At 37.3% G+C, this 144,179-nt stretch overlaps 1 protein-coding gene across 1 annotated transcript; it reads left to right on the forward strand.

Annotated features, from left to right (window-relative positions):
• Positions 1-54,504: 54,504 nt before the first annotated feature.
• Positions 54,505-100,739, forward strand: TES (testin LIM domain protein). Its single transcript, XM_047095662.1, has 7 exons — positions 54,505-54,705; positions 79,279-79,364; positions 90,460-90,712; positions 91,599-91,934; positions 93,196-93,411; positions 93,813-93,971; positions 99,449-100,739. The coding sequence occupies exons 1-7, from the start codon at positions 54,679-54,681 to the stop codon at positions 99,635-99,637; spliced, it is 1,266 nt and encodes a 421-aa protein (XP_046951618.1). The 5' UTR covers positions 54,505-54,678; the 3' UTR covers positions 99,638-100,739.
• Positions 100,740-144,179: the final 43,440 nt, after the last annotated feature.

Consider the following 144,179-nt stretch of genomic DNA (forward strand, 5'->3'; position numbering starts at 1 on the left):
AACCAGTCCTAAATCTCTTCTCCCTTTGCTCTTGACCTTCCAAAGTGACATTCACCTTATCTTATAATCAAATCCATACTAAAGAGAAAGCAGACTGATATCTATAAATCCCACCCTTCCCCTGAGCTATCTGAAGACAGTGACTCCTGTTTTTGCTGTCTGATATGAAATGGCTAAAACAGTCATCTCTGAGCCACAGCTAAAGAGAGGAGGAAATCATTTAGTCAAAATGGGCCTAGCAGCACCCATCATATCACACCACAGAGGCCACTTCCTTTTCTGTGCACATGTAGAGAATCATAATTGCTAGACTCACATCCAGCAAATGCTCTGAGCTCAGTGAATTACAGGCAATTCTTAGAAACCAAAGTATTTCCAATAAGAAACACCAAGACTCAGAAGCCAAAAATCAAGTTTTGATGTGTTAAAGGACCCAAACATTCAAATTAGGTATCAAATAGTTTCAGGAATACTCTCAGGAAATAAAGCTACTTTGGATTAATTTAGATCCAGATGATAGGTTGAATTCATACCCAAACAGACGTGAATTCCTTATCCACATTGTCTCAGAAATACCCATGACAACTTATTAAAAAAGATAATACTAGAACAGGCAAAACTGTTCAGGCTGCTTAAAGTTAACATGTAGATTAAGGAGATCCAAGGCCAGTAGTAAGCATAAGTTTCTGACAAAAGTGAAAGAAACTCAATTTAACACATTCCTCAAAAAGTTCTCAGTTAATGCTTCAAAACTGGCTCACATTGAAAAGTCACCAAACACTGAAGGATTAAATAACTAGAAGTGAGATTCAAGATATAAATCAAGAAACTACCAAGTAACACTTTCAGATGGTTGCCCTTGTAATAATCGTAAAAAGCCTGCAAAATGAATTTACTTGACAGACTGGAATAACTGAAAGATACTCTTGTGAAGTACAATGGCAGAAGAAGAGATTATGGAAAATGACCAGAAGGATGTAAAAAGGAAAAATCACACTTTAAAAAATGAAGGAATATAATCGTTAGAATTAAGGACTCAAAGTTTATATTATACAACAGATTAGACAAAAGTGAAGAAAATTTGTGAATCCTGAGACCTATATGGGTAAATTACTCAAAATGGAGTTCAGAGAATAGAGTGGAAATCAATGAAGTTGAGAGACATGAAAACAGAGAGTCTAACATATGCCAACTATCACTGAGTTCCAGCAATGAATGTGAGAAAGGACATACAGGAAATACTTGATATGACAATGGCTGAGATCTTTTCTGGTGTGATGAGAGACAGAGCTTCAAATTGAGCAAGCTCAGTAAGTCCCAATCAGAATTAATATTAAAAAAATCATACTCAGGCATCATAATGAAACTGAAAAATATCAAAGACAAAAAACAAGTTCTTAAAATATCCAAAAGTAAAGATAGATTTGTTAAAACGAACAATTTAACTGGTGGCTGATTTCTTAATGATAATAATAGAAGCCAAAAGATTGGTAAATGGTAACTTCAAAGTGCTGAGAAAAAACAGCTGTCAATCTAGAATCCTATAGCCCTTGAAATTATGCCCCTTTCCATCATTCATTCTATTCAATAAAAAGGTATTGTGCATTTACTATGTGTTAAACAGTGATTAGAATCCATCAGTGAATAAAACGGACAAAGAAAATTCACACTTTCCTGGAATTTATATTCCAATGGAGAGAAAGAGTCAATAAATAATAATCATAATAAATAAGAAAAGTGTGCTGTGGAAACAATGGGCCAGGGTAAGGTGATTGGGATTAAAAAGGCAGAGGTTTATAAATGTAAATGGGCTGTCAGAACAGAATTCATTAAAAAGGTGAGGTTTGGGGCACCTGGATGGCTCAGTCGGTTAAGCATATGACTCTTTGATTTCAGGTCATGATCTCACTCACAGTTTCTGAGTTTGAGCCCCCACATTGGGCTCTGCACTGACAGTGAAGAGCTTGCTTGAGATTCTCTCTTTTTTCTCTGCCCCTTCCCCTTTCTTTCTCTCACTCTCTCTCAAATATAAACATTAAATAGTAAACATTATTAAATTAAACATTAAATAAATGCTAATGTTTAAATTAAATTTTATTATAAATAAAATAAAATAATGTTTAATGTATATTAAACATTAAATAAATAAACATTTTTTTAAAAGGTGAGGTTTAAGCAGACTTGAAGGAGATAAGGAATCTCTGGCAGGGAAGTTTCAAAGAAAGAGAACAGACTGTACAAAACCCAATGGTAGGAGAACTCCAGAAATAGGAGACCAATGTGACTGGAACCCAGTGAATGAGGGACATTTTAAGAACTTTGATTTTTACTTAGTGAAATGGAGAATGGAGGGCAAGGAGTGTGTGAAGAGTGGCATGATGGATTTTAACAGAATCACACTGACCACTGTGTGAAAATATACTGTGGGGGGTGGGGGGGTAGAGATGGAGAAGGGGGCAGTGGCAAGTAACAAAATCAGTTAGGAGACTTTGAAGTAATCCAGGCTCAAGATAAGGATGATTCAGACCTGAGTGAGAGCAGGGGAGTAGCAAGAAGTGGCTAGACTCTGGATTTATTGTTAAGATAGAATCAACCAAATTTCCTGATAGATGGGGCAAGAAAGGAATCAGGATGACTAAAACATTCTATCTGCGCTACTAAAAACAAGAAGGCGTCATTAATCTGCACTGGGGCTACAGTTGAGGTAGCTTTGATACAAAGAGGGAGGAGGTCAAAAATTAGGTTTGGACAATGAGTTTAAAACCTCTATTAGATATCAATGTGGAACTGTTGAACAGGAAGTTAGATAAGTTAGTCTGGAGTTCAGGAGAAAGGTCTTCACTAGAGATGTAAATTTGGGAGTCATTGGCACATGAATGGTAATTAAAGGCAAAACACTGGACAAGACCAAGAGATGAAGTGCAAATATAACAAGGAAATGGACCAAGGACTGACCAGCGAAACTTCAACTGGTTAGGGAAATGAGGGAAAATGGGCACAAAATACTGAGAAAGAGTAATCTGATCCACGTGACAAGGAAAACTAGAAGAGGTATTGTGGACCCATGTAAAGAAAATATATTGAAGGAGTCATTGTGTCAAATGCTGCTGATAGTGGATTATGATGGACACTGTGAATTTAGCATTGAATTTAGTCATGTAACCTTGAAAACAATGATTGGGTGATTGGTGGTGCACAAATCTGATTGGATAGTTGAATAAGATAACTGAGAGAAATGGAAACGGGCTTTGAACGGTAATTATTTCAAGGAGCTTTAGTGCAAAGGGAAGCAGAGAAATATTGTGGTAGTTGGCCATGCAAATAAGGGCAAAAAACTTTTTAGAAATGTATGGGAGAAATAAGATGCTGTATGCTGATGACAATTTCCACTGGAAAAGAAACAGCAATTGTGCAGAAGAGAGAGGAGAGAATTGCTGGAGGAGTTGGCAAAAGAATATGGGGTCCAGCCCACAGTGGAAAACTTGACTTTAGGTGTCATATGGCGAGGTCATCTCAAGTTTCAGCCAGGACAGCAGAGTGTAGATGCAGGTGATGCTGGGAGGTAGGGTGGTGCTTGGAGTCTATGCATGTTCTCTTCTAAATTTTTTTAAATGTTTTTATTTCTTTTTGACAGAGAGAGAGAGAGAGACAGAGCATGCGCGGGGGAGGGGCAGAGAGAGAGGGAGACACAGAGTCCGAAGCAAGTTCCAGGCTCTGAGCTGTCAGCACAGAGCCCAACGCAGGGCTCGAACTCACAGACCACGAGATCATGACCTGAGCCAAAGTCAGACACTCAACTGACTGAGCTACCCAGGCGTCCCAAGCATGTTCTCTTCTAATGACTTCAAATTTTTCATTGAAAGAGAAAGCAAGGTCATCAGCTGAAAGTTAAATTGGAAGAGAGAGTGTAAGAGGTTTGAAAAGAGAAGCCCCCCTGCCAAAAAAAAAAAAAAAAAAAAAGACCTTTCAAGAATTTTTCCAGAATGAGGGTGAAATTAAACACATTTTTCAGATAAACAAAGAAAAATTGAAAGTTCACTTGCAACAAACTGTCGCTAAAGGGATTAAGAAGAAAATGATCTGAGAAGAAAGGTCTGAAGGGCTAAAACTAAATGGTGAGCACAGAAGTAGTTAACAAGCAGTTAAATCTAAACAAGCATTGAAATAAATCAAAAACAATAATATCTAATTTGGAGGACTACCAATAATGCTTAATTGTAATATTGTGCAAGAATAGTACACAAGGAAGGAGTGGGTATGATTAGTAAATGTGTGTGTGTTTGAGCACCATTTCTCAAGTTGCAGTGGTCAACAGAGACATTTAGAATTATCTCTTTTTTCTTTTTAAGTTTATTTATTTTTGAGAGAGAAAGAGAGAGAGAGAGCAGGGGGAGGGCAAAGAGAGGGGGATAAAAGATACGAAGCAGGCTCTCTGTTCACAGCAGAGAGCCCAATGCAGGGCTCAAATTCATGGACTGTGAGATCATGACCTGAGCTGAAGTCAGATGCTTAATGGATTGAGCCACCAGGTGCCCAGAATTATTTCTAAATAAAAGTTCATTTGATGTAATATTTAGTGATACCTCCAAATTTCAGCAGAAAAAAATGCACTCTTTTCTCTGATGATACCAATCCTTGCATTCTACATCCAGCTAAATGAAACAAAAATTCAGACAACTTTTCAGCTTGTAGACAATAGAGAAGAACTCAAGAAACACTACTGGGATTCATCATTACCTCCTCAAGCATTTTGCCTTGCCTCTAGGTAATGGGCATCCGTACTGTAATCTCCTTTACAACAGCCAAGTTACAACCTGACAGAAATCAGACCAAACCAAAAACTTCCTCCTTTCTATTTTGATTCCCCACCAAGTAAATTAATTTTGGAATGTAGAAGTTTGTTTCTGCTGGCTTTTAAAATTGACATTATTATCGATTTCAATAGACCAAAACATTTTTCACACTTAACCTATAATTTCTTTTTTGTTATACTTTGTTTATTTTTATAGTTTTACTACTAGTCTTTGGTCTCTTACTTCAAATTGCTTTATGTTAATTAGAAAAACGTGCTTCTGGGGTGCCTGGGCGGCTCAGTTGGTTAAGTGTCCCACTTTGGCTCGGGTCATGATCTTGCCGATCCTGAGTTCGAGCTCCGTGTCAGGCTCTGTCCTGACAGCTCAGAGCCTGGAGCCTGTTTCAGATTCTGTCTTTCTCTCTCTCTCTCTCTCTCTGCCACTCCCCTGCTTGTGCTCTGTCTCTCTCAAAAATAAATAAACATTAAAAGAAATTTTAAAAAGTAAAAAAAAAAGAAAAACTTTCTTCTGTTAAGGCACCTCCTCCTTGGGCAGTGAAACTATGGCTCACCATTCTTAACTTTGCTCTGTTTTCAAGATTTCCAATAATATGCATGAATTATTTTTATAATAAAAAGAATTAAATCTGTTATAAATTAAAAGTGAGGAAATAAATTGTATTATACCTTCTGGGTTCTCTGAAATAATATTGAATACAAGCAATGATTCTGGGCCTCATTGTCTTTCAACTTTATTTTGGAGTCACTAGAACTGTGATTCAATGGCTTTAAAAAAAAAAAATCCATAGCTCAACATCAAAACCACCACAGTCACATGGTAATTTATGACATGGTCAAGGATATTAAATAAAACAACAACAGCAACCACCACCACCACCACAACAACTCTGGCATCTACGTGTTCATAGAGTATGTTTGCATTTTTATTGTTGTAATTGTACTTTCTTGCAGACTGTATAGTTAGGGGAATACTATTTTAACACTGTGTTAAGTGGAAGTGAAACTAACATTTAAAAATTCATGAGAAATTTTTTGTGTTCTTATATTAGCCTTCAGAGGTAAGTAAGAGTGATTGGAAGGCATGTGAGAGTGACTCAAACTCAAATTATATTTGTTCATACAGAAATAAAGCCCTTGTGATATATGGCTTTGTTTTGACTCAAAACTTAATTTGCTAAACATTCATTTTAGTAAGCATCACTTTTAGATGAGTATAATAAATAGTATAAAATCAAGATATGAAGTTTAAAAACTATAAATTCTAAGTATAATTCTATTCAAACCATAATATTTTCCTTGATCTCCTTCGAAAATAATGCAGTGGACTGTTAGCAAGTTGTATGCAGCATTGCATATGCACCATCAGTAATCTTTGAAAATGAATAAATGTTTGAGAAAGTCTGAATTTCTTTTGAGAGGTTGATTGATCAATCTTAGTTAAATGCAAAATGGATTTCTTCTACCACTAATCTGAACAGAGAATATTTTCCTTCAATATTAGGTTTTGAAATTTTTGCTCTCCAATTAAATTTTTCTTCTTATCCTAATAGTATTTTTTTTTCCAAGAATGAAAACTTATTACAATGGAATTTTCTTTCATTCAGCAGGGTAAATACATCATTAGACAACTTTTCACAATTGAAAGATTTACACTTTTAATGGATGAAATAGTAAATGAACACCTCTAGTGTGAGATAATATGAAATGGCCAATTTAATTGGCTCATAAGATAATAACAAAAACTGAATTGATTTGTTTCACTGGATTTTAAAATTTGTGTTCACTGAGACAGCCATGCTAATCCATGCTAATCTTGTTTGACTTCAACAAAGATTAAATTCCTGAAACTTTTTTCACTCAATGTAGGAAGTAGAATAATTCAAACATAAATGTAGATCTAGGATCATTTTCTCAAAAATATGTATTAAAACCTTTCTAAATGATAGTGCAGAGTAATATTCAGATCTCCAAGTTCACCTAGATTAAACTTTGAACTTAAAAAATGGCATTTAGGGGGTGCCTGGGTGGTTCAGTCAGTTAAGCATCTCTTAATACCAGCTCAGGTCACAACCTCATGGTTTGTGGGACTGAGCCGAGTTGGGCTCTGCACTGACAGTGTAGAGCCTGCTTGGAATTCTTTCTCTCCCCCTCGCTCGGCCCCTCCCCTGCTTACTCTCTCTCAGAATAAATAAACATTTTTAAAAATGGCATTTAGGAGCATTGTGTGTAAGAGCTTTAGTTCAGTAAAAATGTCAAGGAGTTCCATCACCAGCCAAGATAGAGGACCAAGGACCAGATTTACACTCATACCTTAAACAACTAAAAAGTGAAACTACGTACAATAAAACCTTAGATTGCGAGTAACTTTTTCTGCAAGTGTTCCGCAAGATGAGCAAAAATTTCTGATAAATTTTAACCTGATAAAGGAGCGATGTCTTGCAATAGGAGTAAATTCTTCATGCCAAATGTCACATGATCACAACTGAGCCATTGTGATCATCAATTCGCTTTGATATATGAGTGCTCTGGATTACAAACCTGTTTCCAGAATGAATTATGCTTGCAAACCAAGGTTTCACTGTATTTTCAAACATTGAACAACAGGCAGCAGAGAGCAATGTTCCCTGAGAGAAGGGAAATAAATTAGGTAAACTCCATGATTGCTTCAGTTTACCAAGAATTTCCAAACTGTGGCACAGAGAGAGGGAATCCAGAGCCCAGAGTTCTCTCTGAATTGAGGAGACATAGATGAGGATTTGGAGAGGCAAAGGCAGTTAGAATTTGCAGGACAGAGTATCAGAGCAGAGAGAGCTAGAAAGAGAGGGAGCTCCTAAAATCTGCAGAGGGTTCCCCCTGAGTCCTCAACAGAATACTGATCAGAGCGTGTGTGTAAACAAACCACTTTTTGGCTGGGCAATGAACTGCTGTAAAGGAGTAGGAGGAACGATGTGCAGCAATCACGCAAAGCTGGGAATGGTTCACATGTCCAAGAGCCAGGGGTGAGAAACATCATAGTACATGCATCAAGAAGAGTACTCAGAGGGTATTGCCTGACTAAAAGGGACAAATTACCCTTATCCCCTAGACTACTCTAATTCCATCTGGCAAAGATTAAAGCTAGTTGTGAAAGGATCAAACTGTTTCCAAGCAACTTACCCGTATCTCAAAGCAAAGCTCAAAAATGTTCTAAAAATTCCTTAAAGTGCCAACAGTCAAAAATCACTAGGCATACAAAGCAGTATGAAAATATGATCAATAATGTGGAAAAAAATCATTCATTAAAAACTGACCAACAAATGACACAGATGACAGCAACAGGAAAAAGCACATTAAAGCAGCTGCTATAACCATATGCCGCATGTTCAAGAAGGTAGAGGAAAGCATAAACCTGTTGAGAGATATGAAAGATATTTTAAAAGACCTAAATCTAAATTCTAGAGAAGGAAAATATGTTTAAAATTAAAGTTACACCGGATAATACAAATCCTAGCCTGGGAACTGCAGAAGCTTTGACCCAGTAGACACCAACCAACAAGCTGAATAAATAGCCCAGATATTCTTTATCTTTCAAGTAAATGGCAATGATGATGATCTGGTTGCTTTCTATTTCTTTGAGGACACAGTTGTGGTTACTTGTTTTGTGTTTTTCATTCTTACTCTGATCATTTGCTTTGTCAGTAGTGATTAGCAATATTCGGGCAAGCCCTCTGTTTCTTCACTGTTTCAGCAAACCAAACAAAATTTATAATGAAGTAAAATTTTTGAAAATTCACTTGGGTATCAAGGTGGATCAGTGAACCACTCTTAATTTCAACTCGGGTCATGATCTCAGGGTCATGAGATTGAACCCCACATAGGGCTCCATGCTGGAGGTAGAACCTGCTTGAGATTTTCTCCCTCCCTCTCTCTGCACACCACCCCTTCCCAAAATAAAAATGCACTAGATGGGATTAACAGCATACTCAATACTACCTAAGAAAAGATTTGTGAATTTAAAGACACAACAGTAGGAAAGATTCAAATTAATGGCAAAAGTATGAAAAAATTAAGAGAACATCAGTGAGCTGTGAGATAAGGAGAGAATGTCCTGCCCTAACAAAATGGTAAAGAACACAGTGCCCACTAAACCTTGCCTTAAAATAAACATTAGAAATATCGACCTTTTTTTATTATTAAAATTTTTTTAATGTTTATTTTTGAGAGAGAGGGACAGACAGACTGTGAGCAGGGGAGGGGCAGAGAGAGGGGGAGACACATAACTCGAAGCAGGCTCCAGGCTCCACACTGTCAGCACAGAGCCCTATGCGGGGCTCGAACTCACAAACTGAGATCATGACCTGAGCCAAAGTTGGACACCCAACCAATTGAGCCACCCAGGCGCTCCAGAAATATTGACCTTTAATCTTAGTTATGAGTATTGAGCTACAGTAACCGTTTTTCACATAATGCCTGTATTCTTCTAAAAAAAAATCTTCCCAAGTTAATATATGTACTGGAGTGTCCTATGAGGTATGAGGGCAAGAGAGATAATGCAGTTAAGACTCAGGCAGAAAGAAGATTTGTAAGCTTTGAAACCATCACTAATACACTTCCTTTCCTTCCTCTCCCTTATCTCCATCCCCCACTTTCTTTAGATAGAGGGTTTATTTCTGTTGGTAAATCATGGAGTTCCTACTCACACTGGTATTGGAAGGAACACATAACTAACTTTTGGTAGAAATCATGACTCTTGAAGGTACAGTGGAAATGACAATATTGATTCATATATTTTTTCATTCATTCAAAATCTTCAATGGGCCAGGCACTATGAAATATACTGGTAATATATTAGTTAATAAGGCCACTACAACCCTGACCCATAGAAAATATAGACTGCCTAGGAAGACTAGCATTACCCTGATAACAGCATTACTTAATATATAATTATTTAGTATACGAACACTGATTGCCTGAGTTCCATCCCTTTCTTCCATATTCTGCACTATATCATAGGGGTCCAGAGACGCCTAAAAACTGTATTACCCAGAATCCCTTGCCAACTGACCTCCAGTTAGGTTTGGCCAATGAGAGGCATTGATTCAATATCGAAAGGTGATAAGAGAGAAGTCATGGGTCTTCCTCTCTCTCTTGGATATTTATTCCTCTCTCTTTGCCTTGTGGTGGTGTCTCTGAAAGTGGCTGTGACCCTTCAGAGGTCCCATCCTTGTCCCTGATTGCCCCACTTCAGCTGTACTAGCCCATGCCAAATTGTCCTTTTTGTCAGTTCTAGCACCTTGCTAGGCACTGTAAGGAGGCACAAACACACCCCCGGTCTGGGTTACCTCACCTTGCTTGCTTGTTTTTACATTTCCTAAGTGTAGCCTACAAATATGACATCTCCAATATCAATGTTAATAGGCCCCAGTTCAAATAAAAAAGACCCCAGGGTGTGGAATCAACCTTTCATCATTTGTATAACTAGTTCCTTCTATTTTTTTCAATCTTTATTTATTTTTGAAGGAGAGAGAGACAGAGAATGAGTGGGGGAAGAGCAGAGAGAAGGGAGACACAGAATCCGAAGCAAGTTCCAGGCTCTGAGCTGTCAGCACAGAGCCGTACGTGGGGCTAGAACTCACCAACTGCGAGATCATGACCTGAGCCAAAGTCTGATGCTTAATCGACTGAGCCACCCAGGTGCCCCTAACTAGTTCCTTCTATTGAATTCACTCTATTTGAAAGACCTAGTATGATTTCTCTTTCTTTGACTGTTATGCTTATCATTTTGATTAATGCTAAATATGTGGCTGAAGGAACATATATAATTGGAGATCTAATCTATACTGGGGAATCGGTTTCCTTGAGGAATTAACATTTAAATTAAGAACTGGAATATGAATAAAAGTTAACCAGGTGAAGGGAAGCAACCACAGCCATATGGTCAAACATAACATTATTTAAGATACCAGAGAAGGACTATATTCTACAAAATGCAATTCCGTGCTATATAGTTGACGCATTTCCATGTGGCATTTCTTACTCTGCCATTGAACCTACAGCAAGCCTGCCAGGGTCTACCTCACAGGGCTAGCTCAAAGATTTGCTTTACTTTGTTCTTTATTGTGATTCTATTAAAGCCAGTGATATTTTGCCTTTTACCAACTCTAATGTCTTCACGGGATTAGAAAAACATTTCCGATGAGAAATGTCCAGCTTTTGAAAACTTATCATTTGCATCTCCCAAGCAAGTTCCCCACCTTGCCACCCTCAGGCCACACATTTAGTCAGGAGTCTTAAAATGTCAAAAAGATTTGGTTGGCTGGCTGAATAAATGTTTCTATCTTTCTATCTTTTTCTTTCTCTTATCTACATTCCTTGTGACGTGGCTGCCTAATTAAAATGTAGCTAACTAGTAAAATAAAACTCCCTGTTATTCCCAACTCTTAGATCAGTATTATTGATTTATTTTTTTCTTTTGCTTCAGGCTCTGATATGGCCTGGCACCATGCTGTTACTAATTCTGTCATACTTTGTTCATTATGTTGTTTTTTGTGTTAAAGGATCTGTTTTTTAAAAAGGTTGAATTAAATTATTATTTGTCTTGATTTCTGATGTTTTTGGTGCCCCCTTAAATTTTGCACCTGATGCAAGTGCCTCCCTCTCCTCACCTAGTCCAGAGCCTGTAGCTCTTGTTACTCCCTGAAGGACTATTAGCCTGTGCTGGAAGCAGAGTGGGACATCTCTGGTCTACACTACCACAGAGGGTCCCCTTCGGTGGGATGACAAGAACTGCCGAGAGGGAGAGAGAGAATTTAAGAATTAATTCTCTTAAAGAACAAAGACAGGTCATTGCCCACATTTGCATTAAAAAATTTGAATATTAGATACTATCATTTCTGAAACTCATTATTTATTTATAAAAAATGCCATGGATATCTGATACATTTTAGGAAGAAGAATCTATTTTTAAAATTACTTAAACTTTTTGTCAATCCTAAGATTATAATCCTAAAATTACAAGCAACCCACAATTAGCAAAGGACATTTAAAACATAGAAAGTGAAATATTACAAGCCAGGGAAAGATCTAATTTCATGTGTGCTTCCCCATAACTGCACTCATCCTCAGCCTTGAATCTTTGAAACCATTTGGCCACATAGAAATGGGTCACATGAATTTATCGCTCTCTCTTTATTGTGATTCTCTAGAATTCTGCTTGATTTCTCAAGTGTTTACTTTTACGTCTCCTGAGTATAGCCCACAAATCTGATATCTTCCACATCCATGTTAAGAGGCTTCAGGTTAATAGGAAAAGAATCCAGGATGTGGAATCTAGGCGGGTTTCTAGTGGCTCCTTGTTTGTGCTTAGAAAAGGCATTTAGGTCTCCATCTCCTCATGTCCAAAATGAAGGTTTTGGACTAAAAGGTCATTCACACATCTTGCTATTTTCACATCCTATGATCAAATAATTCTCCACATATACATGTTAGACGATATGGAAGACTTGGCTTAAATTGGCCTTAGTGGCACCCTCTTTTCCTCTCCACTTTTGTGTATAATACCAAACTGTATTTTGAAATATCTTGAACTAACACTAGTCACTTAGAAAATGACTTATTTTCGGGGGTCTTCCAATCAAAGCAAGAGTTTTGACTTCATCTATTATGCCTCCACCATGCCTCAGATGATTTTTCCAATGCTTTCTTATGTCCTATTTTTAAATTGTATTCTTTTGCCATATTCCCTAAAATTTCCCATCTCAGAATGGTTTCCTTTCACGCACACAAGATTCTGCAGCAGGTGAAAGGAGTTAGCATAGTGGCGTCCACATTTGTTAACAAACATTTCTTTCTCTCTCTATTTTTTTCTCTCCATTCTCTTCTTTTCTCTTCCTTGGCTCCCTTTCCCCATTTTCTCTTCTTTTTTTCTCTCATTAATTTCCCTTATGACAGTTGAGAAGATCCTAGATGTTCAGGAGAAACAAGCAAGTACAAGTAACATTCCACATTGAATTTCTTCAATAGTATACATAAATACCTGCTATCTTCAGTGCATGTGGAATAGCACACTAAGGAAAACCTGTTCCATAACTCAAATGGATTAGTGTCCATACACAATATGTGGTGACAAAATACATTTAATAGGGATTGGCCAGGTTCTGGGGGTGGGGGAAGAAATCAGGACACAGAGAGAAAACAAGAAAGGAGGCAGTAATTGTGGGGCTGGCAGTGGCCAGGAGATGACAGATGCAATGATATTCAAAATACCCTCCCATCTTTTTGAAAGTTTGGCTCCTCCCAATTCTCAAGACTGTTGCTTCCTTTTAGAAACCTTATCTGAGCACCCCGTATTGAATTGTCCATTCACTCCTGTTGTCTCATTTGTATCTAATATAATTACACACTAATTTCTATCACACTGAAAGCCATTAATTCATTTGCATATCTGTTGTCCCACTTCACACAAATACAGGACTCCTTGAGGACTTGTCTGTATCATCAAACTTTGAATTCTTCGTCTGGCACATATCAGGTACCTAGTTTCAAATTCTAACTCCCCTGCTTACTATTCACATAAACACACACAAGATTTTAATTTTTTTTTTTTCCTGAGCCACAACCTCCTCATTTGTAAAGTAAGGAAAATAGTAACTCAGGATTAAAATGAAATAGCTAAGGTTGAACTTTCCTTAAGCACTGAGAAATTAACCAGACTTTTGTTTTTAAAAGCCTCAAATTTTAAAATATACTAAACTGGATTCTGTGAGAAGGAAAAAGCCTCTGAAGGTTGATGAAGAAACAACTTGCCTGATCCCTGGCAGCTGGATTCTTGAGGTTTGGTGGGACAAGAGGGCAGTAAGTTGTACAGTGTCAGAGATTGAATCTCAGAGGCAACAGGCCTCCCACAGGGACCGGAAACAGCTGAGCACTGAGAGCAACTTCCTACAAATGGACCATTGCAGACTAACAAAGTCTCTGCAATGTTGTCCCTGCACTGTGCAAATCCTAGCAACCAAACACAGCCAAAAGAACGATGAAGGAACCACAAAGGATGATAGATTTCATGAGTGGGGATATAAATTTAACTTTATTTTCCCCTACAGAGAAATATGACAGCTCTTGTCTTTCCATCATTTTCAAGCAATTTATATGCTTGATCTCATGATCTGAGGTTTCTCATCAGTGTGAGCTTGCGCACTACAGTACAGAGGGCCACTGGCTGTTTGGGGGAAGCCGCACAGGAGGCGCTTTTTCAGAAGAGCAGCCCTTTCTAACTAGAAAAATAGCTCTGTGCTTTCTGTTCAGAGCTGGGGAAGAATACACTAATGTCACCAGAAGACAGTTTGGGTTGGATTTAATCAACAGCTAACATTTTGGAAATTACTTCCAAAGCTTTTTAAAACATACTCTCTAGAAGTAGCCGTGCCTTGGGTAAGCTACCCATGGCAGATCTCAGACAGTCTTCATTATTCAGATACTTCAATGGTTTCAGTATTCCCTTTTCCTATGCTTTTCCACACACATTTAAAATTCTTTTCCGTTTTCCACATTCATATTTGTCTTCCCAATAATGAGTGTGGCTAATACTCATTACCATTCCCCACCCCCCATGTGTGTTATGACATTCTTCTAAGGAATAACAACAGTGCCATTTGAATGTCACATGTTTGACTAGAAATACAAAAAAGAAAATTATATGAAGTCTATGAATGAGTAAAGGTAATACACAAATCAACAGAGAAGTATTTCTAAAATGCAATGCTACATCTGTCACCTGATCGTCTCCAATATAATGCTACGAAAAGATCTTTCTGACCCATTTCACAGCCTATATTTTTTAAATGATTATTTCTTTACTTTCTTATGTATTTTCAACAAGAAATGTAAGCTAAAACTCTGTAGCTTTGAATGAGCATTATGGACAAGAAAAGAAATATCTAAAGTAAGAAAGTCAAATTATTTAGTTTATGAAAAATTATGCAAACCTCTGAAATATGTGTTCCCTCTTCTTCTTGACTTCATGCAATTTAAGTAACTAAATATATCTCTAGCCGAGTTTAACAAATTCACATCCAAATAACACTCTCTAAGCAATTTATTTTCTATTTTTTAAAAGTTCTGAAATAATTCTCCCCAAAAGTAAAAGTTATGCTAAAGGAAATTTTAATAACATTCAAAGGGAAAAAATTAAGTTGTCAGCTATAAAAATATTTTGTGAAGTTCTGTGCTTTGTTTAAAATAGGCAATAATCATAAGCATTTACATTTTTCCTTTCTTTTGTGATAGCATACACCTATAAAACTAATGTCATACTATAACAACATTAATTCTATTTTATAGTGTTTCACAAATCCCCATTCATATTATGTGAGTTGAAGAAGGTCTGTGCTTAATCGTACTTGCTTTTATTTTTGATATTTGCTCATATTAAAAATATCAAGTAGCAAAGGGTAATAATCAAATATTCTTTCAATTTTTGTCCTTAAAATAGAATAAAATGTTGTACTAACTTATTTATCTTATTATTTACCATATTTTAACAATATTGAAAGTCAACCTTACAAGTATGAATTTGAATAATTTATATTCAATATCATTCATATCTAATTCAAGTGATTTATTTCCTTTAATAGTTTTCATTTTTAAATACCTCTTTTCTCTCCATGCAAGGGCTATCTGAATTGTTTTCAGTGTGATAAATGAAATGGACACTAAGTTGCAAGTATATCAACTGCAGTGGATAATGAGAAAGACATAAATGGCTCACATTAGATTATAAAAGTCAAATATATTTATGCCTCACTTTAAGGAAATATAATTTTCAAAATTTCACATTTACAATGCATACATTTTTGTCAAAAATATATCAGTAAAATAACTTTCTTGTCTGTGCTTTTTTGAAAAATTAGATGATTGACAAATGATAGATATATAAATAGGTTCTATTTCTTATATGTTTAATAATTATTTCTTCAACCAATTCTTTGTAACACACATATTTCATAAAATGAGAAATCATAGTCTCTCCAATTCTGTATGAATTTTAGCAAAATTTGAAACCATTTCGGGATGGTCAAAAAAGAATAATGTTTAGAAGTCTCACGTACCAAATCTTCAATTCCCCATTTCTTTTTTTCTTCTATCAAATTCATACTGAAGATTATAATAAAATGTTACTAATAATTTTAAAAATAGCATTAAAAATTTTATCTATTTCTACCTTATACAATAAAATGTAAGTTGATGTTTAAATGTTTATAATACTTGAGCATTTAAAATTAAGTTGAAATTTATAGTATGGGCTCTTGAGCCCTGGATATAAGTAATTTTATCTTTTATTGTTCTAATTAAATAATGTAGAGAAAAAAATTACCTTTGGTAATGGCTCGGGAACATGATCTGTAGGAGTCAATCTCTCCATTAGCTTTTCCTGTACCATAAGCATTACCATTCTGTGTACTCCTACTTCTCTACATTTTCTATTTCTAAGTGAGGCCAAGCTACATAAACCATGATTTGGTTCCTCTTTTTGTCATTACATTCATTTCTCATATCCCTGACTATAATGCTAAAGAGAATGAGTAATATTTAACAGATCATGACTTGAACAATTTTCATTAAAAATAAAACAGCCCAATTCTTTTCTTTTTTCCCTATATCAAATATTTTATTATTTTATCAGCAACTGTGTGTATAGAAATAAAAGTTAGAAGTGATCAATTTAAAAACTGTGAAGCGAACACAAATTGCAATGTGTCATAAGAAGACAAAATTGCTGCTGATAGGTAAAGTCTCCCAGAAGAAGATAAATGGTTTCTCTGTCATCATCATCTGCATTCAGTTTCCCTGGATTTTACAAACCCCTTCCAGAGAAGTCAACAAGTAAACATGAGCAGGAAACACTAGGCTTGCCACAAAGATTTGGGAGGACAAATGAGTTATTTTCCCAGAAAAAAAAGCAACACAATAGGCATCTGTGTGTCTGTGTCTGTGTGTGTATTTGTATTTGTCAGTGGGTGGGCATGATAATCATTACCAATGTTCACCATTTTCATGCATATTCCATTCTCATCAGAATTTGGAGTGACCTGGGACTACTTCTGGTCAGCAAAATGGGAGGCTTTGAAACATCCACTTGCTGGTACCTGGCTCTATAGCCCTCCTTTCTGGCTGCCTCTGTGATCATGCAGGTGTCTAAACAGAGCTTCCATCAACCCAGGTTGCAAGTAATTCGAATGGACAAAGCTCTCCTACAACCTATGTCGAGTTTATAACATAGAAGAAAATAAACAATTTTATTAACTACTGAGATCTGGAGGTTATGTGTTTAACCTAGCCAATTCTGACTGAATTAGGGGATGAAATTATACTTACTCTATTTTCAGAAGTGTACCATTAACTACTCATATCTATAATAAAACTTTCCTCACTCCTGTGAGCTATCATGCCTCTCTAGTGAATGTTCAGAATCACAGTGCGGTGGGGTGGAAAGACAAGTCTTGGAGCTCCGAAGAGTTGCTCAAGTAATGCAAACTGGTTATAGAAGCAAAGCTTGGACCTCTCACTAACTTGTATTACTTCAGATGAGTCACTTAAGCAATCTAAATTTAAGTTTCCTATTTGTAAAATGGGGACAATGATAGCTTATCTGTCCATATAACAATGTTGAGTATCAAATAAAATAATATACAAGTTTTATGCGTTGCCCTTACTAGAGGATAGAAATATATTCTATTCTTGTTAAAATCCCCAATCACTTAGTAAAGTATCTTATGTCATGGTGGGTACCAGATAAATGTTTAATAATTGAAGGCAAATTCTTTTCCAACAAGTCTTTAAGCCTTTAATTAATGTCTATCTCTTTGTAGACTAAGTACATGTCTTTCAGGAAATACTTTGCTAGTCTTCAATTATTTTTAATTATTTAAAAATAGTTTAATTATTTTTAATGTGTTAAGTATGTATTAATCATTAACCACATGTCAGGTACCATTCTAGACATTGGAAGAGTGAATAACTGAGAAAATTAGACAAATTTGCTGCTGTGATGGAGAGAAACAGACACTGACAAGCAAAGGCTGTGTGTGAGAGGAGAAGGAGGAAAGGGGGACTTGATAAGTGGTCAGAAAGGCCTCTTTGTGTAGGCTTCCTTGGTAAGACATTTAAGCAGGAATTCAATGGAGGAATATAAACTATGTAGATACTTGAAGGACTAGAATTCCAGGCAGTAAGCACAGCATGTACAAGCACCCTGAAGCAGGGGTGTTCTTATGTGTTTGAAGAATAGCAGGAAAGCCATTTAGAATGAAGCAACATGAGCAAGAAAATGAATGTAGGGATGAGGCAAAGAAAGTAGAGGAGGAAGCAAAGTCCCTTATAGGCTATGAGGAGGGCGATGAATTTTATTCTTAATGAGAAATAAAGCATTAGAAGATTTTGAGCAGAGGAGAAACATGATTTGACTTACATTTCCAAAGGATTACCCAAGCTGCTTGGTGGAGAACAGATTGTAGGAGAGCGAATTATGGAAGCAGGAAGATACGTTGGAAGGTTATTGAAATAGTCCACGTGAGACAATTGGTTCCAAGTAGTTTGAAATATATCTATACTATATTTATATTTACATTTACATAACTTTATATTCTGCTATATTTATCTCATTTGCATATACTTTTATCAGAGTTTCTTTTCTGTATCCATTCTCAGAGCTATGATACCATGACAAGAGTCAAACTGGAGAGCCAAGGAATTTTTTTCTTAATTCCAGTATAGTGAACATACAGCATTGTATTAGTTTCAGTGTATAATATGTGATTCATTAATTCTATATATCACCCAAAGCTCATCACATCAAGTGGAGAGCCAGGGAATTGTTGCATATGCAGGGTGTATATATATATATATATATATATATATATATATATATATATATCAGGACCAAAGCTTCCTGTTATAAGGAGGGAGGAAAGGAGGGCTCTGCCTTAAGAGATACACTAGATGCACAAGTTTTCTTCTTTTTCTACAGACTCCATGTCTGTAGAAAAATAACAAGACAAATAAGGTAAAGCAGGAGGAGAGATTTTACTTGCTAAAGGTTGGTAATTTTCAAAAAGTTATCTTTGATGAGAAGTTAGGGAATTAAGACAATATAGATAAAGAGAAAACCATGGGCCATGGAGGCAACACATAGAAAGAAAGAAAGAAAGAAAGAAAGAAAGAAAGAAAGAAAGAAAGAAGGGAAAGGAGGGAGGAAGACCCATAAACCTATTTCTGGAGATACCAGAGATCGGAAGAGCTATTTGGAAAGCACAGCCAGGAAGAACATTTGAAGTACAACAGGCACATCAGCCTAGAAATCTAAGATGAGCCTCTGAACCAATCAAATCCTCTGTAAGACTTATAATTAATGGAAAACATTACTCAAAACATGGAAAACAAACTGAAACATATGGCACTACTGTGACATATTATTTTGCAAAATACCCAATAGTTGCTGGTTTCTATTGTTGCAAGAAAATTTCCCTTTGTTGCACATGATCAACAAGACTATTACCAGTGTCCAGGCTTAGAAATCTCAAACTCTCTACAGAAGACATTTTTCTACATTTCAATGAAATTTGAGCCAATCAAAAAGTGACCCCTATAATATAGCCTAATATTTAATACCAGAGAAAACAGACAAGGACCTACACTCCCAGTCAGTTCCAAAAGACAATTACAAAGTCAGCAATTCAAGTTGTTTGGGAGATCATGCACCAGGCAAACAGGAAGAGGGCAGAGAGGCATAATTCTGGGCAGCCCATGCCACAGAAGCCACAGGGCAAAGTCCAGGACTAAAGAAGAAATGTTAATACTGCTGTCAGTCTACATCTTGAAGTCAAGGCAACAGGAGGCAGCTGTTGCTCCGATAGCTGCTGACAATTGAGATGGTTAATGTTGGCACAGATCAGAACTGGAAACTGCTGCTCAATACAAATCTCTGGAAAGTTTAGAGATCTCTGACCTTTCTGACTGCCACCACTGGCTGTCAGTAGTGTATACTCAAGGTAGTAAAGACCCCACAACAATGTTTATGTAGAACCTGCCTAATTTTTCTCTAGGTTAGCACTGTGTTCCTCTGATGGGTTGAATGAATAGGGTATAGATGACGCTTCCATAATAGAGACCTAAAATACAGTGGCTGAAACAAAGGTGTTTATCTTTATTTCCATATCTATATAACTATATCTATAATTATACAGAGAAAAGAGGCCTAAGAACTGGTGTGAACCATATCTGCCACTTTCAACAGAGGACTTCCTCTCTTGGCCAATGTGCCTGTCCCTGTCCCAATTCAGTCAGATTCTACTGACCTAACATTACTTTTTCTTCCATCCTTTTGGTCCAAATTAAGTCTGTAAAGGAACCTGGGAAACATAATGGCTAGCCAGGGAGCTATGCACCCTGCTGAAACTCAGGATTACTTTTAATAAAGAAGGAAAGAATTGATCTTGGTGACATCTAGGAGACTCTGTCACAGGAAACTTGACAAAGTACTATAAATGTGAAACCTGAAAGGAAGAGATTTACACCCCCTCCTTTTTTATAGCTGAAGATACTAAAACACAGTTTTATGATATCTTCTAACTTATTTAGAAAACTCTGGAAAGTCAATGAGTGACATTCCTTGCTATTATCATTCGCTATAAAGATTCCATGTTCATATACTTATTTCCCTTAAGTATTTATACCCTTTGTATTTATACAAAATATTGCTAGAAATAGTTTTTTTCTTCCACACAATACTCTAAAAATTATCAGTGGTCCAGGAATTTGAAGACTAAGAATTATAGAACATGCCATGTAAAACACAGCTATAATGTAGCCCTCTATTTCTTCTACTAATGAAGAGACATTTTAATAACCATCTTCAGACCATATCCTCAAAGGAAAACCCCTTTGACTGAGAAAGATTGAAAAAGATGTATGTTGTCTATTTCACCCAAAATTATCACTTTCATTAAGAAGCAAATGCATATAATTCCCCAGCTAGAGATTATTTTTAAATTTTCATTCTTACTTAAAAGTAAATAAAAGAAAGAGTTTCATTCTTATTTAAAAGTAAATAAAAGAAAGATTTTTACTTTTATTTAAAAGTAAATAAAAGAGTTACACAAGATAATTATGAATTTCTATGCAATGTGTAATATTTTAATACTGTACCATAACTGCCTGTGCTAGTGATAGACATTTTACACACATTACCTCTAATTCTTACAGCACTTTCAAGAAGATAATATGATCTCCATTTTAAATCTTAGAAAATACAAGCTTAAAGAATTTAAGTATCTTACCCAAGATTGTACAGCTAGTAAGTGACAGAGTCCAAAGGCCAATAAAGGTCTTTCAGTATTTAAGATTTGCATAGGACATATTAAGGTAGCATTTTATGTTGATGCCGCTGGTGAATCAAAGATTAAGTTGTGTTTCATAGACAAGATCAAGTCAGGCAATGAACTTCTGGAAGGTTCCAACACTTCAAATAAACCTCATTATCATTTTAAGTCCCTGTCCTTGAGTTTCCTTTGATTTTTACTCCATTGCCACCCATTTATGTTCATATTTGTTTAGATGTCTGGAGAAAAAGATCTAAGAAATGTTTGCTACAAAATTAGAAATTTCTCTTTTTTAAGATATTAATATCAAGTGAAGCTATTGGCTGATAGATTAAAAGAAACAGAAGTCATACTGTGAATTCAGAAATGACCCATACCTGGGGCACCTGGGTGGCTCAGTTGGTTAAGCATTTGACTTCGGATCAGGTCATGATCTCGTGGTCCATGAGTTCAAGCCCCACGTCGAGCTCTCTGCTGACAGCTCAGAGCTTGGAGCCTGCTTAGGATTCTGTGTCTCCCTCTCTCTCTGCCCCTCCCCCACTCATGCTCTGTCTCTCAAAAATAAATAAACGTTAACAAAATTTTTTAAATGACCCATACCTAACTTTGTTATCATTATTTGTGACTTGCTCATTTGATGGACCTAAACTGGGAAAGAACATTAGCCAGAATGCCCATCATTGGATTGCACATGCTAACCTCTTCAATCTATCGGTATGATTAATTCCCTTACTTTTTCTGTTTTCAATGCAACTCCTATATGGAACACTGGTACAATTCTGCTAATTAGGGAGTTCATCTAAACTTACAGAGATAAAACAAATAAAGCAAGAAAATACCCTGAAAACAAAACTTTCTTCAGGAAGTAGTTCTATTTTTCATAAAGTAAACTCTACAGTGGAGTTTACTACCCCCCTCCTTTTTTAAACTACCAAGACATGGGCAATTGGTATTCTTCACTTCTCTATTCTTATTAATGTAGTTCCTCTTTATTCTACTTGGGTAATAATACAACTAATAACAGTCTTAGTTCTTGTTAGAAAGTCCCTGGTTAGTGTTGGGGCAGATATTGGAATTAAACTGCTGACTCGCTGTCATATGACTACATTGTAAAGTCCTAGAACTGAGGGGGTCTAGAAGGAAAATTCGGTATCAAATTCATTACATAGTTACAAGAAAAAATAAAAGCAAATTTAGAATTGAATAGACCATGGCTAGATGGGATTTCCACTGGCAACACAGTAAGCCTGAACTTCTGATTATAAGTCAAAGGTTCAGGGGTATCTTCTCTGGGTTAATGAGTGAACAACCTATTAGAGGTCATCTGAGGGGAAGACTGGAGGGAAATGTGTCAGTAAAATCAACACTGCCTTCGAAGGCTAAAGAACAGTGTTGAGTGGGAATGCATCAAACCCAATAGCATTACCACACATTTGCCTAAATGCAAGAACAGGAAAAAATGGGTGAAGCCCAAGTTCTATGAAGGCATGGTAAAAATCAATTTCACAGAGCTGTTGGCCCTCTCTCATGCTATCCCCCTGAACAAAATGATCAAACATCAGCTGATTTATGACTGGTTGAAGAAGATTAATACCACCCTGAAGTACAAGCACTGGTGGTGAAATGTCCACAGATTCCAAACAAGTCAAACTTTTAACCAGTTATTTGGAGGAACTTACAAGGCATGCTGTTCTTATTCTTGCCCATTTGCCCCATCCTCACCACAGGTCTTTCTCTGCCCTGCTTTGCCCTGCTCTGTTCCCAGAACTAGAGGCTGATTTACTTGGGAGCTAATGAAGTTTCAGCTTCAGGGATCCTCAGCTGTTGCCCTTTCCAATCCTTGGGCCTAAGTTAATTTTGAGTTATTTTTCTTGTAGATGGCCTCCTAACTGTATAAGCTTCATCTCCCCATAATCTGGATCCAACCTTACCCGGGAAGTTCAATCCTACTGACTATCAACTGATATGATAGGCAAAAGAATGGCTCCTCCTAGTCATGTCCACATCCTAAGCCCTGGACTGAGTGAATATATTACTTTACATAGCAAAAGAGGTCAGAGTGATATTATGTGAGTACCATTGCAGGCTTGAAGATGGAGGAAGGGGCTATGGACAAGGGAATATAAATGGTATCTAGAAGCTAGAAAAAGCAAGGAAATGGATTCTCTCCTAGAGCCTCCAGAAAGAAACAATCCCTGCTGACACCTCAATTTCAAACCAGTGAGACCTCTGTAGAACTTCCAACCTATAAAACTGTAAGATAATAAATTTGCTTTGTTTTAAGCCACCAAGTTTGTGTGACTTTTACAGCAATGACAGGAAACTAATATACTTGTCTTCTAGTTGGATGTGGCTAAATGGAATAATCTGAAGGAGATTGGAGACTGAAAGAAGTAAGTGGTTAGAGTGTTTCCTTACTGTTCTCTACCTGTTCAGAGCCCTAAGTCCTGGCAGGACTTAGGTTCAAAAATTCAGTTGCCATCTTTAGAGAAGTGTCTATTCATGTTTTCAGAGTGGCCAAAATGAACAAATCAGGAGACTATAGATGCTGGAGAGGATGTGGAGAATCAGGAACCCTCTTGCACTGTTGGTGGGAATGCAAACTGGTGCAGCCACTCTGGAAAACAGTGTGGAGGTTCCTCAAAAAATTAAAAATAGACCTACCCTATGACCCAGCAGTAGCACTGCTAGGAATTTACCCAAGGGATACAGGAGTACTGATGCATAGGGGCACTTGTACTCCAATGTTTATAGCAGCACTCTCAACAATAGCCAAATTATGGAAAGAGCCTAAATGTCCATCCACTGATGAATGGATAAAGAAATTGTGGTTTATATACACAATTGAGTACTATGTGGCAATGAGAAAGAATGAAATATGGCCCTTTGTAGCAAGGTGGATGGAACTGGAGAGTGTGATGCTAAGTGAAATAAGCCATACAGAGAAAGACAGATACCATATGTGTTCACTCTATGTGGATCTTGAGAAACTTAACAGGAACCCATGGGGGAGGGGAAGGAAGAAAAAAAGAGGTTAGAGTGGAAGAGAGCCAAAGCATAAGAGACTCTTAAAAACTGAGAACAAACTGGGGCGCCTGGGTGGCGCAGTCGGTTGAGCGTCCGACTTCAGCCAGGTCACGATCTCGCGGTCCGTGAGTTCGAGCCCCGCGTCAGGCTCTGGGCTGAGGGCTCAGAGCCTGGAGCCTGTTTCCGATTCTGTGTCTCCCTCTCTCTCTGCCCCTCCCCCGTTCATGCTCTGTCTCTCTCTGTCCCAAAAAAAAATAAAAAATAAACGTTGAAAAAAAAAATTAAAAAAAAAAAAAACTGAGAACAAACTGAGGGTTGATGGGGGGTGGGAGGGAGGGAAGGTTGGGTGATGGGTATTGAGGAGGGCACCTTTTGGGATGAGCACTGGGTGTTGTATGGAAACCAATTTGACAATAAATTTCATATATTAAAAAAAAAATCAGTTGCCATAATTCCCATGTAATCCTAGAGAAATCACTTGGTATTCCTGTCTCCAAGTTTCATCATGTGTCAAATAGAATTAATAGACCTTTCTCTTCCTATCTCACAGTATTCTAAGAGTAAGAGGAAATAATAGAGTACAAGAAAATGAGTATAGATTTAGGAACCATAAGATCTTGGTCTAGACCTGACTTTGTCACCAAAAAGCTGTGCGGTCTTATTTAAATAAATTAACCTCAGTGATCCTTAAAATGAGGAGCTTCGGCTAGAAAACCTACAAGCTAACTTTCCATAATTTGCTTGATTAGGACAGAGAAGATGTGTAAAAACAGCCATCCTCATGAAAAAGACCAAGGGGATTTTTGACAGTTGATCACAAGAGCAAAAGTAAAACCAAATTATGTTATGTGACTGCTAAAAAGTATTTATTTATTTATTTATTTATTTATTTATTTATTTATTTATTTATTTAAAAATAAAGAAAAAAACAATATAAGTTTGTTCTATATTATAAATATATATTTAAAGAGAGATAAGAGTTCTGCTGAGCTTGTCATATGGTCATTTATAAATATTAAATTCATGAAGGAACAGTAACAATGAAGAATATTGTCAAACTGGTTGTCAGGGTGGTTTGAAATCTGGAAAATGTCATAATATGTATTGACTTACTGAGCACAGAACACATATCCTGAAGAAGAAAAGATTTAAGATGATATCAAGCAAAGAGAACTAGGCCAGTGAGTTAAAGTGGATCAAAGGTGCTTTTAGAAGCAAGATCAGGAAAAGAAATATAATAATTAGAACTATCACATAGTGGAATGGTAATGTTGGACATTAAAAATATTCAAAGCTAAAGCTAGCATTTTAGAGTTGTGATCAATCTACCAATGGTTTGTTAAACTGGCTTGCACCAGCTCACAAGACACAACTGTTAGCATCTCTTACAAAATCCATGTTCACTAACATCATTTCAGTAGATCGAAACTGGCCAATATGGGAGTATTTACACCACCAAAATCAGGAAACACTAAATTCAAGGGCCTTTATTGTCCACTGAGACCTGGTGGTTAAATATTACCATCATGCCAAATGGATGTTATAGAATTTCAGCACTGAATAGTTCTACCTTTGCCATATTACTTCCAATTCTATGAGTCGAAGATTCTATCTGACTTGGTCTGGTGGAGGTAAAAATAAAGATAAGTAACTCTAAATGCAGTTAAAATATATTCCAAGTGGAACTTTTGGACTCAGCTTCCTGGTTTTGCACACTCCAATATTCTTCTTCCTTTGATGATTATTCTTTAACCCATATTGGATATCCCCTCCCTACCAGATTTTTTAATCTACTTTCTTTCTTATCAAAACTAAGATAGATAAAACAACCAGAGAAGATGGAGATACGTAATAAGAACCTTCAAATAGGTAAAGGGTTGTCATTATAGAAAAGAGATAAGGCTATTATTATGATTATTAACTATATCATTTATTAGTATGGGATTATTTAAACAACAATAATTATATATTATATATATAATATAATAATAAATAATGTTACTAGCTGACATTGATTAGTTACACATGTGAGAAAGGCACTTAATCCCCCTGGATTCTCTTTCTCGTCTGTGAAATAGGACTTATAACTCCTAACTGAAAAGGTTTTGAAGCTTTTCTATGACATAATGAAATGAAAATATTTTGTCAACTACTATACAAATAAAAATTGCTATTATTAATATATTATCACTAAATTTATTTACATTTCAATTCAAAATTGTGTTTATGTTATATGGTAACAGAAGCACGAATAATTAGATGCACATTCATACTCTTTTATCCCCCATCCATATCTTCTATCTAAATGTGATTCAGAAGCAAAACAATGTAATCCAGGCCTTGCCATTCCCCATGTAGCAGCAGTGGCGACCACTGCAAACAGATCTTTTTCTGTGATTTTGCCCATCTCTTCTTCATATCACCTATTATATCAGGGACCTATTATATCAAAGGCACCCCAAAACCTTGGTAATGTGGAACATATCCTTCCCCGATATGGTTTCTTCTGTGGTCTAAGAAATAAATAAATAAAAGTTTGAAAATGAAAGCATTTTGAAATATCTCACATCATATTTTTCCCTTGTATTAATCAATTTTTCTCCTTTCTTTAAAGACCATTTCTTCCCCAACTAAGGCTAAGGCATAAGGTTCAATGTCCTAGAAAAAAAGAGAATGGTAAGAGCCCAGAAGAAAGAGATCATTGTTTCTTGCTAAAGCTCAAAGTTTAAACTTTTGAGTCCACAGCAAGAGAATACTCCTGAAAGTCAGATTTTATTGCAAGAGAAAAAAATATTCTAAAATCTAAAGTCTGCCTATGCATATCAAGCTCGGAGGTCTGAATGTAACATTTCCTATAGATATTGGCAGAGGGACACCTAGGTGGCTCAGTGGGTTAAGTATCTGACTCTTAATTTTGGCTTAGGTCACCATCCCAGGGGCATGGGGTCAAGCCCCTCAGCGTGGAGCCTGCTTGGGATTCTCTCTCTCCCTCTGCCCCTCTCCCCCACCTTGTGCTCGCTCTCTCTCTCTCTCTAAAATAAAGTGGGGGCGCCTGGGTGGCGCAGTCGGTTAAGCGTCCGACTTCAGCCAGGTCACGATCTCACGGTCTGTGAGTTCGAGCCCCGCGTCAGGCTCTGGGCTGATGGCTCAGAGCCTGGAGCCTGTTTCCGATTCTGTGTCTCCCTCTCTCTCTGCCCCTCCCTCGTTCATGCTCTGTCTCTCTCTGTTCCAAAAATAAATAAACGTTGAAAAAAAATTAAAAAAAAAATAAATAAAATAAAGTGAAAAATTTTTTTAAAAGATATAGGCAGAAATTTAGATTATCACATAATCCTGAAGTTCATATGAACCTATTGGTTTTGAATAGATGACTGGGAAGGAGAGTGTTGTGGATAAGGGTGGGAAGGTGGGATGGAAGGTGGAGGGAAGAAGAAGAAAAAATTAGATAAGACAACTCCAAGAAAAGAAAATTCCAAGTACCTAAAAAGCCCTCAATCCAGTGTTTAACAGGAATTTTGAAACTCCAAATAAGCTGAGAACAACTTAGCTAGTACTCTACTCACACCTCAGGGAACAGTAGAGCAGCAAAGGCAGAGAAAGTGGTCTACATGCACGGGGGCAGGATGTTCCCACTCTCACCTTTGCTTTAGGTTCCTTAACATTGGGGATTCAAGAGAAGCACCAAGCTAACTGGAACCTAACTTTGTTCCTTTCAACCTTGCAATTCCTTTGTAAAATTGCCCTCAAACTAAAGTAATGGAGTCAAATACCTGAGATTAATACAATGTTATGTGTCAATTACATCTCAATTAAAAAAAGAAAGAAAGGGGCGCCTGGGTGGCGCAGTCGGTTAAGCGTCCGACTTCAGCCAGGTCACGATCTCGCGGTCCGTGAGTTCGAGCCCCGCGTCAGGCTCTGGGCTGATGGCTCAGAGCCTGGAGCCTGTTTCCGATTCTGTGTCTCCCTCTCTCTCTGCCCCTCCCCCGTTCATGCTCTGTCTCTCTCTGTCCCAAAAATAAATAAAAAACGTTGAAAAAAAAAATTTAAAAAAAGAAAGAAAGAAAGAAAGGTCTTACTTATTCTATGGAAATCAGAATTTTCAAGATAGGCAATTATCATACATATTTATGACATTTTTAGTTTTTCAACAACGTCTAAAACTACTGTATTTTTGACATAAAAATATAAGTCTTGAGACATGCCCCATGCTTTCCTCCTTTTAGTCTAATTAGAACAAATAAAGAAAAGACTGCATTAAAAAAAAAAAGTGTGAAGAATTATCAGGGAAAGTGGTAGACTAAAAACTAAAAACTAAGGTAAACTTCCTAATCAATGTCTTTCAGGAATCATACAACCTCAACATCTGTCTCTTCAAAATGAGAAGGAAAGGTATTTTGTTCCAAATCACATATTCTTAGAAAATTTGGTGTTATGATTTTGTGGAAGATAAAAGAATAGGGTGGCCAGAAATTTCTATGGATCCATTGGGAAAAGGCTGTTTATGTATCAGGCACGTATACCTCAGAATCCCAGAGGATGAACAGAAATACTAGAGCCCAAAGGGAAACTGGCAATGGGAGAAGACCCTTAGAATTTGAAGAATATTCCAGAATAATACGTAGATGAGATATTTTGCAACCAAACTTTTGCAACCCTAGTACGTTAGGGTTATGGTGACTTTTTCTTTCCTCTATTTTCCATAATTTATGTAATCACATAAATACTATTTATCCAACAAATATTTATTAACACTTACAATGCACCTGAAATTCACCATCAGTGAGAAAAAGAGGCAAAAAGCAATTTCTGCCTGTATTTTAAATAAGTACCATGTAAAAGTAGATTATAAGAAGAGAAGTACAACTTTGAATATTTTTAGCTTACTAGGTAAATTTGTCTATCTATCTATCTATCAACGTACATATACATATATAAGTTTTACCTGTTTATTTCCCTAACATCCTTTCATACTATGGATAAATCTTTATTTCACTCATAGGATTACTCTAATTGCCTAAAGTTTATTGAACAGAAAAGCTCAATATTCAGAACCCACATATTATATACTTAAAGTTTTAGCAAATGTCACTTAAACAAAATTATAAAAAAATGAATTATGATGCTTATATTAAATCCTAGTTAAACTAATTTTACATTCTATCGTACCCCCTGTGTTACCACCACGACAGCACACATACACAGCACACACCCCCCAATAATGTTAAACTGAATAGAAAAGAAAAAAATCATTTCCAACTCAAGTATATTTGTTAAAATAATGACTACAATTTAACATGAATATTCAATGAGGTAAAAAAAAAAAACCTATCGCAATAATGAAAAATATGATACCTTTCCATTAGGTGGCAGCAAAACTCTTTCATACTGTTAAAGTTACAGTCTGTCTTCAGTGCCTTCATACCAGGTTTCACATGTTAAACTACACAGAGAAAGAAAACTTCAGTTGTTACCTCTTAGAGAAAGGGGCTTCATAGACATCAAGATACATAGTATATCAAATTTAAAGGCTTAGTGGTTATAGTAGATTGTCTTTGAATTTTAAAACGAAGCAAACATTTTTATTTATTTATTTATTTATTTATTTATTTAATTTGACTTAGTGTCAAATATACGTACCAATAGTATTCTAGGAGTGTCTTTTTTTTTTTAATTTCTGTGAAGTTGGTTCCCATGAATAGCGCTCGACAATCAATAAACACCAGCAACATCAAAAACATCAGGTTGTAACCTTCACCTCCTCCCTGACCGGTCTCCTGCCATCTAGGTTAAAGCTCCACCATTCTAAAAAGTTACCTCTTGACTAGAAATTCAACTTTGAAAAATCATAATTCCACACACCATCAAAATTACCCTGTGTCTAAAATTTCCTATATAAAACAAGAATATCCTTCCTTAACCACCAAATTTGGGTGTTCTAGAGGTCCTACTCCTATCCCCGAAGTTCATCTTGCCCCTATCTTCATCAATATCCTGGAGTGTAGCGGAAAAGGGTCCAAACAAGGACAGAATGATACCAAGTACAAGGATTTGAAGTACCTACTGAGTGATTGTTCCTGTGTGGTGGGAGAGATTCTCAAACACAGACAATGTGATGGTCTCCCTCCCACAGTGGCTGGACTCAGTATATAAAACAGAGGAGGACTGTTGATCAGAGGAGCAGGCTGCCCCATTCGGACAAAGAGAGTTCCTAGGCTTTTAAATGGTGTCCTTCCCAAATGCTCTTTCAGTTCAACAGCAAGAGCCAAGGATGATACTCCGACAACTAAATTTTGTATCTGAGCCCTTCCTCCTCACCACCCACTCCCACCGTGAGTCCCTCCCTTGGCTTTAAGATACCAAAACAAACAAAAACCAACCCTGATATGTGCACACAGTAAACAGAATGACTAATATATAAAGTAAAACTCCCACCCAGCACTGCTTCCCAAATCCCCCTTGTCAGAGATAGACCATTTTAGTATCTCTGAGGTTTTTTGTTTTTTTTTTTTGATTTTTTGTTCAACGTTTTATTTATTTTTGGGACAGAGAGAGACAGAGCATGAACGGGGGAGGGGCAGAGAGAGAGGGAGACACAGAATCGGAAACAGGCTCCAGGCTCCGAGCCATCAGCCCAGAGCCCGACGCGGGGCTCGAACCCACGGACCGCGAGATCGTGACCTGGCTGAAGTCGGACGCGCAACCGACTGCGCCACCCAGGCGCCTCTGAGGTTTGTTTTTTTTTTAAAAAGTGTTTACTTGTTTTTGAGAGAGAGAGACAGAGTGTGAGCAGGGGAGGGGCAGAGGGATAGAGAGAGGCACAGAATCTGAAGCAGGCTCTAGCCTCCGAGCTGTCAGCACAGAGCCTAATGCGGGTCTCGAAACCACGAACCGTGAGATCATGACCTGAGCCAAAGTCAGACGCTCAACTGACTGAGCCACCTAGGCACCCCAGTATCTCTGAGTTTTATTTTTCTTGATAACTATCACTGATAATAATGTATTGCATGCTTATTTTATTTCCTTTTTATTTTTTTATTTCATCAGTGTTATTGAAATATAATTTTCATCTAATGAAAATTACATTAATTTTGAGAGTATGCTTTGATGGATTTTTGACAAATGTGTACATCTATGTATTCACTATTGTAGCCAAGATATAGAACATTCCATCTCCTGAAAAGTTTTCTAATGCCATATCCAATCAAACCTCTGCCTCCCAGCCAACCACTGATAGGATTTCTACTACCACAGAGACCATGTTTAATGCAAAGTGATTAGAACAGGTAATACATCTGTCCTTGGAAAGAGAAGTTTTGTCATCATAATCAGGCAAAATGGATTAAATGTTCCTGTGGAATCTTCTGATGAAATACAGCTTCCCAAGAGTAGAGAAAAAAATGCCTAAAGCCTGTCTCAAGTGTGTTCTTGATTCATTCATTCATTTTCTTAATAATTTATTGAAGTGAAATTCACATAACGTAAGATTAACTCTTTGAAGTGACAACTTGGTGACATTTAGTACCTTCATATTGTCATGCAACTATCACTTCGATCTAGTTCCAAACACTTCCATCACTTCAAAGTAAAACCCCATACCCATGAAGCAATTTCTCCCTGTTCTCCTCTCTCACCAGGCCGTGGAAATTTGCATCCTGTCTCTATAGATTTATCCATTCTGGATATTTGTATAAGTAGAATACAATATGTGACTTTGGTCACTGACCTCTTTCACTTAGCATAATGTTTTCAAGTTTCATACACTCTGCAGCATGTATCAGTGCTTTATTCCTTTCTAAGGCTGATTGATATTCCAGTGTGTGTGTATAATTTGTTCTTCCATTTATTTGCTGACGGACACTTGTACTCTTTCCACCTTTTGGCTGTTTACAACCGAAACTGCAGTGAACATGTATGTGTGTGCAACTACTTATGTGAGCACCTGTATTCCATTTTGAGGGCTTCTTCTTGGGCTTTTAGTTAATTAGTTCTTTTTGCAGGACAGTGTGTAGAATGTTCTGCAACTCTAAGAAAGAAATGTTAGTCAAAAGGTTTGTTTGGATTTTGTTCAATAAAGTCCCATTTATTTTCTGCTTTGATGGTGAGGTTCTTTTTATTTAGTTTTGAAAAATGAAAAGCACCCCGCCTCCCACATCCCTACCTGCCACATCCCTTACCACTGGCCTTAGGAGCAGCAGACAAAGAGACAGAGGTTCATCCTCTGTATCATAGAGAAGCAAGCATAAATAATTTGTACCACATAGAACATATTTCCAAGATCTGATAAAACATCCCTCAATTTTTTCCATCTATTATTGGAGCTTAGATAAGTTATTCTGGCAACTTGAATTGCCCAGATGATATAGATCCATATTTTAAGAAAATTATTGATATTGGAATTTTCTTTTCTTTATGGGAGTAACTGAATCCCCTGGAAGGTGTGTAGGTATTCGTCATTTTTTTCTTGTATCCTCTTTTGAACTCTTTGTATTCTTTCTACCTTCATACTTGTGTCTCTTCTAATTTGAGATGCTTTCTTCTATTATGTCTGATAATTTTCATCCTGACATATCTTTTGGTGTTTGTTTGTTTGTTTGTTTGTTTGTTTCAGAACTTCTATCATCTACTGGGTCTGTTGGATTTAACCTTTATATCTCAGGGTTTTTTTCTCTGATTTTTTACATAAATATCGAAAAGAATTCACCCTATGTCTCTTCAATAGTTGGTGGCACTGTTTCCCGTGAGGATTTCTCTAAGGCCCTGGGAAATTTCATTGCCAGCCATCCCATGGACACTCTCTGGCACTACCTAGTGCCATCTGGGACCCTGGAGTACTTGCCACCGTAGGCTGACACTTTTTCTGCATTGGATCCTAAGAGACCATTTTTCATCCTCCATAAGAATTCAGACCACACCAGCCAAACACCAATGCCTTTCTTCATTGATAGATCAGAGCAGTCTCAGAAACAAATCAGGTTTAAATTCTAGCAGCTTCCCTAGAAGGAATGCCACAAAGGAAGGGATGCCACAAAGGAAGGAATTCAAAGATGCAGGCCTTCATAAGGAAGGAATTCCTGTGGGTATCCAAACTCCAACCCCTAACCAAGGTTACCTACCCTCATGTTTATATCTTTGGGGTAGGGGGTAGGAAATTTCTTATGTAGGAAATGCATAAGAAAACATGTTCCAAAAGACAGGCTATTTTGTGTTATGATGATAGAAATATGGGAGATTTTATTTACTTTTTCTTATTTTCTAATATTTAAGTAATATATTCATTAATTTTAAAATAAAAACTTCACAGTAAATTGTAAAATAAAATTTTAAAGAATAGTAATGCCCATGGCTTGACAGCCAAATATTCAAAACTTTATATGTTCTTTTTGGTTTTTATGGATCAACTTCTCTGTCTTTCTGTCTCATATTCCCTATTTTTTTTTTAATTTTTTTTTTCAACGTTTATTTATTTTTGGGACAGAGAGAGACAGAGCATGAACGGGGGAGGGGCAGAGAGAGAGGGAGACACAGAATCGGAAACAGGCTCCAGGCTCTGAGCCATCAGCCCAGAGCCCGACGCGGGGCTCGAACTCCCGGACCGCGAGATCGTGACCTGGCTGAAGTCGGACGCTTAACCGACTGCGCCACCCAGGCGCCCCTCATGTTCCCTATTTTAAACGGGAGTCATCATTACAAAGCACCCCAAACATGTAGGATATTGGTGTTTTATGGCATTCCTCAGCTCCTGCAGCTTTCCAGCTCGTGATCCAGGACCCTTAAGAGGCCCAACAGCACCTTTTTTCCTTGGGCCCTGTGATATTCCCAACAAATCCTATCGTTTTCTCATATTGAGAGCAAACTAGCTTAAGTGGTTTCATTATTTGAAACAAAAAAGCTCCCTCAGAAAGACACAGAAAAAAATCTCTAGTGGTTAAAAACTACAAAATTGCTAATATGAAGGCTTTAAAAGACATGGCAGACATTTGCCATGTCCTAAAGGGGCCATAAAGGGGCAGTTCACTATTGCCTAAAGCCATTGCAGCTGTCCTTGATTTGAGTTATAGGAAGAGAAATCAATTTGCAGTAATTTTAGTTATGAGGACGGGTTTTATTTTTTAGTTATGACTCTGCAAGTCTCTTACTAAGAACTTCACACCTCTTTTCCCCATAAATAGTACTTGGTTTATTCCTTTAAAGGAAAACACATGCCTTCAAGATCAGAGTGGTAAGTGGTACTCTTCAAGTGCAACAGTTAGTCAAAACAGTTCATGCCTCAAATGCTTGTATTTTTCAAATAGACATTATTACTCTTATTTTACAGGTGAGAAAACTCAAGCCCAGAGAGCTATCTATTTTGCTTGAGATCTCAAACCTAATAAGCTATTAATAAAACCCTAATAAACTAGCAATAAGACCCGTGTTTTTTTATTCAAGTCTAGTGGTTTTCCCATCCTTACAGAGCTCCCATTTTTAAGATACAACTACACAGTGCATTTTCAGTGGAGACCAGCCTTATGAATACAACCAGCTAAAGAATGTGTTGAAAAGCTCTAGTCAAAATCCTCTTCTCCAAAATATTTCTCCCACTACCTAATGTGTTTCCTCATCCTTGTACTCAGGTCAGAGGAATTTAACTGAGATGAAAGGAATAACAACTTCTGCCCTCATCAGTTAGCAGTGGATATCAAAGTAATATTGGAAGCTTTTTCACTATACTTATGACTAGATCACTCCATCCTCCTTCTCACAAATTGAGATTTGGTATAGGAAGGAACTAGCATACATAAATGTATATTTTAAAAGTTCCCCAGGGGATTCTGAAGTATGGCTCTAATTCAAGAACTATCTCATAAAGATTTGTTTATAGATGGCTGAGGGCAAATTGCATTTTTCCCTCAAAATACATTTTTTATCAATTATATGTAATTGATGATATATCACTATATCAGACACTGGTAACATATTGATGAAAAAGTGTGTCATGGCCATTGCTTCCATGGAGCTTACACCTTATTTTACAATAGCATAACAATTCTGTTCTATCCATGGGAAAGTAAAAACTTAGAAGGTAATAGGGAGATTGGAGATAGGATAACAAATATAAATTACCATCCATGCCTTAGATATTAGGAAAATTAATCTTAATTAAAAAGAAGCAAAATAGGGGCGCCTGGGTGGCTCAGTCGGTTGAGCGTCCGACTTCAGCTCAGGTCACGATCTCATGGTTCGTGAGTTCGAGCCCTGCGTCAGGCTCTGGGCTGATGGCTCAGAGCCTGGAGCCTGCTTCCGATTCTGTGTCTCCCTCTCTCTCTGCCCCTCCCCCATTCATGCTCTGTCTCTCTCTGTCTCAAAAATAAATGAACATTAAAAAAAATTTTTTTTAAAAAGAAGCAAAATAAATACTAAGACTTGAGAAATAGAGATACTAACTTTAAAAAGTAATAATATTCTAGCTAAATCGAATTTATATAAGCACCAACCCAACAGACTCGCTATAACAAATTCCAGATATTGTTAAAACGTAAACACTGGAGAGAATAAATCACTGAATCTTGGAATAAAGGAGTGAGGAAAGAATATTGACATAAAATTCAGTAAAGAAATATTTAGATTGCTCTGGGAGGGATAAACATCTTGTGAGTGAAAAGGATTAATGTAGCTCTTAAAAATGTTTCTCTATTGGGGCACCTGGGTGGCTCAGTCAGTTAAGCATCTGACTCTTGATTTCTTCTCAGGTCATGATCCCATAGTTCGTGGGTTCAAGCCTCACATCCAGCTCTGTGCTGACAGCGTGGCACCTGCTTGGGATTCTCTCTCTCTCTCTCTCTCTCTCTCTCTCTCACTCGCTCTCTCTCCTCTCTCTCCCTGCCCCTCCCTTGCTCTCTCTCTCAAATAAATAAACATTTTAAGAAAATGCTTATCTAGTGGACAACTGGTAATTGTCATCATGAAATAATGGTAATTAACATGGAAAGCAGGATTAAATGAAGCCCTAAGAGTTGTACACCAATGATTAACTTTGATTTGTGGGAGCTAACTACAAAATGAGATCTCATTTAATGCTACTTCCTTTAATTCCATAATATCTTCACCCCAATTTCCACTATGCAATTTGACACAAAAGTTCTTCTCATAAACTGGCCTCTTCCTGTCTCTCTAGCCTCATTCCTCAAAATTCCCCATGTCTCTTCTCCACTGAATTCCCAGTAATCTGGTCATACTGAACTACTTACAGTTTCCCAAATAAGTTGTGATCTTTCATCGTTAGTTGTTTTACATATTCTCTTGTCTCTACTTAGAAAGATCTGAGCTTTATCCTGAAAAAGAAATCAGAATATATGTTTGCAAGGACTGCCATAACAAAGTACTACAGATTGGGTAGATTAAATAAACAACACCAGTCTATGGCTTCACTGTTCTAGAGGCTAGAAATCCAAGATCAAGGTATTGACAGGGTTGATGGATTGTAGAGGGCTGTCTTCTCCCTGTATCTTCACATCATCTTCCCTGTGTATCCTTTGGTGTCCAAATTCCCAAAAGATCTCTACAATACGGTCACATTCTGAAGAACTGGTAGGACTTCAACTTTTGAGTGTTAGTGGGGACACAATTCAGCTCATAACACAGACAAATTCTTAGTGTGTATAATACCTAGCTAGATAGTAATTTCTTCTATAAATCCTTCATCTTGAATCTTTCCTGCTTAGGCTGGGTTAAGTCTCCCTGCTCAAAATTCCCAAAGCAGAATATACATTCCTCTGTCACAATAAAGGGTCTGTTTTCCTCCCTCTACTTACTCTAAGATGTGTCTATTTTCCTTATCCCAGCACCTATCCCTGTTCTTGGTACATGCTAAGTGTGCAAGACTCTTTGTACCTCTATGCTTTATTGAAATATAAGTCCTCTGGCTTGGCTGTATTGTGACACCAATTACTAACATAAGAAATATAGGATTAGCAAATTTTGGCAATAACTCTTTTTGCATGTTGAGTTTAAGTGCAATCTAAATGGAAATATCTAGTAGGGAATTGGAAATACGAGCATAGGATCAACAGGGAACACCATGCTAAAGGTATGATTTGGTGAATGGATGTGGTCATTTAGGGAGAACATGTAAATGAAAATGTAGCATGGAAAAACCTATAAGGAATGACAGAGTTATTAAAGACCAGGAGAAAGAAAAATTAAATGAAAATGTCAGAGAAGTAAAGGAGTCTCAGAGATGATAGCTTTAGTTTCTTTTATGTTTTTGTTAAATTTTTATTTTAATTTCTGTTAGTTAACATACAATGTTATATTAGTTTCAGGTATACAATATAATGATTCACCACTTCATTACATCACCCTGTACTCATCACGACAAGTGCACTCCTTAACCCCATCACTCATTTTACCCATTTCCCCCCAAATCACCAGTTTGTTCTCTATAGTTAAGAGTCTGTTTCTTAGTCTCTCTTTTTCCCTTTGCTTGTTTTTTTTTTTTAATTCTACATATGAGTGAAATCATACGGTAGTTGTCTTTCTCTGATTGACTTATTTCACTTAGCATTATACTCTCTAGCTCCATCCATGTGATTGCAAATGGCAAGATTTCATTCTTTTTTATGGCTGTTTCCTTTAAACTCTGTTTTACATACTAGAAAGACTGGAATTTTGTGGTGAGCTGCTTTTCCTTTATGTCACCACCAGGGGTCTCCCATAACTTCTGCAATGTCTGTCGGTAGTGCCCTCAACAAGTTCTTTTTTTTTTTTTTTAATGTTTATTTCTTTATTTTGAAAGAAAGAGAGAGGTTATGTGAGGGGGAGAGGGGCACAGAGAGAGGGAGGGAGAGAATTCCAAGCAGGCTCCACATTGTCAGTGCAGAGTCCGACATGGGGCGCGATCTCAGGACCTGTGAGATCCTGACCTGAGCCGAAATCAAGAGTTGGACATCTAACTGACTGGGCCACCCAGGCGCCCCAACAAATGTAGTTGAGCTGCCATTTCAAGAGTTCTTGTAGCAGTGACATCCCTTGAGCCAAAAGACCAGGTGCCTCATGACAGCAGAGGTTTGTTGGATGCCTGACACTCTTGATTGACCTGAAGTTCAGACCAGTCCTTCAAGTAACTCATGGTCTGTGGTTTACTGACCTCCATGTAGTCTCTTGTATTGGCAACATTGTCCCATGATACATAAATGACACATATTCCCTTTTTCAAGAATTGGGACTGGGTATCTGCCTAGGACACTAGAGCCCAATATATAGATTGTATAAGGTTTAGTAAGCCCCTCCAGAAGACTGAAAAGAACTGAATATTCTTTTTAAACATTCCATCATGTTAGTGACTCTAAAAATGATCTTTCTTCTAAAAAAAGATGAAAAGAAAAATAAGTCTGTCTCCTAAAATGAGAAAAGATAAAACTAAATGAAGCTGAAAAAAAAATGTTTATTTCTTAAACTTTTGCCTTTTTCTAATTATTTCTGCAGACATGCCTTCTGTAATGACTTCATTATCTCCAATAGGCTACACTGCAATTAAGTTAAGCATATATATAATTTTATATTGGATTTAAAATTTTTAATAACATTATTGAAAATGTTCAATAATATAGAAAAGTAGAGATAGCACAATATCACCCAGAGACCCCCCTACATAATTAATATTTCGCCATATTTGTTTCTTTAATGTATGTTTTTCCTGAGCCACTATAAAATAAAAAATAAACATTATTTGCTTCAACCCACCTACTTTAGCTTGCATTTCCAGAAAATAAGAGCATTTCCCACCTGTTGACAGCTTGTCAACACATCCAACAAAGTTAGAAAACTTCCTAATGCCATCTGTTTCCCAGAGATCTAAGCAATGAGCATGTGTTGTTCTTGGTTGTCATGTCTCCCTGAATCCGAAACAATTCCCACTCCCTCTTCCTTTTTCCTCTATGATGTAATGTTGTCAAAGAGACGACTTCAATGGAATGAAATTACAAAATGATAAGAGAAGGAAATTTGGGAAATTCATAAATATGTAGAAATTAAACAACACCCTCCTAAGTAATCAACGAATATACCTAGCTGGGCAGCTGGAATGTGCAGTGTTCATGCTGTAGATGATATTTAGTGATGAGCCTCAAGACTAGAGCAGATGTCAGACAGGGCCTACAAAAGTGTTGCTGTGTTCAACTCTCAAATATCTTGGATCTCCTTTATAAACAAACAGACACACATTTGATGGCTTCTCGGATAAGCTCCCAATCCCACTACAATCAAACTTTACTAATCTATTAGTCTATTACTCATTATAGCCCAATCCAACTGCCCAGCCAGGTTGATGCCTCAAAGCCTTGTAACACAAAATGTGCCTTCTCACTCTCTATGCCTTGGCTATGGTATTTTCCTCATTTTGAATGCCTGCTCTCATCTCTCCCTGCCTAGCCAGACTCAATATCACATCACGTAGACCCCACATTCTGTAAGCTATAAAACAATACATAAATGTGAACTGCATTTACTGGAATTCACACCCTTCAAGAATCACTTTAAGTCCCTCTCCTTCCAGGAAGGCTTGCTGAATTCCCATAGCCTTCACTGATATCTTTTTTCTTTTTCTTTTCTGTATTTCTGCCTACCTGCCTCCATCCCTCCCTCCCTTCCTTCTAAAGTTGTGTCTTCCTTGCTCTATACCTCCATTCCCCACTCCCAATACCTGGTAATCACTGGTCTGAATTTTGTATTATTCATTTCCTACTTTATTTCACAGTATTTACCGTCCATGTATATAACCTAAAATAATAAACTATTATATTTTGTCTTTTTCTAAACCTCACATAAAAGCAACCACACTGTATTTATTCTTCTGTACCTTGTTCCTTCTATTATCATGGGTCTGTTAGTTGATGTGAGTAAGTATTATGTACATGGTTCCAAAATCAAAACAATACAATGATATGATACAACATACTGAAAAGTCTCACTTCTTGCCCTGTTGTAACCACCCTATGTCCCCCTCTACTTTTCCCCCATGGGTAATCATTCATTAGTTTCTTTTGTATCTTTCCAATATAAGCAAACACAACTATATTATGTATTCTTATTCTCTCCCCCATTTTTCATTAAAAAAAAAAACCTAACATCACATATTGATCTTTCCATGTCTATACACACAAAGTACCTTCTCATTCTTTTTGAAAATTGCATAACATTCCAAGGTGTGCATCTACCATAGTTTCTACAACCAGTCCTCTATTAGTGGACAATTGGCTTTATCTCATCTTTTATTAATATAATGTTGCAGAAAATAGCATATGTCATTTTTCTGTGTGCATGTGTTTCTGCAGGATAAATTCTTATCAGTGGGACTTCTGGGGAAGTCCCCTTCTGGGGACTAAAGGGGAAATATGACTGTAATTTTGATGGTGTTACCAAATTGCCTTCAGAAAGGATACACTATTTGATATTCATGATGATATAAGTACCTGTTTCCCCCTGCCTCACTAAACTTAGATTTTTGCTAATCTAATAGATGGAAAATGCATCTCGTTGTACTATCATTATAAGTGAGGTTGTGTATGTTTTTGTGTTTAAGGTCATTTGCCTTTTTTGTGAGCTAGTTTTTCATGTCCTTTGAATGTTTCCACTCAGATTATTGATATTAAAAAAACAATTCCTAGCATATTAATTATTCTAATTATATGAGTAGGAATTTTTCTCTATTTGTAATTTGTCTTTTGACTTTGAGTCTGGTAATTTGGCCACAAAGAAGTTTTTCTTTTCAATATGATTAGTTTTATATGTTTTAAAATCACTCTGGATTTTCAAAATTAGAAAGTACTTTCCTAATCTAATTTTATAAAGAAATTTTTCTAAGTTTTCTTCCAGTACCTAAATGATTTCATTTAAATCTTTGAGTTCATATCAGTGTATAGTATGACTGGACCTAACTTTATCTTTTTTTAAATGCAGCTACCTAATTGTTCCAACCCAACGTTATATAAAAGATCCATCAATTTTGATGCATATACCTACAGTTCATTCCTCTTAAAGGTTGCATTTTACTGAGTGAATACAAACAACTTCTTTATCTTCTCTAATGAAAATGAGCATTTTGGTTATTTCCAGTGTTTTTGCAATTATGAAGAGAGCTATTGTAAACATGTTTATACACATCTTATTTTTAAAGTCTCTAGCACTTACTGCCTATCAGTTTTAACTTGGATTACTTGAATAAATAAGTTGCTATTTAACTATTTTCCACTACTTACTCTTTTCACAGTAGGACCCGATAGAAAATAATGTTACATCTTTGGGTTATATACAATATTGAGTAGGAGGGAAATCAGCTCTTAGATGAAATAAATTGAGTTGAGCTAAATTGAATGGAGTTAGTAGTTGGCTGCCGGCAGTGAAATGTAACATGAAATAAACAGTTTATTTCCCATTACTTTACCAAATGCAGAAGCAACAGCATAAAATTAACCGTATACATATTTTGATATGTATAGGCCTTTACTTTTTAAGGTTACAGAGAAATTAAATCTTAAAAAGTGGTACAATTAATTCATTTGCCTTTGATACTCTTAGAATTTTTCATATGCATATGAATACTGATACAACTTGTGTGACCTATTGAAACAGATAAAATATGATAGAAGTTCTATTGCACAATTTACTTTTCACATATCCAAAAAGAACATGTTGGCCTTATTCGGAGTATCTCTCACATCGTTATTTTGACTAATCCATTTGTTTAAATGATAGGTGCCTGGAGTTACTACATCCTCTTATGGTAGAAGCAAGTGCCTTTCAGACAAATTCCAGACTAGGGTTTAATCCAAGGATTAAAAGGCTGTGTTTTAAGTGAACAAAATCTACATCTCTTTCAGAGTTATAATTGATTTTCCTCTTTACCCAGCTCTTATACTAAGCACTACACTAAAATAGTCACCAAAAGGCTGGTACCATCCCTTTTTAGGACTGATTCAACTTATGAAAAATAAATTAGTACCTTTTGTCCACACTGAGACTTACCAGAAACTCATATTTACATTACAGTTAAGAGGCAATCTTCAAAGTGCAACATTTCTATTAGCTGTAACATACCAAGCTCTCAGGAAATGGTATACCCAAGAAAAAGCAGTTTAAAAAATGAGATCTTGTTTAAATTTTTTAAGGTAAATTTAATTAAATGACAAGATAATGGATAGAAGAATGTTTTACTATAAAGTAAAATTACAGTTTTACTATTAAGTAGTAATTAAAGTAAGGCGTTATGTTATAATTAATGTGAAATTAAAATGTCTATGAACTTTGGGGCACCTGGGGGGTCAGTGGGTTAAGTGTCCTACTCTTGATTTCTGCTCAGGTCACGATCTCATGTCTGTGAGGTCAAGCCCCCTGTTGTACTCTGCCTTGACAGAGCAAGAACAGAGCTGCCTTGACAGAGCTCTTTCTCTGTCTTCTCTCAAAATAAATAAATAAACTTTTAAAAAATGTCTATGAATTTGGAGTCTGTAGGAACGGTACATAGCACTGTGTCTCGCATTCAAGTCAGTTTCTTTTTCTTTTTTTAAAAATGCTTATTTATCTATTTTGATAGAAAGAGTGAGCATGAATTGGGGAGGGAAAGAGAAAGAGGGAGAGAGAGAATCCCAAGCAGGCTCCATGTAGTCAGCACAGAACCCAATGTGGGGTTCGATCTCAGGAACAGCGAGATCATGACCTGAGCGGAAATTAAAAGTCAAGCACTTAACCAACTGAGCCACCCAGGTGTCCCAGTTTCTCTTTTTCTATACTACAACACTGCACCAGCTACTTACTAGAAAAAAACATTAATTACATTGTTTAGAAAACAAATTGCTACAATAGCTAAAAGAATTTAAGAGAGTGATATTTGCTTAATTTTTTCCTGGTGCTTATCTTAGTTGTTTCTGGCTGCTGTGACAAAAATACCATACACTGGGTGGCTTAAACAACAATTTATTTCTCACAGTTCTGGATACTGGGAAGCCTAAGATCAAGGCACTGGCAGATTAGGTGTCTGGTGAGAGCCTGCTTTCTGTTTCGTAGTTAATAGTTTTTCCTCTGTGTCCTCACATGGTGGAAGCAGCAAAGGAGCTCTTTGGGCTCTCTTTTTTAAGGACATTAATCCCATTCATGAGAGCTCTGCCCTCATGACCTAATCACCTCCCAAAGGCCCACCCTCTAATACCATCACACTGAGATTAGGTATCCACATATGAATTTTAGGGGGACGCAAACATTCAATCTGTGGCAGTGCTCATGATTCTTTGTCCACAGAATGTTTCTATAGCTGTTTTGATTAATGAGCAACCCCAAAAAAGTCCTAATTGCTTATTCCTAAAAGGTATCATTCTACCCAGGGAGCAGGCTGCAATGACAATCATTCCAAAAATATCACTCAGCACTCCCTGCATTTGCCCACAAGGAAATATTTGTTTTAAAAATGATGTGAAATTCTCCATCCCAAGACACACAGAGATTCCTAGCCAATTACCTCAATAAACTGCAATGCTATAAAGTCTCATACTTGTATTTTACAATGCTATTTTTTACATCACATTTTCCTTGTTTGCCTAGGAAAGTAGTTAGAGCATACTTACCATTATTGTTAACATTTCACAGTGACTTGTGGGAAAAACAGACTGTATCTTTCCTTTCTACTATTTACGTCATTTCTAAATTCATCCAGCAATTCAAAAAGGATTATTCAGTGATCTAGATTTAGGTTGAAAATAAATCTTACTATATTTCTTGCATTATTATGGAGATTTCTCAATCAAAATAACAACAAAAGTTTTGTTCCTAGACTATGAAAATGAGTGTTTTTGTGTCGGTGTTCAGTTTATATTATAAAGAACAGAAATAATGATAACTATGACTCCTCATTTTAATAAAAAGAGAAAACTCGATTGATCACAGATCACTCCAGGGTTTTCCAAACTTGAATTTGTAAAGAAGAACCTGCTTTTATTTGGTTATGAAAGATGTGACCTGGAACTGTCTGTAGCCGTGTCCTCCATGACATGGAGAAAGTGGTCCGAGAGAATGAATCTGAAGTCTTGAGAAAGAGAAAGAGAGAGAAGAGAAAGAGAGAGTGGAGAGAATGTGGAAGGGAAGAGACAGAGAGAAACAGGGAGAGAGGAGAGAGAGAGAGAGAGAGAGGAGAATTCTAATAAAGTCAATAAACCCAATTGGCTTAAACTAGTCAGATTGTGTCTCTGTCATATGCAACCAGAAAATGACAAGACACTGAGAAGCTACTATCCAAAAGTGTAGTATTGCAAAGGAAAACCTTAAAATGTGATTCTGCTGGACAAGGGATGCTATGATGAGATAGCAATCCTTTGAAAATGATATTAAGAGACTTAGTTAGGGGCGCCTGGGTGGCTCAGTCTGCTAAGCATTCAACTCTTGATTTCAGCTCATGTCATGATCCCTGACTTTGTGCTCTGCCCTGACAGTGAGGAACCTGCTTGAGATTCTCTCTCCCTCTCTCTCTGCCCTTTCCCTGCTTTCTCTCTCTCTCTCTCTCTCTCTCTCTCTCTCTCTCAAACTTTAAATAAATTTTTAAAAAAGAGAGATTTGGTTAAATTCTTCTTTCCAGTTTTCTGTTAGGACACAGGCCATGTACACCAAAGCTGTTACTTAGGAGGATTTCATAGCAAATGTCAGGGTATTGGAGGGTGTTGGTGACTTCTTACAGCCTCCAATAAGTTACAAGACAGAAACAAGCTAAGATTCAAGCTGGCTCATCTGACAGGAAAAAGGTCCACTGGGATCAAGCAACAGTTTTGTTAAGAGAAGCCCTTTCCACCAGTAGCCAGAAATCTAATGTACTAGAAGGTCAAAAAATCATGTTTTGCGGATTATGAAGACCGAACATTTTGTCTTTTACTAAATAGTTTGTTGGCTTGGAGTGGTGCTTTTAGAGGAGTCAGAGAAAAGGGGGAGGTTTAATCTCCCACGATTCACCAAATGATCTGCTGTGTACTCCCTGCCTGACTGCCTGCTCATTTCTTTTTCTTTTTTTAATGTTTTTAAGTTTATGTATTTATTTTGAGAGAGAGGGAGAGAGAGAGGGAGAAAGAGAAGGAACAAATAGGGGAGGGGCAGAGAGAAGGAGAGACAGAATCCCAACTAGGTTCCACACCATCAGCGCAGAGCCCAATGCAGGCCTCGAAGCCACAAACCGTGAGATCATGACCTGAGCCAAGATCAAGAGTTAGATGTTTAACCAACTGCGCCACCCAGGTGCCCCCAAAATGTTCATTTCAAAATACAGTAACCTGGAATCAGCCCAGCGACAGGGTGAAGGTTTTACTATCTCTGGCTATTCTAAGACAGTGGCCCAGAAAGGGCAATTAAATTGAGGATAGAGCGGGTAAAGACTCAAACTGGTTGCTAAGGATTAAAATCTGTGCCGATAGGCTAGAGATACAAAGATTTTACATGACAAATATAGCAGATTGTATTTTCCAAAGATGGCCACAAAAGTATCTTCCGTGCTACATTCTTACTATGGGATATTGGCATTCTTCCTATTGCATAGTGAGGTCTATGTCCCCTTGATCTTGAGTGGACCTTTGTGACTACCTTAACCAACAGAATTTAATCATAGTTATGCCATGAGACTTATGAGGCTAGTCCAGAAAATGCTATTCACTTCCACCCTGTTCTCATGGGATATTTATTCTTGGAACCCAGATTCCATATGTGAAGCCTTTCAAACTAACCTATGCTGAAAGAATACATGGAGAAGCCATTTGTAGATGCTCCTGCTGTTAGTCCTGGTCAATGGCCATCACCAACCAGACAGATGAAGGTAACTTCAGATGATTGTAGCTCCCAACCATTGAGTCACCCCGAGGTTTTCAGGTCTTCCAGCAGAAGCTCCACACATAATGGAACAGAAGATTTATGAAGCATAATCTTAAGATCTTTAGGGGGCCTTCTTCTGTAAAAGGTTATATATGAATCACTCTGCCAGGTCTTAACAAAGGTTCCTACACACCATTGTGGATTTGATCTTTTTTCTAGAAGTCTTCTCTTAATTCTCAATTTAAAAATCATTTGCCATATGGAAATGCTGGATACAAGAAACAGTTTTACTTTTTAACCTAGGAAGTACCAGTCCTTTTTAAAGCAACAGTGTCTCTTTAGTTCATCTCCCGTCTCATATTTTACCGTAGGCAGTAAAAAGAAGCCAGGTGGCACTTTCAGTATTCTGCAGTCACCAAGTTCTAGGTATTTTCTATTTTATGCATTACTTCAGACAACAGTTTTGGCAAACTGTCTATTACTACTTAACAATTTCTCCCTCTTCTCCAGCTTCTAGTAAGATTTGCAAACTTTTCTTTAAGCCCTTGCTGATGGCCTTCTTAAAGTCCTTTAATTTCTACTGTCTCCTAGAAGCCTATTAGATTTTTAAGTAGTATCCTCAAGTCCCTTTGAATTTCTTCTCACTTCTGCCCAAAGCCAACGCCACATAGTTTGGGTTTTTATTGTTTGTTGTTGTTATTGATTTTTTAGCAGCACCCTACTCAAAAGCAGATGTAGTATTTGTTGTTTAATAACACACCACCCCACAGCTATTGGCATAAAACTGTCATTTTAGTAGGTTTAGAAATTGTGTGGGCCAGGAATTTGGAAAGATAATAATGGGAGACTCTTGTTCCATGATACCTGGGGTTTTAGCTGGAAGCATTGAAGGTTGGGAGTTACAAAATGGCTTGGAGTCAAAACCCTCTGGAAATGCTTCAGTGTGTTTGGTTGATGATAGCTTTGAGCAGAACTATCATTAAAAATATCTATGTATGTGCTGTCCATGTGTTTTTTCTTCAGGGCCAGTTTGAACTTCCGCACAGCATGATAGCTGAATTCTAAGATGGCAAAGAACAAAGTGGAAATGCATGACATCTCTCTGAACTAGCCTTGTGCTGAGTAGAGGGATAATCCAGCAGACCTGAGTTGTTCAAACCCTGCACATTCCAAAAATAAGACTGACTCTAACTGTATGCTAGGAGAGAATCCCTAAACCCTTGGTTTCCAAGTTATAAAAGCCTGGGCTGAAAGGGACAGTGTGAGTACAAAATGCAAAGAGGGCTTTGGACTTCCAACTTTTGCATGTAGGGAGCAGGTTGTGAAAATGACACAAAAGCAAACATGAATTAGTTTTAATGGAAAAGGAAGAATGATTCAGCGAGCAGGACCAAGATCTCAGAAGTTGGAGCCAAGATCTGCGAAGAATAACAAGTAGAAATGAGTCCTAATCAAGAAAGTAACAACACATGACTAGCTGAATTTCAGAATTGCTATGGAACAGGGCCTGTTTATGTGCTTTCTGTTTTAACCATTTTTTAAACGAATTGTCTATAGCAGATATTCTAGGACTGCCCAACTATATATTGCGTACGTGTGAGAGACAGATAACTTGTTTCTTTAGTCCAGAGTCTTTCAGAACAAGAATAGTATTCAAAGAGCTATAATCATTTAACCACACCTGCAGAGCATCATCCACACCAGGACTTGGTTTAGACTAAACCAGATACTAGACTTCGAACTGAGGAGCCTTGAAGATCTTAGATGGTGAAATAATTATATTTGGCATGTGGAAGGGATGTGAATTTTTGTGACAATAGGGCAGGTGGTAGAAGATTATATTTTCCAAAGATTGCAACAAGATTTCCCATCCCACGTACTCTTCTTAAATTGTGATTTTGACACTCCTCTTATCAAGGTGGGGTCTATGTCTCCTGCCATTAAACTAAAGGCAGATCTTTGCAACTATCTCAAACAATAGAACATGATGGAAATGATACTGTATGACTTTGCAAGCCAGATCATTAAAAAGCTGTAAATTCCACTTCGCTCTCCTAGAACACTTGCTTTTGTTGTTGGTGGTGCTTTTGTTGCTGTTGATTTATTTTTAATTTTTTAATTTGAGTATGGTTGACACGTAGCATTACATTCATTTCAGATATACAACAAAGTGGTTCAACTTTTTTATATACTATGCTGTGCTAACCACAAGTGTAGGTACCATCTGTCATCATACACCACTATTGCAATAGCACTCACTACATTCCCTATGCTGTACATTTATCTCCATGACTTATTCACTCCATAACTGGAAGCCTGTATCTCCCACTCCCTTCACCCATTTTACCCACCCTCCATCCTCCTTCCCTCTGTATTTATTGTTCTGATTCTCCCTTTTGCTTCTTTATTCATTTATTTGTTTTTTAGATTCCACACATGAGTTTTTGAAACCCAGCCAATATATTGTAAAGAAATCCAAGCAGCTGAGAGAGGCCTAGGTAGAGAGGAACTGGGGCCTCCCACCAACAAATGTCTTTGAGGTCCCAGCTGACAGCCAGCACCAACACGCCAGTCGTGTGAAGCCATCTTGCAGTGCCCCATTCAGCCATCTCAGCTGACGTCATATGCAGCAGAGACAAAGGACCCTTGCCTTTCCTGCTCAAACTGTAGATTTGTAAACAAAATAAATGTTTTTTATTGTGTAAAGCCACCAAGTTTTGGGGTGGCTTGTTGTACAACAGTAAATAATAGATTTCTGGAATCACTGAAAGAAATGGTTCTCAACTGAGAATGATTTAGCTCCACATAAGACATTTGGCGATATCTGGAAACATTTTTGGTTGTCACAACTGGGGCAGGGTGGTACTAGCATCTAGTAGGTCAAGACCTGGAATAGTGTTAAACATTCTGCAATACACAGGACAGCCCCCTTCAACAAAGAATTATCTGGCCCCAAATGTCATTGGTATCATGATTGAGAAATACTGATTTAAAGTTCCCCTGAAATAAGTCTGACAAAAGGGCCCTATCACTCCTTCCCTTATGTTGTCCTAAATACTCCAATCCTCCACAAAGGTGCTCTTATGGTAGGACAGCTCTCCAGAAAGAATATCTTAAACAATGCCTTTTAAGAATTTCACCTTAGGGGACAATGGATAAGGAAGAGCCTCCCAGAAGCAATAATCGACTGTATCTAAAATGCAAGTAAACTTAAAGTTGCTAACAGTAAAATCATTGTAATCCCCCTTCTGTGGGAATAGTGTTTGCTGTGGAACAATGGCCACAGATAGGTTTTGTTTGTTTGTTTTCCAAGTAGGAGTTTTATTGTGGCCTGTTGCTTTTGTTCCCCACCTTAGTAGGTCAAATAGTGTGCCTCCAAAATTCATATCCACCTGAAACCTCAGAATGTGATCTTATTTGGAAATAAGATTTTTGCATCTGTAATTAGTCAACATGAAGTCATATTTGATCAGGGTGGGCCCTAAATCCAATGCCTTCACAAAAGAAAGAAGAGTGAGGTGCAAACACACACACACACACACACACACACGCACACACACAGAAAATAGCCATGTGAAGATTCCTCCGGAAGGGTTCATGAGAACTACATTTCCTAGGTTCTATGTTAATAAGTTTGTGACCTTTAAACTTGAAAGTCACTTCATACAAAATCCTTGGCTCACACAATCTTTCTGGGATACCTTTAATATGTTACTGTTTCTTCTGATCTAGATTTCTATAGAAGAATTCTGATGATAATATAATTTTGTTCTCCTTGTAAGTCCTGTGCTTTTTAAATCTACATATCCCAAGGAATTTTTTCTCACTATTCTTCAAAGTCTAGTAATTTTACAAAAATATATCTTAGTGTCAGTTATTTTGAGTTAATTCAGGGGTACAGTATGATCTGTCAGTATCCAGTTCCAAATATATATTTCTTAATTTAGGAAAGTTTTCTCAATTACAGTTTGTTACTGTCTCTAGAATATTTTCTCTTTTTTTCTTCATTTCCTTTTGATTTTTTAGAAATAAAAATTCTTCTTTTTTACCTGTTTTTCTTAGGTATCATCAGTTTTGCCTTTGTATTCTTTTCTGCTTAGTCTTTATGTAACATTATTTTCTTCATTTCTAACTCCTTTCTGAGTTCTAATCACCTCTCTTCTGAGTTTTTCTAATTCTCCTTTGTGTGTCTCTTTCCCGACATGTGTTAACTTTTTAATGTCTTTTAGCTTGTTTTAAAATAATAGCTTACAGTTGTGTTCTGTTTCGTGGACACATCTTTCTGATGTTCTCTCATTATTGGTAGGGAAGTTATTCTGCTTCATTTTCTCTTTTTCTTATGATAACATTGTATTGAATTCGACCTTGATAATTTACTGTTGCTCGTTTTTATGTGATATTAATTTTTCTAAACTTCTACAATGAGGCAGGGTTCAGAAAATTATGTCCCAATTCAGAAAGCTCCATCTTTCCTCATTTTTATGAAGTGTTAAAAAATACAGCAGTGCTTTTGGGATTTCTTGATTCTGTTCCCCTCTCTGGATGTTGGGCATTTAACATATAGTTAGTGTGACCAAGAAGCTGAATTTTAAATTTTAATTAATGTTAATTAAATTAATTAAACCACATGTGGTTACTGGCTACCATATTAGAGAGTGCTCCTCTAGCCTTTTACTTTCCTATATCTGTTCTGCCCTGTTCCACTCAATTTTGATTTCCCTCAATGCAGTGTCTTATCGTGAGTCTTTCTATAAGGGAGCCTTGGAGGGTCAGTTTTGAAATCTTACAAGGGTGAGACTGCATCAGCCCCTCTAATCACTCTTACTGTGTCAGTTGCTGTTTTAATAGGCCTGCCATGTTTTAAAATGAATAACTGGGGGAGAACATCTTGAATTCTTCTGTCTATAAGACACTACCCTCTTGCTTCCCTCCCTCCACCCCACAGAACTGTTTATACATACATGTCTTCTGGCTCTTGGTGGTTTGTCCTGACTGCTTTATTTTGCTGATACCTTATCACCTAGTTTTATTGTAAAGTTTGTCTGTAGGCTTTTGGTTTTGCTAACTAGTTGGGTTTTTTGTTTTGTTTTTTAATGTGGGTTTTCAGAGAGATTGAAAATTATGCTTCCACTGTTCCATCTTCCTAAAATGCTTTTAATAACGTATTTTTAAATAAAGTTTTTTCCATTAAGAAATATGTCATGCTCATCATGGAATTTTTTTTTTTTTAAGGAAGAAAGGAATCCCCATGGACTCACCAATCTAAGACAAACACTACTGACATTTTAGTGGATTTTCCTCATGTTCCTTTTCTGTTCAAGGCATTTTTGCATAGTTGTGAGTATAGTGTATATATAACCCTATTTTTTGGTTCTCATAATAATTGTTCATTATTACAAAAATTCTTAAGTATTATCATGTAGAACCTATAATAAATCTATCATATGGATCATCCATTACTAACTTAGCCAATGCCCAATGTTTGGTCAATGTAAAAAAAAATTCTACAGGGAATAGTTTGTTCTGAGAGATGTTGGTATATCCCTACAGAACAATGTGTAATCCTGTACAAGCTGCTAATGAGCAATAATAGGTATCTCAGGAGCACAGGAGTTCCTCTAACACATGTTAATAGACGATTAACATTTCTAAAGAGGACTTCTGGGACAACATTAATAAATGAGGAGATAGGTATAATCAACTGTATCTAGAAATTTTACCTCACTTATGTAGAAAACTTTCCTTTCCCTAGTGTTTCTAGAATGTTTACTGTGTGTGCTTATTTATAGGCATATATGTATATGTGTATGTGTATGTGCGTGTACCTGTGTATTTATGATCAGCCATCTGGATCTGTAGCCCACATCTTTCTTTGGACCACCAGACTCAATCCAACTGCCCTCAAAAAATCAACACATTCAAAACTAAACCCATTATCTTTCTCAATCTTCCTTCTCTTCTGTTTCTTACCTTATGGAGTGAGTTATATCTACCATACCATTCACCTAAAATACATTCCTAAGAGTCATTCTGGAATTCTTACCTTCCCTCTTTTCAAAACAATCAATTCCAATATTTTCAACCTCCTTAGTATCATTGATTATTCCTTCCAATTCTCCATAACCATTGCTACTGCCTTATTTTGGCCCTCATCCTATTTCAAGTGGGATGTAGCTAGCATTTCCCAAGTTTACCAATGATTTCCTTTTTGTTAAATCCAAAGGGGATTCAACTCTTCTCTACAATTTGACATTGTTGACTAATTCCTTCTTGAATTTCCCATCTTGGTTGCTGGAACTCTACTTGAAAATCTTTTCTTCTTACACTCTAACTGGCTCTCATCTCCTTTCTATGATTCCTTGCTCAGCTTTGCTCAATTGTATTCGTTGATACTGTCTTTTATTTTGCAATCTCCTATGCTGATCTTACTCTATCCATGGCTTTCAGATCATTTAACTGCGTAGGATGCTGAGTTCTAAATCACCATTTCAGTCCAGCTCTTATCTCCAAGATTTCTCTTTGGATACTTCACTTCAATATCCCAACCTCAAACCCAATATATTCAGAATGGAACTTAGCTCCACCATCCCCAAAGGAAAGTACAACTAAACAAAATCCTGCCCTTCATCCTATATTTTATCTTTTCCTGAAACATCTACATAGGTGATCAAACCAGAAACATGTGTGCTGTCCTCTACTCATTTCTCTGTCATCAATTATGTCTAGTAAACAGTGCCAGTTCTAACTCCTTCTCTAGCTTAACACTTGAATTGCTAAATAAGGACTCACAATATAATCCTCCTAAATTAATGCCTATCCACTTCAATTTTATCTTCTATAATATTGGCACAGTAGATTCCAGATGGAAATCAACTTCCATCCTTGCTAATAATACAAACACAAAATGACCTTGGAGGGTTGGGAAGAAAGACAGAGAGAAGGCAGAATTCGATGGTTAGGAAAAAAAAAAAAAAGTCTTCAGATCTTTCCTTAGTGTCATCTCCAAAATCTCACCAAATAGGACCCAATGGGCTTATGTCATGACATTTGTTTGATGTCTTATTTAAACTGTTTTATTGGACATTTTCCATCTGGTAAGCTCCCAGAAAGAGACCAAATTGCCTTGTCATAGCTAAGCTTCATGTTCAGGGAGCTTATATCAAGTAAACTTTGTAGAGGCCCAAATATTTTAGGATGGTTTGGGAAGCGGGATGGAAAAGTTTTACTTGACCTGAGTTAGAATGAAATATTCACAAATCATTTTGGTCATTCCATTTTAGTTTATTAATAGGGTAAGGAAAACATACACATTATACATCAATGCTCTGTTGAACAATGTTAACAAATAGCCAAGTAAGTAAAGGTTTCAGAGTGTTGGCTAAAATGAGTTTTGGGTGTTTTCCATACCAAATTTTCAGAGCAAAGGAAGAGACATGTGTACCCAGATATCTACATTTGGGGGAATTTTTTCTTTTTAAAAATAGATGCTCGATTAGGTCACCTTTTGTCTGCACATTATAATTTTTTGTCATTACCACAAACTGAAAAAGAAATGGGCTCTTGTCTTTTACTTAGCATACTGTGTTTATGCTGCCAAACATGCTGGAGGCATTGCTTAGACTCATGAGCACTAGCTCTGCCTCCAAGACACTAAGAACTTGGGCAGATCCTTACGCCTCTGTGGTCCTCAGTTCCCAGAAAAATTAGAAAGCTATACTCAGTAATCCCTAGGCTCCTTTCCAGACCCACCAATCCGATGGTATTCATTGTGATCACTCTGGCATGAGGCCAAGAAATAGCTCTGCTTCTCTAGTGCTGCTTGCTATGCCTATGAAACTTCATCAAGGCCTGAGAACATGAGCAGCCTCACACCATTTCAGGTAGCAGGGACAAAGGGCAAACCTCTACTTCCAAAGGAATGGCACAACCTGTCTCTGAAGTGATTCACATCATCCCTGTTTTTGAACAACTGAATGCTAGGAAAACATATATACAATTCTGTTTATAGATCAGGGCTGTGAGATGAAGTTCGTTGCCAGTGCTTGGGGTTATGGACAAAAGCATTTGAGACATGGTCACCTCTACAACTCAGTAGCGAAATTAGGGTGCAACGCCCATCACAGAAATCCCTAAAAGTCTCCACTATCTCTTGTCTTTCTCTTTGCTCCCAAAAATAAACCAAGAAGCTAACAGTGAGATAAGTACTCCCCAGGACACATATCTAAGGTCTCAGGCAAACACAGGTACAAGCTGCCAGAATGGAAAGGGGTCTTCCTCAACTTCAGCTAGAGGCTGGGTGGACCCCAATTCCTTTGCGAGAGAATCTGCAGAAGCTCAGTGCACCCACAGCGACCAGGTCTGAGTTTCCCGAACTCGGCCCCGCCCCTCACCTTGCCTGCGACCAGCTTGGCTGCGAAGGTGCGTGCGGCGCTCGGTGATTGGCGGCCTCCCGGCAGTGCCCGGCTGCCATTGGCTGCCTGGGCCTCTTTGTTCCCGGGTCCCGCAGCAGGAAGGCTGCGGAGGACTGGGCAGCGGAAGTTTGACGGAGCCGGTGGAGCGGCTCCGGTAACTGGAGTCCCTGCAGATCCTCCCCCAGTACCCGCAGCGGAGCCAGAGGCCAGGCGATCCTGGGAGTGAGATCCCGGACAGGAGGAGGACCTCCTTTGACACACAAACATGGATCTGGAGGCCAAAGTGAAGAAGGTAGGGGGGCGCGGACGGTGGCCAGCAGCCGCTTCACCTGCGCAGGGTGCCGCCCCCTGGCTGCGGGCAGCGGGTGGGGTGCACGGGCTGCCCGGCGCGAGCTGGCTCCGGGTCCCCTGTGCGCTGGCCCAGGTGCCGGTCTCTCCCGCAGGCAGCGGGGGTGCCTGGCAGCCCCCCTAACTCCTGAAATCCGGGAGCGACAGAGAGTCCTGCGCGAGAGCTAGACCGGGCGCGGGACATTTCTTCCAGTCTAACCAAGCCCAACGGTTGAAGGTGTTTGAAACTTTCCTTTAGTCTGTTTCAGCTGCGCCTGTGCCTACCTAAAAAAAAAAAGGATGAGGGCAGGGCAAGTTCGGGCGAGATCATGACACTTCTTCCTGTCTCAGGAAGTTCAACTTTATTAAGCCTTTGTGGTTTAGGAGCACTGATATGACTTTGACAGTTCAGACCTCCTTCCCTCCCATCTTGGCGGAGTGTGTCTCTCAAAAGTGAGTGCTGATTTCATGCATTTCCTTCCTACTCGAGGCTAGTGATAACGTGACAAGTGATTTTTTTTCTTTTTTTGTTCATTATTGACTTCTAAAGCACTGCCTCCCTCTTAGTGCTTTATCTCTCAAAGAAAATGTTCTTCCATTTTGGCAGCTAGCCCCCAAGGAGAGATTGTCACTAGTGGTTTAGCATAAGGAGAGGTTTCCGCAAGGCTGTCCACCGCGCCCCTTCTGCCGCCCCTGGGACTTCGTGATCCACAGCCCTACCTGAGCTGCTCCCTGGTATGGGAGCTTCACGTCTCCTGGGAGAAAAGGGTGGGCACCAAACTGTGACTCAGAAGGAATGCTGATGTCACATTCCAGTGTAACATTCTTTGTGAAAGGTCTGGTTCCAGAGAATTGGTCCTGTTTACTTTGCGGTAAATTTAAGCTAGCTGCCCTTTATCAAATAGGGAAGGAAGTTCTGCAGAGTGAGAGAAAGGGGGGGGGGGGAAGAACTGAATTTGCTTCTCTTGCCCACTGTGGTTGTCAATATTGCATTATTTCATCTTCTAAAAACAAAGTTCCTGACTTGAGCATTAATTCTGTTTCATTCCCAGAAATGGATTTTTGAAAATGTAGGCAAATGCAAAATATTAGGTTAGGAAGATGTTGCAAAATGAAAACTTGAAGTAGAAAAACAGTTCATCACTTAGGACTAGAACCAGCCCTCAAAAAGGAATATAAGGACAGGAAAACATAATGTGAATTATTAATGTGACTGCATTCTATTCTCTTCCTGTTTGGTGTCTTATTCTTCACTTTTAAACGACACTAATATTTTTTGTTAATCTTGCTTGCCACTAGAAAAGCATTTTGTTTGCTGCTAGTTAGCGTTCTGTTGATGAACACTGCTTATTTTTTCAAGTGGGTAAGAACTACTCACGTCTAAAATTTGAGGTGGGGTCTTGACTGTGCTTATAAACATTGATACAAAAACGACTTTTTTAAAATTCGGCATCCTTTTGGGAGGGAGGGCTGAATAGGTGAAGCACAGAGGATGCTTTTTAGGGTAATGAGACTATTCTGTACACCACCTCCATGGTTGATACATGTCATTATATATTTGTAAAAATGCATAGAATGAACAACACCAAGCGTGAACCCTAATATAAACTCTGAACTTTGGGGGATAATGATGTGTCAATGTAGGTTCGTTGGTTTGTAACAAAGGTACCACTTTGGTGTGGGATATTGGTACAGCAGGAGGATTTGGGGGGGGGTAGGTATAGGGAGGTATATGGGAACTCCATACCTTGTGCTCTGGAAAAGGATATGTACTTAAAACGGGGAGGGGGAGTCAACATTTAAAAGTGATTTTGAAATTATTTGGGACAAAGAGGACGTAATTCTGAGGGAGAAAGTCCAAAGTTAAGAATTAGTGTCCTTACAAGGAAAACATCCAGACATTATTTGGAAACAATTTCCTTAGTTTCAAAATGTGGATTATGATAAAAAATGCCCTTTGATATGCGGTGTAACCTTTTCAACCAAGAACCTTATCCTTTTCTCTAATCCTCCTCTTCTCCTTCCTCCACCCCAAAGCAAAAAAGATTCTATAAATTTAAAGCTCTTACAATGCCATGATGGTAACAAATCCTTGTTTCACTACCTTGTCATCACTGCTGATTCTCAGGGAAGAGTCCTCAACCCATAAATTGGAAACTGTTAAAAGACCCCAAAATGTCCAATTTGACCACCGGCCCTACCCTCTCTGTGCCTTTGTAGGACCCTTGACAGACTTGATATCCTGTGGATTCGACAAAAGTTTCCCAGTACAGAGTTTGGCCATCCTAGCAATACAATTCATAGCTGTAGCCATAATCTCAAAAAGAGACTTGCATTGCCTTTAGAAATTGTTCTCTAACGTTCTGGAAGGAAACATTACAAGATTATCTCTGATCTACTAGCAGAGCCTTCTCACCCTGTTTTGCCACCTAGTTTTCAAGTCTCCCTTCTTTTTGGCTTGGGTGTACAAAATAAAGTAATAGTTTGAACAGACTTTTTAAAAAGTCAGGTTGGAAGTTGAAACAAAGACACAACCACTTAAATAAAACTAAACTTGACATCTGTTTTAAGATACGTGGTATTTTTTTCTCTCTAAAACCCTTATACTGTTGATTTCATAAGGAATTTTCCCCAGGCATATGAAAAATGTTACCTTTTTTTCCCATTAACATTTTGTATAAAAAGAATTAAAAAGGGTTGTCTTGATTCCACAAAAACTTAGGCAGATGATACTATTACAGGATTCTTGGTTTATAAAAGAAGAACTTGGTGTCCACATCATTTGCCCAGATTTGGATTAATTACCAGTCCCACCATCACAAAGACAAAGGATTTTTATAATTAGATTTTGCTATATTTTGTTTTGTTTGAAGCAGGCGAGCTGTTGCTAGGATGTAGAGCTAGTTTGGTTGTACAGAGTTTTTGTTTTAATAATATTTTAGAGTAGAATTTGACTTTCTTATGTCTGTGCCCTGCTTCTAAGTTATTTGTCTAGCTAGATCTCTTCCTTATGTCTTATGTCTCTTCATTGTAATTGACTTCGTGTAAGTAGAGCCCGTGTCTGCTTGGAAAAAACAATGGCCTTTGAGAAGCAGAAACAGAGTCTGATTTTGTGGTGAATGGTAAATCATGGCCCAGAGCCAGCTGTTTTCCTCTTTCTTTGCTATGTTACTCTCCCATGAGAATCACTTTTTTCCCTTTAAAAACATACCAGAGAGAAAGAGAACTCCAATAATTTCCCTTATGCTGCCTGGAATTGCTGCAGGGCTTTTAATTTTACATCTTAGTTTTCACCTCCTTTTCTAACCTTTGTCTTTTGATCCTTCCTAACACCATACCTATTTTTCCTAGGACTCTCTTCTTTGTTTCTGTAATTTTATTTAAAAAAAAAAGATGAGATGCACTTTAACAATTACAGGTCACTAAAAATCCCCTTTCTCAGCATCCAAACTTGTTTTAAAAGCTTCTGTCATTAGCCAAAGAAAAATAGTAAAACCACGCGATGGCAGTTGGCAAGATTACTGAACCACAAAGATTATTTCCATTAGGAATTAGAATGAGACTTTTCTCATAGGTGGCCCTTGATTGAAGTAGAAAAGGTAAGTAAACGGTGACCTGGATGTTCAAATCTACAGTTGGATTCTCAGCTTGAAGCCATTCTTGCTGCGAGAATCATTGGCAAAGCTGGGGGTAATGGGAGGGCAAGGCACTGCCAGGGCTTTGCCTTAGAGGCAGTTACTCTGTCCCTCAGAACAAGTATAGAAGAAAGTGAAGTGGTCCTCAGCTGGGCTTTTATCTCTTCTAACCCATGGTGTGATTCATTACATTAATTGGATATGAAAAGTCACTTTCTCTAACTTGCCCTGAATATTGGTTTGAATAGAACTGTAGTAGGCTTTCTATTGATTTTCTTCCTTTGTGCTATCCTATGAAGTAGAATTGGGGATTTATATCTCTGCTGGCTGTTACCATGTCCCATCACCTTACTCCTTGACTTCGCTTTCTCATCTACAATACTAAATATTACTCATCCTTCAAGACACTCCCCTTCTCCCCCCACCCCACATGCTATCCTCCAGAAAATCTTTCTTCTTGTTCTGGCTAGATGCAAAATCTTTCTTCTGAATTCCCAAAGCTTGTTCTCTGTAACTCTTAGTACACTCATTCGTTTCTTCTTCTAGATTATAATTTTCTTCTTTCCTAAATTTCAAGCTTGGGCAATGAATTCTTATTCTATTTACACTTGTGTAGTTTTGTTTGTTGTTTAAAGCAATCTTATGAAGTAGACCTTAGCCTGATTTTAAGGATAAAGAAACAGGTGTGGATAGGTTCTGGCAGTTTCAGATGAACCTAAGTATGATCTTGAACTATAGTCTTCAGAACCCATGCTCCTGCATCATGCCCTCTAGCCCTTGAGTCCTCTTCTATACTTGCCTTGTTTGCTAAATATATGCTGAATGAATTACCCTTATATAAAAAGAGTAATAACCTAAAGCACATTTCAACATTTTTGTTTAAAGGAATTATTTGGAAGAAGTGGTTTCTATTCCAATAAAATTACCACCCTGCTGGTTTTCTATATTTTATTTATACTTTATCCGTGTTATATGTTTGCCCTTTCTTGTAATTTGTCATAGACCTTCTTTGGACAAAGACAAAGCCTAAATAAAGTAAAAGTATTGTAAAAAGGGACTTCTTGGAGACTTTTACAAACAAAGAAATTTTACAAGTGCCAATCATATTCTGGACTGTATCCTCTAGGATTCTTCCAACTTCTCCTAGTAGCTTAATATGGTCTTTGAACAACAGTAACCCTGCGTTTGGCTCTCTGCTTTGGGATTTCAGTGACATCTGGAACTGTATAGAAGCACTCATGGGATGGGCTGTAGAAGAGTCCGTTCTCCCTGCTGAATCCCTGAGGTGACAGAAAGCCTTACTTATAGTATGGTAGGCTAAACCTTTCTATCCCCCAGTAGCAAAGTGCTCAGAGGGCCACTGGCACAGCAGACCAGAGAGCTAAGAATGTTGTTGTTGTTGTTGTTGTTGTTGTTGTTGTTGTCATTGTTTTAAATTTCCCATTCTTGATTCAAGAAGATCTTTTAAGAAGCAATGGGAAACACCAAAATGATCAGTGATTTCATGAGGCTCTCCCTGAGCTATAGGATTGATTATACCAGCATTGTGAGCATGGCATTGACTTCATGGACCATCAGAGAACAACAAGGGTTACTGTGAGGGCCCTACTTAGTAGAAAGAGAATGATAAATTGGCAAAAGAGGACTCCTTCCTATGTTCTTTTTTTCTGAGAATTATAAGTAGGAATACAGTTTGGCCCCATGCTAATTTGAATATAAATTTTTTTCAAACCTATTACCACAGTGTATTCAGAAAATAGAAAAGGTCAGTAAGTCCCAGTAAATGTAAAGAGCTATAGGGTATAGAAAGAAATATAGTATATCAGCTTTCTCACTTCTGTTTATCAGTGTGATGTTGATAAAATCACTCTGAGCTGAGTTAGTAGATCTTGGTCCACTCTAGGTTTTGTGATGTTGGCCACTTTGGATCTCAGTTTCCATATCTATAAAAATTAATAGGGGAACTGTGATCCTTTTTAACTGTGATAAATATTAGCAGTAGCCTACCAAGTAGACAGAGTTCCATGGTGCCTAAAAATCACACAAGCCAAGAATATATAAATATGTGTGATCTTAATAAAATAGTACAGTGTATAATGTTTAGGTAGTTCTGTGAATTCCATGAGGAAACCTATACATTAAACAATTTTTTTTTAAATCTTAGCTATTTTTCAACTTGTTTTTACTTAATTTGCCTTTTTAATATTTGTGAGATATTTGAATACATTATGTTTGACTAATTTAAATGTGTAATAGGAAGCTTCAAATGCATAATAAACTGCTCCTTTACCATAGATCAAATAATTCTAGATGTGATATATCACTTTCCTTGGTATTTAATTACAGGTAAGTGAAAAATAATGGATTTTTTATTGTCTTTAAAAGTTCTCTCTCCTAAAATAAGATGATTTATTTCAAAATTATTAGTATTTTATGTGTCAAGCACTGCTCTAGACTCTGTGGGTGTAGCATGAACAGAAAAGATACAGTATCTTGTATCACAGAATTTACACTGCTAAAAGGAATTATAGAGCAAAGTAAATGACAAAATAAATGATAAAAAGCACAACTGGGATTATACCCCTTAGTGAACTCCTTACAGGTCAGCAGTACACTAGATTTCTGACATAGAGAATGTGCAGTTTTAGTGGTAATTCTTAGTATCGGTTCCTGGTCTTGTAAACTTTGTAATTAGGAATTCTTCTATATTTATCTTATTGGCAAATGGAAAATAAATGAGAAAGCAGCTCTTATGTGTTAGAATGTGAAAAAGCTCATGAATGGACAATGCTATAATTAGTTACAATTTTATGCCTATGAAGTTACACAAACTAAGTTCTTCCTGGTTACAAATGCCCTACAAGAGTCATTCCTTGGGTTCTGTTTTCTGGTTGTGTCTTTGTTTGGTAACTACTGCCATGAAACTATGATTTTTTTAAAACTCTCTCGTTAGATCATTAATATATGGTAGGAAATTATTTTGCTCTTTACAGGGTGGTGACATTCAGAGAACATTATATAAATCGTGAATTATGAAATCAACTTTTTCAAGGAGACGAAAACAGAAAAAACTAACCAATTGAAAACAGGTTTCAAAACCTCATACATTTTCAAGATTTAAAGTGAACTGATAAGTTCACCTCTGCTCTTTGAGTAAATATCATGTATTAAAATTGGCCTTGAGCATTGTTATTAGCGGATTAAATGTAAAGGTTATGCTTTTCAGTTATCCAGCTCTAGTCTTTGACTTTCCTGTAAAAGAGCTGTAGTCATATTTAGAGTTATTTCACCTGTTTTTTCTTAAGTGCCCAATCTACTCAACTTCCTACTTAAATAATAGGGAATCGGGGAGATAAGAGTATGCATCATTATAATTTTCTAATGCAAGTTCATGCTGTGACCCAAAAATGACTTAATTGCTTTTCTCTTTCTTCCTTCTCATCAACCACTATAATCACTACTCATTGCCTCTGACAAAAATATTAGGAAAGAACAAAAGGTGATTGAAAAAAGAACCACAAGAAACCCATGCAGTATATTTGAGGAACATGCTATGGAAGGTTCTTTGTTCCTATCACACTGAGTACATAGATATAAAAATTGGTTTGTTCCAGGTATTGTGACTTTCATTCTGGTCATATTTTAAAAAGGAGAAGAGCATAGTTTAAGATTTCCAATTTGTCTGGTCCTTAGGTATTCTGCAAGAATGCAGGACTGCTTGAGTTTGGGCCAGGCTTGAAGGGGGAGCTGTATGAAAAGCCAGGCAGCGAGGACCGCTGAGATCTCATCTGCCAAATGACAGCAAGACTACTGCTATACAAATATGTTAAATCTCTGAAATACTGGATCGTCCTCAGATTACAAGTGATTCAGCTGTGCTTATTATTGTGACATTCTGACCACCATGCAAAACTGTAAAAGAGGTTTCAGGTTGTCGTTTGCATAGTTTCTTATCTAAACAGTGAGCCTTGCAAAAAAAAGAGGCTGAAAGCTCAGCACATATGCCTTGGCGCTGACTCCATTAGTAAGTGTGTAGCTACAGTGAATTTGCCCTTCCCTTGACTGAAGATAAAGTGATATCATGTTTCATTGCAAAATGATCATGCATATGTTAGGTGGATTTTTGTTTCTCTGAGTGTAATATCTGAAAGTGTTGATAGAATGAGTCACAAAGTAAAGGTAAAGAATGTTTCTTCCTTCATGGGGTAGTGGCCTACAATAAAAATAATTGGGAGTTAAACAAAACAAAGTTACCCTTTGTTTTTCATAGAGAATATTAAAAGGGCAATTTAAATGTAAGATTACAAAAAGTAAATTCCATTTCTATCAATATCACCTGTTGAGTTTTATATTCCACAAAACACTGATAGCAGCTTTGGTAGATAAAACAAGGCAGGCAGGCAAACTAAACTGATATGTAAGACAGCTATGTAAGTTAACTACAACACTGGATAGAAGGAAAGAAGTGCTGTAACACAGTGTTGCTCAAAATAGCTGTCACTGTAGAATCTGTCATGGGCCAATATTATTTAAATGTTTATTTATTTTGAGAGAGAGAGAGAGAGCATGCAAGCATGAGCTAGAGAGGGGCACAGAGAGAGAGAGGGAGAGAATCCCAAGTAGGCTCTGCTGTCAGTGCTGAGCCCGACACAGGGATCCATCTCACAAACCCATGAAATCAAGAGTCGAATGCTTAACCAGCTGAGCCACCTATGCGCCCCATGGACCAATACTTTTAAGAAAACACCATAAAAATGAATTACTAAAAGAAAAAAAAGGCAAATACAAGGCCAATTAAGAAATTATTAAGGGGAGGGGCACCTGGGTGGCTCAGTTGGTTAAGCATCTGACTTTGGCTCAGGTCATGATCTCATGGTTTGTGGGTTCGAGCCTCATGTCGGGCTCTCTGCTGAAAGCTCCTAGCCTGGAGCCTACTTTGGATTCTGTGTCTCCCTCTCTTTCCACCCCTCCCCTGCTTGCACTCTTTCTCTCTCAAAAATAAATAAGCATTTAAAAAATTTTTTTACATTAGGGGCATCTGACATAAAATTTCTGTCAAATTGCTAATAATTCCTCATAGCTTACTTTCAGTTTCTTTATATGTCTCTTTACAGATTGATATCCAAGACTTTGCAGATTGCCACATTTTTGAGTAGCACTGCAATAATAGGAATACAGACGACTAGTAAGAAGTCTCAGAAGCAGAAGTAATTAACTTGAATTGAGTGGATTTGGGAGCATTTTATGGAGGAAACAACATCCAAACTAACTCCTATAGGATAAATAAGGTTCCATTAGGCAAAGAAGGCCCTGCAGGAAGAATAAATAGCATGAACCAAAGGAACACAGCTGTGAAAAGTCAGTAAGCCTTTGATAGTCATACCATTAACATTTTCAGTTTGACTCTTCTAAAATAAAGCCAAGGTATATGATCTACAGTGGTTTCTAATTCTACTAGGTTACAGGTTTGAATCGGGGAATTGTGTCACTGAGCTAGTACAGACGCCTACTGCTAAGGATCTATTTCTCTATCCTAACCCTGATTCTTATTTATTACACTATGTCATCTCTTGAAGTCCAGGAGGAAATTTCACACCGGAGTCTATTTTGTGTAGTCTGGATTTGGCTCCAAGTTGTGGGTTGGGACTACATTGACTCCACAGACCTTTCATCCTCCTTAGATCATTGAATATCTTAAGCAAAAGGCTGGAACTGTAGCGGGCATGCCCAACTGTAGGAACCCATTTTAAGCATCTGCTTGTGCCACAGGAGTCATATCTGACATCAAGGAGAGAAGTCCAGTCTACTAGTGACTATGAGGCTATGGCAGGGGTGTGAATGTTTAATACCTGGAAATGAAGAATTGGGATTATTACTTCAGTCCGCCACACATACCACAGTGGGATTGTTGAATATTGCAGGCTGAAGTATACTTTTCTGAAGATACCTCATGTATCAGCAGTCTACACGCTATCACAGACTACTGATTTTTCAGAGGCTCAGAGGCTCTTCTGAAAAATTATAAAGGAAAAGTAACCTTGCAGTATCCCTTATTTTATTTTTAGAGCATTTTTTTTAACGTTCATTTATTTTTGAGAGAGAGAGTCAGAGCGTGAGCAGAGGAGGGGCAGAGTGAGAGGGAGACACAGAACCTGAAGCAGGCTCCAGGCTCTGAGCTGTAACCACAGAGTCCGATGTGGGGCGCAAACTCACAAACTGTGAGATCATGACCTGAGCTGAAGTCAAACACTTAACCTAGTTAGTTACCCAGGCACCCTGAGCATCCTTGTTTTTATCCTCGTCATTCTTCTGTTAGCTTTTAGACTCAGAGCGCTCCAAATTCACTCCAGCTAAGTCATACAGTCTCCATGTGAAGAAATATAGAACTAATTTTTTTCTAGAAAATGGCAAGTTGCCAAAGGTTCTTAAGGAGGGGGGGGGTGGCTACAAATCCTGACCTTTTAAATACTGCGACAAATTGAAAATAGAGTTCACAAATGTTCAAATGTTGCTCTGTGTTAGACTGTGCCAGGGGTGGCAGAATAGAAAATTAACTGAAGAGAAATTGGCAGAAATTAAAGAAAAGTGAGGGAGGTAAGACAGATTTTGATAGCTTAATATCCATATTGCTTTTAAGATGTCCCAGGGAAAAACAATAGAGATGTTGTTTGTTAGTACTTTTCTCCTGGATCAAGATGAAGTCAAGGCAGAGGATGGGATCATCTTGTGGGCCACTGTTGCTCACTGCACTGAACACAGGGACTTTAGAGGGAGCAGAACAGACTTTGATGTCTCCAGACATAAGTTTGAATCCCAATTTGATAGTCCCCTAGAAATTTGGACAAGTTTCTTAGTTTTCTTGGCTTCAGGAGAGCTTATCTATAAAACATGGATATTACTTCCTTTTTGGGTTATTGTGTAACTAAATAAAGCATATCTTGTAAATACTTAGAATGGTGTTAGCAATTGCTTTATCAGTGTTAATTAAAAAAACATTTTTTTTTTAGTGTTTACTTGCTTTTGAGAGAGACAGGATGAGCGAGAGAGGGGCAGAGAGAGAGGGAGACACAGAAACCAAAGCAGGCTCCCAGCTCTGAGCTGTTAGCATAGACCTGCATGTGGGGCTCAAAATGTTAAATCATGACCTGAGCCGAAGTTGGATGCTTAACCAACTGAGCCACCCAGTGCCCCAATCAGTGTTAATTATTAATGTTGTTAATGTTCCCTGACCAGTTTTTTTTTTTGTTTGTTTGTTTGTTTTAGTTAGGTAGACTTTGGCATCAATGAGTAAATGTTGGGAGAACCGAATTGCAGTGGTTATCAGCTTTACAATCCTGGATTCAGTTCTTTGCCCTGGCACTTACAAGCTGTGTGAATTTGGCAAAGTTACTTAACATTCTAAACCTCGGGATCTTGATCGGAAAATGGGTTGCAACTATCTGTCTCACAGGGGTGTAAGGATGATTGAAATGAACATTTTAAAGCACAAAGTATGGTGCCTGAACAATAAATAGGTGTATCATGATCATTATCAATAAATACAATCTAGAAGGAAGAAAATCCTGCATAGATCTTCAAACCATTTAATAAGCACCTGAATATATCATCAAGAATTTTGTGACAGCACGCTCTCAGGATAAAATTGATACTTGGTGCTTTGTTGGACACAAAAAAATATCTAAAGTTCAACAATTGGGATGTATTATATTATTCATTTAGTTTGTTTCCTTTTTGTAATTTTTAAATTTTGATTTTAATTTTTATAATAAAAGTAAAATTTTTTTAACGTTTTATTTATTTATTTTTTTTGAGACAGAGAGAGACAGAGCATGAATGGGGGAGGGTCAGAGAGAGAGGGAGACACAGAATCCGAAACAGGCTCCAGGCTCTGAGCTGTCAGCACAGAGCCCGACGCGGGGCTCGAACCCATGGACCGTGAGATCATGACCTGAGCCGAAGTCGGACGCCTAACCAACTGAGCCACCCAGGCGCCCCTAAAAGTAAAATTTTTAAAAAAATGTATTCATGTTTATTTGTTTTTGAGAGAGAGAATGACAGAATATGAGTGGGGGAGGGGCAGAGAGGGAGATACAGAATCTGAAGCAGGCTCCAGGCTCAGAGCTGTCAGCATAGAGCCTGATACGGCTCGAACCCACAAATGGTGAGATCATGACCTGAGCTGAAGTTGGGCACTTAACTGACTGAGCCACCTAGGCACCCCAAAAGTAAAGATTTTTTAAGTCATCGTTCCTAGTACTTGTTTGAGCAGGCACCATGCGCTAGTCACTATAGGAAAGATTCAAAGCTATATCAATGAGGCTCTCAGGAGGGGGCATTTGATTTAACATGACTAGGTATGTTTTCCTAAACAGAATCTTCCTCAGAGATTTTGTGATAAATTGCAAAAATAGCCACAATATTTTGCAACACTTCCCATTAAAAAATGGAATCTATTTTCCTACCTTTGACTCTGGGCCGCCAAAAAAGTATGGTAGCAGTGATGTTGTGTGTGCTCCAAGCTTGGATGTCAACAGGCCTTGTCTCCTTCTACTTTCATGGAACCTTGCTGCTACTATGGAGCTAGCCTACCCCAGCCTGCTGGGGGATCAAAGACCACATGTAACAGATGAAATATCTCAGCTGAGGCTCCTCTAGGCCAGCTGTCCCTAGTTGACCTGAAAAGTGACGGCAGATGCGGTGAACCTAGCTGAGACTAGAAAAACCATCCAGCTAAACCCAGTCCAAAGTGCCAAACTGGAAAAGCCATGAGCAGAATATTATGATCATAAACTTCAGAACGAATGGTTATTTTAAGCCAGTATATTTAAGTACTGCTAGGCAGTCAATCATAATTTACACACCCTGTATTGTTAGAATGTAAGTCTTCTCAGCCTCCCACACTGAAAGCTACAGGAAGGGTCTTAGAAAAGGCTTTTCTCACTCTGAGTTATCTTCATAGCCCTCTGTATGTGTGGAAAAAAAAAAAAGAATCAGGACACTGTAGCTTCCCTGACATCACTGGTCACTTCAGAATAGGCTGTTTCTAATATATCAGATCTACGTTTTATTTCTTTACTAATTGTTCTGTTTATCAAGATAAAGGAAACTTAAATTCATCTGCAACTGACATTTGATCCTAATTGTAAACAGGTGGTATATGCATGTTTTGAAAGTGGTCTTTTTCCCCTGAACCCTAGACAAATTTAAAATGATGTCTGTGTACCTTTTATAGCACAGAAATCTTTGGACTGTGGTCTAACTATAAAATAAAAAGCATGTGAATCCATACCATTTCTCTAATGGATCAAACATCAAAAGCAAGTCAGAGGCACCTGGGTGGGTCAGTCAGTTAAGCAACTGATTCTTAATTTCTGCTCAGGTCATAATCTCATGGTTTGTGGGATCGAGCCCCTCTGTGCTGACAGTGAGGAGCCTGCTTGGGATTCTCTCTCCCCCTGTCTCCACTCCTCCCCTGCACGTGCTCGCTCACTCTCACTCTCTCTTTCAAAATACATAAACATTTTTTAAAAAGAAAAGAAAAAAATGGGTCAAAAATTAGTTAAGGCTCTTATGTTTACACAGAACACCACATGAACATAATTCTCTTGTTTTTCCAGAGTAAGGGATGGTGTGAAAAAACTATAGACAATAAGTAAATATGCATGCAGCATCTGGAATTAGGGTTTCCTACATCTCTCCCTGCCTTTCCCAGGTTCCGAGACCCCCAATCTGTGCTGTTAGACTTTGTTTTTGTTCTAAAGGCCCCTGACGCCAATCCTGGGCAAAAGTAGAAAATCCAAATCCTGTCATTTTGTACTTTTCATCCTCCCCCACTCCTCGTTGCCATTCCTATGCCTTCTCTCCATTGTCCTTTACTTTCTATGTTCCCTTGGATCCTCTGGCTTTCCTGGGCAGCCTCCTGGAATGGCACTCTCAGCCAGTGCCACAAGCCTCCCCTTCTCTGCTCTGTGAGGACACACCTGCACTGCTCTCTCCCTGCCTGTGCTCTGATTAGATAAGCAGCTAGTGGCAATAAATAACACAAGTGCATAGTCATCTTCCCCACGCCCTCACTCATCTGTTATAACAGGTTACTCCTAAAGAAATGATACTCTAGCCTTTAGGCCTGGCAAAAATGATGCCAATATTCAAGTTTTAGGATATACGGAGTCTTAATAAAGGCCTCTGAATATACAGCTATGTGTGGGATACACTCTTTACAGTCAGCTGTTGAGGTAGTGACACAAGACCAAATTAGGATTGTTTGTTTGATCTAAATTCTTTCAAGGGACTACTACAGACACCTTTTGGACTCAGATTTTTAAAATCCCTTTTATAGCTAATAATTGGGAAGCTTTGAGGGCTGTGTATAAAAGCACATGCCATTGCAGAGTCCTTCCAGGGAGCCGGAGCTCAGCCAATCCTATTAAAAAACTATTTCAGCCGCAATCATAACCTATTAATTATGACATTTTTATAGCCTGCATTGTCTTTCTCAAAGTAACGGATTGAGAGAAGGCCTTTTTTGAGTAGAGTCTACAAAGGAGGTATTCTATTGGTGAATATTTCAAGCAACTTCCTTTAAGCAATAGAACAGAAATAACTTGATAGTAGTCAGCTCGAAACATGTTTATAAGGAACCAGCATAAACTGAACAGACAATACATTTTTAAATCATTTGCTTACCTAAAATGAGTGTAGATTTTTTTTAAAAACCTAAATTATTTTTTCCATAGTAAAACTGTGAGGATACATTGGGTTTCAATAGGTAAGCAGTACTAGAAAAATAGTTAGGAATTGCTGACTATAAATATTACCTAATTGGAATTAAGTAATTTGCATCCTGACATCACAAAGAAGGGCTATATATTTTTTTCTTTTACTTAATTCCATCACCAGATAGATTTATGTAATAGAACAAAGTTTATATAAATCTTTTTCCATTTTTAATGTGGAGGAGGACTATGTTATAAAAATAGTGAATTTTTTGTCTTAAACATATTTTTGAAAATTTCTTGCTAATCAAACCTGATATTCTGTATTCTGTTTTATGATTGTGTTCTAAAACACAAGAAATATGTGTGTATATATGTACTACACAAGTGTGTATATGTGCTGAGATTGATGGAAAATAAGACTGAGAGACTAAAAATCATATTCTACCCTGTCTTCCGGAAGACTGTTCCCTGGGCCTGACTGAGTAAATAGCTAACAGACTGAGAGGAATAAGAATATTTATATGTAAGGAGCAAAGCTCTGTTACTATGCCCATTTGATTGAAGAGACATTTAAATATTTGAAATGGAAAAAAATAAAGACAAGAGTGGTAGATAAGCACACCCTATACCCCTTCACTTTGTAATATGTCTGTCTCATCACAGATCACTTAGTCTTTGGATTTAAAATCAAAACAGAAAAGAGGTTGTGGAAGGAAGCTTCTAAGATGGCCACCATTGATTCCCAACTCCTAGAATTCATACTTTTGTCTATTCCCCTCCCCTTGAGTGGGCCGGACCTGGTCAGTTGCTGCCAAAGAGTGTGACATGGCAGAAGTGATGGTATGTCCCTTCCGAGATTAAAGGCCACAGCTTCCATCTTGGGTGCTCTCACTCTCTCTGGGATCATTTGCCCTGGGAAAAACCAGCTGCCATGTCATGAGGCACCCCTGTGAGACAGCTTAAAAGTGTGTCTTGGCCCCAGTCAAGCTTTGTGATGCCTGCATCCCTGGCTGACCCTTGACTGCAATGTAGGAAGAGGCCCTGAGCCAGTCCACCTCATTAAGCCACTCCCAGCTGGCTGACTGTGAGATCATAAATGTTTATTTTCAGCCCCTAACTTTTGGGGGTAATTTGTAACCAATACAGAGATTTTCCATTATAAATGTAGAAATTTCGTGATTTGAAAAACATGACAAGTATTACTTCAGTTTTTGCCTCATTATATCACCCCTGGGCATTATATGGAATCTTTTATATGATGTATAAATACATAACATAGCAAATAGTTTTTAGTATTAATGATAAGTCTACATATTTTGAATAAAGATCTTTCAAGTTTGAGATTTAACTTTTTCATTTGTATTTCACTGTTTCTTTTTGTTTTTATTTTTCACTTTTATTTTTTCCAGGGGATGATATAAAAATACTTTGGATTCATTGTTTTTCTCTCTTGTTATACCATTGGAAGAATCCTATTTTGCATCAGGATCCTGGAGATTTTCCTTGACCCACACCCTATTCTTTTGAGGGTCCTCTTGCATGTGTGAATAATCACCTCAGGGCCTTTAGCGTTAGTGCAGCTGGTGTCCAGACATTCAGGTTCCTTGTCATCAGTCTCACATTTGTCTAAGAAGGAGGAGCTCCGTCTAGTGACGAATAGGCAGTCTTTGAGATCAAAACCTATTGTTCCAGAGGAGTTACAGATGAGGAATATTACTCATTTAAATTATTATTTGTCTTCAAACTCTCATTTTGGAGAAGAAAAAATGATGACTTTGTAGTTAAGAGCTCAGGATTTGGAGTTATAATTGCTAAGATTCAAATCTCACTTCTGCCACTTGCTAGCGGGGCAGTCTTAGACAAATTACTCAATCTGTCCAAGTCCCAGTTTCCTCGTGTGTGAAATTGGGAAGATTAACCTTTCCCATAGGTTGTCTTGTGAATTAAATGAAATGGTGTCTGTATTGTGCCTGGCAGTAGTAACATCTTAACAATTGGTGGTGGTGGAGGTATAAATACCACTGTCATTAAGTATAAAAAAATATATAATTAGAAATGTTTCAAGATATCATACCAGAACTAAAATTCATTATTGATTTGTAGAAGAAAGCAGCAGGATCTACTTCTGATCTTGTCAAAAATTTACCATAATTACTGAAGTTGTATAGATGTCTTAGGTAATCTGCTGCATCTCAGACTGAAAATAGACAAATTGCCTTGGTGACAGTCCCTGTGTCACTTACTTGATACTGGTACTGCCTTAAGAAATGTAGGGACAGATTGAGTGGGAGTTATCTATTTAATTTATTAAAGTTCCAGGAAGACTGACACAGTACCTCCAGAATAGAATTTATTATAAACTATTTAGGCTGAAAGATCACTTGTTTCCTTTTTTCCTAATACAATAATCTGTGTGATGGTTTACTACTGTGTGCGAACAAAAAGATGTCACTCCATTTGGCTCACAGTGGATTTTATGATATAGATTCATGTAGGGCTCTGGCTTTGAAAGTTATGGCACTGAAAAACTGAAGGAATGTGGAAATGAATTGTGGAATCTACAGTGAAGAGTTTTATTCCCATTTGTAAGTGCTATTGACAGCTGAAGACTGTTAATTGATTATTCTATTCTTGAGCTATAATCCTTGGTGTCAAGTTAAAAATTATATTGATTTCTATTTTCAAAAAACTAATTTACTCTTTATCTAATCCAAGATCTTTCCATGTTCATGACCTACATTTAGGCATTAGTGGTTACGAATGGGCCTTCTGCAATACAGCTGACCTGAGGCAGTTAACAATTCTCTGCTCCAGGTTTTCATCTGTATGAAAATGCACATAATAATTAATAGTACTTCAGACTTTCATAGGTTTGCTGTGAGGATAAAATGAGATGATCTGTGTAAAAGTCGTAGAACCATGCCTGGCAAAAACCACCCCTACCACAGCTTTCTTCTTTTTCTTCTTTTTAAAAAATTTTTTATTAGTTTAATTTTTATTTTTTTGAAAAGCAATGGGAGTTCCTGAAGTAAAAGTATCATGTTAAAAGGTCATTAGATAATTAAGACCAGTATTAAATAAATAAATAAATAAATAAATAAATAAATAAATAAAACTTGCTGGCATTTCTGTCAAGCTCAGCCTCTATGACAAGCATCAGGAGTTCAAATATGAGCAAGAAACTTGTAGTCTAATGGGGTAAACTGATGTGTAAATATCATAGTGTACTGGAAAGGGACTAAATAATAGAGTGATAGGAATTTAGAACTTGGCTGAGAATAGTCCAAGAAGGGCATCACGCAGTAACTGATGTTTGGATTAGGTCTATAGAAAGTAGGATTTTGCCAGATGGAGGGGAAAGGGAATGAGATCCAGCAAAGGGAAAAGCTTTTCTGGAAGCAGAGGTTTGCAAGGGAGGTGTGGGTTGAAAACCAACTTCTCTGCAATGCTAAGGCATGTCGAATTCATTGAACTCATTGAATTCATTGAACTCATCTAACAAGTGGAATGTGGTGATCATCTTTAGGTTTTATTAAAATAATTTTGAGAGTGGCAATAGGATGCTTTCAAATGGAGTGGTCAGCTAGGAAAGTGTGGTCCCAGGCTGACCTGATAGAAGTTTGAACATTGAGCAGTGGAGTGGAGGTGAGGAAACAAACCATGTAGTTCTTAGAGGACAGACCAGCAAGACTTGGAGCATAGTAAGCATGGCTACACAGAGATAAGGAGGACTCTGGGCCCCAGTTTGTGTGACTAGGTGAGTGGTGATGTCTCTTTCTTCATTCTTCCTCTTATATATTTCAAACTTTAGTGAGAGATGCACAGTTTTTGTTCTTATAAGCAAAGAAAAAGAGCAATTTTATTAGAAATGATTAATAGTAGTTCTTAATCATGATAAATTATCTCTTTGTATTCTCATCTAAGAAATTTGCCAAACTATAAAAGCTGAAGGATACCTCTATTTTTATATTTAAGTCTGGTTTTCTGTGTAACCTAGCCTTTTTCTGGGGGTGGAGGTGGGTATTGCCATTGTTGACAGAGCTTGGAAAGCAGCCAAAGAACAAAAAATGGAAAACATTTTAAGTTTTTGTGTCACAAATTAATCAAAATGAATTGATTCAGGTGGGGAGAACTTCACAGATCACAGATCAGTTTTCTAAAAGAGCTATGTGCTGAGAGAGATCATTTTTTGGAAATGTAGTTCCTTTGTTCAGAATATTCATTTATATAAACAAGATCTAAAATGCTCTTTAAGAATATAATATGAATATATGTATATATACATATGTGATAGGTAGGTAAATAGGCATGTACATGTACAGAGAGAGAGAATTTATGTATATTTCATATAATCTACCTTGGTCTGCTTCATTCCAAAATGATTAAAGAAGTCTTGGTAACACTTGCTTGTTTAGTAACCACATATGATTCTTTGCTCCGGAGGGAAATTTGGTTATGAAAACAGCATGAATCAGATGATCTCACCCTAAATGCTGCATAATATCTTCCAGATTCAAATTATCTCCAAATCAACTCAGACCATGTTTGAAATACCAGATGTTCCGTAACCTTCTTTCCTTTTTCTTTAAAGTATCTGACATGCAATAGCCTTTCCTGGGTCAGAAGGGTCACTTGAAAGGTTGCCAACCTATCTGGTTACCTGAAATTATGAATACAGAGAAATTGATCCCATTTCTTATCCTAGAATACTAAGCAGGGGACAAGGGTTGTTTGGAGGCACAGATCATGGTAATGTAAGTTCTGGAGCCTATAGTTAAGGACATTTTAAAAATCTTACTTGTCTAGGACTAGCATTTCAGGATAAATACTATAGTCATTTTTATTTTTTCAGTTGACTTTGATAGGTATTGCTAAAGCCTGACCATAGCTTTTCCAAATATAGTCAATCCAAAGGATCTGTTTTTTTGGACACTGAAGAAGAAAAATTAATCTGTCATATCCTTGTATTGACGCTGGCCAGAATGTGTTACTAAAATTATATGAAGTAAGTAGAGAGCTTTGGGACCTGTGTGCTTATGAAAAACATGTGTTTTTAGGCACCAAGTGTTGATTCTGCAGGGAATACCATATCACATTTGCTACTAAAATGATTACATGTAACAGAACTGTATCTCAGCTCTCAGAACTTAATTTTTTTTGTTTCCTATATAAACAACTCCTCCACACTGAATTCCAAAGGATTCTGACCAATAAGAGGCAATAATCTATTAGCTTTCTCAAATGACTACTGTCTATTTAGTGTTTAGATGTTGAGCAGATGACTATGCCGAATAACAAACTCAGGTAAAGTTAATCTGAAACATGATTTACAGTCATAATTTTAGAATTAAAAAGTTTGTTAGAGTTAATCTAACTCAATCCCTTCATTTCATTATCCACATGAGGAAATCCAGAGAAGAAAATGACTTCTGAAATCCCTAGGCCTAGCAGTAACACCTGGGGACCAGACCACAGTTTTCCAACTCCCTTGAGTGCTCTTTCTACATTTTCACAGTTCTCTGTTTAGCCAAGTCATTCTTGATCATTTCCTTAATACCTGGGATGACTAATTCTCACAACATATTACCTATGAGCACACATATCTTGGTGTTTATATTAGTCCAGGGATCTGGACTTCACTTTCTAAACAGCCAGGTTGCCAGCACTTTCTGGGCCCTCACTCCCCTGCACACACTCTGGGTGTCATCATGTAACACCTTGTCTGTTCTTACCCCTCACCAAGAATTCTCAAGCGCGGACACCTGGGCAGAGAACAACCTATAAGATCTGGATGTCTGAGAGTAACCACCAAGGCTCTTGAGGAAAGAAGGATGCTAACCAGAGGGTTCAGCCTGTGCTAAGAATAAAGGGGAGGGAAGAAGTCTAGGCAGAAGAGTCCTGGGTCCTGCACTTCAGGGAATCCTCAATACAGAAGTGAAGGAGGGAGAGAAATTGGCTGAGCCCTTAGGGTAAATAGAGTTCCATACTCTTGCACTGGAAGAGCCAGGGAATCTCAGCTTCTGTGACCTCTGACCAAAAAGGTCTGGAATAGGGGAGAAACTGCTCGAGGCAGCTCTGGCTCTGAAACTCATTTTACTATAGAGTGGAATTTGTACACTTGCCTTCACGTGATATGTTTGACTTGGGAAGGGAAGGATAGCAGATGCCTAGATGCCTAAGTTGTGGCAGAAACAGAAACAGAAGAAATTTGCCTCATACCAGTAGAAATATGTCTGCTCTGGTACAATTTTATCATATAAATTGGATTTAACAGGATTAGAGAACACATTGCATTCTAGATGTGGAACTAGGCACACACTAGAGTGTGAACCACATTTCTTTGTTATTAGTGGCACTATGCTTTTTTATCCTAACAGAGGTTTATAAAGAGGGTAAGAATATGGAAGAAGTTCTCACCCAGTAAGTGACATGGGTTAGAGATCTTCATTGCTGGGAATCAAGCAGGTTTTTTTATACCTATATATTTATAGCTATAAAAATAATTTCTTTTAGTGAAATTCCTCTAGGAAAACAAGTTCATTCCCAGTGTGAAACTTACTAATCATGATAGCTGCGAGCAATGGTTTTAAAAACTAGGTGTCTTTTTTATTGTGGGTTTATTTTTAATTAGAACTGCTTTCATTGAATTGTGGCAGGAGAGTGTATCATACTGCCATGATCTCATTCCGCTCTCCTTCATGTTCCTGTTCCCTCTCTATGATACTTTCAGAGTCCCCTCACAACTTGTGTCTGAGTATTTGGGGAAGATGAAAGTGTGTGTGTGTGGAGAGGTGGGAAGGAAACTTTCTTCAGGTGGTCATAAACCGTGGTAGGAGGAACCTGTATGGAGACTTAGCTGGCCTTCCAGGCAAGCCAGAGTGGGTGGAAGAACACGGGAGCAGTGCTTTCTGAGTTCTCCCGGCAGGCTGCAGAGCCATTTTCTCAGATTACGTCTTCTTTCAGAGTCAGGTGTTCTAATCTCCCTGAGGGGTCCCCTCTGTGGCTTGGCCAGCAGAGCTTGAGGGGTGGGTGCTCTTGCTCCCCAACCCCCCACCCAGTGCCTTTCTCTAGTGCTTCTTCCTTACCAGTCTCATCCTTGGAAGATTATTTTTTCCTTGGGAAAAGGAAAAGATAAGGTGAAAACAAAACCCCACTCTGCCTGTGGCAAGTCTGGTCCTATCACCTTTTGAGTGCTCTGAGGTGTCCCTGCTCTAACAATTCCCGCTTCTGCCACAGACCTTCGCATAACTGTCCCCTCACCTTGAATGTGCTTCCTCTCCCTCCCCCTCCCCACTGAGTTAGGAGCCGCTCATCCTTTCAGCACAGTTCAAGCAATATTTGTTCAAAACAGCCTTCCTAACCTTCCTGACAGATTCATATCTTCCCGATCTAGAGCGCTCAGGCACCTGCATTTGTAGCCCTTTCCCTTTAAACAGAGATGGGCCAGGAAATCTTTGGAAGCCGCAGGGAAGTTCCACCAAGGCACTGAGTGGAGGGCCTGCCACACACGGGGTGTGAGATCAGCGTGCTGTTGACTAGCTGCACAGCCAGGGCAGAACTGCTCTCTTGATTTTCCTTTCCCGGCCTCTTACACCAGGGGGGATGCCCAGGCCTGTCCAGCAATAAGAGCATGTGGGCCACTTTAAAAGACATGTTCATGAAACATCACCAGTTCTAATAATCCTAATAGATAAACTGATAACTATTTTAAGAGGAATAAAAAGCAGGTAGGAAGGAAACAACTTGGCCCTTTCCAATGCTGACTTTATGTTGGCAATGAACTACGCTGGGCCTTACTGTCATATCTCTGCTGACCAAGTAGGGTTCTGGTTATATTAGCTAAGCTTCCAAAATTCATTCAGAATTCGAGAACGAGATGGTATTTTTCCACTGTGCTTGCTGTATTTTATTAAGGCCAGTGTTGCTCAGACCAGGTGATTCAGATTTGAAGGCAGGTAAGAATTTGTTTATTATTAATTTAATTCCATATGTGTGTGCATATATCTGTCATGAGATAAATGTATTTCTTACTGTGAATGATGCACAGGAGAGTTTAGAAGCAGCTGATTTGAGCTAAGCTATGTGATTAAGTCTTAATAACGTCATCTTAATTTTCATGTGGGAGCAGAGTTTGGCAGGAGATGAATGGAACACCGTATGAAGGAAATCCATACACCAGGTGGATTCAGGATTCTTATTAACTCTCCTGTAATGGAAAACTTGAAAGAGCTTGAAAAAGAATACACTTTTTTTAGATTTGCTGTTCATTTTAGTCTGGATATCGTAATGGAGAAAATTCTTTAATTACATTCCTTGCAAAAGACCAGAAAATTCAAATAATCTGTTCCTCTCTCTCTTTTGCTTAACCCATTTTACTTCCGTAGTATGAGCTGTGATCACTAGCGACAAGGAAACAATTTAATTCCTTAAAATAATAATAATAATAAAGTGTCATCTAGTATTAAAGTATATAATTTCAACATCTTTTGAAAGTTGGTAATGGGGGCATGGCAAAGGTGATGAAATTTAGTTAATACTGGACAGTTTGAGATGGTCTGACTTAAAAATAATGTGGGTTCCCCTGAGCAGCTGGGTAGATCTTCGTTACGGTAAGAGGATGTGGTCATTTTCTTCAGAGAAAAAAAGGAAGGGCTTCATCTAAACTTCAGGGCATGGTCAGACTGAGCTTTCAAGGAACAAATTACAGTGTGGTTTAGATTACGTAGCAAAAACACAACTTGGCAAAGTTACAAAAGGGTGCCATGGTAGAAAATCTATTGTTTGTCCAGCTTGAACTCTTACCCCAGGCACTAGCTGCTAAGGAATTTGTCGGGAGTCACTGATGTGATATTTAAAACAGAGTAGCCTGGTCACTGGTGATTTGCTGATGGGATGATATAAAGTGGGCTGATCTTTAATATGAATAGTTGGGTAAAAGAGCTTACATTGCCTTCTTGGGTCCTTCCCTCATCTGCACTCTTTCCTCTTTTGTTTATTAAGTCATGTCTCAGTAAGTTCCCAAGGATTGTTGTTTATTGTGATTAAAAAATAGATTGTTATAATTAGGGCAGTAGTACACCCCCTCTATTCCCACCCCAGGCGTAAAAGCACAGGCTTTGGTGTCAGAAAGACCTGGACTCAGATCACTTCTCTACCATTTATTTACGTGTTGGTCTTAAGCAAGTTCTGTAACCTTCCTGAATTTCAGTTGTCATCTCTAAAATAGAGAATAATATTGCTTTTGAGATTTTATAAGGTTTTGATAAGTGCTTACCTTTATTCCTTGCATTCAACATATGTTATTGCTATTATACTTATAAATAATAACATTTTGAATATAATAAATATAGAAATAATGAACAAAATTGACCATATGTTAATAAAATAAATGAATAATAAATAATAAATGAAATAAAATTATTTGAATCATAATGCCTAAAATCTTTTTTATATTCCTTGTTTGCTAAAAAAAATATGTCATTTGGGGACAGGCTTGCTTCCCAAGCTCTGGCTCTTTAACTCCCTGTTCCTATTGTATACAGGGCATTTAGTGACCAAAGAAATAAATTCATGACTTTTTGCAACTTGCAGTATTTGTAGTCCTCTAAACAGTTGTATTCTGATGCTTTTCCTTTCATGAAAAAATCAGTAAGAATACAAGGTATGTTGAGTAGGTATTTGGAGTCCCCATATCCATACCTAAGTGTCCTCATTGACCAAACAATGTGATACTCATAAAAGATTTGTTTGCAACTTCTATCAACAGGAGTGGTCATATGTGGAATTTAAGAATCAAAACAGATAAACATAGGGGAAGAGAAGCAAAATTAAGATAAATACAGAGAGGGAGACAAACCATAAGAGACTCTTAAATGCAGAGAACAAACTGAGGGTTGCTGGAGCAGTATTGGGTGGGGGGAATGGGCTAAATGGGTAATGGGCATTAAGGAGGACACTTGTTGGGATGAGCACTGGGTGTTATATGTAAGTGATGAATCAGTAAATTCTATTCCTGAAGTCATTATTACGCTATGTGTTAGCTAACTTGGATTTAAATTTTAAGAAATCTTAAAAATTTTTAATTTAAAAAAAAACAGGAGTGGTTAGTAGAATTAGAAGGACAGTTTATTGAATTTTTTAGATTTTTAAAAAATGTTATAACACACATTGTTTTCTACTTAACAGATGGGCTTAGGTCATGAGCAAGGATTTGGAGCTCCCTGTTTAAAATGCAAAGAAAAATGTGAAGGATTCGAACTACACTTCTGGAGGTAATGTTTTGAAAATGACAGCCACATTAGTAATTTCTGCTCTTTGGCACTGCTTCCTCACACAGTGGGGATCTCTTATAAATTCTCTAGCATGGTTGTTAAGTTGTAGATCTGTCATATTCTTTTCTAAAAAATAAAGGCTAAAGCTATTCTGTTTTCCTACCATTAAGTGTGACTGAGCTAATTGGACCATCGTAACTATATTTGAAATTGTGTATTTGCTGTCCTTCAGATTTCCTATGAGTCTAGAATACTGAATTTATGTCTCTTTCCTGAGTGGCAGATAAGTTTATGGTAATCTTCTAGGACTGTTTATTAATTATAATTCTTTTCTTAAAAATTGATAACTTTGCACATTTTACCTATATATTTGCAATAAACAATAAATATGATTAAGCACTCATGTGCTGGTTGTCAGGACATAGACTGGTATCTAAGGACTCTTCGAAATTTTTAGGTTTAACACTTGAATTAAAAAAAAAATTCATTGCCATCATTGGCTTGTATCAAGTTCAAATATATGGAGGACAAATGTTGGTGGATCAAAATGTGAATTTTGTGTAGATCTTATTTACATATTTTAAAATAATAGTGTATGTTATATAAACCTAAAAATTGGTATTTTAAACCTGTTCTTATGAAGAATGTAAATTTTGTTCATTAATGGCTGTCAAGACTATAATGGTAGTTGATCTAAGTCTGTTCAAATTAGAATCAGCACATCATTGTTAGAAGAAAAATGTTAAAGTCATATTTCCATGGAAAACTCCCTAGAATAAAAAATTTCATCAGCTATTGGGATTGTGTACAATGTAAGTTATAGGAGAATATAAACAATTAAAATTTGAGATATTAGGTTCTTTTAAAAGCTAGTTTATTTAGCAAGTTTTAGGAAACAACGGCAGTTGTTTTAAATAATGAAGGTAGTGGAAACCTCAGCCCATGCAGAAATGATGGTACAGTTCTTTATTTGTAAGGAGCTAAAATTTTTCAGGGAGTTTTTTAATTACAAGACTTTCATGGATCTTCCCTGTGCCACCTTTTTAAGGGACATAGAAGTTAGGCAACATGTCTGTTGTGGTTCTGAAACATTAAGTCACTAGACACAAAATAGTTTTCATGGACTAGAATATTTCAGCTCCTGATGTGCACACCATTCAGTGGTGCTCACAGTGGGCTGTGGAGAGAGTTGCAGTGCCCTCTGCTGGGCATGGTTCTAACTGTACAATCTTTAAAAATCTTAAAAAATCTTTAAAAACCTTTTTAGTTTGACCATACAGTTGCCAAAAACTGCTAATGAGATTTTTAAAGCTCATTTCTAAGTGATAGCATCTTTTCTCTAAAGCAGAAGGTTGGTTTAGAGTAATTATTGTTTGTGCTATATTTTTTTTATTACAGATCACTATAATCTGAGATTTTCAGATTTAAAAAAATGTCAGAGAAGAGCAGATTTCTGTGGCATGAAAATCACTTTTTAATTTTAATTTTTTTCATTTACTTACCTTGATAGACTCTGAGAATCTGTTAAGAGCCATAAAAGACTATGGTTTTGCCACAGCCTCCAACCTAGCTTGAGTTTATATGCTTCATCCAGGTGGTATTACTTAGTAAATCCGTCTTCTTCCTGGCATGAATCTGGACACATCTCTCCCTCAGAATTCTTGGTAATTCTCTGAATTTTTCACCATAGCTGGAAGGCTGGAGGGCAGGTGCTTTTGACCTCCAGATAGCCATTTTCAGTACAGTCTTTGAAGTAAAAGTCCGGTTGTCTTGAGTGTAATGAAGATCCCAGGTCTGGTCCAAGGCCACAGACTGCTGTGACTGCAGTGGACATGGAGTCCCAGGATCCTGTCCACTTAGCTTCCTCCTCTATCTTCATGGTAACCCTTGACTTCCAGGACTCTAAGGGCTTCATGGGGCACATTGTGAAAATCAGAGTTAAATTATTCTCCACATTTTACCAGCCTGACTTCTATTCAGCCACAAGAATGGTCTTGAAAATGGATACTGTTGTGTACTTCCCAATAGCTTAAGAACCCTCACTGCTTTCTACTCCTGCTTGCTTGTCCAGTCTCCTCTCCCACTTCTCTTCCAAGTAGCCTCTGTTTTAACTGCTGAGATATATGCTGCTCCCTGGAACTTGTGTGTTTTTTGGTATGTTTCCTTCAGCTGGAAAAAACCTACATTTCACTATGATGAAACAAAAGTCCTTCCTATTCTTCAAGTCTCTGTCGAGCATTACCTCTGAGAACTCTTCCTTGATCCCTGTATTAGCTCAGGCTTCCATAGCAAAATACCATAGACTGGGTGGGTTAAACAACAGATATTTATTGTCTTCTAGTTCTGGAGGCCAGAAGTTCAAGAAGTTCAGTATCGGCATGGTTGGGTTCTGGTAAGAAACCTCTTCCTGGTTTGCAGATGGCCAGCTTCTCTCTGTGTCCTCACATGTCCTTTTCTCTGTGCATGCATATGGAGAGAGAAAGATATCTTCTCTCTTCTTCTTGAAGGCCACCAGTCCTATCAGATTAGGACCCTACTCTTATGACCTCATTTAACTTTATCTTCTAAAAGCTCTATCTACAAATACAGTCACATGGAGGGGACACAATTCAGTCCTTACCACCCTCTTCCTACTTCCGCATACCCCCAAGTAAAGGGTCATTTTTGGCCTTGGCAAAATTGGCAAAAAATAAAATCCTATATATTTTTAGGAGCCAGCAAATAAATAAGACCTTACTATCTTCATCATTCAGATTTCCTGTTGGCATCTTCCATTGCTGGGGACAAGGTAGCCCACTGCTGCAGTCCTTAGGGGTCAGCCTCCTATAGCATGGCCCAGGGTACCATGCAGAAGGGTGCGGAATGAATGTAGAGAGTGAATGGAAGAGATTCAGTAGGCATGACTGCCTGTCAAGGTGTGTCACAACAGTTATAAAAAACTAAAAATAAATTCTTAGACTTATGGAAGTTTAGAGTAAAACTTGGAACTTAGTTAGCCAAACCTCATTTTATAGATCAACGACCTAAAACCCAAGGAAGTTAAAATGACTTATTTGAGCCTATTAATTATTAATAAGAAATATAATTTATAAAGATTTCCTATGTGTCACATGCTAATAAGCACTTGTAATGATTTTCTATGCTGCACAACAAATTACTCCAAATTAGCAGGTTAAAACAACACCTGTTAATTGACTAAACATCCATTTATGCATTAGGTCAGAAGTCAAGGCAGGCTTAACTGGATGCTCTGCTTAGGATTTCAAAAGGCTTGAAATCAAGGTTTTGGTCAGATTGAGGTCTAATCTGGAAATTGGGAGAAGAATCTGCTTCCAGACTCATTTGTAATGTTGGTAGAATTCACTTCCTTCATTTCCTGTGGTTGCAGGCATGAGGTCCCTGTTTATTTGCTGGCTGTCAGTCAGGGGCTGTTCCCAGCTTCTAGAAGCCACTCACATTCCTTGGCACATGGCCATCTCTGTCTTCAAAGTCAATAACGTGCTTGGAATCCTTTCTGTGCCTTAAATCTCTCGGACTTCCTCTTCTGCTCCCAGCCAGAGAAAACTTATGTTTTTTAAGGGCTCATGTGATGAGATTTGGCACACCTAGATAATTTCTCTTTGCCATACCATAGTAACATAATCATGAGATTAACACCAGAGAATGCAGGTCATAGGGGCTGTCTTAAACTTCTGCTTATCATAGCACTTTACATACTTGGTTGTTACTAATCTTCATACTATCCTTTGGGATAAGTGATAGTATTCCCATTTTATATATGAGAAATCAAACACTGAGGGAAGTTAAATGACTTACCAGAGGCAAGGCTTATAGGTGGCAGAGCTAGAATTTGGACTCAAAGCTTGCCAAAACCTTCCTCCTCAACCATCTCTCTAGACAGCAGAACAGAAACTAGAACCCATGTTTACACGCTCATGACCAGTGAACTTTGGACTGCACCAGGCTCTCTTCTCTATAGTGTGGTGCTTTTGTGACATATGTCTTTTTTGGACAATGATGCTTTATCTGTGAGCACTCTCTTTCTTCACTCCATCAATAATTACAAGACTAGGAGAAAATAAAAGGTTGAGGATGCCTGATACTTACCAAATAAGAGCTATACTGTCTTCTGGACACACTGTCAAGTAAAAGTAATATTTAGAGCTAACAAATATTTATGAAATGTTAAGATGCAAACCCAAGATTTCAAGTTTATAATCAATTATTTCATATGAAAGTATAGTAATATTATTTGGAATAATAGATCATTTATTACGTAAGCAATAAAATTATTCTTTTGTCTTATCTTCCATAAATCCATCTAATAAAACAGTAGCATCTTAAAAGAAAAATGTTACTTGAATATAGCATACATCTGTTCAGAGAATTTCCGATTGGCTTAGGGCTGGCTGAAAACTAAAAATTCCACACCATAAATGGATTAATCCTTGTGTTGAATTCTGTAACAAGAGGCCCATGCTTAAGTCCATATAAGTATATCCCTCTTATAAACGGGCAGCTTCCAGCCCTTTTAAAATATGGTTTGTAGTAGTGCCATGACCATACCTTTAAATCACTGTGAGTGCTGGCAGCATGTCAGAGCACTCCAGTTGCTACTACTTGCCTTGTAAAAACAAAAATATATATATATATTTTACAAATAGTGATACAAAAATAATTTCTCTTTGGGGTTGGGGATGGAGGATAGTTTCTTGTCTGCTTTCAGCTTGAAACTGTAAATCTATGTATTTTTCTGAGGTAGTACCTTTGGTACAGTTTGGCATTCCCTCTCCTGGATTTAACTCAAGAAATCTGAAGTTGTAATGTAAAAATTTGAGTTTACAGTCCTGATTTGTCATTCATATTAACCTTTGCGTGTGTATGTGTTAACATGCTCAACTTTTTTTTTACAAAGAACTTTTTCATACAAATAATCCTCCTCCCCTTCTCACTCTCTCAGACTACATTTGCATCTTTTTAAAAAGTCATAAAAAAGATCATTTTAAATAAACTTAATTCTGAATTCGCCTCCCTTCTTTCTTCCCCCACATAACTTTTATTAACATCCTATGGAGAATTTGGGGACAAGTGCTCTAGGAGAGTTTAGAAGATTTAGAGATTTGGCAACTGTGCTAAATATGGTAACTGACTTACAACTCCCCCCAAAATTGCTATCAAATAAATGTAGTAAACAGGCTATCTGTCTGCATATATCATCAAAAATTACTGGTGGAGCATCTGAGGAAAGATACTAAACAAACCATACATGTTTGTACACACCCCAGCAACGTGAGTACTGTGCTCACCCATGCCATTGTTGTCTTGTTATAAGTTGGCATAAAACCAGTTTTTTAAAGTTCTTCATTTTCTTAAGGATGGAATCTGTGTTATTTCAGGTTGAAATTATGTGATAAATATCCTACTCATTCTTATGCTTTTTCTTAGATACCAAGAAAATCCCCCAATTCCTCAACAGAATTTTCCTCTCAATTAACTTACAGGCTGTCTTCCTAATGAGATTAAAAGTTCTTAAAAGATATTTGTAAAAATAAAGTTTTCCAATTTAAATATGGGTGATTCAAATGTAAAACACTGTAGACTAAAAACCCCCAAAATTAATTATTAAAAAAAAATTTTTAACTAGTAAATAGCATAGATTTAAGTATTAAATAGCATACGTTTGTTTCTGTAATGGATAGTTCCTGGCACCTGGCCCAGATTTTATAGGTTTCTTTCTTGAATTGTGGTTTGTGGCTATCCCTTTTTGTTGTAAAAATGGAGCTCCAGGGTAAGGGGTCTGGAAGGGTTGTGGTCACTCCAGCTGTTGTCATGATGACAACTCTAACTGAAAAACCATCCCACCCCTGCTGAGTCACATTCCTGCCAAGTGCTCTTTACCACAGACCACCATGTTGCGGCAAGGATGCAGATGGGGTTTATAATGTATTTGTGATTTTAAAAGCTATCATGAATCAATCAGGTTTTCCCCACTTTGAAAGCTGAAAACTTCCTTTTCCTGCTGCTATTGGTATATTGCTTTAACCGATTTTACTTGCTTAATAAGGTATGTTGGGTTGGTGAGGGGTGGATGGGGAAAATATATGTATTCTCAGAATGTAAATCTCCCAAAAATAGCTGATATAAGTAATAAGAAAAAGTATAGAGATGGCTTTTATATCATTGGTTAATATACCTTTTTATGTATAACATTTTCATAGTAAATATAATTTATTTACTCATGTTACAGTTTGTCATAGCTTGTGAATTGAAAACCAGAAGGCTTTTTTTTTCAGGTGCTTTTTTGTCTTTCAAATTCTAAAATCTAGTTCCCCTTATTTTCTGGTGTACATGTTGTTCTGGAATAGAACTGGAATAAACATTTCCAGAGGAAATCCATACCTTTCATCACATATCCTTGTAACATGATTACTTCCTCCTATAGTCAGTCACTTTACTAATTATTAGGATGCATGCTATAGTTCACAGCCATATAAGGATCTATTTATCTATATTAGGAACTAAATTCCCACCCTGCCATTTTCCCCTCAGTAAAGTATGATTTTAAACTTGATCCAAAAGTAATGTGATGGTTTTATAAATAATTATATCATTTTTGTTAACTGATGAACAAGAATGAAGAACATACTGTAATAGAACAATATACTCCTTTCCACTGGGTGGGAGTATGAGATAACCAGATATAAGAGTCTTTTATAGCTGAACTAGAATCTGCAGACTCTTCAGATGCTTACCAAATAAAGATTTCTGACCAATTTGTGCACAAGGAAATTAGTTTGCCCCCCTAGCCTTCATATCTCTGACTCTGTCCCTCTCTGTCTCAATCTCTTTCTGGGACTGCACATGTCAGATCTGATATTTTTGGTTTGGACACCTCACCTTAAGAAAACAGGACACAAAAATCTGTAATTATTTAATAATTTGTTATCTAGTAAAGAGATCAATCTAATAAATAATTAGTTGTTTTTCCTAGTTTTTTTGGTGTAGAGAAATCCAATTTTATTTATTTTAAATCCAGAATGCTTCTTAAACTCTTACTGATGTTAATACATTTGTATGATCAATCATTGCATCTGTGATTAACAACAGTTTAACTTTTCCTTTCTGATGAATCCTTATAACTTCTATTTCTTTGATTTTTCTTACTTCTCTGATTAGTACCCACAGGACTATGTGAATGAAGTGATGGCAAGGTTGCTTCCTCGCTTCACATCCTAAAATGAATGCACTAATAATGTGTGCTGAGTTTGAGCTTTTTTTCCAGAAACCCTTTCTAAAATCCTGTCTAGTTTCCTTCTATAGCTAAAATGAATAAACAAAATATAATCAGAAGGGATGTTGAAATGTATTGAATGTTTTTTTTTTCCTGCATCTTACAAGAAACAAACATTTGCTTTATTAGTTTCTGCTATTATCTTTATTTTCCTTCCATGTACTTCAGGCTTATTTTTTCTAATTTTTTTTAACTTCCTGAGTTAATTAATTTTATTCTCTCTTCTTTCTAACTTGAGCATGTTAGCTGTCCCTTTTCTCCTTTAGTTGTGTTCTGCATTTCAAGAAGTAATAGTTTTGTTTTCTCTTTTCTCAAAAATGCTATTTCTTTTCATTTCTATTGTGATTGTTTCAATATTAAATTTTTTAGGAGTCTTTTAAAAGTATTTTCTTTTTTTTAAGTTTATTTATTTTGAGAGAGAGACAAAAAGAGAAAGAGAGAGAGAGATCAGGGGAGGGGCAGAGAGGGAGGGAGACAGAGAATCCCAAGCAGTCCCCATGCTGTCAGCACAGAGCCTAATGTGGGGCTCAAACCCATGAGCCGTAAGATCGTGTCCTGAGCTGAAGTCGGATGCTTAACTGAGCCACCCAGGCACCCCAAAATTACTTTCTAGTTACTTTTTTGCTGTTGATGTCTAGCATAATTATATTCTGTTCAGATAATGTGGTTGATGGTGATTCCTTGGGCATTTATTTTTTTTATTTTTTCATTTTTTAAATGTGTATTTATTTTTGAGAGAGAAACAGAGCGTGAGTGGGGGAGGGGCAGAGAGAGAGGGAGACGCAGAATCCGAAGCAGGCTTCAGGCTCTGAGCTGTCAGCACAGAGTCTGATATGGGGCTTGAACTCATCAACCATGACATCATGACCTGAGCTGAAGTCAGAAACTCAACTGACTGAGCCACGCAGGCGCCCCCTCCTGGGCATTTGAGACTTTGTCTGTGGCACAGTATGTGTTCAGTTTTCTGAAGTGTTTCAAATGTTCCCCAAAAGAATGTGTTCCCCAGTCACTGGATAAGATATTTTTTATGTGTCTGCTTGATCAGGCTTATTGTGTTACTCAAATCTTTATTTCTAATTTTTTAACATTACTATAATAAGTTTGTCTATTTCTTAAAGTTTTGGTGTCTTGCTTATATAATTAGAATTTAGGTTATTAGACTATATTAATTTTAGAATCGTTACATCATAGAGGTGATTTTAAACTTCTGTCACTATGTAGTCACACTCTTTACTACAGATTAAATGAAAGCATTAAAGTCCAAAGTGCATGATTTTAATACAGATGCCTAACTTACTTTTTGTTGGTATTTGCCTGATGTATCTTTTTACGTCTTTACACTTTCATCCTTTCTGTGTCCTTAAATTTTAAGTGTTTCTTCCGAGTTGTGTATAGTTTGATTTTGTTGTATTATCCAGACTGAAATCCTTTGTCTTTTAACTGGAGAATTGAGTCTGTTTATTGTGACTTTTGGTATATTTGGATTATATCAACCATCTTAATTTGTGCTTTCTAAATGTCCTAATGTCCTAAGTTTCTTTTTTCCTCCTCTCTTACTGCCTTCTGTTTAATTAATTGAGTTTTATATTGTCATTCCATTTTCTCTATATGTTTGAAATTTTATGTAGTATTTCCTTCTTTAGTTTTCTAGATAGTTTAAAACACATGCTTTAACAACATCTAATGTTAATCTGCATCTTCAATATCTTCCTGAACAATGTAAGAATATTGGAATGGCTTTTAAAACTCTCACCTCCTCCCTCTGATTTATATATTCTTTTTGCCCTATATTTACTTCCAGCTTAGGTTTTTAACACCACAAAATCTCTCTACTTCACTGTTTTCCTCTGTCACCTTCTCCAGGTTCTGCTTCTTTGCCAGACTCCTTCCTTCCTCCAGTCCTCTACCTTTTCCCTCTCTTCTTGCCCAGGAGATGAAAGTGATCTATTCAACTTATATGCAAATGTGTCATACCCTGATTCCCAAATTTATATTTTCTACCAGGCTACAGTTTTTAACACTAGATTTCTATATCCTACAATCTACTTGATACCTTTATACTGTTTCATAGGCATTTCAAACTTTTCAGTAGTTGAATTTTGGAGGACTTTCATCAATCTTCCCCTAATACCTAAGATCTATTCTTCTTTTACATTTATTGTCTTAATAAGTTACATTTCTTCTACCAGCTTACTCATCTTGGAAACCTGGGTTCATTTTTTGACAGACTGGGCCTTCCCTTTACCATCACTACATCCAAATGAACCACAAAGTTTAGTCAGTTTTACATTCAAGGAGATCTTAAATCTGTTACTTTTTTTTTTTAATCTGCACTGTTAAATACTCTAGTCCAAGCTATAACACATCTTATGTAGACTACAACAATAACCATCCAAGATGTAAATTCCACTTGTGAAGTAGTCCCTGTTACTTAGAACCATGCCATTGCAAACCGGATGCACCACTGACATGTTAATTGGTCTCCCTACTTCCAATTATGTCTACCCCTAACCCATTTTCCATATTATAAGTATTACAGATCTAATTGTGTTATCCATTACCTAAAAGCCTTCAGTGCCTCCTGCTTATTCTTAGAGTGAAAGCCAAATTCTTTAGTGTATCCTACAAGTCCCTGCATGATCTCATGCCTGCCTACCTCTCCAACCTTGTCACTCCCCATTTATTTACCTCACTGCAATCATATCAGCCCTCTCAGACCATGGGACCTAAGGGCACAAGCTCTTTCCTAATTCAGGACCACCACAAATACTCTTTCTACTCAATATTTGGAGGCTTTTCTTCTTCTTTCTTTACCCCATCTCAAATACACACACACACACACACACACACACACACACACACACACACACACAAACATATTTCATGCTTGTTTTATACATCCTTCAGACCTCAACCTAAATATATTACTTTCTTATGGAATTTGTTTTTATGGAGTCCTTTTCTCACCAGTTCCAAGTCAAAATTATACCCTCTCAAAGTGCCTTGTACTTTTCTTTCCTATCACAAATGCAGTAATAGGGCATATCAATAAAGTACATTGTTTAGCACATGGACACTCATATATGTTGCATTAAAGAATGATTACCTGCTAGACCAGATTGGGGAAGGGGAGCGGTGTCTTTCATTTAGTGGTATCTTTCATTTCATTTCTTGAAAAGTCCAGAGACTTTCATTTATCTATTTTTTTATACATAAGAAAGCACATAGTAAGTGGTCACTGAGTGTTTGAAGAAGTAAAAGGAAAGGAAAGAAAGAGAAAGGAAAAAGGAAACAGGAAATGAAAAAGGAGAGGAAAGGAAATAGAAAGGGGACAGGAAAGGAAATGAGGAAAGCTAAAGCTAAATCTAGGATAATAGTCCTTAATCAGAGAAGTTATATCAGTCTCCCTCTCATTAAAAAAAAACAAAAAAACAAAAAACTTGGGTAATGACTATGAAATAAATGTTACCATGCAATAAAATATGAAACCTCTTTCTATGATAGTGTTTTGGTGATTTTATTTACTTATCTATTTAAGAAAATGAGGAATGTTCAGACATGCCCCCTTGAGCATACACTTAATCAAAACCTAACTTTTTAAGGTGTTATAAAGTGAAGGTACATTTTTATGTTTCCTTGCTTAAATTTATGGATAGGTACTTAGAATCCCTACCCAGTGGCTTGCCTTTCTGTACCATTATATGGAATGCATATAAAAGTATTTTATAAACTATAAATATTTGAGTATATTTACTTATTGATTAGGTATAATTAGTTATTGCTTACTTATCTCCAAACTTATAGAAAAATATGTCGTAACTGCAAGTGTGGCCAAGAAGAGCATGACGTCCTCTTGAGCAATGAAGAGGATCGAAAAGTGGGAAAACTTTTTGAAGACACCAAATATACCACCCTGATTGCCAAGCTAAAAACAGATGGAATTCCCATGTATAAACGCAATGTTATGATACTGACCAATCCAGTTGCTGCCAAGAAGAACGTCTCCATCAATACAGTTACCTACGAGTGGGCTCCTCCTGTCCAGAATCAGGCATTGGTAAATAATAAGGGGAAGGGCCATCTCTTTGTTAAAGTTCTGAGGCTACTTATTTAGGGCAGTCCTTTAGTGAGCTAATCAACCCCAAGTCCATTATTTTTCTGGGGTTCTTGTTACTTTGACTTCCAACTGCTATTGGTTTTTTAAAACTAAGATTAGATACTTCATAGAATTTCTTGACTACTTAGATATGTTAATCTTTTTGAGCGAATGGTCTGACATTCTTAATAATTAGATGAAAACAGATGTTTTGTATAAATCTAGTAACTTCTAGCTTACTCTTGAGAAGATTTCTCTTAAGATAGCGAAGAATATGTAAAGAATAGAATTTTCTGTCATTTTTTTTAGAATGAAACAATGTTAAACAGTATATTTTACTATGTAAGGCCAAAAAAGGGCAATTTTGTGTCAAACTCCCTTTACTGTTAATAACAACTAAATATGACATTTGGAAGTCTTTTAAGAAGATTAGTTAAAATCATTCAAGTGAACCTTGTGATAATATTTTTTATAATGGTGAAAACACTGTTGATCTATACAGGCCATTCTAAACATCTAAACGTGCCTTCTAAAAATTGATGTTCTCTTGCAAATATACATTTGTATATTTAGCTCAAGTAGACATTAGTAAGCAAAATCTTTTATAAGCTGAAAAAAAGCTTTCATATCATGGAGAAAAATGTGTTTATTTTTACTGAACTAAATCTATTTGCTGTACCTTTTTTGAATGTGTTTTCATCTCAACATATTTATATTACGAAGACTGTTACAAATGGATAAAATACTTTTCTTTCTTAAATAACTCGCTTCTGATGTGTATTATAAAATATTGCTTGTCTAATGGCCAGACCATCTCCCAGTTAACACTGGTCTCATTGTGGCTCAGGCCAGGCAATACATGCAGATGCTGCCGAAGGAGAAGCAGCCCGTGGCAGGCTCAGAGGGGGCACAGTACCGAAAGAAGCAGCTGGCAAAGCAGCTCCCTGCACACGATCAAGACCCTTCAAAGTGCCATGAGTTGTCTCCCAAAGAGGTGAAGGAGATGGAGCAGTTTGTGAAGAAATATAAGAGTGAGGCTCTGGGAGTAGGAGATGTCAAACTTCCCCGTGAGATGGACACGCAAGGCCCCAACAGAATGCTTCTCCCTGGAGGGGACAGAAGCACCACCGCAGCAGTGGGGGCCATGGAGGGCAAATCGGCCGAACACAAAAGAACTCAGTATGTAAGTAGAGAGGTCACACCATTGGCTCAATTGGTGTATTTACTGGTTATTTCCCTTTCTTTGAACATTTTTTTGAGGAGCCATTCCTCTGTTTTCCAAAAGGGTAGGTGAAGGAAATAAATTAAAATTCAGTTTAGGTTTATTTTAGCAAATCATCATGTTGGAAACCTCTGTCTAAAGCGAGGTTTTCTGATTATCTGTTGCCAAGGATAATTGGGAGTTGTATGTGTACATGGTAGTTAGCATTGGTGTCATGCTGGAATATGACATACTAATATAGAATCTATTTCTAAACATAATCTTGGTGTTAATTGTTTATCTCTTCCCACAAACAAGAATAATATATGCTTTGGTTAACTCAGTTTTGTTTGTGAGAACATGCCTAAAATTCAAATTTAAATTTATGTGAGTATACAGTTGACCCTGAAAAATGGGTTTGAACTGTGCATGTCCACTTATCACAGATTTTTTTAATTAATACAATATAGTACTATAAATGTATTTTCTCTTCCATAGGATTTTCTTAATAATTTCTTTTTTCTAGTTTAGTTTATTGTAACAATACATTACATAATACATATAACATACAAAATATGTGTTAATGGACCATTTATGTTATTGGTAAGGCTTCCAGTCAACAGTAGACTATTAGTAGTTAAGTTTTGAGGAAGTCAAAATTTATATGTGGAAAAGAAAGTTATTCATGGATTTTTTACTGCATTGGGGAGTCAGCACCCCTAACCCCTGTGTTGTCCAAGGGTCAACTATATAGTCAATCATATTTTTAAAAAATCTTTTAGAGAAATTGAAGTCTTTTTTTTTATGCCTTGAAAGTAGAAGAGAATTATGATACAGATGAACAAAGAGTAAGAGCCAAACTTCCTGTAATATATTTCCCATAGATCCAACCAATAAGGCTTAGCAAGAAAAGGTAATAATAAGCTCTAAGGTAATCATTTTGAGAGAACCCCTTAAAAATTGTGGTGAAAATTACTGTTAGCCCTTTTCTGTAAGTGACTTTAATTAAGGAAACAGTGCTCTGTTACCAGCAGGGCACAAAAATTAGGTTTGAAGAGACTGGAGGAAGCCAAGGGAGCCCACTTCCTGGAAGTAAGAACACCTGGTTGTCTCCATGGACAAATTACTAATGTTAGTAGAAATCATCTCTCTTGTAAATTTTTTCTCCGAATTCTTGGTAAACTGATGATGAGAAATGCCCAGGTTACGATGACCAGATTGTTTTGGATGACTTCCCTTTCAGTCCTGCTACTGCTGCAAACTGAGTATGAAGGAGGGTGACCCAGCCATCTACGCTGAAAGAGCCGGCTATGATAAACTGTGGCACCCGGCTTGTTTCGTCTGCAGTGCCTGCCAGGAACTCCTGGTCGACATGATTTATTTCTGGAAGAATGGGAAGCTATACTGTGGCAGACATTACTGTGACAGTGAGAAACCACGATGTGCTGGCTGTGATGAGGTATGTTCTCTGTGGCCACCGCAGGCAGGCTACTTCTCGTACCTCCATAGAGTCCCCTTACCATCTAACAAGGCCATCCTTAGCAGAAAGGTGACATGAATTAACCAAGCATCAGTTGCTTTATTTACATGCAGAGGAGATGAGTGGAAAAGAAAATCTTTTAACTTCAGTCATTCTGCGTGACCGTGTTAATTGTGTTGACTAATGAAAGACCGTCTAGAAACAAAAAAGATTGATTTGCGCTAAACTAAATAATAAGCCGAGTGTAAGCTTTAGGTTATTTTTAGACTTTGGGCCCAGGAAAGTAGGTTGATATTATCTGTGGATCTAAAGAATCTGGCGTTGTCGTTTGTACCAAAAAGGAAAATATATGATTCATCTTATTTTTGCCCTCTTTTCAGTTAATATTCAGCAATGAGTACACCCAGGCAGAAAACCAAAATTGGCATTTGAAACACTTCTGCTGCTTTGACTGTGACAACATCCTAGCTGGGGAAATATACGTGATGGTCAATGACAAGCCCGTGTGTAAGCCCTGCTATGTGAAGAATCATGCTGTGGTAAGGAGCATTCTAGGCATATGGTCGCCTTGACCTGCTTTAGGACTTTACATTATGCCTTTATTTGACCCTCTCACAAATGAGAAACAGACGGTAATACCCTTAAATAGGAAACATATAATCCCTACCACAGGGTGTTAAATTTCAGGTAATTCAAAAACAATACATACATTCACTGTGAGCTACCTCAAGATTTCTATCTGTACAGTATATTCTGTAGATTATAAGCACTACTTAGTAATCAAATCCCCACTAAAAAATAGTTCTTTAATGGGAATGAGATTGATTGATTCTCATCATATAGATCAGAGTCATTTACATTAATATTTTTAGGGGCTGTTCATATTCCTTAGCTGTATTTGAGTGTTTATGATTTCTGTTCATGTTCCTAAAGCCCCCCACTAAGGCTTCATTTTTTATTTTTAACCTGGAGATTGTACAATGCCTAGTTCTTAAACCCTCATTGCGAATTGATTTAGTATAACAAAATTTGACCTGTGTGTTTAGATTTATTTGCATCAGCCAAACATTCAAATATTTAATGGTAAATATACTTAAAATATAAATATATTTATAAAATATAATATAAAAATACATAAAAAATAAATATATATTTTTTTCTTAGCTCTACCCTGCTTACACAGAGCTGCTATTGCATGATGGCCAAGAGATAAGTAATTTAGATAAAGAGTATATAAAGAAAATTGACCATATATGGTAAACCCTTTAATCCAGCGGTATTAAAATGATAGACATTTACTTCTTTATAAGCAGGAAAATATGTACTAGCTAAAGACTCCCATGAGCTATCAAGTAAAGCATAAAAGAATAGAATGAAATATTTATATCATTCCAGGAGTGTGATACTACGGAAAATAAAGTAACTAGTTTTGATTCCAGTGCCAAAATTTTCAACCTTTATACATTCCCGAGTATAGTCCATCATTTTCTGTCAATTCTGCCTTATCAGTAAATCTCAGATCCTCACAGTTACAACTACTCAACATCAGACCTTTATTTTTTGTCATTCGGATTATTGTAGTGACCTCGAATTTGGTCTCCCCGCTTCCATTCTTCACCTTGTGCAAAGCCACCTTCTGTTATGATGGAAGATAATCTTTCTGAAATGCAAACGTAATCATCAAGCCTTTTCTTAACAGATCTAGCCCTTTCTTGCCTGCCCAGCCTCTTCTACTAGTTATCTAACACAAAGTTACTCATTTTCTAGTTTATACACTGTTCTTGGTCTTCTATTCACACTAATTCCTTTGTCTGATCCACCCTCCTTCCTATTCCCTATTTTACCTGACATGCTTGTATATTCCCCCAGAATTGATGTAGGCTTAACTTTTTTTAGAACACCTTTCTTGATTTTTTGCCCCAAGCTCCACCCCTTTTCTCTGGCCACAATGCCTCTCTGTGTTCCCATGAGTCACATCTGTATGTAATTAATACCACCCATCTGTCTCCTCGCCTAGACTATAAGTAGCTGGTGGATAGAGCTTGCCTGTTTATTTCCATGTCCTTAATGTCTGCCCTTAGGAAATGTTTGAGTGACTGATTTGTGTTCTAATATTTCTCATTATCTTTGGGATCAACAGGGACCCTCATTGTACTTGGGGAAAAGATAATGAATCACCATGTGGCCTGGTACATAATTTAGCTAAAAACTGCTTCTCTGAATTTTGTTCCTACAGTTTCTCTAAAGGAAAAGAAAGGGTTACCATAATATGTATTTTATTGTAGGGGTGTGTGACCTTGGTCTCAAGGACTAGGATGCAGACCCCATGGGGGCAGAAATTTTGTTTGCTTTGTTTTGTACTTCCAACACTAGAACAGCATAGTAGATACTCAATAAATATTTACTGTATAAAGCTTTAAATAGACGAAGCTGCTTTATTTAACTGTTAGAAGTTTGTCTTCATTATATTGTAACTAACCAATAGAGAGGAATAACCACAGATATTATTAAAAGAGAGAGAGTCTAAATTATTTAGCTTTACAATATGGTGTGATTTCTTTTAGAAAGTTTACTTTCTCAGTAAGATGCACTGTTGCCCTTTGTCTAAAAGTAAAATGAACATTTCTCTCCATTGCCTGAGCAAGCCAGCACATGGCAAAAAGAGCTACCCATGCCACATACTAAATGGTGTAAAATTTTGAAGATTATCTAGTTCAGAGCATCAGTCTGCTAAGATCTTTTAATCTTCAAACAAACAAATTATGTATAAACCTGAAGGCAAGAACTGAACTCAAAACAGGGCATTTCTGAGATAAAAATTAACTTGGAAAGAGGGTAATGGGAAATACACCTAGTTTGTCTCTGCATGGTCTCTGGAATTCTGGTCTCAAATGGCCACCCCCTGACTTCACATCTCTGAGATCTCACAGGAACCTCCCACCAGAGAGCTCATTACAACCAGTGTCATTAGCTTTTTCACATTGTGTATAAATAAACTAAAAGAAGTAGGAGAAATTTAAGGATATAAGAACTAATTGAAATATCAGAGGTTTAAGAGCCCAGAAAAATCAAATGCCAAGCAGAAAGTGAAAAACACATTATCCCCTGATTGTTTCCATAATCCCCAGACCCTCAATGAGGCCTAGGCAACTTTCAGATTTATGAAAAATTAGGAGCAGTAGACCTTAGCTGGGACTAAATGTCAGACTTCGGGATGAATGACAAATTATTAGCAAAACTAAATTATACGAAACCACTAATCCTAAATTCCTATACCATTCAGTGTGTTCATTAGTTCATTTTTTTTAATCTAAACAATTCCGTCAATTTTACATATAATTGAATAGTAGTTATCTCTTTTTGAAAATCACAAATGAAAGGGGCGTCTGGGTGGCTCAGTTCAGCGTCCAACTCTTGGTTTCCAACTCTGGGTTCAGCGTCCAACTCTTGGTTTCAGCTCAGGTCATGATCTCACAGTTCATGGGATCGAGCCCCGCATCAAGTTCTGCTCTGATGATGCTAAGGCTTCTTGGGATTCTCTCTCTCCCTCTCTCTCTGTCCCTTACCGACTCACGCTCTCTCTCTCTCTCTTTCAAAATAAATAAATATTAAAAAGTTCTAAAATCAACATGAGTTTTAAAAGATTATAAAAAGATCCACAAGTATTATTAGAGGAATGAAATAAAGGTATGTCTTGGTCTAAAAGCAAGGGATTAAAAAAATTGAGTGTGACATGCTTCTGTTTTATACAAGCGTGTTTAAAATATTGAAAAATTAATATGAAACATAAAAACTACATAGAACTACATTCTAAATAGAAAGCTACAAGATAGGAATATTTGCAAAAGCAACTGCTTGCCTGGTACAGCTACAAATTAAGAGTGCATTTGTAATTAAAACACTCATTTTTGTTGTATTCAGGAAGAGTGTATTGACCATGGAGAGAGAATCTCTCCCTTGCTTCTCAGGAAACACTAGGTTGACATAACCTGTGAATTAAGCAGCTATAGTCTCTGTAATTAGAAGCCGTGTAGCTCTATAAAGTATGGAAAGTATATTGCATGTTCGAAGTGGATATTTGTAACAAGGTCTCACATCATACCCTAAACCAGTTTCCCTACTGAACAGTAGCCACATTTTAAGGTCTCCTAAGTAAGGAGGGTCAGGTTAAATGACCTACCTTCAGCTCTCAGTGATTCCTGACAGACATTAAGAAACCAAAGGTGTGGAAGATTAGACATTTTTATGTAATGCAGGACAATTCGTTCCTTTCTTCACTTGTTATAAAAATACTTAAAACAAAACCTTTAGATGGTCACATTCATTCAGAACATGCATAAACAAGAAGGCCTATGGTCTGTCTAGTGTTTTGGAGGTCTTAATAGGGTAGTTTTGTTTTCTCCTATAATACTGAGGGTTGTTCATGTATTTTCTTCATATACATGCTCAGCTAAAGGAGAAAATTATGTATGTGTCTGGGTGTGAATGTGCATGTATGCCATATATTTATTTGTACATAACATACACTGAATGGTACAAAGAATGTAAGTATTAATGTTTTACAATATTAGATTATACATAAATTATGACTTAGAACAGAAACCAGTTAACTACAAGTTATATTTTTAGTGCAAACTAATTATTCTCAAACACTGTCAGTATTTTTAATTGAGTCCTTAATTACCTTGAACATGATTTTCATTTCATACTGTATAGAAATTAGTGGTGTTAATAATCTCATGTGTCAGAGGTAAAGCTAGTAAAATTACTACTTCAAAGCTTTAAAGAGTGAGGAAAAATCTTTTTTTAAGACTATTTTTTAAGAGCAGTTTTAGTTTTAAAACATAAGTGAGAGGAAGATCCAGCAACTTCCTTTGTAACCCCTGTGCTCAAACATATATAACATCAGTCATTATCAACATCACTCACCTGAATGCTACATGTTTTACCAAGGATGAATCTACATTGACATATCATAATCACCCAAAGTCCGTAGTTTACCTCAGGGTTCATTCCTGGTGTTGTATATTCTGTGGGTTTGGACAAATGTGTAGAACAGGCGAATGACACACATCCATCATTATAATATCATCGAGAATGTTTTCACTGACCTAAAAGTCCTCTGTGTTCTACCTGTTCCTTTCTCCCACCTCCCTATCCCACCCCTGGCAACCACAATCTTCTTATTTTCTCCATAGTTTTGCCTTTGCCAAATGTCATAGAGGTGGAATCATACAGTATGTTGCTTTTTTAGATTGGCTTCTTTCACTCAGCAATATGCATTTAATCCTCCATGTTTTTCATGGTTTGATACCTCATATCTTTTTAGCACCGGTTAATAGTCCATTGTCTGGATGTACCACAGTGTATTTATCCCTTCACCTACCAAAAGAAATCTTGGTTGCTTCAAATTTTGGCAATTATGAACAAAGATCCTATAAACATCCATGTGCAGGTTTTTGTGGGTCTAAGTTTTCAACTCCTTTAGGTAAATACCAAGGAGCACAATTTTAGATTTTATGATAAAAGTAGGTTTAGTTTTCTAAGAAACTGTTAAACTATCTCCCAGAGTAGCTATACATTTCGCATTCCCACCAGTAATGAATAAGAGTTCCTGTTGTTCCACATCTTCACCAGCATTTGGTATTATAGGAAAAATCGTAAGACTTTTTTTTATAATTACTAAGATGCAGTCTAGTAGAATACGCTGAAAGGAAACTGCTTTGAAACTTGCCATCGAGACTTTCTGCTTCAAACATCATGGGATATCTTACAAGCATCAAATCACCTTTTGGCCTTCACCTGTTATTCCTCACAGTGCTCTACATTTAGACCCCAATTAAGTTGGCTAAAAAGGTTAACCAGAAGGTCACTCTCAGCTGTATATTCTTGAGGTGGCCATTCTCAGTTAAATTTACCATCTGAAAGAAATGTGTTGTTTGTTCCTACATGACAATGTTACCATCACAGTTTGATCTCTCATCCTCTTCTCTTATTTGTGTAATTGACTTAACAGGTTTGTCAAGGATGCCACAATGCCATTGATCCTGAAGTGCAGCGAGTGACCTATAACAACTTCAGCTGGCATGCGTCCACAGAGTGCTTTTTGTGTTCCTGCTGCAGCAAGTGTCTCATTGGGCAGAAGTTCATGCCAGTAGAAGGGATGGTTTTCTGTTCAGTGGAGTGTAAGAAGATGATGTCTTAAGAGGAAAGCACCAAGCAATATTGAGCCATAGCTATCCTAAGTGGTCTGCATTTCTGCTGTAAAATGCAATTTGGAAAAAATAAACGGGAAAAAAAGGAACTATAAAGGAAACCAGGAGATTTTGTTCAGTATCTTTCTTTGCTGTTTTTCCTTATCATATTTTTCATCTCAATTTTTAAAACCTGCTTAAGCATTTGATTTTTAAAACAGTAAAGAACTGTTATCTTTGCTTAGCTTTCCATATGTAAAATCTTGGAGGTGGAAGCTTGAGATTTAATTAATCTTCATGTGCCTATCCCTCTTGTGCCAAACACAGTATATATGAACATTTAAAAATTAGTGTTGTTGAATGGAAAGATGTGCATTTTCTAGTTCTGTATTCTTTTCCCCCCTCCTGTGTAAAATGAAAGGAAATTAAACTTGCCCTAATGCCAAGGCTTTACATTTGTTGCCTTATCTTATTCACTGAACTTTGTAGTGATTCACAGTGAATTGTTTTGACAGAAAATAGAAATGCAGCATAGTATGGAGGCTGTTATCATTTTAATGCCTTTGCTATTTTCTAATTTAGGCAGAGGTGGTTTTATTGCATTTATTTTTCTTTTTATTTTTCTTTCTTTCTTTTCTTTTCTTTTTTTTTCTTCTTTTTTTACTTGCCCTACCTCTCAGCATTCTCTTTGTCAGCTGGTGACCTCTGTCTGTGGCCTTAAGCACATTATTGTCACATGTGACATCCACACATCTTCTATAGATGATTTTTGGCTTAGACATAAAAGCCAAGCCATTCATTTATATTATGTTTTCAATCCAAAGAACATGTATACTTTTTGTACCCAAAAAACTATAACTTGTACTGATTGCACTTGCCTACCATTGTTTGGATAGATTTTTTGCATGAACCCATTCTTTTCTAATGGATACTGTCCTACAATGCTACTAAGCCTGTTCAAGGATATGTATTGAATGTCTTCTTTGACTGTATACTTCCATGCCTAGATATTTGTTTATTTTTCCCTATATACTTCCATACAAGGCTATGCAATATAAAAATGAAACTGAATGAATGATATGTATATTCAAAATAAAGTCATTTTCACTTCAACAATTGTACCTTTAGTCTTAATAGCCTTTCTGAGAGCAAAAAAAAAAAAAAAAAAAAAAAAGGAAAATACTTTTGCAATTAAGCACTTGTCACAGCAGGGGGAGTTGTCTCCATGGATAAAACCTCATACAAAAATAAAGGCTGTTTCTGACAAGACAGAAACTAGGCTTTTCATGATGGAGAAGGGAAAGTTTTAAATAAATCAAGGCATTTAAGTTGGTTTTCTTTTTTTTTTTTTAATTTTTTTTTCAACGTTTTTTATTTATTTTTGGGACAGAGAGAGACAGAGCATGAACGGGGGAGGGGCAGAGAGAGAGGGAGACACAGAATCGGAAACAGGCTCCAGGCTCTGAGCCATCAGCCCAGAGCCTGATGCAGGGCTGGAACTCACGGACCGCGAGATCATGACCTGGCTGAAGTCGGACGCTTAACCGACTGCGCCACCCAGGCGCCCCTAAGTTGGTTTTCAATTCATGCAAGAGTTTTCTGTTTCAGAAAAGGAAAGTCATTTTCACTGAAGTTTCACTGAAGTTAAGCTATCTTCTTTGAAGATGAATCCCATAAATATTAGTCTTATACTTGAATTGGTTTTTGGTTTTCTAACAATTCTTTATGGCAACCTAATGTGAAAAAGGAAGCAAGTGTGGAATAGTGGGGGATTAATTCTTTCTGGTATTAGTGGATCATGAGATTTTTTTTTTCCAGTCTAAAGTATTTCTATCATAGTGGGAGTAGTGGTTTTCTCTGGCACATACTCAAAATAATTCGCTTTGGATTTTTTTTTTTCCCATTTCATGATTGTCTGGCTGATGGCACTTTTCTTAAATTCCATACCCCGTCCCACCACTCACACACTATCACTAACATACAGATATATACATTTATACATTATTCTGCACTATGCCTTCCCCAGTCATGAAAAAGTATCTTTTGGGGCTTGAACACATTTCACCTATCTAAAGGAGTAATCTAATCCTACGTACAATTTTAAATGGTTGTATCACAAATGTCCATCATTGTCTATAAATATCACTTTATGCTTGCTCTTTTTACCTTTATCTCAAATGAAAAAAATACATTTTCCATACCATTTTTTTTGTCACAAAGTTGAATAAGTTAACTTTCCCAGGCATGGCTATATGGGAATAAATTGAAGCAACTCCCCTGCATATTAACATGGCTACACTTTACATGTCTGCCCATAGCCTAAAAGAAATTTCCATACAAGAAATTTGACCAAATCCATCATTCACTAATCATGTATGGTTAGTGCATGTATATTAGGCATTACCTAAAAGAATAAACTACTTTACCTGAGAAATACAGAGCCACTGGTTTTTACTCTTTACCCTGACTTAATTTTTAGTTTGGTCTTGTAATACAAGAGAATGAAGTATAATGAAATGTAATACAAGAGAATGAGTGCCATTTTTAATTGTTAATCAGTTTTGGTTTTGCTTTTTTTTTTTTTTTTGGAAAAACAAAGTCTCTTCAATACTTTGTGGTATAAACACTTAACAAAAGACTAAGATTGTTACTAGATTTTCTAAGATTTATTTTTCTTCTAGTATTTCCTTTAGCATTTAAAGTGAGATCCCTCCCTCACCACCATCATTTTATATTTTGCATTTTCTTCAATTCTAAACAATGGTTTACTTGGTATAGGGACCAAAGTTAAATCCTCCCCTTGCAATAGAAAAAAGATAGGGAAGTAATAAATGTTTTTATCTGGATCCCTGCATTGTTTTTCTTAAAAAGTAGACATTGAAGAATAAGCTTTGGATCTACTAATTTCTCATGGGTCAATAAATGGAAATCTTTATCATCCAAATTCCATTTAAGTTCTAATAGAGATCTATCTTATCATTTTGTACTCAGTATAGCAGGCATTTAACAACTATGTCTACACAGCAGCAGACAGACACTCACCCTGGAAGGACTAGACTGGGAAAGAGAAGGCACCAGAATATGAACCATGATGAAGGCACCACAGAGAGTAAGAGAAATGTTTTTTTCCCATCTGCTGAAGCCACCATCTTGGACATTAAAAGGTAAAATGGTGACTTCTGATTCTCTTATTCCCTACTCAGCAGTGAGAACTTGAGAACAGAAGGGTTTCTTTCCTGACCCAGGAAGTTCAGAAGATTATGATACATCAGTTGCTGAAGAAAACTGAGGCAATACATTTATCATCCTTATTGGAAGAATATGACTCTTTAGAATGATTAATCATGAACTCATTCACAGAATCTGCACATATCCTGTTCATCTCTAAGCAGAAATGTGCTTATAACACATGGATTCAGTGATAATTTTGAGAAATCAGTGGATTTCAGTTATTTGATCCCATTAAGAAATACAAGTTGCTCAAGAGACACACTAGCCTATTTGTTGTAGAATATCTTTTTTTTTTTAATAAGGGCCTGTGAGGTTTGTCCTTTAACCAACTCTAGCTGATATTTCTGAAGTCTTCGAGCATAGATTTCCAAATCTGACTTTGAAATATTTCAGCCCAATTTTACCCGCAAGAGATTTACTATTGACTCATTCTCGAGGAATTTCCAACACACAGTATTTAAGCTCATCCAGCTTCACCATGGTTACCAAAGAGACACCATAACCCAAGATCGGTATTAAGCCTTTGTCTCAAGATGCCCTGGCATATCTGAACTTGTCTCCTGGGTATTCGCTTAATTCCTCTGAAAACATACGACTCCCTCAATGTCTCCATAAAATAGCATTTTACCACAGATTCTTACTCTGCCCTTTCCTGACCTCTCCTGATTTAAATGTTCAATGACAACTTTTTCATATATTTATCAGGATATTTAAATAGCTTTAGCTAATTACTTTGTCTTTTCATGGGGAAAAACATGACATTGTAGCTTCTATTTAATCTGATCATGTATTTTGAAACACTCAAAATAAGATATCATTAACCTTTTATACAAGTTTTGAATGGCATTTTATTCTGACATTTATGAAGGCTGCTATTGATTTTTCTTCAATGATACTTCCCCCCAGAATATCTTGACCTTCAGACAATAACAAAACAACTTGCACCCAGTTATCTTTCTTGGAGTTAGCCATTACTGAATGCAGAGATGTCAGAGTTTATGCCCCCATAAATACTGACTGACTGTGAAGGCATCATGATATAGTTCAAAGGAGGTCTGGGTTTAGGAGTCTAGAGAACTTCTGGCCAAGTCCCATTGATTGTCCCTCTCCTCCTCATAGTTATAGCTGAGTAGGATAGAGGACAAATCATTGAATTCGAGGAGTCTAGGAAATAATAAGCCCACATATATCAATATGCTGAAGTTACCAAAAATAACGATAGGGAAAATGGTTGAGAGAAGAATGAGCCAGAGGCCACAGTTATCAAAAAATATTAGAGGTATCCTGGAATTTGATAGAAGATGACAACTGAGGGTAGAAATAGGTGGTAAAGTCCAAAGCCATCTACTACATATACTTTAAAGAGCTGTGATTTTTTTTAGGAAAAAAAAAAAAGGAATTAGTGGCAATGCCAATGGAGAATGAGGAAGACATGGACACTGCAAGCACTGTGGAATGCCCATATGAGAGCAAAAATAATTGGCCTCTACTAGAGAATACTATGGAAGAAACAGAGACCTTAGGGATAATTGGCTATTTGTTGGAATAAGGAGATGAAGCAGTTGAGGGTGCAGAGAGTCTGCAGTTCACAGAAGCTGCATGCGGAGGACACAGAGGTAAAGTTAGAGAGTGTGGGAAGGGATAGGGCCAGATTAAAATTTAAAAGGCAGAATGGATATCAGATTTCCAAATGAGGCCAAAAAATCTAGATGTCTGGGGTAAACAGAGCTGAGAGGCATACCGAGGTTAGTTCCGGTAGTTTGCTAGTGAAGAATGAGTCATCAATTAGGAATGCATTTGGCTGTAAGTAACTAAAAACACAGCTAAGAGTGGCTTAAAGACAAAACATAGGCTAGTCCAAATTTGGCTCAGAACAAGCTCTCTCTAATCTCTCTGCTCTGCCATCCTGTATGTGTTGCCTTCCACTCTCGTTTGTCCTTTCATTCAAGCACCTCTCCCTCACACAACAGTACCCAAAGTACAAAGCAGAGGAGGGGCAAAAGGGTATTTTACTGTCTTAACAGGGAGTAAAGTCTTTCCCAGGAGCCCCCAGCAGACTTAGCTACCCTCCCATTTCATTGGCTAGAACAAGGTCACCTCAGAGAAAAAGGAAAGCCATCGTTATGGTTAACTTGTCAATTATAATTCATACCCTAAGGTCTGAGCATATGACCACCCAGAACAATATTAATTTGCTGATATAGGAAGAAGGGTAATGGCTATTGTGTTGGCAAGCAACTCAACATTGTGGCAAATTATTATTTAGAGTTCAGATTCTTTAGCTGTAGGGTATGGGGTTGCTGGGAAGCTGTTTAGTTCTGAGGCTTGGGGTTTCTGTTGGCTTGTGAGATGAGACAAGGGCATCATTTGGGGATATCTTTCTTAGGCAGGATGCCACTTAAATGGACAGAGGTGATGTGGAGTCACAACAAGAGACACTGTGCAGTCATTGAAGTCACTGGTTACTAGATCTTGCTTGACTTGTTCCCCTCTCCATCTCATTCTATCTTTCTGATCCATTTCAAGTCACAGGTCATTGTTACTTCCTCCATTAAAGTCTGTCTCTCAATCTATATCTTATTCCTTGATCTCCCTATAATGCTGACTTATCTGACCATCTGAAACATATGTTTGAATCTGTCTATGCCTGCCTCTCCAATACCATACCCAACACTATGGTTGATGACCTCACTGTTCCTCACCAGGGATATTCTAAGTTCCTATTAGGCCTTTCTGCCTGTAGTCTCACCCTCTCAACCTCATGCTCACTGAGTGATTCTCAAACTTTAGTATGCAGCAAAATAACCTGAAAGACTTGTTCAATACAGACTACCAGACACCACTCCCCAGAGTTTCTGATTCAGTAGGTCTTGAGTGGGGTCTGATTTCTGCATTCCTAAAAAATTCCCAAGTGATGCTGATGCTGATATCTGGGTCCACAATTTGAGAAACACTGTCCTGATCTGTTCTCTATTACTCGGCCCCAGTGCAATACAAAGATGGAATTTCTATTCTCTTACTTAAAAATCTAACAGTGATCCAGCCTCTTTTTCCAACTATTCATACATATTCATTGTTATCTAGTCATACCCAGATGCTTACAGCTTTTTGAAGTTAGCAACTTCTTTCATACATCCAAGACTGCAAAGGCAGCTACCTCTAAGAAGCTGATCCATGACACTTTCACATCCTACTAAGTTTGAGACCCGTCCCCTGCTGCCACAAAGGTTTTGATCTATACTACTAGATTACTTATATCATTGCCCTAATTGAGTGTAGGAATATATTATTTATGTTGTTTCCCTGGAACCCAATAGAACACTCAACACATGATATATGCTTCCAAAATGGTGAATAACAAAATGAATTGACATCTGAATAAGCCAGGAAAACCAGGTAAGAGTTTTACTAGTTGAGATGGAATTCATCTGATCAATTTTTTTATTTAAAAAAAAATTTTTTAAGCTTATTCATTTTGAGAGAGACTGAGAGAGTGAGTGGGGAAGGGGCAGAGAGAGGGGGAGAGAGAGAAGAGTCCCAAGGAGGTTCTGCACTGTCAGTCCAGAGCCCAATGCACAGTTTGAATTGACAAAATGCAAGATCATGATCTGAGCTGAAACCAAGAGTCAGACACTTAACTGACTGAGCTACCCAGGTGCTCCAGTCAAATTTTTGTTTTTAAATAGATCAGTAGAAGAAGTATATCTCAGTAAGTTAAAAAAATTTTTTACTTTAGTTTTCATTTATTTTTTATGTATATGCATGTCCATATGAGCTCAACTTTATTTATTTATTTTTTAAATATAATTTATTGTCAAGTTGGATAAAAAACAATGTATACATGTATACAGTGTGCTCTTGGTTTTGGGAGTCAATTCCCATGATTCATTGCTTACATACAACACTCAGTGCTCATCCCAACAAGTGCCCTCGTCAATGCCTCGTCACCCTTTTTCTCTTCCCCCTTCACCACCCCCTCAACTCTTTTGCAGCAACATGGATGGAATTGGAGTCTATTATGCTAAGTGGAATAAGATAGTCAGAGAAAGACAGATATCATATGGTTTCATATGTAGAACTTGAGAAGACCATGGGGGAAGGGAAGTGGAAAAAATAGTTACTTTAGCTTTTAAAAAATAATGATACAAAGATCAAAACACATTACCTTCAGCAATACTTATTAAAATTCCCTCTTCTCTCCAAACTGTTTCATCACACCTCTAGCTGTTCTCTTCACAAGGCCACCAAACTTCAGTCTTACCCAACTTCTCTTCTCTTGCACTCTTGATCTCCACTTGTCTCCATTGAATCATTCATTCATTCACTCACTACTCACACAGTCAATAAATATTTATTGAACATCTGTTATAGGCCTGGAATGCCTGCAGGCACTGGGAACAAAGTAGTGAACAAGACAAGGTCCCTGTTCTCATGGTGCTTTATGTTCTAGAGAGAATGGAAGTAAAGAATTCTAATACATAAAATTAAATGTGGCCAAATGGGGGAAAATAGATTCAAGATCAGAGAATATACAAATAGGTCAAAGCCATTAAAAATATTAGACAATAAGGGCATGCATAGTAGCTATAATGAAATCACAATTGTTCTAAGATTCCAAGTATTTGCCTTTATCTTAATATCTGAGAACTGGGATCCTCTTTGATAGTCTCAGTGGATTGAGAGAAGGCTGTGGACTCTCCCACATGAATCATTTATACCCCACTGCCTAAGAAATTACTATTAGAGCTTAGTGCTGAAGGGCTTCAGAATGAGTTTGCCAATTTGGCATGTGGATTATTTTGAGCTGAAGTTAATCAAGGTCCAAAGACTTGGGAAAAGCTTTCCCTTTCCCTTATCTGCCTAAAAGAATTTAGACAGAGTGCCTGGTCCAGGGAAAGACTATCACCAGAGATAACTACAAAGAATATGTGCTAGGTGTGGTTAAGCTGGGGGAAGCTCAGCCTGGTCTGGAGATCAAATTCCTCTCTGTGCCCCATTGTCTTTGTATGGTATGGCAAACATTTGTTTACCAAATACTTGTTTTTCCCATCTTCCTGTAAATTGTCTTCCTCCTCTTGGAAGTCTCAGACTCCCTACCCCCTTCTCCTTAGCTCTGGATGGTATATGAGGCTCAACTGCCTGGCTGCCTGTGGGGTCTCATATTCTTATGGGGCTCCCACACATTTGTAATTAAATATGTTTTTCTCCTGTTAATCTGTCTTAATTCAATTTATCAGCCAAAGAACACAGTAAAGTAGAGGAAATTTTTTTCCTCCCTAACAGTGCTACCAGAGCGTTACTATCCAAAGACAGGTATGCGTTTCCTCATTTCTGAAGTTGAGAGTGACATAAATAACTATCTCTTTTATTTATTTTGACTTCCAGGAGATTTTGAGCAAAATATGACCCTACACAGAGACTTAAATACCTCTGTGATTTTTCCAGAGAACTTAATTATATGAGTTCTCCTTTTGACCTGCTTCAAATTCTTTGCAGAAAGTGTCTTTCTGATTAGCATATTTTTTTGGCTTTTCCAAATTTTTCCAAAGGATTATTCATTATAAGGGTACAGGCAGGAAGTTGTCAGCCTAAGGAAAGAATAGAAACGGGGATGGGCAGCCACCAGTTCTCTTCCCCCATCTTGCTTTCATCCAAGTTCCTCCATGCATATCTGTTCCATTTTTCTTTTTCTGTGGACATGTTCTGGTCCTCAGTTCACATGATTAGTGAATGATGGATATCCTGACATTCCTGGGTTCACAGGTTACAAATCTCATCACACTGAGAGACTGGGGCCACCTCTAGGTTCTGAGTCCAAATCCCCCCCAAAAGATGATCTAACCCCAATTGTGTCACACTTGGCAAACAAGTTTATGCCAAAAACAGATAAAACTCTCCCCAAATGAGGTGGGGGGGGGGAGGGGAGATAGAATGGAAATAAAGGGGGAGGGGGAGGGCCAGCAGATCTACAAGATGACTATTATAATTAAAAATAAGTATATCATTGAAAGGATTGTGTGATATTGGCTAGATGATAACTAAACTTATCTCCAGTGGGACTCTATTTCCCAGAATTCACTGCAAGGGCACTCTAGGTTTGGCTGTTAAAACTTAAGATTCCCTAGAACATAGTGGAGCCAAGAGATAAAGGAGCCCTTTATCACACTGTTGCCCACTGGAACATGATGTGAGCAAGAAGTAAGCATTTATTGTTTTAAGCCACTGAATTTAAGGTTTTTGTCATGGGAGTTAATAGTCTTTCCTAACTAGTACAGATAAAGTAGATCACTTACTAATTCTACAAACATACCTTGACTACATCATGTATTACACTGGGATACTAGGAAACTGGAGGTAAATAAGGTAAGACTCCTGTTCTCAGTTCTTCATAGCCTCCTGGAGGAGACAAACAAGTAAACAGAACATTAAAGTAATGACATCCTGTTCCTGAAAGGAGACAACAGAAATGATCTTAAAGTGACTGAGATATTGAAATGTCTTCTCCAATAACAGAGGTTATTTTCCCATTTTCCTAGATTAGTGGATAGATAAATAAAAGCATTACAAAACCAGAGTCTAAAATACCTAGTCACAGTGGGATTGAAGGACAGGGAGGAGTCAAGGACAACCCCAAAACACTATTCCTGCCAGTAAGAAGAATGGCAGTGACATCAACAGAAATGGAAGATCTCCTTATGGAGGAGCTTCCTTAAACTTATGGAGGTTGAGAGAAGAATGAGTTTGGAAAACGTTGAACTTGAGGCAGGTGTAGGAATAAACTCTGGAACCTGAAATCTGAATCTGAAGAAAACCTAGCTAGAGATGTAGATAAAGAAGTCAGTGAATAAAAGTTATGTTGGCATCTCAGATTAACTTACAAAAAAGGGTACTAGTGTCCTTATGAAATGTGACTGTATGTTAATGATATTTTTGAAATTATTTTCATGTTACTCTCTATTTTTCCAGGGTAAAATTAAGGCACTATGTTCTCTTTACTGGTGAATTAAAAATCAGCAGTTTGGGAACTTCTACAATAGACATTGAAAGTTCTGAGCAACCACGTAACCTTTTTGTGTCTCAATTTCTCCCCCATAAAATGGGAATATCATTCCCTATGTGGCAGACTGCATTTTCCAAAATAGCCATAGTAATATTTATGGTTTCACATGTTCTTCCAGAACCTTGCCACTTACCACCTGAAATCTATCTTCCCTCCCCTTTAGCCTGAGGGGAACTTTGTGACTACCAAAATGAACAGAATGTGGCAGGCATGGCTTCATATGCTAGATCACAACAAGTATGACCTCTCTAGGCTATTTCAAGGGACGGGGCCCAGTCATCAGAGTGTGAGGAGTCCCAAAGTAGCCCATATGGAGATTCCATGTGGGAAGGTCCATATGGAAAGGAACTGAGGCCCAGCCCAATGCCAGCATCAACTTCCAGACACATGAGTGAATGATTCTTCAAACTATTCCATTCCCAACCTCAAGTCTTCTAGCTAAAGCCCTGATGTCAGCAGACAAGCTGAACCCACTGTGGCCTGTCCATATTCCCAACCATAGATTTCATGGACATAATGAATGGGTGTTTCAACAAATTTGGGGGTAATTTGTTATACAGCCATAGTATCTGTAAGACTTATGTAACAGATTTAGTTGATACATAAAGAAGAATTCTTGTAAAATATGTAAATTTACTCCATATACTACAAAATGTTACTTATACAAATATAATACTTAAGGTATTAACTCATCCTTTTGTCTGCCTTTCCTCTCCCTTTGCTTAAAGATTTATACAAATGTGCAGTCTTGATAAACATAAGTCCATAAACTCTATCTGTAGAGTTTATAAACATAAGGACATTCATAATAATTCAGATTCAGAAACCCTGGTGAGTACTGTTTTCAGGACAGTACATTCTGGAGGTTAGGATCACTGTCCTAGAGCGAACGGAAGGCCTATATTCCTACTGGGAATCTTCAGTTCTTGAATTCCTATGCTGAACAAATGGAATCCTCAGCACTCCAGTTGCCAAGATGAGAAACACCTTTAGTGCTATTAAAGATTCAGTGGGAAAGAATTTAGAACACAGGTCCTTGTTTATTCTCCAAGTTCTATGAAATAAAAGTCATTTATTTAAGGAAGATTGAGGGGGGACTGATTAGTCACCCACAAGCTCCCAAGTACTATGGGTGTGAAACTGTGTACAATATAGGCCTTGCCTTCAAGAAGTTCACATCTTATATATTAAAAGGGAGATAGGTGTTCAATCCATTGTGATAAGTAGAATAGTAGAGACAAAATCTGGAGATTAGCCTGGAAGTTTGTCAATACTTACAGTTTATCAAAGAGTATGTAATACTATTCATAATCAGTGATTTACCCAATTTCTTACCATTTTTTCTCACATTTAAAAATGAGTTGATTCCTTTGAATTGCAATTTTTAAAACTGTTTTAACATTTATTTATTTTTGAGAGACAGAATGAGGCAGAGTGCAAGTCGGGGAAGGACACAGAGAGAAGGAAACACAGAATCTGAAGCAGGCTCCAGTCTCTGAGCTGTCAGCACAGAGCTTGACATGGGGCTTGAACCCACAAACCATATCATGGCCTGAGCTGACTGGACAATTAACCTACTGAGCTACCTAGGCACCTCTTGAATTGCAATTTATACAATTTATGCAATTTATATAATTTATACAGTTACCTTCAACGTAATTAAGCATATATAAGAGTGAATTATAAGGGATTATGTGAGAGATGAGAGTTTTGGCAGTCCTGCTTAACAAAGGCATATAGTACTTCCCCCCCCACCCCAACACACACACATTTTCTCTTTCTTTCTTTGTTGAAAAAGAAGTTCTGCTAATGGACTTAAAATGGGGCCTGGGAAGAAAAGCTGGAAGACCATATAGGACCACAGCAACTGAAAGTACTTTCATTCTGAATTGATTTTCCATTATTTTCTACTAAATGGCACTACACTCGTATTTTACAGTATCAGGAAATACCCTATGCAGTTTTGCAAAATCTAGGAGGTAACTGTAAGGCACTATTGTGAAATCATCATCACCATTTAATATTTATTAAGGATTCCCCTCTGTTCTATGGTGACATAAGACAGAGTAGGAACACAGGCTAAGCCCGGCTGTAAGGGGTTGCATCCCAGAGGGAGGGGTCAGTCTCCTCATTAAAGGCTGAGGATAATACATGCTTCTCTACTTGTAAAAGGAGCATAGGATTTCTATTACTAATGTCTAGCCAAAAGATCTATCTTAGCCTTTTTCAGAGTACTTAATCTCCATTTTACCAAAGGAAAATTTAATAGCTTTAGAATGATCTTTTCTAGGTATGAGTGATGGGGCAAGCATTATTACATGAGAGCTTGCTATTACATTGTTTTAAACAAAGTCCATTCTTAGTCACTCTCTTTTTTAAAACTGCCATTATCAGGGGCACCTGGGGACTCGGTTAAGTGTCCGACTCTTGATTTTACCTCAGGTCATGATCTCACGGTTCATGGTTTCGAGCCCCAGAATGGGCTCCATGTTGATGGTGGGAATCCTTGCTTGGGATTCTCTCTCTCCCTTTCTCTCTGCCCCTCCCCTGCTCTCTCTCTGAAAATAAAATAAATAAACTAAAATAAAAATCAAAATTGCCTTATCATTCTTCTGAATGGCAGACCTAGTCGCTGTTCTAAATGCTTTATACATATACACTCACTCCCTTGGAGGTAGGTTTTATTATATCATTTTACAGATAAGGAAACAGGACAATGAGATTGTGTGATTTGACCAAGGCCACAAAGCTCGGAAGCAGAAGAACTGGAATTCGAGCTTTGTTAATCCAGTCTCAAAGTCTGAATTCTTACCTTGCCATATTGTCATACTGAGTACATGTCTCTTCCCTTTCATATAAACTATACCAAGACCACATAAAAATAGTTTTCTTTTGCTTGTTTGCACTTCCATACGGATTTATTCCATGCACATTTGCATCCTTCAGAAGCTTTCACCCAGTTTCTGGAGAAAGCTCCTTCTTATAGAGTTGCTCCACATTGCATTGATTCTGGGTCATACAACCAGCAGCAGAACCATGTTCAAGACAAAACCCTTTCTGTTTCTGAACCAAATCCCCCATATTTTGAGCTGAAAACAAGAACTGCCCTGCTGAGGTGCCAAGGGAAACATACTTATATTATGAAGTGTTTCTAACAAATGTTTTGGAGATTTTAAAGGGGCAGCTTTCTAAATATCTGAGGCATGTACAAACACAGACACACAGGCTAGCTTTGCAGCCCAGTCTTTGTTTCTGGGTTGTAGAATCTTCCTGAAAACCAGCACAGCTGTTGCAAGGCCCATTTATCAATTGTCCAATGATACCAACAAATGTTTTCTAGGGTTAGAGTAATCAAAATAGTATTCCAAGTCTTTGGTTTTGAAATGTGCATTGCTAATATAATTTTGGCATTCTTTAACAGATTTCAAAGTGGAATCAAAGGTTTAAGTTTATAAAGTTTATAATCATTCCCAAAGTTCAAGACGTTTTGGCAGTGCTTGGGAAATTCAAAAGGAGTAATAAAAAGGTTACCATGAGGAATTCAAAGCTGCCTTGTATGGTAATGCCGATTCAAACCAGCACATACTTTAGCATTACAAGTTTAAGGATGGATCAGTATGTAGCTGCAGAGATAGCTAAGTATAACACAGTGGCTTGCCGTTACACAAGGAATAGGGACTTTGGAAAATTTACAGTTAACGTCTCAGCTCTGAGAACACGTTAGAGAAATGAGAGAGGAAAAAGAAAAGAAAAGAAAAGAAAAGAAAAGAAAAGAAAAGAAAAGAAAAGAAAGGTGGAGAGACAGAGAGAAATTGTGCACTTCTTGGCTTCATTTACCACGTATTTATTAGCCTCCTTGACTGTTTTTCAGCATCAGCAGGTCTGCCTTCCCTTGCAATTGTAAACTGGGCACTTTTGCCAGCCTGGAATGCACACTGTGTTCCTGCCCAGCCCGAGCTCACTCTGAATTCGTGCCTTCTCAAATCCTGCTATCCCAAGCTCTTGGTTTGTTGGCAGCCAGTAAAAGGGGTTTCCGTATGAATCATAGTGTGTGGGGAGGCTGAGTAGTGCACCCTACACTTGTGCCATAATCTGCATGGAATGTATTTGAAATAGAAGACAGAAATCTAGAGTTTAGTTCAGCATCCTTCTCAAGCACATTCTCAAAAAATTGGAGTGCAATACGGAAAAATCACAATGTCTCTTCTGCTATGAAAAATTTATTCCCATTAGTTAGTCTCCAAAAGGACAGGACCCAAGTTGCACATGTTTGGGTTCCAAGGTCCAAGGTCTCTGATTAGGAAAGAGTCTGGTTTTTGACCCTTTTAAATGACTCGGTTTTCCTGTTCAGGTAATAAAAGTAGTCCATCTTTTGGTGAGCTGAAGTGAAGTGTGGTTGAGATTCATGGTTGCCATGGACAAAGACTTCCATCAACTCTGTTGAGCAAATATACATTCCGATGTGTCATATCTTTTAAGACAAGAAGAAGGCTAAGGAATATTACAAGATAGGTGTGTTTTTAAAAGTCAGAATAGACATGAGAACACTGTATCCCACCATGTGTCTTTATTTGTTTACACTAGGTTGAGGAAAATAGGTTTATGTATCAGCAACATGCACTATCTGGAAAATTTAGACCAGCTATCAAATTCTAAATTTCACTTCACTTCAAAGAAACTAGATATGCTAGCCAAATCCTTTTTCTTCTTAATCCCATAAAATACCCACATATTTCAAATGAAAAAAAAAAAAAAGAAAAAAAGGCTTGTGAAGGTATTCTGAATGTCTAGAAAAATTAGAATATTTGTGGCTATAAGCTTGGTATTTTCCCTAAAAGTTAAGTGTATCAAACTCACATATTCTCCCAAATCATGTTTCAGAAATGTAGAATACATCTATGCTCCAAAGTTTTCTCTGGTTACATGGTAATAAAACGATCATATCTTCTTACTTCATGAATCTTATAAATGGAAATAAGTCTGATACCTGGTAATTTTGGTTAATATTAAAAGAAACAACACAGCTATTTTGCTCACATACCTTGTAACATATATTTCCAAATGTAGGTGAGTGATATGAGAAAAAGAAAATTAATAGTAAATGAACTATTTTAGATACATGTAATTGTGGGTTGATACAAAAGTTCTCTCACTATCAATAATCTTATATGGTCACCAAGTAGAGCTGATGTCAGAAAATTCTCCAGATAATAGTCTCATGAATATGTAGAAAACATCAAGCTCGTGTTCATTCATTTATTCAACAGTTGCTCAGAGTTGACAAAAGACTGTGATGTTTACAAGGTGTACAAGGAGCCAATGAGCTCAAGAAGCTCACCAGATGGGTAGAGAGGTGGACGTGCAAACAAGCAATGATTATGTAATGTGTTAAGCCCTCAGTAGAGGGGTGTGTGAAGGGAATAGAGGTGAGAGCAAAGCAGATTTCAGGGAGGAAGGCAACACTGGAACTGGGCCATTAATAGGAGTGTAAGTGACCCAGGAGGCAAAGGGGAAGAAGTCTGTCATATTGTGATTTATAACAAGAAATACATATTTGGTATTCATCCAGTTCATGGCACAGAACTCCTAAAACCCTTGGGATTTCCTAAGCTATGAGAGAGATAAACGTGTCCTCAGTTATTCATAAGAAACCCTTTTCAAGCACACCTGAGTTTGCCAGAGGAACCAACCATGTGATTGGAAGGTTGGAACTTTCAGCCCTCTGGGAGGGGAGAGGGGCTAGAATTTGAGATCAGTCATAAACGGCCATTGATTTAGTCAATCACACCTAGGTAGTGAGGCCTCCATAAAAAAAAAACCCAAAAGGGATGGGCTTTGGGGAGTTTCTGTGTTGATAAAGATGGTGAGTTTTGTTGGGATATGTTTCTTTAAAATGCCAATATCAGATCCAGGGGGATATGCCTGGTAAGATGTGCCTGAAGTTCTGAAAACAAAGGACATTAAAGTCTGAAATTTTGAAAAAACCTTTTCGTAAGATTGTCTCCACCGGCTGGTGTTTTTAATTAAATGACAGCTTCTCTCTTCAAACACCTTTGCTTGACCCAGAGCAAACTCAATTTTAGCTTGGACTCAATCTTTAATCTCTAAATATATGAAATTTTATCATCTTTTTGATGAGCTAGACTCTCCACAAAAAGATACTGACATAAACCACTTACTTAACAATTAAGTTTAGGGGCGCCTGGGTGGCTCAGTCGGTTAAGCGTCCAACTTCAGCTCAGGTCATGATCTCACACTCTGTGAGTTCGAGCCCCGTGTTGGGCTCTGTGCTGACTACTCAGAGCCTGGAGCCTGCTTCAGATTCTGTGTCCCTCTCTCTCTGCCCCTCCCCTGCTCATGCTCTGTCTCAAAAATAAATAAAAACATTTAAAAAAATAAAAAAAAAACAATTAAGTTTAGAAGAAAACTTCAGGTATATTAAGTAATTGATTCTCAATTTTATGTTAAGGATTAATAGTCACAACCTGGCTTCCTAGACATTAATGGCAATTAAGAGTTTTTTGTATGGATTCTCAAAAATTGATTGAAAATTGTAACATATTACCTGAGATTTTAAGATCCCTCAAGAATACCCAGCGGACATATGTTTTAACCTTCCTAAAACTCACAGTCTACAGAGCTTATGTCCCAGGGGCATCCTGGATACCAGTTTGGTTAAATTAAACAACATCACATTGAAAACAACATTTGCTTTAATAAAGACTTCCCTTTAACCTAAAACTCTAATTTTATTAGAAAATGGAGAACACCAATGCTAAAATAGATTACACTAGCTAGGGTAAGAAAATGTCAGGTTTTCCAAATCTCAGGGTATGAACAGGCTCAAAATATTTTGCTGAAATAAATATTATTTCAATCTTGTGTACATAAAGCAGTTTCAACTTTTCCAATACTAAATGCAAGATATTCTTGTGTGACTTTTGCCTGTTGTAAAATGCCAGAGATACCCTCCCATCATGCTGTGACACCAACTCACACTAATATGTAACTACCTTATGCACAATGTCTTTTTATTTCTTGGAACAGTTATTTGAATAACAGCAGAAGAACCCTTCCATTCTCTTTACTGGATTTAAAAGCTAATCAAATCATATCAAAGAGACTGTCTAAACAGAGTGCCTGGGTTTGACTCTCACTGTCCTTTATCAACTATGACCTTGGACAAGGTGTTAAATCCCTTTGTACCTTGTTTTTCTATCTATAAAATGGAACAGTGGCAGTACTTAGAGCAGTGGTCACAGTATGTGCTATATCAGTTTGTCAGAGTAAAATGAATCCCACTTGCCTAGATGAATGGAGATTCCAGCTTCCTCCAGGGGCCCATCCTTAGTATTACTAAGAAGCTACAAGAGGGTTTACTTATATCCAAAGGGTCAGTCCTAGTACTTTTCAACTGAAATTCAGACAGTATTCCATGAGACAAGAGGACTCCACCAGGATTGTTCATACAATGACAATTTTAGAAATGAATGCCCTGTGTGCCGTTGTGACCACCATCATTTCTATCACCCCAAGAAGGCATTGTTCATGCTCTGCTTGTGTTTGTTTAATATTCCCATGCTCTGGCCTAGAAGAAGGCAACCTGTTGGAACGGCTGGGTGGCTCAGTTTGTGGAGTGTTAGGTTCTTGATTTCGGCTCAGGTCATGATCCCAGGGTTGTAGGATCAAGCCCCATATCGAGCCCTACATCAGGCTCTGCCCTGAGCATGGAGCATGCTTAAGATCCTTTCTCTCCCTCTATGTCCCTCCCCTGCTCACACACATGCTCTCTCTCTCTCAAAAAGAAGGAGAAGAAGAAGAAGAAGAAGAAGAAGAAGAAGAAGAAGAAGAAGGGAACCTGTTTTCCTTTTTTATCACTCTTCCCCAACAACTGTGAAATCTATAAGCCTATCATTGTAGCTCTGGAAGCCCAAAAGCTAATCAATCACTAATTTTAAATTGTCAAGCAGTCTATTTTGGTATTTTTTTTTTTGAAACGTTTATTTTTGAGAGAGAGAGAGAGAGAGAGAGAGAGAGAGACATAGTGCGAGCAGGGGAGGGGCAGAGAGAGAGGGAGATACAGAATGTGAAGCAGGTTCCAGGCTCTGGGCTGTCAGCACAGAGCCGAACGCAAGGCTTGAACTCCCAAACCGCGAGATCATGACCTGAGCCGAAGTCGGACGCTTAACTGACTGAGCCATCCAGGAACCCCTACTTTTGTATTTTCTTTATAAAATTCTTCAATAAATTGGGAGGATAGGCCACCTTGGGAAAATATCTTTATCCCAGTGCAAAGTTCAAACAAGTGGGCACAAGGCTATTAGGAGAGGCAGGAGGACTGTTACCTGAGGAGCAGCACATGGTGGGTTGGGGGAGGGGGTTGCAGGGACAGAGGACTGGTAAAGGAACTGCAAGGAGCAGATTGTGATGTGAAGAGGGCTGAAGAAAATTTCTCAAAACTTTTGTTACCCCTCAAAAAGTAATGTGTCAGAGAGTTAATAAAAATGAAGTTCATATAGACAAACACATGAATTCTAGATACTTCTAATCCCAGTATAGAAGGGCTTCCACCACCATCTACCACCTCTTCAGGCTCTTTTGTATTATGCTCAAGGAATGCTTTAATAAAAATAAAAATTGGGAATATTTTCTGAGGGGTGATTTTCCTGGTACTGACCCATCCTGAGCTTATATTTTTCCTACCGAAACTATGGATATTTTTTAAAGAAAGTAGTTTTCTTTCCAACACAGATAATCGGTAATCTTAGTGAGAGGTAACTGCATAACTAGCAGAGGGTGAGTTGAATGCTAATAACCCATGTGACCACCCCCAGGACAGTGCGTCGCGGGGGCTCACTGGCCGTGCTACACTATCCTGTCAGCCTCAGCCCCAGGGAAGCTAGCAAGGCTAGGGGTGATATTCCTTGACTTGTGGCCTTGTGGAGCATTACTCCAATTTCTGCCTCTGTGGTCACACCACTTCTTCATCTTCCATCTGTCAAGTCTCTCCTGTGTGTTTCTTCTAAAGGCATTTGTCACTGGGTTTAGTGACCATCCAATTAATCCAGGATGATACCTTCATCTCAAGATCCTTAACTTAATTACATCTGCAAAGACTTCTCAAATAAGGTAACATTTACAGCTTCTAGGAATTAAGGGATGTGCATATCTTTTGGGGAACCACCACTCATCTTACTACACAGCCTGTGAGGCTGCTGAAGTAGTTGGGGTTGGAGGTGCCAAATAGCTTAAGGTAAACCTGGTAGAGAGGAGGAAGAGGAGGGGAGGCAGATGGGATGTTGGGAAGGGAATAGCTCAGGGCAGTGAGCCCACATTTCTAGCTTCCCATATATTGAATGTTTCTTTCCATTTTCAGTTGATGTGCTGGCTACATGGTAGCTTCCCTGATGTGTAGGTAGATCTATCCCAAAATAGAGCTTTGTTGTTATCTCAAAATGCTTAATATGAAAAAAACTCTGTTGGGTTAAAAATCTATCCTTAACTATCAGTGAGAAATAAAGGAAGAGATTGTTAAATTTTTCAAATACAATTTTAACGTTGTAAATTTTAATGGTTGTCTTTCTTTCTTTCTTTCTTTCTTTCTTTCTTTCTTTCTTTTTTTAAGTAGACTCCATGCCCAGCGTGGAGCCCAACTTGGGGTTTGAACTCACGACCTTGAGATCAAGACCTGAGCTGAGATGAAGAGTTGGACATTTAACCGACTGAGCCACCCAGGCACCCCAACATTTTAATGAATTTAATACTTTTAACACGCACAAAAAAAGTGTCACATCAATAGTAATTACCAAGAGTTTGTATCATTAATAAGACTTGAACAGGAAATCTATAGCCACTTCAGGTATAAAAATGTGACACAAAACAATTAGGTTCATCACCAAAGCAAACTTAAGTTTCTCATTTTAAACTGCAATTATTTGTCATCTATATGTAAAAACAATACTCAATTTCTTCATTAACACGCTATATTTTTTACCATAATTATATAAATAACAATTATATAATAAATTTTTTCAACACATGTCATATAAATGTCTCTAAATCACCTCCAGTTTAGCCCAGTGTGAAAAAGTTGGGAATAACTCATATATGAGATAATCATGAAAAAGATGTGTGTTATATAAAATATTAGATAGATAGATCATATATATAATATATATACATATGAACAGTAGCAGAGAAATTCAGGAAAGAATGAACAAGGAAAACAAGAAGAGAACTGGATTTGCCTCAGAGCCAGCAAAGCCCTCATGGAAATTTAATGACTATAAGCCTCAAAAGGAAGCAGTCAGAAGTGATCAGAAGAAGTCAGGAAACTGATCAAGAGAAGCAGGACATCAATTACCTATGAAAATACTTTCCAGCTCTCTATCCAATAGGGATTAATGGTCAAAAATAAACCCAAAGCTAATAGTGTGCTATATTCACACAGTGGAATACATTATGAGGGAACAACCTAACAGCATAATGTAATAACATAAATTTAATATAATGCTGAGTGAAAAAAGCATGGCACAGAGGAATACATACTGTGCAACTGCATTTATATAAAGTACAGATTCACTTGTGGTGTTGGAAGGCAGGATAGTGGTGACTCTTAGGAGGCTCTAGACTAGAAGGGGGTTCTGAGTTGGCAGAAATGTTTTATTTCTTGATCTGAGGGTGATTACCCCGGTATGGTCAGTTTGTGAAAATTCACTGAACTGTACACTAACAGTATGTACACTTTTCTACATGCATATTTTCTTCAATCACATTTAAACAGAGTAGAATAAATGCCTCTCTGCCTTTTTTATTTCTAATGCTCCCTTCTAATTTTGTTGGAAATGTTAATCATTGGATAGGACACCACTGTTCTCAACTAAGATAAAAACAATAAACCTTGTATGTTAGGGTTTATATGTTCTTCAGCAAACAATGTACATTTAAAAGTTAGGTGTTATGGCAGAATTGTAAATGTGATTGGAAATACAGGGAAGTATAGCATGCTTTTTGATGGAAAATGAAGTGTTGTCTCCTGCACTGAGTTTGAGGTAGATGGGAACATAGTTTTTCTGGACTCCAAAACTATTGAATTTTCAATTCCCCCAAGGGTAGCAGGGGTTATGGCTATCCCTTCTATCCCCAGTCCCACTTAGAGATCAGGTGAGGCCACATGACCAATTATAATTAATGGAGTCGGAAATGGCACATGTCACTCTGAGGCCAGCCTGACTTCTACCTCTCTTCCTAAAACATGTTAGGAAACAAGATTTCACCCTGAGAACAGGGCAGGAGTAAATTTAAGGAAATCATTGTATGTCATTCACATAAAAACATAACTAGAAAGCTTGGCATAAACAAAAGAATCATTGTTACATAATTATATGATTTGAAAAAATTGCTTTCCAGTATATTTTGCTACTTTTTTTTTAACTCCACTTAAGTAGCACACAGCTTTTTTTAAAAAAAATTAATGTTTTATTTATTTTTGAGAGAGAGCGCAAGTAGGGGAGAGACAGAGAAGGAGGGGGACAGAAGATCTGAAACAGGCTCTGTGTTGACAGCACCAAACCCAATGTGGAGCTCAAACTCATGCCGAGAGATCATGACCAGAGCTGAAGTCGGATGCTCAACCAACTGAGCCACCCAGGCACCCCAGTAGTACACAGTTTTGATTTTACTAATGTCCTTTAGGTTTTTTTTAGTGATGCTAAATAATATAAAATAATATTCATCTGAAATCTGTGTCTTTTTCTGTCTCTGTTTCTGTATCTGTCACTCTCACACATACACAAACACACATACCAACATACTCATTGTTTTTCTACATTCATTGTTAATACCACAAAAAGTCTTATGTCACCCTGAGGAAATTTGAGCAAATATCAAAATAAAATTTACATCTAAATATTATTTATGGATTATAAGTGATTGCAACACAGCATCAGTACAATTCAACAATTAAAATTTCCCTTTTGTTTGAATGGTTAAAGAAGAAAATGTGGCAGTGGAGAGAAGGAAGAAGGAAAGGGGAGAAAGTAGAGGAAATAAAGTAAAGGAAGGTTTAAGGGAAGGCTAGTGTGTTAGAAATGCAGAATGGTTAGGAGAAAAAGGATATTTTTGAAGAAAGTCATGTGACAGAAAGGAGTCTATTCTGGAAGCACTGGCTTCACAGTTTAGTGCCTATTCTTCAGTATACTTATTTGTTCATTTATTCAATTTATTTGTTATTTATTTGTTATTTATTTAATTTATTTAGCTAGCTCACAAAATTGCACCTCTCTTTTCAGGCTGGTGGATAAAGAGCAAGCAGAAAGATAACTAGGAAACAGTCCAAGATTTCATATTGCTGGTTATAGCAGTGCCCCTTGTAACAATAAAAAAAAAAAAAAAGTATGTAGGCCAGTGGTTTTTTCTTCAGAAGAAAGCAGCTTTCACATTCCAGAAACTCTTGGGGAGGTCATTGAAAAGAACAAGGTGTGAACATAGAAATATGCCCCCAGAGAATCAGTCTTTCCCTGAGATTCGATATTCCCTGTATTCTGGAACATTAGGTATGCTTTGAAATAGCTGAGATGATACTGATCTTCCTGGAAAAGAGTGAGGGTAAAACCCCCATAAGATCATTGACCCTAGGAACTTGGGTAAGAGTAGGTTAAGCCAATCAGTTCATGGCCATATTTTTATTCAATGTAGTTGGCTCCTCAGTGGGTGAGACTTAGGACTCCACAGCCGAGGAATCAGCATATGAAAAAACCAATTTAAGAAGGAAAACAACAACAACAAAATTGATACCAGGGGCAAATATAAGATTTGGTTGTGTGCAAACAGAATGCCAGTGGTTGGCATGGCACATGGCAAAGTTGACCGGACTCAGAGATCACAGTACTGGAATCCAGTTTGCACTCAGTGCAAGTCACTTTTTATGAAGTCTGATCCTCACTTTGCTTATCTTTAAAATAAGCAGATTTTTATGAGATGACGTAGGAGACTTTCTCTTGCCTAGGACTCTATTAGGACACCCACAGAGCTGTGCTCCGAGGTATGGCTGGTGGTGACAGCCTTGAAGTCAAGCAGAGGAGCAGAGTGGCCTCCTTGGCCTCCTTGGCCTCATACATCAATCTCTGTTGAGATCTATAAAGTCAAGAATCTGTAGTAATGGAAGCATAAACTGTGACTTTTATTTCTTTATAAGAGTAGTCCAGGTTGTGCTGTTTGAGGGAGGTGAATAAAAAAGGAAAACAAAAATGTAGAGAAAAGAGGAATAATAGCACAAATAACATACTTAAGAAAAATTGCAGATAAAATTATCTGAGAACCATTGTTCCAAATGACCATGTTGTATTTTCCAGATTGTTTTTATTTTAGTTTGTTTTCTTTTTTAGTTTACTTATAATCTGTGTGTTTTAGAAATTTAGAAGCTAAGAGTCATCCAAATGAAAATCAAGATATAGCACCTCCTCTCTTATAATAGTGAATCTCCACCCCCTCCTTTGAATCTGGATAGATTTGGAAAAAAAAAACTGTTTCACAAATAATGTTGAAAAGTACTCAATATTAGTACAATCAGTTTTTAGTCCACTACATTGGCAAATACATTACTACAATACAAAACAACAAACTTTCTAGTTACTTTATAGAAATTTAGACCTTAAAGATGTCTGTAGGAACCAACTAGCCCATAATCTCCTTGAATCACATACAAGCTGACTGATCTTCCAAGATAACAGAGCTCATCAATAGCTGTGCTAGGACAGAAACCAAGTATACTAATTTCATTCATGCTATAATTACAGCTGCCTGCTGTCTAGTTTTGAAGCAGGTTACTATGTGGGCTTTCTTTTTGAGAAACAAATTATATTCCTTCAAAGAAATAACTTTCGACTTCATTAAAAGTTGCTTATCAATAAATAAGGTCTGATGATCTAATGTGTAACATAATTACTATAGTTGATAAAAATGTATTATATAATTGCAATCTGCTAAAAGAGAACTTAAATGGTCTCAGCATTAAAAAAAAAACAGATAGTGAGGCGATAGATACATTAATTAACTATATGGAAGGAATCCTTTCACAATGTACACATATATCAAATCACCACGATGTACACTTTAAATATGTTATGATTTTTGGGGTGCCGGGGTGGCTTAACCGGGTAGGTTAAGCATCCGACTTCAGCTCAGGTCATGATCTTGCAGTTCGTGGGTTAGAGCCCAGAGCCTGGGGTCTGCTTCAGATTCTGTGTCTCCCTCTCTGCCCCTCCCCACTCACGTCTCTCTTCTTCAAAAATAAACATTTACAAAATTAAATATCTTATGATTTTATCAGTTATACGTCAGTAAAGCTGAAAAAAAAAAGTTGAGATCAAATAGCTTCTCCAGAAAAACTCATGGAGACTATATTTCCTGCATTCCCCCATGTTTGAAATTTTACTTGTGACTTTTATAAAATAGTAAAATTTTTGGCAAGGTATAATATTTCTGGTTAAAATCTCTGACCTCAGAACTCTCTAGTCATTATTTCTCTGTTTCCTGGCATTGGATGCTACTATAGAAGACAGAAGCTGTCTTCATCTCTGCTCTTGTCAGTGTCTTCCTTTGTTTTCTAGATGTTTGAAGAATTATTTTCTTCTTTCTAAAAGTTTAATTATTTCAATAATGTATGCCTACATTGGTATGTATTGATTGTTCTTCATAACTTATTATGATCTGCATACTTTATTCTTCCTTCCTTTCAGAGGAAATTTCCTCCACATTTTTGAATAAAATTCTATTCCTTTTGTTGGAATTTCTACTTTAAGGCATCTAGACTCCTAATATTGAATTTTATTTGTTCATTCTATTATCATTTTTATAATGTTTTTTAACCCCTGTGCACATTGTGGTTATCTAAGGTTTTTCCCATGTATAAGAATTTATATTTCCAGCCATATATATTTTGTATTTTGTTCTTTACACTTTATTATACAGTAGTGTTCTGATTAACAATTTGCATATTAGTAATCTCCCTCTTAATGTCATCCTGTTGTTATATTTCATATTCATTTTTGAATTCATGATTTTACAAGGTTTTTGTTTGTTTGTGTGTTTTAATAAACTCAAAACACTCACATTAGGTTTTCTTCTATTCTTTGGCATTTTCTTCCAGACTGAATTCATCATTTTGTCTTTTGTATGACATGTCCCATATTTATGTATAGCTTTATGTAGCTATTGATTGATGGGTCACATTTCTAGATCTTGTTCCCTCTTAACATGATAATAGGTATTGTATGGTAAAATCTATTTGATAGCCACCCTCCCCACATCTTGGTATGATACTTTAAGTCTAATTTTGAGATCTGAAATTCTCTATATTCTGTATACTGAGACTATAGAGGGGGAGAAGACAGTGCTCAGACACATTTTATTTCCTTCTGAAATACTTTTTCAGGTACTTTTATTTTTCATTTTTATTTTTGAGAGAGAGACAGCATGCACACAAGTTGGGGAAGGGAAAAGGGAGAGAGAAAGAGAAAGCGAGAGAGAGAGATTGAATCTTAACCAGGCTCCACACTCAGCATGGAGCTTAGAATGGAGCCTAACGTGGGGCTCGATCTAATGACCATAAGATCATGACCAGAGCCAAAATTAAGAGGTGAACACTTAACCACTGAGTCACCCAAGCACCTCATCCTCCTGAAATACTTTTAAAGGAACTATAGAAAGGACCACTGTATCCAGCCAGGGCTGCATAAGCAAATTTCTCCTGCTCTATCCACCCTAGCATGGATCCTTAGAAACAATCAGGTTCTTAGGGCCTTTCTTGCCTTTGCTGAGATCATATAATGAGATCTTATGTATTCAAAATATTTCCTATATTTTTCATTGATCTTCCGAGGATGCCCTGTCAGACCATTTCTCTTTCTGTGGAAGATGTTGGTGAGAGTGTCATTACATTGTGGATTCATGATATTAACAGAGTATTGCTTCTGCAGAATGGGAGTAGGGCTAGAACTCTGTGCTACACCAGAAGTCACTCATTCAACACATTTTTGTGTGTGTGCAACTCTGTCCCAAGCCCATTTTTGGTTTATAGCAGTGAACAAAATAGACAAAGTACCTACCCCATGAAAATCTTCCTTTTAGTGGAAATGAGACAATGAATAAATAACAAAACATACATCAGTCAGGTTATCACCTATATGTATCATCATAAGTTTGATGATGAAAAATGAAGGTAAGTATAATAGTGACAGGGCTTAGTATTTTGGATAAGGTAGTCTAAAAAGACCCTTGATAAGGTGATATTCAAGCTACGGACCTGAAGAAAGTCAAGAAATGAGCCATGCTATCCAAGGGAGAACTCTCCAGGCCAAGGAAATATAAATGCAAAGTCCCAGCCCTGGTAAAGTGATTGGCATGTTTGAAGCTGAGAGAGGAGGCCAAGACTGGTAGGTGATGAGGTCAGAAAGCTGGTGGGAGCCAGGATCTAGAGAGGCCAGGAGGATATTTTAAGGATTTGGGCTTTTACTTTGAGGCATATGGAAAGCTACTGAAGGGTTTTGCATAGAGGAGTGACATGTTATTTTGAAAGAAGCTTTCTCTCTGTCTCTGTCTCCTTCTCAGATTACCATTTTTCAAACTTGTAGAGAGAAGTTGTACCATTTTCTTCTTAAGCTGCTGCTGAATTTTAACTCCTTCCCTCTCCCCCCCACCCCATTAGATGTTAGGAGGAGAGGTTGTGAACCCACCTCATTCATCCATCTCTACCTCTGCAGTCCACATCAAGGAAGTTCATTCCCATTGTGCTCTGACTGGTGGCTTGGAGGAAGGGTCTCATTCACACTCACTTTCCATATCACACAGGAAAGCTGTACCCTGAGGCTCTTCTGGGAATGGCACAGTGAGCATATTTACCCCGCTCTACCCTCAAATGAGCCTCCTGTGTGATTAGTCAGTGTGTGCCTGTGCAGTAGTACTTTCTAGTTCCGTTTTTATAAATATATGACTCATAACAGTATTGTTCTTTGTTTAGGCTTCATCTTTCTCAGAGTTTGAAGTGTTTGTAAAAAAAAAAAAGTTGTAGGTTTATTTTTCAAGACTTCTGCCTTAAATCAAGAATTTTTTTTTAAATATTTATTTAGTTTTGAGAGAGAGACAGAGACAGAGCATGAGCAGGGGAGGGGCAGAGAGAGGGAAACACAGAATCTGAAGCAGTCTCCAGAATCTGAACTGTCAGTACAGAACCCAATGCTGGGCTCAAACTCTTGAACTGCAAGATCATGCCCTGAGCCGAAGTTGGATGCTTAACTCACTGAGCCAACCAGGCTCCCCTTAAATCAAGAATTTTTAAAGTCATAATTCTGCCCCCAAGTTTTTTATGAAAAAAAGATGCTAATTTACAGGGGGAAAAATGTAACAGTTGCATGAAAAAGAGGCTATCAACCTTGAGTCTACACATATTTTAAATAAAACTGGCTATGGTAAAATTTTTATTTTTATCTTTAATGTTTATTTTTGAGAGAGAGAGAAAGAGAGAGTATGCAAGCAGAGGAGGGGCAAAGAGAGACAGAGACACAGAATCTGAAGCAGGTTCCAGGCTCTGAGCTGACACACAGACGCAGGGCTTGAACCCATGAACCCAACCCATGAGATCATGACCTGAGGTGAAGTAGGATGCTTAACCCACTGAGCCATCTGGGTGCCCCAACAACCTGAATTTTTAAAGGACAAACATTGAAAAAAACCCTAAACCACTAAGTTTACATGTAAGATATGTTGAGTATCATGTCAATAAGCTTCTAATGTCATATCCTGTATATTGCTCTTGTGTTTACTTTTGTCAGAGAATTTTTGTCAAATATGTTCTATATTTTGGTGGAGAAATCCTGGCAACTACACAAAGGTTGTGCTAATTTTCACTTCCACAAACTATGTCTGAGAACTCTTCAAAATCTATAAATCACATTCTCTGATTTGGTTGAAGTTAGAGGAGCATTGTTAAATAACGTTTGAATAACACTTTTTCTGAACACAATTATTTCAGTATTTTCACAATGTGTCTAAATTTAAAAGAAAGTGTCACTATTATTGAAAACCTTTTTGTGATGAGTAAACAAAGTCCTCTAAATTAAAATGAATCTTACTATGAAAGACCTCCACTTGACATACTTTCTCCTCAACCAGGAAAACCCCATCTAGGATCTCTGTGTAAGATTATAAAACAATAAAAAAAAAGCATTAAAAAATACATGCAAAGCAAAAATAGAAAAACAAAAGATAGTCAATATTTCTGTTTCTATCTTGTCTCTCCATTTTAAATACCCCCCCAAAAGATATCATAACCACAGGAAATCAATCAATTATCTTATAACTCAATATTTCTTGAAGTTTCTACCAAGAAGTATTGCAAACATTTCCCTGAGAGGTTTTATGTCATGTGTCCAAGGGCCCACACATTTCCCTCTCCAATTGTAAACTCCCAATCCTATGTAAGCTTAAGTATAAAGTAAGCCAAGCGTAATGAAGTTAGGAACCTACTGTACTAACTAGAGATACACAAGCATATGCCAAGCTTTCAAGTCATAAACAGGAAATGTCTAATAAAATAAGCTCAAAGTATAAATATTTCCCCCTCAGCTTCTCCTAATTTTCAGTTCAGTCTTCTTGTGTGAACCAATATTATCATATAAATAGGCTAATGAATGCTTGATTGTGTCATTCCCTAAAATGCCTAACTATCAAAGCTTATGTGTATTTAGAAAACAAAGCAAATCCTTGTGAGAGGTAATCACTACTAATTATTAATTAGTTAATGTGTAATTTATTTTGATACTTCTTGTTTAATAATACAAGTATTTAATAATTTCAGTTTGTCTTTAGTTACAATTTTAATGCTATCCCATAGATCTTTATATGTAGTGATTTCATTAATACTATTTTCTGAATAATTATAAATTTTTATTTCCTTTCATGGCTCAACAGTTATTGAGAAAAATAGTTCTAGGTGTATGACTGGTTAACCTTTTTAACATTCCTGTATAATGACTTTCTAGTTTTATTGCATTGTTGTCCGAGATTATGACCTGTACAATGTCTTAACAACTTCCACAGTTTGAAAGGTGAATACTTATTTTCTGTCTGGAGGGTACAGTTTGATTTAGTCTTTTAAACTAACATAATCTTCTTATTCAGATCCCATATATTATTATGCAATACCACTTAAAGTCTCTGTTTCAATTGAGGTCCTAAAGGCTAAGGATAATAGATTAGGTGCTGAGAGTTCTAGCATCCCAAGTCAAGCGACTGGATGACCCAGATGATATATTCCAAGAGACTGTAAAACCAATTCTCCCAACATTAGCAGGGCACAGTGGTTACTGCAAGTTAATACAGATTAAACTTGAGGTTCCCATACTTGCATGGGTGCCTCCCCAGACAACGAAAAATGTCCACTAAAAGGGTATTTAATATTAATCGTTGCACCAGAAAACTGGAAACACCCTGAAATCTTACAGCTCGTATATAAAAGAAACTTAATAGTGGGTTTCCCATATTTTACAAGAATTCTACAAATGTACATGGTAGTTCCAGTAAAGAGGTGTAAAGATAAAGGAGCTTCTAAACTAGTAATAAGAAAAATTTGATTAACCATTACAAAACAAAAATTGAAATACCTTTCTAATATACCTATTGAAAATAGCATTTCTAAATCATTGGTATATGAAGAGGAGGTCAAAGAATATGCAGCCAAAAATCATAAGGAAAAAGGTATTTTAGAGGTGTGTGAGGCAGCTAATAAAAATGTTGTTATTTTTTTAACTTTGTGAAGTTCAGGGTGCTTGTAAGCTTTTTAAAATCTGTAATTAGTTCTGATTTCCTTTCACCTTCTTAGTAAACAATCATGTTCTTTCCTAATTTCATATTTGTTCTTTTGTATTCTTTTTTTTAACACCCCCAGAAAACTAAATCAGTTTTAGTTCCCACTAAAGGTAAATCATACACCTTCTGTGATTATACACCTTTAGTAAGTAAAGAATGAAGTTCTTAAGAGTTTAAAGAGAAGATTCATTTGTATCCCCTCAATTCAAGCCAAATAACCTCAAGGGCAATGAGGCCTGAGAAGAGCTAAGTAGTTGCCCAGGAAGGAGCATACCTGGGCAGTTTTAAAAGAGCTCCTACTCAAGACAATAGCCTGAAGATACAAAAGGACCCCAACATGGAGAGGCTGTGTGGGGTTGGACTGCCCCTGCTGTGCCCACTCCTTACCCCTCATCCTCTACCCCATGACTGAGGAAAAGGAGAAATTTTTACCTCAATGAAAGTTGGAGTTCTGATCATTGCACTGGACTAGGCATTTTAGCTGAGTGACCCATCAGAGACCATTCAACAGTAAGGAAAAACTTAATTGAGCTTGAGCTCGAAGAGACTATGGGAAAAGAATAAAGCTGCTTTATGTTACACCCTAATAAACACAACTTATTCAAGAAATACTATATCCATTTACCTTTAACCTTCTTAATCTACCAAGGACTTAGAAGTTTGTGTAAAATTCTGCCTGCTTTTTTTCTTTAGAGCTTCTTTTCTACTTTTAACACATTTTAAAAAATGTATTTCAAGTCTATGTCACATAATATGTGAAAGTTTTATTAGCTTTAACCTCAAACATGTCAATATAAATAGCATCCACTGCTTGCTTTTCTTTTTCTTTTTTTCTTTAGCATTTACCTAAATAAATTTAGCTTTTTTTTAAAGTTTATTTATTTATTTTGAGAGAGAGAGAGGGAGAGAGAGAGATAGAGAAAGGGAACAAGTAGGGGAGAGGCAGATAGAGAGGGAGAGAGAGAATCCTGAGCAGGCTCCGCCACTGTCAGTAGTGGGCTTGAGGCTGGGCTCAGGGCTTGAACTCAAGAACCGTGACATCATGACTGAGCCAAGATGAATAGTCACACACTCAATCCACTGAGCTACCCAGGTGCCCCATAAGTTCAGTTTTGAGAGAAGAGGATGTAGCCTGTATAACTTCTACTTTTTGGAATTTACAACATTTTCTTTGTTACCTTAAAAATGATCTTAGGCATTTTTATAAATGTTTCATGGTGTTGAAAGAAATCTATCCTCTCTGCTTTAAAAAGGCAAGTTTTTCTACATATCTACATTTCTATCTATAGCCAAATATAAAAGGATTTTTCCCTAAAAATTTCCATCAGAAAAGAGAAGGTACCTTCCTTACATTTGAATCCCATAGAAAGTTCTAAAAGGAGTAGAAGAAGCAGTGTGAAATTCCTCACGTTGGAAGGAGCACATCTGATTTTTCCCAGGTCTAATGAGCCCATCTATGTACACAAAAAAATGGAGATGGCAGAGTTGTTCAAAGTGGTGACCCTAAGTGCCTTCCTCAGATCCCTTACAACATCTTGGAACTTTTCTAAGCCCAGATTGTACTGAGAATGTGGTCAGCTATGCAGTTGAGGATTTCAGGGGAAGGTCAGACATTATTTAAGATACAGTAGAGAACCAGATGTGGGAGTACAAAAAATAGCATTCCCATGGTGGCAGAATTTATGCAAATTAAAAATGCTTATAACTTTTGGACCATCAGTTCCACTTATAAATATCTATTCTAGAAAAATATTTTTGTACATGTACATCAAAAAATTTGGTATTGTGCTCTTCCAAATTTGTTAAGAGGGTAGATTTCATGTAAAGAATTCTTACAGCAAAAACCCCACAAGGACACATGGAAACTCTGAGAGCTGCTGTATATATCTGTTAACTTAATTGTGGCATTGGTTATCACAGGTGTTTCTCCAGAATGTTCAGATTCATTGAATTATATACATGAAATATGTTCAGTTCTTTGCATATCAATTATATCTCAATAAAGGTGCTTTTAAGAAAAGATTTGGGTCCAGTTCTCTTTTTTGAGACTTGTGGTACATAAAAATTGAATAAATGTCAAAACAGGTTACAAAAAAGGCATGAACAGGAAATTTCATGAAACATTATTTTAAGAGCAAAAAATAGGAAATTATCCAAATGTTAGTCAATTGAGGATTAACTAAATTATGATACATCCATACCATGAACTACTATGTACTAATTATAAGTAAAATTTATATGCTTCATGCAAGATCCACAAGAAACTGTAAAATTTTTAAATGAAGTTGCAAAAACAATATATAAAGTCTCATCCCATTTGTGAAAGTGTGTGTGATTTTGCATAAAGGGCTTTGGAAGGATATGCAACAAACCTTTCACAATATACTTTGGGAAAGCAAGTGGGGCTTGAGAGGGGCTGCTGAAGAGATGTTGAAGATATACTTCCAAACTGATTAAACTTTACAATAAAAATATTCTTATGTATTAATTATATAAAAGATTATAATAAAAATATGGAAATCTTACCTTCTACAACTTGGAAGTTTGGATTTTTGTAACCTACAGAGCCAGAAAGTTAAATTGAATGCAGTATGGATTATAAAGCTTTAAAAGTTTGCATTTCCACTTTATTATATAATACTAAAAACTTTATTCTCTTTCATTGCCACTAAAATTTTATAGTGAAGTATCTTTACCATTAACAAAATTGCCAGATTATAGATGCTACAGGTAAATGCAGAAGTCATCAGGTCAGTATTTTAAATCAGCAAGCACTTACTAAATATAGGCTATACTTTCCATAATATATTAGACACAAATATCACCAAGCATCTTGGAATTTTATACTTTTGTTTGTTTTAAGTACACTCCATGCCCAATGTGGAGCCCAATGCAGGGCTTGAACACACAACCCTGAGTTCAAGACCTGAGCTGAGATCAAAGGTTAGTCAGACACTTAACCGACTAAGCCACCCAGACACCCTGCATCTTGGAATTTTAAAATAAAAACCACAGTGACATTACATGTTAACTACCATAGAAAGTCCAATAAATTAAACCACAAAGCTTCTGGTCCCCTAATATGTGTACTTCAATATTATGGTAATTGACTACTTGAATAATGGCAGTTAACTGTTGTAGTATTTGCCAGTCTTTAAATTAATAGTAAAATCATAAAATGTGGGGAATAAGCTTAGAAATTCCCTGAGCTTGCACCCATGGGTTAACAAGGCATATAGGAATAGGAAGCAGCAGGATGAAAGCATCCAAGATTAGGTAATCGAGATTAGGTATTCAGGGCAGAAGCGTCCCCCCCCCCAATTTAGTACAATAGCAGAAAGCTGCTTTCACAGGAGGGAAGGGCCAAAATAGGTAAACAGGTAAACAGGGCTATAGCCTGCAGCAGGGAGAAGTGCCCAGAGTGGAGCTCATTAGCAAAAGAAAGGTGTCTTGTTGACCCTGAGGTAGCATGCTATATCTGTCTTATCCTCTGGGCCAGCTAAGATAAACAGATGTGGTGCCTCTTGCATGCCATAAATAACCATCTGCCTGGTGTCAGGAGTTTTGTATTGATCCAAACTCCTAACACTTTGAAACCCCCTTTCCCTCACACACATGAGTTAATGTTCACGGTTTCATTGTCTCTTTGTGCACATCCATCATGCTTGTAAGCCTTCTGATCCTAATAAAAACGGAGCAAGGACACTTACTCAGAGGTCTTGTCTCCTCTGACATTAGCCTCTCTTGCATTTTAAACCCTGCATCTGCTCTTTTGCTGGACAAGAGAGAACTCCAGACCCAGAGTCTACTACAAAAAAAAAAATTAATAAAAATACCATAATGAATAAATAATGCTGTCACTATTTTAAATATGAGGGCAAAAAGCTTTAAATGCTTTCATCATGGCACTTAGGTGGGCTTAATAAAGTAGGAGACCATCTGTGAGAATAAGCCAAAAGAACATAAAGCTGTGGTTGGTAAGGAAGGTATTGGAAGGGCAAAGAAAACATCACAAGGTCATTTCAATGTAGAATAAAACTCAAAGAAGGAATACTTGGAGACAAAAGAAAATGATGCTTATCTTATGCTGGGATTAGGGCAAGAACCATAAAGAACTAAAATATACCATCATTTTGACCAAGAAATCACCAAGTTACAAAACTCATCTCAGATTTTAGGTGGAAATGAGAATCCTTGGAAACTATTGACCCAAATCAAATTTAAGCTAAAATTTTATCTTTTTTAAGTCTTATAGACCAAATCAGAAACACTCCCATGTGTTTTATCATGCCATCTCATCTTATTGGTTATTTTTAGGATGTGTCCAGTGCTTTTTCTTTATTTCAGTTCATTACTAAAACTATCATTTTAAGCCTTCTATGTATCAAGGAATTTGTCAAGAGAAAGGAATAGATCTCTGTTTCCACACCACCAGACTGTGGGTAACTCAAGAGGAGGGACAATGTTATTTAACTCTGCATCCTTAGCAACCAGTACAGAGACCAGCTTCTTCCAGTTGCTCAATAAATATTTGCTGAATGATTCAGACCTGGAGCAGACCACCCTGGGGAAGCCAGGTGTCATGTTAACAGAAACAGACCAGATCAAGGGCAGAGGTGACTGGACAATCAGAGCAGGCAGTGAGAAAGAATTTCAGAAGTATAAAATTCAGCTGCAAACATGACCTTAGTATTTCTAAACCCATAACAGCAGGGCTCTAACTTGGACTAGATAGATTGTTACGCTTGGGTGTATTCTTAAGCAACTAACAGAATGAAATTGTTTACCTCAATACTACCAGAATAGGTCGAAACTCAAAGGGCTCCATGGTGCTTTAAATCTTTCTAGAAAAGTCTGAAAGCAGGACTGAGAATGGAACAGTTCACTCTTTTCATTTAGACAACTGCCTCACACCTTCACCTACTTTTGTTCCCACCACTAAGCATCTAGGAGGTCTTTTTCTGATGGGGGATACAATGAGACTGCCTGGGCCAGTTAGAGATAAATGATGTTTTCCACCAAGTTTGTTGAATCCAGTAAAATACACCATTTTATAGGAAGAAAATTATATTGCAATTTATATTATAAAGCATTTATATGGTTGCTCCAACCCATAGCAACCATAAGGTAAATATCCCACTTTGATCTACAGAAGAGTCTAAATGAATGGTAAAGATAGATTTTCTTCTCAAAATCTTTATTAGCTGACTGATCTCATTGAAAACACATGAAAAGAAAGAGGGTAAGAGAAGAAAGGGAAACCATGGCCAAGCCACTCAGCCTCAGTCTCCACATATTTTACTTTAACTTAAATTTATCTAGTGGTCCCCTTAACATTATTTCAGGAACCACCATTTCTCTCCATCTCTGCTGACAAGAAAAAATTGTCCCTCACAAAGATATAGGAAGTGAGTCCACATTTTTTAAGTCTGTTATTCACAGTATTTAACCATAAAATTTAATTGAAATTTTTAAAAAATCTCTGACTTTCTGAGTGTCCTTTTGGAGATTTTGATTAATGGCTTACTATGAAGGGCACAGGTTGGAATAACCTGTGATCTTTCATTACATGGAGTCAAGTGATATTTCAATTTATTAGAGTGCCAAATTTCATTCTGACAATAAATGTAATTTCTTAGGCACCTCACACCCTTACTTTTAAAAGCCTCTGCCTTCTCTAAATTACATATTTGACTTCTCCATTACTCTTATCTCTTCTATCTCAGAGTTTGGATCTAACACAACTATTGCAGCTGGACCATGGCCTGCCCCTGCCTGGCAAGAACCTGTGGAATTTTGAATTCATGCTTTAGGAAAATTTCATTTTCTCCTCCTATTAATTGTGACATCAGATTCAAAATATTTCCCAGCTCCAGGGTGGGATGTTTTCTTTTTCCCTACATTCCCTTTCCTTATCCCACTATTATAGAATTAAAACTACAAATTAAAACTAAGTCCCTCTGTATATGCTGGTTTAACATATTTTAACACATATCCTATCAAACTAACATTGACATGGAATATCTGCCAACATACTTGAGTCATTTTTAAAATAATAATGTAAACAATCTTCACTGAACCTCTACTTTCCATAAAGCAATAAGTATTATAGGGGATACATATAAAGCTGAATTTGTGGCCATATGAATTTTCTCATAATCTGGTTCAACATAAGAAATGGATAAAATCTAGCTTCCTTTTCACCTAGTTCCCTACCTATCTTTTGGTTTATAAAGATTCCAGGTTGAAACCACTCCATTCTATCTCATGAGAAAATAAAAGACTCATATCTCTCTTCTTTTGGCCTCTAAGTGATGGTTTTAATTCAACTAATTACTTCAATGGATACATCTGAATTAATCATATGCCTCAATTCTAGATGCGAAAAAGACTGGGAAATACAGTTATGGCTTCCCAAAATATTGAAAGGGTATGCAAAAACATACAGGTCAGCCACAGATATGAAGCATATCCATTAATTATCCTTTGCTGCCCAATGGCAACATTTACCCTTCTTCATTTAAACTTCAACAACACTATTTTCTCACCCAACATTATGCCACTATTTATCATATGAATACAACACTCTCAGCCTTTGAGATAACTCAAGCCTAATTAGTTACTTCTTTTGATTTCAAGTCAGGATCCCTCAGAAATATTCATTCCCCCTCTAGCTCCACCAATGACCTACCTTAATATATTGTAAGATATAAACTAAATGCTAAGGTCACCTGCTACCAACTCTTCTCCATATAAAAAAAGTAGGAAAATGCAAGTGATGGAGGGGGGGAGGGGGAATAGAGAGGAAATAGTTAAGAGATCTGTATTAGAAACCTATTTCAATGCAGGTATAATTTTTTTTTCTGGATTTCTATTTGTACTTCTTTTTTCCTGTTTAGTAAAGTTTACTTTGAAATTATCAGCTTGCCTTAGTTTTTCTAAATGGAAGCAGCTGAAAGGGCTTTTGTGTGCTGGAACCAGGGGGTTAAAAGTTGAGAAATAAGAGTGCCACCAGCTATCAACGTACCAGACTCCCAAGAGGGAGAGACACCTGAGGAGAAAGTGAGAGACTGCTTGTATGCCTGCAACACTTTTCTGCTCAAATCTTAGAAGGAACTGCTTTGTTTCAATTATGGAGGCCAACACATATAAAAGGAGATGGATTTCGTTAATGTTTGTCTGAAAGAATTCAGGTATGTACGAAAGGTACATTCAAAAGTCACCGTGGAGTAATTTGCAGAAAGAAAAGCAAGACAAAAAGAAAGAAAAGCAAGACAAAGTGGAGTAATTTGCAGAAAGAAAAGCAAGACAAAGTTTTGGTTGGGTCAGCATTATGTTCAGATTTGATTGAACATGCTGATTTACCGACGTTTAAAAACTTTGCTGAAATGAAACACACGTAAGGGAATGGACATATATAATAAATGAACGGCTGTATGAATTTTTTTGCAAAATGAACACACATGAAACTAGCTGCCTCCTAGTCTAGGCCCTTCAGAAGTCATTCCCTAGATTTTTGCCATCACAAATTCATAAAGTATTTCTAATTATCTGGTATATAAACTTTCCCCTCCCTATTTTATTGGAAAGCAGCCCCTTGAAACATGCTCATATCTGACTCCAGTTATATTGACATCAGTGGGAGGTGACACAGGCAGGCATGAGGAGAAGTGGATTCCTTTAAGCAAGGTTGTTAAGTTTCCAAGCAAGTCAGGGAAAAGCTCATGACAGAGGGAAGAAAAGGCTGGTTCTGCTTACCAAGGAGATTCTGTAGAACTGAAAAGTTTTTGTACTCTCCTGATCTGACTCATCTCCTTTAGCCCTATTCTAATTTATATGTTTCCATCTTGCTTAAGAAATGCCCTAACTTTTACATGAGAATAAGCCCACAAGTTGCTGACTTGGTAATTTGGTGAACCTCAGAATAAAATTTTGTTTATTATTTTCAACTGCAACTGTTCCATTACCGTAAAAGATAATTTGGTATCATCAAGGAAATTATCTACTCTTGAATGCATCAAGACAAGAATTTTGGATATTGAACACATTGCTTAATGTCTGTAAGTTCTCCAGTGCACTTAGAAACAACCAGCCTACCCCCATAATCCTTGCGTTTCTCACACCTATCCTACTATCCTAGATCAGCAGATATTTATTTCCTAAAGGCTGTCACTCCAGGTAATTACAGGTGAAGAATTAATTAATTGTTTTGACACTACTTGCTACAGATGGTAGAATCCCATTATCTGGTAACATTTATCTTCTCAAGGCCTTCAAACATAAGTAGGCCATATACTCTCAGATTTCCATTTCCTTAGGGATTCTGGAGGCCTGCAACTTTTTCTGATACCATTTAAAATTTTAGTCAGGGTACTGAGTTGTGAATAGTAGAAGCAACTTTCATTTTTCATTTTATTTTATTATTGTTTTTTATCTTAGAGAGAGAGAGAGTGCGAGCGAGCATGAGCAGGGGAGAGGGGCAGAGGGAGAAAAAGAGAAAATTTTAGGCAGGCTCTATGCTGAGCATGGAGCTTGATGGAGGGCTCCATCCCATGACTATGGAATCATGACCTGAGCCAAAAATCAAGAGTGGGATGTTCAATCGACTGAGCCACCCAGGCACCCTGGGCTGCTTTCAATAGTAAAGAAACATAGGGGCGCCTGGGTGGCGCAGTTGGTTAAGCGTCCGACTTCAGCCAGGTCATGATCTTGTGGTCCGTGAGTTCGAGCCCCGCGTCAGGCTCTGGGCTGATGGCTCAGAGCCTGGAGCCTGTTTCCGATTCTGTGTCTCCCTCTCTCTCTGCCCCTCCCCCGTTCATGCTCTGTCTCTCTCTGTCTCAAAAATAAATAAAACGTTGAAAAAAAAAATTAAAAAAAAATATTAAAGAAACATATAAAATAATATTGGGACCTCACATGATTTGTGCAGACAGAGCCTCAATGGCTTCTGAGAAGCCATCCAGCCTGAAACAATGTCTAATCATGACACTCTTGCTACATCTTGACTGCAACACTGCAGCTTTCACACACAAAAAACCCGCAACTTTCCATGATGATGTTTGGGCCTAAATAACAGAACTTCATCACTGCTCTACATAAACTATCAGATACCACCACTGCCGTCCTCATCAAGAGAACACTGCCTTGAATGCTTAATGGCTCATGTTCCAAGTCAAAGTCTCATGCAGCTGTGTGGGTGGAAACCTTGTCATAAACACGTATCTTAGCTACAGGGAAGGCTGGAAAAACGCCTTTCTGCCTCTGACACTTTGTATTTTAGTGAGAATTACACCAAATATAAAAAGGGTGTTTAACTGCTAGGAATTTACCCAAGGGATACAGGAGTACTGATGCATAGGGGCACTTGTACCCCAATGTTTATAGCAGCACTCTCAACAATAGCCAAATTGTGGAAAGAGCCTAAATGCCCATCAACTGATGAATGGATAAAGAAATTGTGGTTTATATACACAATGGAGTACTACGTGGCAATGAGAAAGAACGAAATATGGCCCTTTGTAGCAACATGGATGGAAGTGGAGAGTGTGATGCTAAGTGAAATAAGCCATACAGAGAAAGACAGATACCATATGTTTTCACTCTTATGTGGATCCTGAGAAACTTAACAGAAACCCATGGGGGAGGGGAAGAAAAAAAAAAAAAGAGGTTAGAGTGGGAGAGAGCCAAAGCATAAGAGACTCTTAAAAACTGAGAACAAACTGAGGGTTGATGGGGGATGGGAGGGAGGGGAGGGTGGGTGATGCATATTGAGGAGGGCACCTTTTGGGATGAGCACTGGGTGTTGTATGAAACCAATCCGACAATAAATTTCATATATTGAAAATAAAATAAATAAATAAATAAATAAATAAATAAATAAATAAACAAATAAATAAAATTCTTTTGATGATATACAGAAATTTTACATCTTTGTATAACAAAAATATCATTTTAAAAAAAATAAATAAAATAAATAAAAAATAAATAAAAAGGGTGTTTAATTAACAATGGTTAGGTTGTGTTTTGATTGCCTACTATTCACCTTGTTGGGTGGGATATCTGTCCCATAGTTACAGGGATGGCTGAACACAGCTACCTGACACTGCAAAGATGAGATCAACAGCAGTTTACTAATCACATATACTCACTGCGTGAGAGAGGGGAACACCACGTGCCACACAAAACTAGATGGAGGTTGCACTCAGGAACAGAATGAAAAAGCAGGGACACTGGAAGGCAGGCTTTGTAGTATCAAGAGGGCAGAGTGACTCCTAGTTCTGGCAGAAGGATGTGATTGGCTTATTTGAATAACCCCTGACTAGTGGGCTGGCAAAGAAGCGAAGCCCACTACTTAGGGATAAGCAGGAACTGTGCCTGGTGATACGGAGAACTGTTAATCCATGATAAGGTTGGCAAGGGGACCTTATCTGTGAAAGCAAATGGGGAGGGGAACTTGCATTTAGGCCAGCCACTCAAGATCCTCCTCATTTTACCAGATGTCAAGATAGCACATAACATTAAGCCTTAATTTCAAGTCTTAAACCACAGACAGTCACATATGACAAATGCCTACCTCAATATATTTATTTTAAACACTGAAAAAAAATCTGAAGCAAAATTTTCATATTGAATATACAATTTGATAAGCTATTTTTGGTTTTACATTATATCATGAACATTTTCAAATGTCAAAAATAATATTTAAAATATTATTTTAAACACATGCCTAATCATTCTTAAGGCATTGTCTGTGTCATCCTTTAGGAAAGGCTGTGTTATGCAAGAATTTTTCTAACACAAATTACTTCTTATCCTTTATGGCTTTTTCCCTAGTGTTAGAATATAGCTTGTTTCTAACTTTTCACAGTTTTGAGTCATGTCATGATGGACCTACTGATAGTTCTTCTTCAGTTAGGTCTTTGCTATTAAAAAATTTTTCCAGGGGCGCTTGGGTGGCTCAGTCGGCTGGGCGTCCGACTTCGGCTCAGGTCATGATCTCACAGTCCGTGAGTTCGAGCCCCGCGTCGGGCTCTGTGCTGACAGCTCAGAGCCTGGAGCCTGTTTCAGATTCTGTGTCTCCCTCGCTCTCTGACCTTCCCCCATTCATGCTCTGTCTCTCTCTGTCTCAAAAATGAATAAACGTTAAAAAAAAATTAAAAAAAATTTTTCCAGCTAAATTGAGATATAACTAACAGATAACATTGTGGAAGTTTAAGGTATACAATATGTTGATATTCATAAACTTATATGTTGCAAAATTATTACCACCATAAAGTTAGCTAACACCTCCATCACATCACATAATTACCATTTCATTTTTATAATGAGAGCATTTAAGAGCTATTCTCTTAGCAACTTTCAAATACAGATGGACCCCAACTTATGATGGGTCACTTTACAATGGCACAAAAACAAAACACATTCAGTAGAAACTATACTTCAAATTTTGAATTTAGATCTTTTCTTGAGCTAGTGACATGTGGTACAACACTTTCTGGTGATGCTGGGCAGCTGCAGTGAGACACAGCTTCAAGTCAGTCATGTGGTTACAAAGGTAAACAACAGATATACTTACAACCATTCTGCACTCATGTGACCATTCTGTTTTTCACTTTTGGTACAGTATTTAATAAATCCCACATGATATTCAACACTTTAGTATACAATAGGCTTGGTGTGGTTTTTTTAATAGTTTTTTTAAAGTTTTTTTTAGTTATTGTGAGAGAGAGATAGAGAGCAAGTGAGTGAGGAGCAAAGAGAGAGGGAGACAGAATCCCAATCAGGCTCTGTGCTGCCAGCGCAGTCCTGACGCAGGACTTGAACTCATGAACAGTGAAATCATGACCTGAGCTGATATCAAGAGTCAGATGCTTAACCAGCTGAGCCACCCAGGTGCCCCTACAATAGGCTTGGTGCTAGTTGATTCTGCCAAATTATAGGTTAATGTAAGTAAGCTAGGCTAAGCTGTGATGTTTGGTAGGTTAGGTGTGTTAAATACTTTTCTGACTTACATTTTCAATTTATGATGAGCTTTTTGGTTATTCTTAAATAAATCCATTGTAAGTTGAGGAAGATCTGCATATAATACAGTTTATCAACTATAATCACCATGCTGTACATTATATCCCCAGAACATATTCATCTTTTAACTGGAAGTTTGTACCCTTTGACCAACATCTCTCCATTTCCCCCATTCCCAAGCCCAGGAAAACCACCAGTCTACTTTCTGTTTTTATGAGTTAGGCTTTGTTAGAGTCCACATATAAGTGATATCATGCAATATTTGTCGTTCTCTGTCTGACTTAGTTCATTTAACATTTAACATTTAACTTAGTTCATTCAACATCAAGTTTCATTGACATTGTTGCAAATGGCAAGATTTTTTTCTCTTGGCTGAATAATATTCCATTGTATGCATATACCACATCTTCTTTATCCATTCATCTATTTACAGCAATTTAGGTTGTTTTCATCTCTTGGCTATTGTGAATAATGCTACAGTGAACACAGGAGAGTATACCTTCTTGAGATCCTGTTTTCCTTTCCTTTGGATACAAACCCAGAAGGGGGATTATTAGATCATCTTGTAGTTTTATTGTTAATTTTTGAGGAACTTCCATACTGTTTTCCATAGTGGATGTATCAATTTATATTTGGGGCCAGCTCCTTAAAAACAGTTAATGTGTCTAAAAATGAAATATTTTAAGATTCTTAATATATTAAATTCATCAATATTGCAACCCTTTGGAAATATATTTTATAAAAGTAAGAATGATTAATTCTTACAACTGGCTAAAACTACTAAGACTTTATTCACTAGTATAATAATGTTTTGAAGACCACTATTTCAAAATAAATGTGGTTGTTCTATTTTTAAATGGGTGTCCTTTCTTCAGGTGTTAGATGTACTACTTTTGAAGCTTCATAAAATTTTTCACTGTTTTTATGCTTTGTGACTCAGTATTTTTCAGAACATAATTATTAAAGGGCTTGAAGAGAAAAGACTATTTAAAAAGGTTAAAGAAATAGGTTTATTTTACTAAGAGGAGAACGAGCCAGTGCGAATGTTTACATGTATGAGAGGCTATTTTATAGCGAAAGAAGGCAGCTGTTTTCTTTTTCCACTGATGTAAAAAATTAAGTGATAGACTTTCATTTTAAAGTGTGTGTTTGACTTAGAGAAAATGTTGACTGGAGAGTCTTACCAAAAGAGATTAGAGAATCTCTTTTTAAAGTTATTTTGAAAGAATAACAATGATATAGTTTGACTTGGGCAGAGTTTTGCCTAGCATGCCATTTCTGAAATAAAACTACAGATAACAGCATCATTTATGGTAGAGAATGGGGTAAGCTTACTCTCTGAATTCATTCAACAAACTATATGGGGCTTCACATTTTACCAGGCACTAAGGGATTCAATTTCCAGTTCATAGTCTGCATGCAAACAGACAGGCAGATAGATGTGCAGACAGAATATTGAAATACAACGTGGTAAAAGTTTTGCTAGAGAATGAGAAGGACCGGTCAGTAATCAGAACTACCTTTTACTGTTTTTTTTCAGTGACCCAGGCTCTGTGTTCATTTATTTTGAGAGACAGAGACAGCACTAGTGGGGGAGGTGCACAGAGACAGGAAGACAGAGAGAGAACCCCAAGCAGGTTCTGCACCTCAGCACACAGCCTGATGTGGGGCTCAAACTCATGAAACTGTGAGATCATGACCTGAGTGAAAACTGAGAGTAGGATGCTTAGCTGACTGAGCCACCCAGGCGCCCCAGTATAGCCTAAGTTCTTAAACACTGGGCCAGCTACTCTAAGTCTGAGAGGAGGCAGTATAAGGCTGATGGGTAAGTGAGAATGGAAAGGGTTGAGGAAAGCTTTTTGGAGGAGATGTCATTACACTGAATACTGAATGAGTAGGAGTTGGCTACCTCCAAAGGGGTGGGAGGTGGAGGTGAGGAAGGAGTGGGAGATGGAGGTGAAGAAGGGGTGGGAGGTGCAGGGGTGAGAAGGGGAAGATGGGCAATCCTCAAGCTATGACAGGTGGAGAATGGAAAGTGGAAGCAGGGGAGGAGGAGGAAAAGACATGCTTGTCAGACAGAGCAGCTATAGAAGGACCGGATCTCACTTTTATTTAAAGATTTTGTCATTCTCAAGTCCTCACTGAGTTCTTTTATAATGAAAGCAGGGTTTTCAATGAAGAGTGCTCAATTTTTGATGAGAAGAGGTAAGGAGTCTCATTTTCTTTCTTTGTCCAATAAAAAATATTACTTCAGTAGAGATCTGTATTTTTGTCACTCTAGCTATCTCTGATCAAGCATTTTCAGCTCCCATTATTTGTCCCTTCTTTCCTTCCAGTCTCTAGCTTTCTTTATAACTAAACTTTTAGTTCTTCCTCCT

This window comes from Lynx rufus, unplaced genomic scaffold (assembly GCF_022079265.1).
Source record: "Lynx rufus isolate CCGP_SWC_20201006 ecotype Redwood Valley unplaced genomic scaffold, mLynRuf1.p SCAF_4, whole genome shotgun sequence".
Classification (NCBI taxonomy): domain Eukaryota; kingdom Metazoa; phylum Chordata; class Mammalia; order Carnivora; family Felidae; genus Lynx; species Lynx rufus.

What these genes read in the sequence shown, in the direction of transcription:
- TES (XM_047095662.1), top strand. Translation starts at nt 54,679, where the DNA reads ATGGATCTGGAGGCCAAAGTGAAGAAG. An exon ending in CTGTCCAGAATCAGGCATTG is followed by an intron (nt 90,713 to 91,598) that starts GTAAATAATAAG and finishes ATTGTGGCTCAG; the next exon opens with GCCAGGCAATACATGCAGAT. An exon ending in AACACAAAAGAACTCAGTAT is followed by an intron (nt 91,935 to 93,195) that starts GTAAGTAGAGAG and finishes CTTCCCTTTCAG; the next exon opens with TCCTGCTACTGCTGCAAACT.